General features: G+C 41.6%; 2 protein-coding genes and 1 non-coding gene across 8 annotated transcripts; 1 reads left to right on the top strand and 2 right to left on the bottom strand.

Moving 5' to 3' along the window:
• Positions 1–12,192: 12,192 nt before the first annotated feature.
• On the bottom strand, positions 12,193–12,328 carry LOC139019124 (small nucleolar RNA SNORA42/SNORA80 family). The gene has a single exon (XR_011473021.1). It is a non-coding gene; the product is annotated as a small nucleolar RNA SNORA42/SNORA80 family (small nucleolar RNA).
• Positions 12,329–64,291: 51,963 nt separating this feature from the next.
• On the top strand, positions 64,292–83,439 carry CCDC90B (coiled-coil domain containing 90B). 4 transcript variants are annotated; one of them, XM_070425731.1, is made up of 9 exons: positions 64,292–64,756; positions 66,715–66,831; positions 68,433–68,536; positions 73,236–73,337; positions 73,985–74,026; positions 74,122–74,193; positions 74,289–74,342; positions 77,695–77,809; positions 83,153–83,439. In XM_070425731.1, exons 1-9 carry the CDS (start codon positions 64,657–64,659, stop codon positions 83,206–83,208), a joined length of 762 nt encoding a protein of 253 aa, XP_070281832.1. In that variant the 5' UTR covers positions 64,292–64,656; the 3' UTR covers positions 83,209–83,439. The 4 variants fall into 4 exon arrangements, with proteins under 4 accessions (XP_070281832.1, XP_070281833.1, XP_070281834.1 ...); XM_070425732.1 differs by having other exon boundaries at positions 64,707–64,756; positions 66,715–66,751; XM_070425733.1 differs by lacking the exons at positions 64,292–64,756; positions 66,715–66,831 and adding an exon at positions 66,838–66,940.
• Positions 83,440–89,241: 5,802 nt separating this feature from the next.
• Positions 89,242–142,016, bottom strand: ANKRD42 (ankyrin repeat domain 42). 3 transcript variants are annotated; one of them, XM_070425728.1, is made up of 12 exons: positions 141,032–142,016; positions 138,057–138,223; positions 132,469–132,576; positions 128,936–129,055; positions 126,394–126,529; positions 115,318–115,518; positions 111,447–111,572; positions 106,163–106,268; positions 99,526–99,698; positions 98,236–98,362; positions 91,581–91,725; positions 89,242–89,354 (listed from the first exon to the last, which is right to left on the bottom strand). In XM_070425728.1, the coding sequence occupies exons 1-12, from the start codon at positions 141,087–141,089 to the stop codon at positions 89,265–89,267; spliced, it is 1,557 nt and encodes a 518-aa protein (XP_070281829.1). In that variant the 5' UTR covers positions 141,090–142,016; the 3' UTR covers positions 89,242–89,264. The 3 variants fall into 3 exon arrangements, with proteins under 3 accessions (XP_070281829.1, XP_070281830.1, XP_070281831.1); XM_070425729.1 differs by having other exon boundaries at positions 138,057–138,220; XM_070425730.1 differs by lacking the exon at positions 132,469–132,576.
• Between the last annotated feature and the right edge of the window lie 2,163 nt (positions 142,017–144,179).

Here is a 144,179-nt window from a genome sequence, read left to right as displayed (position 1 = left end):
GTCCTGTTTCCCAGGTACAGAAGAATGTGCTTCGATAACCAGTAAGATCACAATCAATGGGATAGTCATTCAATCAATAAGTCATTCAATCGAATGGGATGACTTATATAATTTAGAAAATCAAAGTAACCTGTCCATTGTTAAACAAAGCAAATAGGTACCATACTTCAATTGTGAAATCAGGATAATATGTACAAAGGGTCTCGTGTTCAGTAGTTAACTTAATAAATGATAATCTATTATTGTACCATACAAATGTGTTTCTTTTAATTTGCCAGTGTCGGCTCTCCAAGTGTATTTAAATATGACTTCATATTTCAATCCATAAAAATTCAATTTACACATTACATCCTAGGGACACATTTATTCTTTAAAGGGAAGCTTGCCAGCATCCTTTTTGTAGTTCTCTAATCTGAAGGTCAGATTCTTAAAATGTTGGGTGCAAAAATGAAGGAGAGGGAAGAAAGGCAGGAAACCATTAGATCATTAAATTATATGTTTCAGCTAAATCATCTGAATCATATGGTGACACTTAATCTTTCTCAGTTTTCCTTTGATTTTTCTCTTTTTATATCAAGTCACCTCAGACAAACCAATTAAACTTCATAAACCCTTGAAGGATTATGCATTCCACGCTCAGCCTTACTTAGAATTTCAAATGAGATGCCATCTTCTCAGAGAATACTCAATTGTTCCTTTATCCACTCTATGATTTCCTAATGTCAGTCATTCAGCCAGCCTTTATTAGGTGATTGCTATTCCAGGTGGGTAGTACAAAGAAGAGAAAAAGACAAATCATTTAGATGCAGAACAAGCAGCCTGGGCTCTTTGCGAAGCCTCTGTCAAAGGGACTCTGTATACTCTGCAGTTGAAAATCACCTTACAGTTTATAAGTCGCTTTGCCGTTTTTTAAGTTGCTCTCAGAGACACTATCGTTTTATATCCTCTCTCATGTATTATAATCAGCGCATTGCAAATGAGAAACTGTGGCTCAGAAAGTTTATGACCTACTCCGAAGATACAGAACTAGGGAGAGGCGGAATGGGTGCTGCCAGCCAGGTCCCTCCTACTCCGGGTCCAGGTCTGCTAAAACACAGGGCGGGAAAACCTGAGCCTGAGAATCCTGACTGAAAAGGCAAGTTACCCTAAGGCAGTGGTTCCCAACCTTCCTCTTGCCGAGACCCTTTAATACAGTTCCTCATGTTGTGGTGACCCCCAACCATAAAATTATTTTTGTTGCTACTTCATAACTGTAATTTTGCTACTGTTATGAATCGTAATGTAAATATCTGATATGCAGGATGTATTTTCATTGTTCGTGACCCACAGGTTGAGAATCGCTGCCCTAAGGTTATTTCAAGATGTTTTGCAGCTGATGCAGATGTATGAGCTACATCTTCTCTGGAGGAAATGAAAGTAGACTTCTTGAGTTACCATAAAATATAGCAGTTCAGAAATGTGTCTGACCACTTAACAACTGCAACATGTTTTAAAGGCTTAAAATATGTATTCATTTAATACATGTTTATAGAGCACCCAGTAAGGACCTTCATTTAAAAAATAGTAGTAATAATAGAATTGGGCAAAATGGAAGGGGTTAACAAGAAAAAATCAATGAAAGAAAGGAAGATAGCTAACAATTTTTTGGACATCTATTATTTGTCAAATACTTCACATACATTATCTCAATGAATCTTTATAATATCCCAATGAGATAACTTTTATTGTCCCTGTATTAGTTTGCTAGGGTTGCCATAAGCATGTACCGCAGACTGGGTGGCTTAACCCACAGAAATGTATGTCTCACGGTTCTAGCATCTAGAAGCCTGAGATCAAGTGTCAGCAGAGCTGGTTTCTTCTAAGGCCTCTCTCCTTAGTGTGCAGATGGTTGCCTTCTCTCTGTATCTTTACAAAGACTTCTCTCTGTACTTGTCTATGTCCAAATTTTCTCTTCACACCAGTTGTATTGAATTAGGGTCCACCCTAATGACCTTATTTTAATTTCATTTCATCTTTAAAGACCCTATCTCCAAATACAGACCCATGCTGAGGTGCTTCCACATGGGACAGCATAGAGACTTGGGCCCAGTTACAAAAGGTTACTCAGGACTGAGATTGGAATCCAAGATGTCCTATCATTTTCCCACAAAATCAATCTTACTCTTCTAGAGGCAGTCACAAAGTATTCAGAGTCTGAAGTTTAAAATTAGTTATGAAAATCCAAGTGATCCAAACACAGATATTACCTTTTCATGACCGTACTGGTCAAAACTCTTAGTTGCAAATAACAAAAAAAGCCATTTGATTAACATAAGCAGAAAAGAAAATTAGTAGAAGGATATTGGATAGCTCACAGGCGTGTTGGGGAAGTCAGGCAAGAAGGATCAGAAAATAGGACAGAACCAAAGAAAACTAAGCAGCCAGAACTATACCCAAAAAATGCCCAGCCAAGGTGGTCCCCTGGGCACTGCCAACACCCCTGGTGCTAGATCCTACTGCTAATGCGGGCACTGAAGCTGCCAAGCACTACAGACTTCAGATGCCCCTGACTCTGCATCTAGGATGAAGTCAGAACTCCCCTGCTTCTTTCTGTTACTTCAGATTTACAGTCCCAAGTTTGTCTCTGTGCTCTGGCTGCCAGGGAACTAGGACCAGAGAATCTGCCACTTCAGCTTCTGGCCTGGGGGTTCAAGGTAGGAATTTTGCATATGAGACAGCAAAAATGTCATAAATATGCATGATAGGGGTGACTTACCTACACATTTTTAGCAGCGATCGATGTACCATAGACCAAACATTGCCCCACAGGCACTCCACAAAGGAAGAGCACCACATTTGATCTTGATTGATGACACCAAGCACATTGCCAAAAATCAAAGCATGAACATATGGGCTACAACCCCAAGGGGAGAGTGTTATGTAGAGGCCAGTGTGCCTGTATATTGAATTTATATCCTCAAGTCTTATCTAGCACTCCAGAAATGTATCATTTGGAAGGCATGTATAGCACCATGAAAAGTGCAATCTGTCTTAAGGAAGCAGAAATGCATTCATCAATTGACAAGCATTTATTCGATATGCAAGCTAGGCACTAAGACTAAAAATATCAGCATGCCACAGCCTTTGTTGGGGAACTGGCCACAGTCTAATGAGGGAGGGGACTACGATATGAGGTTGAGAGCGCAAATGTTACAAATGAGGTCCAGGTGAAAGGCTTGGGAGGTCACCATGGGGCGGGGGTCACTGCAGGGAAGACTTGGGGGGGAGGGGTTACAGAAGGGTGATTCAGGAAGGCATTATTGAACTGGTTCTTTCACTCTGGTATACACTTCAACGCAAGTCGGTGCACCTCTCTTCCTTCATGAAAATGTTTAGACTATTTCCCTGTGTGCTTTTATAATGTTTTGGACCGGCGGTTCTCAACCTGTGGGTCGCGACCCCTGAAAATACATCCTGCATATCAGATATTTACATTATGATTCATAACAGTAGCAAAATTACAGTTATGAAGTAGCAACGAAAATAATTTTATGGTTGGGGGTCACCACAACATGAGGAACTGTATTAAAGGGTCGCGGCATTAGGAAGGTTGAGAACCACTGTTAAACTGGACAATGAAGAGCGGGCTGTCAATTCCTTGAAGGCTGGAAACATATCTAACCCAAACATCTCGTAAGAATAACAGGAGGGCGAAACATACTCGGAGCTCAGAAAACATTTCTCCAACCAAACTGAACTGCATATACAGGTTAAATCTCTTCCTACCTTTGGAGCTCCGTTTTCTTCACTGAAAAATAAAACATATAGGCCAGACCAGGTGATTTCTGAGGTCCCTGCTAGTGCCAACGGGGACTCCACCTCTCATATTTTTTTAGGGTATTCCTTTTCTTAGCTCAATTCAAGACATTCCAATACTTGCAAATTAACCTATTATAAACCTGTGGATCCTCGCTGTTCAGAGGTCGGTGGATGCCGACTTCCTTCTATCTGGAGCGGCTCAGGTTGTATCTATGAAATGTCACAACAACCACTGAGCTGTCAAACAGCTCATCAGTAAAGGGAGGGCAGCCAACTTCCCAGGCTGCAGGGAACAGTCAGTTAGTTTAAATGCTTGCTCTTAAGACCTCAGGCAGATACAGATCTCACTCACTGGCTCTTTAGTATCCTCCAAGGCACAGGCACAACCTCCCTGCAATCACAGGAAAAGGAAATTATGATAGATACATGAGACTTTAGATCATTTTTGTGAAAGCCCTTTGCAACTATTACAGGCGATCAGGATGTCACTTGCTAATAGCGATGATGCTATAGAAAAAAAGATCTGGAAAAATATACAGCAAACTGCTAGCAGTATTTACCTCTGAGTGGTGAGATTAAAAGATACTTTCTTAGGTCCTGGCCAGTGTTGCTAAATGGTTAGAGCATAGGCACGTGCACTGAAAAGTCACAGATTTGATTCCCTATCAAGGGCACATACCTGGGTTTCGGGGTGCTCCCCAGCCCTAGTCAGGGCTCGTGCAGGAGGCAACCAATCAATTCAATATGTCTCTCTCACATAGATGTTTCTCTCTCTCTCCCTCCCTCCCACTCTATCTAAAAGCAATGAAAAAAAATATCCTCAGGTGATGACTAAAAGATACTTTCTTAGATTTGTATGTCTAAGGAATTTGAATTTAAAACAATAACTCGTATTAGTTTTATACCAGAAAAACCAAACAAGAGTAAAATAATTAAGTAATGTGACTGATAGGGGGAAGGGCATGTAATAAGAATAGAGTCACAGTTGTTTAATAATTATTCACCTGACTAAAAGCTTTTCTTAGAGACCCTAGGAAACTGGAGGATGAAACGAGGCTGTAGAAAGATGAGATACCTCGATGGGTCCATTTTGAGAACAGACCAAGGACAGGACAGGACACGCTTTGATTTGGTGGCTATGCCCAGACCCTGACCCCCTCTGGGAGTTTGCCTCAGGAACACTGACCATTCTGAGGGGTCAGGAACAGGCTGAACTGTGGTAACATCACAGGAGATTAGCCACTGTTATCAGACTTCGAGCTCCTGGAGGCCGGACTGCAGACCCTCCCTGCCTTTCCCTGTGACCCTTGCAGCTCCCAGCTGCACGCAGTTGTCTTCTCTCTTGCCCGTATGCGATCAGCCAACCGGTGAGGGGAGTCAGAGCAGGATTTCCAGGGTGACCCACTGCTCTCCCCATACTGCCAGCATTGTTGGAATAGATGCTCATATACGATTAACTTGTCTCAAGCAGTGATAGGAGGCCTCAGACCCGTTGTGTCCGGTATCATGACTTCCTCTGTGTGTAGTATTGTTTTGTAATAATTTTAACTCCTTGTCCCTAGGCATTGAGTTACTGCTAGCTGGGTGGTGATAGCCCAACCACCTAATATCTCTAAGTTTATTCCTTTATACATAAAATGGGGACAAAACTGAGCCAGTGAGAGGACTTAGACGTAAACCCTAACGTAACAGCATAAATAAAATCAAGGAGGTATTTTTATCTTACTGGATCTTTCCAGCAACCATGTTGCTTTTGGCTGGATTCCTTATCTCCCAATTTAGGAAGGATACACCAAAGGCCCAGACAGGTTAAGAAAATGCTTTCAGACAATAAGGCTAGTTAGCCCCGAGATTCATTTCCAATTTGCATATTTTTATGCATATATTTTTATGCATCTGCTAGTTTGCCTAGGGCTAGGGTATCACTTGCATATCATTTTCTTATTCAATCCAGAAAAGAATACAAGTATAAAATATGAAAATCTCAGTTAACAAATCTACTATAAACAAAAAATAAGCAGTGAAGAACCACAAATTCAAACCCTATTGAAGGCTGCCAACTGTAATTTCCCCCAGCTTTATTTATCTTTATCAAGCAATTAAGCAGAAGGCAGAAAAGATGGGAGAGAAAAAAGTAGCTCATTGCAACCTACATTCTTTGCGTTGTCTCTTCCCCTCCCCCAAACCCCACTTCAGTTGCAGCCTCTAGAAATGCCTGTGAATTCTTAACATCTTTAGGCTCTGTCTCATATTTCACAGCTCCTGAAATGACAGATAGTGTACAAGTTGTCACTGTGAATGGCAGATCCCAAGATTGGGGGCTCAGCTGCCTCCATCATTCAGGAGGAAATCGCTGAGAGTTTTCTTTACCATCCCAGGCAGGCATGGTTGGCCCTACCACTGGCCAGCTGTTTGACCTTGGACAAAACATTTAACATTTTCGAGCATCTATTTTCCATCCATAGGATAAGCATATAGACATCTGCTTCACAGGCTTGTTGCAAGAATTACAACAAACCTGAGATAATACATATAGGAGTAAACGGAATAGTAAAGTACCTAGCACGGGGTTTAGTATATAGATAGGTACTCAAAATTGCTTGCTACCTGTAAAGAAGCATCTTTTATATATATAAAAACCTAAGCGACTGTATGACCAGTCAATGGTCAGACTGGTAGCTATGATGTGCAATGACCACCAGGGGGCAGATGCCCAAGGCAGGAGCTGCCGAGCTGCAGTGACTTGGCAGCTGCGGTTCTCAGGTGACGCACCCAGAATCAGAGAGGAGGGAGCCCAATTCCAGGGTGTGTCACCTGAGAACTGCCCTCTTGCAATCCGGGACCCCTCGAGGGATGTTGGAGAGCCAGTTTCGGCCCAATCCCCACAGGCCAAGCAGAGGGACCCCACTGGTGCACGAATCCGTGCACCGGGCCTCTAGCCATGGTAAAAGGGCGAAGTGCCTAGGCTCTGACCCAGGCAGGCTGGGTTTGAATCCTGACTCTGCTGTTTACTAGTATGTACTTGGCAAGGGCATTTATCCTCTCTGTTCCTCCTCTATAGAGTTGGGTAATGACAGTGCCTATATTCTAGGGATTATAAAATGCTTAGAACAGTAAGTTTTTGTTAAATACATTGCAAAGAGCTCACACATGACCTAAACTGCCATGTGGGAAGTAAGGAAGCAGAAGGAATCATCCCAGCCACAGGCATTCCCGGCACCATAGCTGCTCTAATGACCCCACAGCACCCCCCTCACTTCTCTCGGAATCTGTTTCCATTCCTCCTGGCAAATTCTCACTCTCCACTCTCTCCTCTGCCGGCCTCATGGCTTCTGTCACTGACTTCTCTGTGCCTGTGCCTGTCCCTGACTGACACCTATTGTAGCCTGCATTCAAATTCTTCAACAGAAAGGGTGTGGTTGGCATAGTTTCTCACCCATGGCTCCTCTTCCCTAACACACAGAAGCCACCGACTCCCTCACATCTAAGCTTTAGCTATGATCAAGGTTGCAAAGTCGCATGATTCAAAGCCCAGCAACTTGTGCCCTAGGAAGGTGGCTGTAGGAGTGGTGAGCATTTTGAATTATGGTTTTGTAAAATAATCATAGCAATTATTAAATGCAATCTTCTCATTGTATAGATAGGGAACTGAGCTCTAAGCCGAGGAAGTGAGTTGCCCACCATCCTGCACTATATGAAAAAGTGGAGCCATGGCAAGTCTTCTGAGACCTACTAGTCCAGGGCTCACTCCACTCCTCCAAAATCCCACATCCTCCTCGAACATTGTTGAGCCCTCATTGAAGACTAAGCACTGAGCTAGACATGCGCGTGTTGGACAGAACTAAAGCACAGTAACGGCCTTCCTTGTGCTTGCATTGTGCTTAGGGCGACAGACACGCCCATGAAACTATCAAGTAGGCAACATCCTAGAAGAGGCTGTAAAGTGCTGGGAAGGCCCAAAGGCAAGAGAGGTGAGCCCTTGTGGGCAGAGTCAGGGGAACACCGAGAGTGAGGCAGGATGAGCAGAAGATTGTCAGAATGACAAGATGAGGAAGGCACTCTAAGCAGAAGGAAAAGGTAAGGCAAGAGGAAAGGAAAAGGCATGAGAGCTTGCCTATTCAAGAGGAGGATGTGTTGGTAGGGGGAAGAAGCAAAATGTACCTGGGGGGCGGGGGGGGGGGGGGGGCGGGGGACAGGGAGAGCACGAGGGGACAGTGGGCACTAACTTCCAAGTGAGTGTCCAGAGCAGCATGGTCACACCTATGATCTCAGTGCCTCCTCATACCTACTGACCTTCTCAAAATTCACCTCCCAGAAGTTTTCTCTAACCCTCGTCCTCTCCTGTGTGCTCCATCAGGACTCTATATATGTGACAGGACCCCTGTCACACCACCTATGCAGGATCCTGACTAGGCTGTGAACCAGAGGAGGCAGGGCCTGTCTTCCTTGCCTGTCACCATTTCCTCAGAGCCTGGTGCCTTGCACAGCAATAAGCATCTGTGGACTAAATAAATGAATGCATAAAAAACCACTGAATGAACAAAGGTTCAATAGCACTTAGGCAGAAGAGAGTCCCAGGAAGGTAAGTTACACAGTAAGAGTCTTCTTATTGAGGCTATCTGCTCCAAGAATCTATCAGTTAATTTTTTTTAAATGGTTGAATCAAAGAATCTTAGGGAAAAAAATGCTTTTACATACTATGGCAGAAATTGACCACTGTCCCCAATACCCCTTCCCCCAATCTCGAGGTAAGAAAACCCAAATTTTAGCTGGGCATGTGGCCTCCTAGAATAAAGACTACATTTCCCAGCTTGCATGGTGGTAGGTATGGCCATGTGACCAAGTTCTGGCCAGTGGGATGTGAGCAAAAGTGATGTACAATATCTATCACACCATGTCCAGTTCTTTCTCTTACACCTTTGACAGCAATTTGTATAAACTATTCACTTTTATTGAAGCTTTCAAAAATATAACTCAGCTTTCATGGAAATGAATTTCATCAATTTATATAATATCTTATTAAATCACATAATAACAATAACAGCTACAATGGGAATAAGCAATTTAGAGACAAATAGAACTGACTCAGTAAACAGTAACTAAAAACTAGTAACTCAATTGGTGGGAAGGGAAAATCTACATGCAAACCAGAAAGTGGCCTCTTGGCTGCCAGGAGCCCACCTCCCACAGGTACCAATCAGAACATTTACAGAGGAAATAGTGAATTCAAGTTTTCTTGGCAAGGCAGTAACATGAAGGTCAGTTAAGAGAGCTTCTACTATAAAACCAATGGCACAGCGGGAAAGATGAATAGAGTAGATACAGGAGCACACAGAAGTGACCAGGGCTGGATAAATAAGTGCTTCTCAGGGACCTCCTCTCTTCTGGGCACTCCTGGGACTAGTCTCACCACCTGTTACCACCAATCTGGTCTTTCCTGTAAGCTCAAAGGTTCTTAAAGAAGCAGTTCCTCTAACCCAGCAGTTCTCAACCTGTGGGTCGTGACCCCTTTGGCGGTCGAGTGAACCTTTCACAGGGGTCGCCTAAGACCAACCTGCATATCAGATATTTACATCACAATTCATAAATATAGCAACATTACAGTTATGAAGTAGCAACAAAAATAATTTTATGGTTGGGTCACAACATGAGGAACTGTATTTAAAGGGCCAGAAGGTTGAGAACCACTGCTCTAACCCAGTGGTTCTCAACCTTCCTAATGCCGCGACCGTTTAATACAGTTCCTCATGTTGTGGTGACCCCCAACCATAAAATTATTTTTGTTGCTACTTCATAACTGTAATTTTGCTACTGTTATGAATCATAATGTAAATATCTGATATGCAGGGTAAATATCTGATATATTTCATTGTTACAAACTGAACATAATTAAAGCATAGTGATTAATCACAAAAACAACATGTAATTATATATATGTGTTTTTCGATGGTCTTAGGCGACCCCTGTGAAAGGGTCGTTCGACCCACCCACAGGTTGAGAACCGCTGCTCTAACCTCCTGCAGGTTTGCTTCCTGCCATCTGGTAGGAGGTGGTGTTGGCCACTGGGCTGGGCTAGCGCACAGCTCTTCATATATACCTGGCAGATAGAAACGGGTTTTGCATTGCAAGGGGAGAGATGGAGAATTGGGATCTCTGGGCTCCTTTCTCTTGGCATGTCATGACCTCAGAAACACTAGATAACGCAAGGCTCCATGTTAGGCTTGGCAGACACCTGGTCCCTGAGGCTGTGTGCACACAGGAACAGCCTGTACTTCCTGGGAGACTGGCCCCATTCCCTTTATGGGATGTTTGCCCAAGAAAGGACAGTAGAACGGGTCTGTCCCTGTGGCCTGGAAAGGAGGTTATGCCAAAAACAGACACGTCAAGCAACAGGGGACAGAGAGAACAAACAGTGACGTGAGAGCCAAGGAGGCACACGCCTCAACCAGTAGAGATATGCACATGTACTGATCGGGGATTCTGTAAAGGCTTGGGGACCGGATAAATGTGCCACTCTCCTGCTGGGTATGTGTGGGCACCACCAAGTCTTTTGTGTTCTCATAGCATGGTAACCTATAATTACTATGTTAGGGTGAGTCACAGTAATTCATAGGATGAGTCATAGTAACTCAATTATGTTCTTAGTTGTCAATATCCACATCAAACTGAAAGTCCCACATGGGTAGGAACTATATCTCATTCTTAAATTCTCAGGAATCAACACAGACATAAACGCTCATAATCACTTGATAATGGATGAATGACATGCTCTACCATTTATACAAGGTGTTTACAATCATTATCTCAGCTGACTGTCTCCCCCAAGACCCTGTGAATTAGGCAGAGCAGGCTTTATTATCCCCATTTTATAGATGAGAAAACCACCTACAGGTTATCTCATCTATAAAGAGGCCAGAGTAGCAGCTAGAGTGAGTGACAAAGCCTTTTCTCAGAGTAGAACTTCAACTTCAGATCTTCCCAGGGAAAAATAAAACGAGGCAGCATCGCCTCCTGCTGTGGAAGAGGAGACAGATCTCTGGTCTAACTGGCTTCATGGTGCTTCCTATGATCACCTCCCAGACACACTACCTGCACCCACGCCCTGGTCTTGGGTTGGCTTTTGGAGAAACCTAAAGTTAGACACTCCCCTCAGAGCTCCAGAATTTTCTTTCTCTGTTATTCAGACGGTTCATCTCAATTCTCTGGTAGCAACAGATACTCAGCTCCCCTGGGGAGCTCATTTTCCCACAGCAGGTGCTCTCTCCCTGAGGGAATTCTGTACCTACTTTTAGAAAAATATTTCTCTCTCTCCTCTTCCTGTCTCTCTTGTCTGTTTCTGACCTGCTCACTCTTTGTCCTGTATGCATGGCTGCTTTGTGTGTTTGCTCTGTGAGGATCATATGCTTCAGGTAACTGGTTTATTTCGTCCGCACCCAGCTGCTGGGACTGGGAGCTATAAGACCTGGCCTCTGGTCCATCTGTACCTTCACTTGTTGGCCTTGGACAAATCATGTACCTTTCTGCTTTCTTCTCTCTTAAAAGGAGTCGGACTAGGAGAGCTGAGAGGAATGTAGGTAGCAGAACTAGAACCGGAGGTGACATTCCTCACCAGAGAGCGAGTCACGTCTCCTCCAGTTCCTCGGTTAGCCTTCGCTTCTTTCCTTGTACTGTAAAATGAAGAGAATTCATCCAAACGGCTCTCACCTCCCTCAGTTCTATAAGCCGCAGGATCTTGTCCCTCCCACTGGCAACATTAAAAGATAATTACCAAACTGCAGGAAAAAAAGAAAAAAGCGAGTGATTGGGTCAAGTTGCTGTTGTTTTCAAGATAGAGCAGCCTACCCTAAGGTTAGTGGGTCATGAGAAGAAAAATCCCGCGCCTGCTCTGAGATTCCCACCGCCCACCTGGCGCACGGGTGGAAAGGCGTCCGTGAGCGCCTCCTGGCGGGGAATGCTGGCGTGGTTCTTGATGCCTCTGGAAGCTTTGCTGCCCAGTTCCCCACAGCACATAACTCACAGGCAGGAAACTGTAAATGAAGAAAATGAAAGAGCACAGTGTCCCGCAGGCCACCTCCGAAATACAGGCCACACTCACAGCTGAGAGCTAACTACAGAACATACAGAGAAGAAAAGGCCACGTTCTGTACTTTGATACTGTTTTAGTGGTTATAAAAGAATACATGTTCACTGTGGGGGAACTGTTAGACACAGCACAAAGGAGACACTGTACCCTGGGTCCTGTGGAGGGCGCCAGGACAGGCTCGGGGACACTAGCCTGCTGGGGAAATGCCTTCATCGCTCATGGTGGCCATCACAGGTCCCTCGAAGAACTGCTAAGAGGATCAAAAGGAATAATGTGTTTGCAAGTATTTCTTTTCCTATTTTATTTTCTCCCACTGTGCAATCTGCTTCAGTGCCTGTAGCCTGCAGGTAGAGGCCGGGCAATGGTTCAAGGCCACAGTTTGCTCTGGCATGGGCACTATGAGATACACAGGGAAATGGGGCTGCTGCCATCAATCCAAACCCAAGCATGCAAGTATTTCACACACGGTGGCAGCCGTCTTAGACTGGAGAAGGGCAATAAGCCTCGTGGTTAAGCACCCAGGAGCTGCAGCCTGGAAGCCCCGGGTCAGGTACCAGTTGTCACTGACCTTAACGCCTCCAGCAAGATCTCTACCTCTGTTTCTTTTTTTTTTTTTTTTTTTTTACGTTTTTTTGTTTTGTTTTGTTTTTTGTTGTTTTTTGTTTTTTGTTTTTTGTTTTTTTTTCGCTTAAAGTATTACAAAGGGTATTACATAAGTGTCCTTTTTCCCCCCCCCCCCCCGCCCTTGACAAACCCCTACCCTCCCTTACCCCCCAGACCTCTGTTTCTTTACCAGCCAAATGAGCACGATAATAATAATAGCTGCCTCATAGAGGGTTTGGGGGGATTCAATGTGATCATTTATATGAGGCTTGCAGGTCAGTATCTAACCAAGATAAGCCCTCAAAAAAATGTAAACCAGCCCTGGTCAGGTGGCTCAGTTGGGTGAGTGTTGTCCTATACATCAAAAGGTTGCAGGTTTGATTCCTGGTCAGGGCACATGCCTAGGTTGTGGGTTTGATTCCCCATCGGGGTGCATACAGGAGGCAACTAATCAATGTTTCTCTGTCACATTGATGTCTCTCTCTCTCTCTCTCTCTCTCTCTCTCCCCTCCCTTCTCTCTAAAAATCAATGAATATATCCTCAGGTAAGGACAAAAAAAAGAAAAATGTAAGCCATTATATTTATAATTTAGCATATTCTCCAGGAGGACCAGAATGTCACTCTATTTTCAGACCCTTGTACAGTGCCTGACACACAGTGAATATTAAATCAATATTCCCCGCCCCTTTCCTCCCTCAGCCACCCCTGTGTTCTCTTCTCCAGGCAAAACCTCCCCGGTCTCTTAGCTGCTTCTCAGCTGACATGGACTCTGGGATGTGTCCCCACTCTGTTCATTTCTGTTTCTCTGTGCCTCTCTTCAAACATGGTGCCCAGCCTCGGGGAAAGTCTGTGGGTTAAGTGACGGGCCCCCAAATTATGGTCCTGAAGCTGGGACCATTTTAGACACCATATGTGTGGGTGCAGGTGGAGTGGTATATCCTATCCAAACGGTGTGACTTTGCAGAGAGGCAGTGACATCTGACCCATTACCGCTGCCTGAGTTATGAGGCACCAGCCCCAAGTTCTGTCTACAAGCCAGAGCGGGCTTGTAGGAAAATGTCAGGCAGACCTGCCTGCACCTACAAAGGCAGGAGGAAAAGGAAAACTGCCATTGGCGCTACTTGGCATCACGCAAACAAGTGAACAAAAGAATCATTGGATGGATTCAACAGGAACTATGCTTTCCTACTGAATGCATGAGGCTGCCTTGTGTAATATAAGAGCACTGGACACGGCCTGGGAACACATACGTTCTGATACATGACTTTTCTGAGCCTCAGTTTCCTTACCTGGAAGATGGGCATAATATATGGGTACTATTTCCTCTCTTTCTCATTGTAAAGATCAGAATATGGTAATGAACCTGAAAAGCCTGGAAACTGTAAAGGGCTGCAGAACCTTAAGGAAGATCAAAATGTATTTTTTTTCATTTCTTTTTTAGCCATGACGAACAATAACAATGCCTTCAAGTGTGTAGGACTATTAGTCTCAGGAGTGCTCCCACTGTATTCCACCTCCTAGTATGGAGTCTAGCAATTGTAGGGGCTTTATAAATATCTGATAAATAAAAGAACTAATGGCTACCACCAGCATTCCCACTTTTCTAATCTTTAGGACTCAAGGAAACATCATTTTCTTAAGTGAAAAAAGTGTAACTTAGTGACTCAGACAGACATGGGTTCAAATCTGGGCTGTGCCAGCACAGCCAAGGGTGAACCTGAGGAGGGGCGGTGAAGGATTGAAGAAATAAACAGACAAGAGAATACAGCTGGGGCTTGGTGTATCTCCTGTGCCTGGATGAGGACACAAAAGACCCAGCCTGCAAGCCGATGCTTTATTTTATAGTCTGATTAAAACAGGGTCGATTAACATGTATACAAATGTTCTTGTTTTAGCAACACTTGCTGCTCCTCCCACAGCCCATTAGCTTCTTAGGAAGGAATTCGTGAGGGCTACAACGTCAGGCTTAATTATGCTAGGAGAGCTCTGCCCTCCAGGCTGGGACTTGTTTGTGGCCCTGCCACAGGTCAGCCTGAGGCTTGATCCTAGAGCCGTTCCCTACACAAATCCTAACTTGACCACTTACTAGCTGTCTAAGGCTAATTAGTCCACGGCTCTGAGGCTTCATGTCCTGTTCAGGCAACTGTAGAAAATGGGTCATTATCGTACCCCCCCAAAAAGTCTTTGCTTTTGTTTTTGCATTTTCACTGTGAAGTATCTAGCTATAGCATTTATTATTATTATTGTTATTACTATTATCAATGTTGCTTGGTATTTAATGGGCTTCTTAAATCTGAATGATGTCTTCCATAAGTTCCAGGAAATTCTCAGTCATTATTTATTGAATGTTACCTATTCTGTTTTTGGATCTCCTCTTAAATCTAATAAATTTATTCTATTCTCCATTTATTCATATTTCCACCATATTTCCCATATCTTTTTCTTTCAGTGCTCATTTTCTCTGTGCTCATAGACTGGACTTGATTGATGGTGTTGGAAAATTTGGTCAGATACATGCAAAAAAATGAAACTAGACCAACAATTTATACTATACACAAAAATAAACTCAAAATGGATAAAGGACTTAAATGTAAGACCAGCAATCATAAAAATCTTAGAGAATCCATAGGCAGCAAAATACCAGACATATGTCATAGCAATATCTTTACCAATACAGCTCCTAGGGCAATGGAAACTAAGGAGAAAATAAACAAATGGGACTTCATCAAAATAAAAAGCTTCTGCACAGCCAAAAAAAAAAAAAAACAAAAATCAACAACAACAAAAAAAAAGCGTACTGCATGGGAGAACATATCTACCAATGTTCTCTCTGATAAGGGTTTAATCTCCAAAATTTATAGTGAACTCATACAACTTAACAAAAGGAAGATAAACAATCCAATCAAAAAATGGGCAAAGGACCTAAATAGGCACTTTTCGAAAGAGGACATACAGAAGGCCAAGAGACATATGAAAACATTCTCAAAGTCACTAATCATCCGAGAGATGCAAATCAAACGACAATGAGGTACCATCTCACACCTGTCAGAATGGCCATCATCAACAAATCAACAAACGACAAGTGCTGGAGAAGATGTGGAGAAAAAGGAACCCTCGTGCACTGCTGGTGGGAATGCAGACTACTGCAGCCATTGTGGAAAACAGTGCAGAGTTTCCTCAAAACATTAACAGTGGAACTCCCATTTGACCCAGTAATTCCACTTCTAGGAATATATCCCAAGAAAACAGAAACACTGATCAGAAAGGATATATACACCCCTATGTTCATAGCAGCACAATTCACCATAGCTAAGATTTGGAAACAACCTAGGTGCCCATCAGCAGATGAATGGATTAAAAAACAGTGGTACATCTGCACAATGGAATACTATGCTGATGTAAAAAAAGAAGGAATTCTTACCATTTACAACAGCATGGATGGAACTGGAGAGCATTATGCTAAGTGAAGTAAGCCAGCCAGAGAAAGATAAATATCACATAATCTCACTCATTTGTGGAATATAATGAACAACATAAACTGATGAACAAAAATAAAACCAGAGACATAGAAGCATCGAACCTCTTAGGAAAGACGGGGAGGGGAGCGGGGGGTAAGAGATCAACCAAAGGACTTGTATGCATGCATATGAGCATAACCAATGGGCACAGACAGTATGGGGGTGAGGGCATGTGCTGAGGGGTGGGAGCGGCCAGGGAGAGGTCAATGGGGGGAAAAGGAGACTCATGTAATACTTTAAACAATAAATAATTTAATTTTTTTAAAAAGTAATTTAAAGAACCTGTTTTACCCATCTATTGAGGTATTTTTTAATTATTCTATCTTTAGAGGTCTAAATCATGATTTGTTTTTGTTTTTTATAAGCCCTACTTAGAACTTTCTAAACCACCTCCTCTTTTTACTCAGTGTTTTTTTTCTTAGTTTCAATTTATTTTTGTTTTTGTTTATTTAACTATCTTTTAAAATATCTTTAGTCTCTAAGATTGTTCTATGTTATGTAATAACATACTTATTAGAGCTCTAATTCTTTGTTTTTGTGTCTGTTGATTCTTGTTCATTGCTCTCTTATGGGTGTTTTAATTTGTGATCTTAAGCTCATCTCCGCCAGGCTTTGCTATCAGAATCCTATATAGTTTTGGGTCAGAGAGTGTTCCTCTGGGATGGGGTTGTGACAAAAGGACTCAGGAGACAATTTGAAGAGGCCCCCATTGGACAAAGATAGGACAATTCAAACTTCAATGAGAATGATAACCTGCAATTGATTAGAATACATCATACTAGTACATGTTTAAAGTCATGAGAAATGACACATTAAAATAATCATATTAGTTACCTTTGGAAGGTGCTCTTTCCTATAAACACTGTATGTAAAGGTAACTGAAGAGTTGATAAGAAGTGTCTTTATAAAAGAAATTCTCAGCTAATAGATGAAGAAGTGATGCAATAAGAAATCACTATTTTGCAACTTCAAGTGATATAACAGATATAGTCATCATCAATGGATGCTAATGTCACAAACAGAGATTCTAAGCAAGACAAACGTACTTTGGGAGAATCGAAGATGGCGGCATAGGTAAACACCGGAGACTGCCGCCGTAAACAACCACTTTAAAAATACAACTAAAAGTCGGAACGGACATCAACCAGAACCACAGGAAGGCTGGCTGAGGAGAGACTCTTCAACTAGAAGCAAAAACAACAGCATTCCGACGCACAGAGGAGGCGCAGTGTGGAAAATTTAAAGGTACGGTGGTGCAGCGGTGCGCGCGCAAAGCGGGCTGGTGGCTGAGGGCGCGGTTGTCATTTTCACTCAGGAGTGAGTCTCAGACTCTGGGCTACAGATCCGGGCGAGTCTCTAGGGACCCAGACTCAAACGGGAGAAGCGGGACTGTCTGGCTACGGCCCCTCCGAGGTTTGCAGCGGTTTCTGGGACAGAGAGGCAGAGCCCCTGGGGACGAACTGAGAGCGGCCATAGCTGCTCCCTCCCCCCGCCCTGTTGAGCCCGCCCCGCCCAAACCCTGCGCACAGCCATTTGCCGATCGCCTCAGGCAAGGGCTGGACTAGCGCCTCCCCAGAAGACAGACGCTTTCCAAACAGCTGATTCCTATAGCCAGTCGGCCTGGTGGTCAAATCCCTCTAGTGTTAACTACAACAATTAAGGCTTGGCTAGAACAAGACTGCGCACAGAGACCACAAGGGGGTGCACCAAGAAAGCATAAAAGATGCGGAGACAAAAAAACATGACAGAAATGGAGGATATGGAGCTAAGAATCGCAATTTTGAGGGCTTGCCATAAATTTGTGCAGAGCCTCACGAAAACTAATGAGACCCTCGATGCTACGATAAAGAAATTAGAAAGTAAGCATACACGGACTGAAATAAAGAATATTATACCCAATAGCAGACCAGAGGAGCACAAGAATCAAACCAAAGATTCGACAAAAAACACCCAATTGGAAAAGCAAAATGAAAAGAGAATCCGAAAGTGTGAAGATAGTGTAAGGAGCCTCTGGGACAGCTTTAAGCGGTCTAATATCAGAATTATTGGAGTGCCAGAAGATGAGAGACAGCAAGATATTGAAAACCTATTTCAAGAAATAATGGCAGAAAACTTCCCCCATCTGGAGAAAGAAATGGACTTACAGGTCCAAGAAGCGCAGAGAACCCCAAACAAAAGGAATCCAAAGAGGACCACACCAAGACACATCATCATTAAAATGCCAAGAGCAAAAGACAAAGAGAAAATCTTAAAAGCAGCAAGAGAAAGAGGCTCAATTACCTACAAGGGAATACCCATACGACTGTCAGCTGATTTCTCAACAGAAACTTTGCAGGCCAGAAGGGAATGGCAAGAAATATTCAAAGTGCTGAATACCAAGAACCTACAACCAAGATTACTTTATCCAGCAAAGCTATCATTCAGAATTGAAGGTCAGATAAAGAGCTTCACAGATAAGGAAAAGCTAAAGGAGTTCATCACCGCCAAACCAGTATTATATGAAATGCTGAAAGGTATCCTTTAAGAAGAGGAAGAAGAAGAAAAAGGTAAAGATACAAATTATGAACAACAAACATGCATCTATCAACAAATGAATCTAAGAATCAAGTGAATAAATAACCTGATGTACAGAATGAACTGGTGATTATAATAGAATCAGGGACATAGAAAGGGAATAGACTGACTATTCTTGGGGGGGAAAGGGGTGTGGGAGATGCGGGAAGTGACTGGACAAAAATCATGCACCTATGGATGAACACAGTGGGTGGGGAGTGAGGGTGGAGGGTGGGGTGGGAGCTGGAAGAAGGGGAGTTATGGGGGGAAAAAAGAGGAACAAATGTAATAATCTGAACAATAAAGATTTAAAAAAAAAAAAAAAAAGACAAACGTGCTTTTAAACAGGACACAAGCCCATTGTAACAACCATTGAAACCCTTTAACACATACTTAAGTGCAACTAAGTTTCAAGTGTTGAATGGTTTTAAGCATTTTAACATGTGGGTAGACTATTTCTTTTTTTTTCTTTTTTTCCTTTTTTTTTGTTAATCCTCACCCCAGGATATTTTTCCATTGATTTTTATTTTATTTTTTTCTTTATTGATTAAGGTATTACATATGTGTCCTTATCGTTCTTATCTCCCCATTGCCCCCACCCAATTATGCCCTCCATTAATTTTTTAGAGAGAGTAGAAAGGAGGGGAAGAGACAGAGAGTGAAACATCGATTGAGGGAGACACATTGATTGGTTGCCTCCCGCATGCACCCCCACTGGGGCCAGGGATCAAGCCTGCAACCAAGGTATATGCCCTTGACCAGAATCAAACCTGGGACCCTTCAGTCCACGGGCTAACACTCTATCCACTGACCCAAAATGGTTAGGGCTAATATTACTTTCTACTCAGTTATCAATATAAAAACAAAAAAGGCAGTCTTTGAGATTGAATCCTGTAACATATGACTATATAATTCAAAAATACAGGGCCAGGCAAAAGTAGGCTTACAGTTGTTGTTCACATGGAAAATAAAACAATAATCAATAAATAATAATAATACAAGAATAAACTCTGTTTCGTGTACTCACAACTGTAAACCTACTTTTGCCCCACAGTGTATACATCCTATATTCTGAAGGTCCAGTTATTTGGGTGCAGCAGAAATCTCAGTGTGCTTCCTTTGTGTGCTTCCCAGGTATCAACCCATGCCAACCACTGGGTGACAACCTGGGGTCTATAGCCATTTGGAAAGCATCTTCCTATATACATTACCCTGACCCTAGATATATAGCTCAGCTTGACATAATCTCATATAGAAAAATAGGTTCAGAAAGGAGCTTTAAAACACCCATAAACATCAGCAGGGCTTAGCTGAAGTAGAAGTAGAATTACGGCCTCCAAATTTCCTGTGATCCCTAGTATGTTCTAACAGTAATAGTTTATCACTCATAGTCATGAGGGACACTCAGAGCCACAGATGGAAAAAAAAGTACATTGCAAATGCCCCTTTCTCATTATTGAGAATTTTATTAGCTCCTTTCTATGAATGATGTGGGGAACTAAGCATTTAATCAGAAGTCCTCATTTTGAATCCTCTTTGCCATTTGTTTGTGGTACACTGAGTTCTTGAGTCCTTTTGTGAAAAGGCTGGGGATGAAAGTCAAAATGTCACCAACTGAATGGAAATCAACCATGAGAACTTATGACAGACCCAGGTGGACTGCAAATAGAATGAACAGTCACTATAGTACAAACAGGAAACCACTAACTAGATTTTGAGCTCAGCATAAATGCCTCCTAAATTGCATGTTAATACAGGAACTCACTGTATATTGATTCAATTTTCTTTAATCAAAGGATGCACTGGCTAGATGTGTCCCCAAAGGCTTAATTGTGCTGAGCACCCTCCATCCAGCAATGGTTGTATTGATATGCAAATAACATCCTGAGCCGTCATTCGAGTCTCTAGTGTTTGGAAACAGGTTGTTCTAAATTATTATTTTTATCTCTTTTCTTGTCTTGGCCTTAGGAAAATGTCAAAAATGGCCAGAACTCATTCAGAGCTCAGGCAAACAAACACATCAATATGAATTAAACACAAACCAGGCCCATAAGTTTAAGTCCCTGTACCAATCTGACATCACACAGTCCTCAGTAAGGATGTGGAGTTGATAAGCCTTACGGTTGGCTACAGGTGTGACTGAAAGCATGGCCAGCTTTTGACTATTGCACTATATCAGGGGAGAAGTAGGAAGGATCAGAAGAGAGTACAAGGGCATAAAGAAAGAAGGATGGACAGGGGAAAGTAAATGTCTAGTGGGGAACTATTTGCTTAGTAGTGTGGAAAAGGAACAAATTTTCCTTTACTCTCAAGGTTCTTGTGGCTTGTCTAGTAATTAAATAGACATGATACAGATTAGCAAGAGAAAATAACTAAATTTAATACATACATATGTATGGGAACCCTGCATACATGAGAGAATCAGAGACCCCACATGCAGGAAAGGTTCAGAGGTAGAAAGGGGGATTAGGTATATAAGACATCCTGAGCTAGGGATGAGGTAATACACTGGGGGCTTCAAAGGTTCATTGCAGGATGATAAGAACAGGAGATTGTCCTGCCCTACAGATGAGTTGAAAGAGGTTATCTCTGAAGATAATCTTTTATTAGGAACTAGGCCCAAATTCATGTTCTCCTCGGTAGTTAGAGGGAGGGACAGAAGATTCTCTTGCCTTTAGCTCAACACAACCTGCATACCACAAAGGTACTTCTTGGGGTGACCCATTATGGACCCTCACAGTTGAAATATAACCAAAGAAGCATTTAACACTTGAACACATTAGCCTAACATGTTCATCCTGACATAGCTGAACTCAGTCCATCATCACAATAAACTGAGAACCAATCAGACACACTTAGAGCTCAAAAGATAGGACAAGGGAGACCAAGATGGCGGCGTAGGTAAACACCGGAGACCGCTGCCGCAAACAACCATTTCAAAAATACAACTAAAAGACTGAACGGACATCACCCAGAACCACAGGAAGGCTGGCTGAAGAGAGACTCTACAACTAGAAGGAAAGAGAACAGCAAATCGAGGCTCAGAGGCGGCGCAGTGTGGAAAATACAAAGGTACCGAGGTGTGCGCGCAAAGCGGGCTGGTGGCTGAGGGCGCGGTTGTCGTTTTCTGTCGGGAGTGAGTCTCAGACTCTGGGCTCCAGATCCGGGCGAGTCTCTAGGGACCCAGACTCAAACGGGAGAAGCGGGATTATCCGGCATCAGTTGGAACCTGAGGGCAGCTTTCTCTCCGAAGTTTGCAGCGGCTGCCGGGGTTCTGAGAAGCAGAGCCTCTGGGAACGGGACTGAGCGTGGCCATAACTGCTCCCTCCGCCCGCCCTGTTGAGCCCGCCCCGCCCAAAGCCTGCGCACAGCCATTTGCCGATCGCCTCAGGCAAAGGCTGGATTAGCGCCTCCCCAGAAGGCAGACGTTTTCCATACAGCTGATTCCTATAGCCAGTCGGCCTGGGGGTCAAATCCCTCTAGTGTTAACTACAACAATTAAGGCTTGGCTAGAACAAGACTGCGCACAGAGACCACAAGGGGGTGCACCAAGAAAGCATAAAAGATGCGGAGACAAAAAAACATGACAGAAATGGAGGATATGGAGCTAAGAATCGCAATTTTGAGGGCTTGCCATAAATTTGTGCAGAGCCTCACGAAAACTAATGAGACCCTCGATGCTACGATAAAGAAATTAGAAAGTAAGCATACACGGACTGAAATAAAGAATATTATACCCAATAGCAGACCAGAGGAGTACAATAATCAAACCAAAGATTCGACAAAAAACACCCAATTGGAAAAGCAAAATGAAAAAAGAATCCGAAAGTGTGAAGATAGTGTAAGGAGCCTCTGGGACAGCTTTAAGCGGTCTAATATCAGAGTCATTGGAGTGCCAGAAGATGAGAGACAGCAAGATATTGAAAACCTATTTCAAGAAATAATGGCAGAAAACTTCCCCCACCTGGTGAAAGAAATGGACTTACAGGTCCAAGAAGCGCAGAGAACCCCAAACAAAAGGAATCCAAAGAGGACCACACCAAGACACATCATCATTAAAATGCCAAGAGCAAAAGACAAAGAGAAAATCTTAAAAGCAGCAAGAGAAAGAGGCTCAATTACCTACAAGGGAATACCCATACGACTGTCAGCTGATTTCTCAACAGAAACTTTGCAGGCCAGAAGGGAATGGCAAGAAATATTCAAAGTGCTGAATACCAAGAACCTACAACCAAGATTACTTTATCCAGCAAAGCTATCATTCAGAATTAAAGGTCAGATAAAGAGCTTCACAGATAAGGAAAAGCTAAAGGAGTTCATCACCGCCAAACCAGTATTATATGAAATGCTGAAAGGTATCCTTTAAGAAGAGGAAGAAGAAGAAAAAGGTAAAGATACAAATTATGAACAACAAACATGCATCTATCAACAAATGAATCTAAGAATCAAGTGAATAAATAACCTGATGTACAGAATGAACTGGTGATTATAATAGAATCAGGGACATAGAAAGGGAATGGACTGACTATTCTTGGGGGAAAAAGGGGTGTGGGAGATGCGGGAAGTGACTGGACAAAAATCATGCACCTATGGATGAACACAGTGGGTGGGGAGTGAGGGTGGAGGGTGGGGTGGGAGCTGGAAGGAGGGGAGTTATGGGGGGAAAAAAGAGGAACAAATGTAATAATCTGAACAATAAAGATTTAATTTAAAAAAAAAAAAAAAAAAAGATAGGACAAATATTTATATACTAGTGGCCCGGTGCACAAATTCATGCATATTAAAATGAAATTAATTAGAAGAAATATTTTAATATCACTATTTGCCCTTTCTCTATAAAAGTGTCAACCAAATTCACGATCGACAATCACAGATTGAAACATGCATGCGACTAGCACCGGCTAGAGCTTTATATGTATCATGCATGTACGAGTCAACTTAGCCTTTTATAGATATAGAATAAACTTGCTTAATTAGACCTCTTTCTGATTTAGCTAAGCTTTTTCCAGCCCAGTGAAGCACCCCAACTTCTCTTTCAGGTAATTGTCAGCAACACAGCAGTAAATATCAACACAAAGCAGATTATTATTGTAGATCATGCAGGGAGAACAAAAGGGTAAAATATTTAACTGCAGCAGTGTTTGACTATATTCTGCGCAATGAGAAAACCTGAAGTCATTTTCAAAATCCACCATTTCTAACTTCTTTTCAATCAGGTCAAGTTTCTAAGCTTTCTAAATCTCCATTTTCTGGCTGATGAAAAGAAAATAGGATTCTACTGAGTCTCCTATCTACCTACTCCCAGACTTCTGTGAGGATCAAATGAGATGAGGAATGGGAAAACGCTTCACAGACATTTGGTTAAAGTGTAAAATGTTTCCACCTGGCTATAAAGCAAGTTGTGTTCCTGGGCTGAAGAAACTCCAAGGAGGCTAGTTACTAGGGAGAGGAAGCCGGGCATTGCTATGTAACATCATTACCCAGATGGACACTTGGCATATTAGCCTCTTATATATATAGATAGTTCTGTAACCAAAGCCTGGGTTCAGCTGCCTGGCTCTTGAAAGCCAAACTCATGACGCAGGTGCTAGTGGACAAAGGAACGAGGTTTATTCAAGTGCTGGCATCTCAAGAAGATGGCAGACTCTTTTACAAAGCCCATCTCTCCATTTCAGTGAAGGCAGAGGTTTTTATAAGGAGGGAGAGGAAAACAAGGAAATCAAGTGGGGGGAGGGGGGTGAAAAGTTCTCTATGTGCAGCTGGCACAGTCCATTCCAATAAGGATCTTGAAACTGGTCCAGAAATGGTCTGGTTTGTATCACCCTGGTCTTCACCATCCTGGTTCTATATCATCCTAGTCCCACATTTGAGGTCAGTAAATCTCCCGGAACTGGGATGACTGAAGGTCAAAGTCTGCATCTTCTGAAGTTAGTTCTTAAGATTCTTATATAAACATGCTGTTTCTCTATAAGCTACATATTAGTCAGAGTCAGCATTTACAGAAACAATGTGAAAAGAATGGTGGGATGGGTTACAATTCCCCACTGTTACAGTTCTCCTCTGGTTAGCTCTCTGTCAGAACAGTCTGCCTCCCAGCATATTTTGTGTTTTGAACAAAATGGCAGCTGCCTGATTTTGAATTTCCCCCACCCCACAGCCCCTCAAAAGAAAATGAAATCAACACTGAGACCAATGAGGAGAGCGGGAAATGAGTAAGAGGCAGAGAGTAGAGAGAAGAGGAAGGAAATCTACCAAAAATGAACGAAAGTCAATCAAGCTTCTCCTATATCAGTGGTTCTCAAAGTGTGGTCCCTGGAATATCAGCATCAGCATCACCTGGGAACTTGTTAGAAATGCAAATCCTCAGGCCTCACCGCAGGCCTACAGTCAGAACCAGGATGGAGGCCCTGCAATGTGTTTTCCTGAGTCCTCCAGGTGATTCTGATGCAAGCTGAGACTGAGACCCCCTGTCTTCCATTATCTCCCTAAGACTGTGCCCTTTTCCCAGCCCCGCTGCAAAAACACCCAGCAGCTCTTAAGTCGGCTGCTTCTATTTTTAACAGAATACTGTGAAAATGACGCGTAACTCTGTCACTGACCCCCACACCTGAAGCTTTAGGAAAGACATTCAGATAGAACTTCCCCAGTGAACCCTTACCCTGGGACATCCACCCCTTTCCTCGGAGTGTTTGTGGCCCCATTCTTCCTCTAAGCTCAAGGCTTCTAATTTCATTTTTCTCCTAATTTTATTGTCTTGCCTTATAATCAGGTTCTGCAAAGGATCTTTCTAGGGAATAACTAAGTTAACTCCATGCAGGTTTCTATGTCGAATTAGGCAGCATACTGATGTGGCCTCCAGAAAATTAAATTACTAGGGTGTTATTGCATATTTATACCATCGACACCACTCTCATAATTTATAAACTGAATTTTATTTAATCTCCTAAAAGGAGCTCCTAATAGGAGCTCCTAATAATTTTTTTTTCAGAGGATTCCTGGTATCATTATACTATTTTATACTTAAATAATTTTTCTGGGGATTTCTGGCTATTATAAAGACCCTTCATTTCCTTCACCTTTAAAACCAAACAGTAATACTAAACTTTCAAGGTCATTTTGAAGACTAGATACAATATAATGTTTGTCACCAGCATGTGCTTAATAAACAGTACCTAATATTACTGATATTTCAGCTTACTCTATTATATCTAAACTTCCTAAATAACCCAAAATGCAAATTTTCACTCTAATAAACCTATGATTAACCTGGGAGAAAAATGGGAACTTAAAATTTTAATTTAAAGAACCTTTAAATACTTGAGAGAACAAGTACAGTAAAAGAAGCTTTATAGTTCTCTTTTTCTAAACCATAATACACCAAGTAGAATGGTTTTTAAGGGCCTATAGGTTTTCACTAGCTAAGTGGACTCGGAAGATATAAAAACTGCTAACAGAATGGCCCTAGTGGAGGAGAAAGCGCTCACAGAGTGAGGGACTTGAGGACTAATAGGAAGTGAGTGGTTCCATCCTGCCTCTGCTCTGCAGAGAGGGGTGTGTGGCCTGTGAGCTCACTGCCTGCGCTGGAATCTGGCTCTGTCACTTCCCAGCTGTGTGTTCTTGCCTGAGTCACTTAATAGTGCATCACCTAGGTTTCCTCATCTCTGATGGAGACAGAAATAGCACTTAAATTGCCTGGCATATAAGACTAAAGTGTTTGCAAGTGCTCTGTATGAGCCAAGTATCATTCTAAGTTCTTCATATGTACATATACTAATGTATTTAATTCTTATAACAGTTCTAAGAGCTAACACATTTTGCAGCTAAAGAAACCAAGGTACAGAGAGATTGAGTGATTCCCCTCAGGGTCCCATAGCTAGTCAATTGCAGGCCCAGGGATAACACTCAGACGATCTATATCTCGAATATTCTCTTCACCTAATACTCTATGTGGCTTCCTTGCAATAAACAGAAGCAATTATTATTACCACCACCACTGCTTCTGCAGATGAAGATGTAATTTACCTGTTCAAATTCCACAGAACTGAGTACATGAATAAGCACCCACTGTGTTCCGAACACTACGTCAGGCATGGCTCTAAAACTCTGTTCCTCTCCTCAATTACTTCTAATCTATTTGGGGAGATAAGACATACGTAAGTAGTGAGGCCAGACTTGCTCACTACTTATCAGTGCAAAGGAAAAAGAGGAGGAGGACAGAGAGAGAGAAAACTGTGGGCCTCATTTCCTATAACTTAGCTCACCTTGCTCTCAAGCACTTATCCTCAAACACATGAGAGGGAGAGAGTTAGAAAATTTAAAATCTAGATGAAGTTATGATTCTTCTACTTGTTTCCTTCAGTTCCCGCTGTCTCTGCTATTGATGGGTCTATGACTGGCTTGGTCCCACCCTGGGTCTCACTGGAACCACTGGTCCTCCAAGGCACCTGCAACTGCTTTGCGGTACCCACCATGGTGGCCTGCCCTGCCTTCTGCTGCAGCATCTCATCACCTATAACTATTGTGGACATACCCCTTGGACTTCTGGGCTCATCAGCCAGCATCTCCCAAGTACCCTGGTGCCTGAGGGCCACATATAACTTCTGGATGCCCTAGAGAACAGACCATAGAGAGCTAAGGCCCATGTCTTAAGGCACTTCTCTTTGTAAGTCCTACCTATCATCTGAACACCTTGCAGGCAGGGGTGCCATGACAAATACAAATTCTGGGCTTCTCTATGGGGTTAACAATGTCTTGGGGCCATGTGTGAAGCAAGTAGGACACTAGATCATTTGCTTTCTGTCTTTATGCTTCCATCATCCTGCCCACTGGTCCATCACCCTCCTCAATATCTGATCTCAGAGAGAGAGAGGGAAGGTCATTTGCACTTGAACTTTGCCTCCCTTCTGCCTCACCTCTTCCACCAGAAGGTCCTCCAACTTCCTTTTCCCTCTAGAAAGGGACATTGCCTCCTCCTTTCCTCATGTCAGCCTTCTGGCCTAGTTCTAGTAGAGAAAACATTATGGGAAAATAAACAGAATTAACAAGAAGTGAAAAATGCAAAAAGTTATTTTGAAAATATTATCTCTGTTACATGCACTAAATATTAAGCTGTCCAAGGGGATTGTGTTAACCACTTGATAGGTACAACAGGAGTTCAGAGGAGTTCAAGAGAAAAGCAGTCATCAAAGCTAAGATAATCTAGGAAGGCTTCATAAAGCTGATGGGATTCAAGCTGAATTCTGAAAACTCCATTTTCTTTGGACAAGCAGGAAAAAAATGAAGTTGGCATTGCAGGAAGGGAAAACCAGGTGAGCATTGGCACGGCACCTGTAAGGTTTCCTGGACACACCAGTTTGGAGAGAGCAAAGGTTTGTTGCAGGAGTGGGGAACCTCTTTCCTGCCAAGGGCCATTTGGATATTTATAACATCATTCAAGGGCCATACAAAATTATCAACTTAAAAAGTAGCCTGTTGCCTTGCCAGTGTGGTTCAATAGTTGAGCATCAAACTATGAACCAGGAGGTTACAGTTCGATTCCTGGTCAGGGTACATGCTCAGGTGGCAGGCTTAATCCCCAGTAAGGGGCGGAGAGGAGGCAGCCGACCAATGATTCTCTCATCATTGATGTTTCTCTATCTCCTTCTCCCTTTCTCTCTGAAATCAATAAAAATATTTTTTTAAATTAGCCTGCTGTATTTAGTCAAACATTTCATTAACTCACCCCTAATGCATTGGCAGGGTCAGACCAAATGATTTCATAGTCCCATGAGCTGGACGTTCCCCACCCCGATTTAGGGGAACAGCACAAGACAAGGTGAGAGAGGACCCTAATGGCCAGACTATGATGGACTTCGAATGCCAGACTGGTACTGTCACACGTGTTACCTTTTTTATTCTGACAAAATGATTAGTTAGGCAATCCCTGTATCCTCTTTTTACAGATGAGGACACAGAAACTCCAAGAATTTAAGACCAAAGAGCCAGTTACAAAATCTGTCATCAAGTCTTAATCTTCATACAGATAAAATAGTTATATTTGATAGCCAACGCGTTCATCTTCCTCCACGATGCCTCAGGGAGGAGAGGTTGGTATTCATATACCGGAGTCATTTCCAATCTCTCACCAACACACACACACACACACACACACACACACACACGTGCACACACAGTTTCTCTAAGGTCAGCATAGATTCTTTGTGCGGCTTGAACTTTCGTATGTGTGCTCTAGGTACAATAGAGACCATTGGCACTGACAGTTGAATTTGCTACTCGATCTCTCCATGAAATGTAGTTTCCAAGTAAAGCCCATTCCTATATCCCACAGGCTCCGAAAATACAAGCATGCAAGGCACAGCATGTAAAATACAAGCTCTATTCCATTTACTTTGAAATGTCATCAAAAATTGCTTCTGTCAGAGTGCAGGCCTTGGAAATGAGAAAGGTCTATCGGGGCGTGGCCGTGTTGCTGGAGCTGATGGGCAATCATTGCTGTAGACTATGGGTGGAAACCAGCAAAGCAGAGAGCCCAGCACAGAGAGCCTTTAGACGGGATAAACATAAGAATGTGCGGGAGCTAGCTGGCAGAGGGGCGGATAAGTGATCAGAAAGGACCGAGCTAAGACAAAACACTCCTCCCAACCTCCACTCCAGGCTCCAACTCTTCTTATGATGAATAAGATGCTCCCCCTGTGCTCGGCATCTCCACTAGGAAAACTGATCAGCTGGAGGTAACCTTGAAATGTTTACACTCTAAGTTTCTTCAATCCAATTACAGTGACTTCACCGCAATTAGGTTAAGTGTACAATCTACTTTGGATACTAATCAATCTCTAGCCTAGAGGTCTGGATTTTTTTATTCACATTTCTATCATATCCTTTTTAGTATCTATTTTTAGCTTTTTCTCCACAAGTTCCCTCAGAAAATGGGGCAGCATTCTCAACTGACTCTGTGTCTTAGTGGCTACCATTTCTCTCTCTCTCTCTCTCTCTCTCTCTCTCAGCCCATTTGCTTCTATTATGTAATCATGGCTATAAAAATAAGCCCTTGCTTCTCTAAATCATGCACCAATCATTTGAGACGATGAACAAAGTGTATTATTACATGTCAGAGCTTTTTAACCAACATTCACCGCAGAGAAGGCCATGACATGTGCTCGGAGCTCCCCCAGCTGTCATATTCTATCCGTCTTGTCTGGGCTTGACAGGAATGCTGCCTCCGCATTTGTTTGCCTTGTTTTTGACACTGGACTCTGGTGCAAAATAAGCTCCTTTCTAGTCCTTGGCCCCAAGGAGAGTGTCTGTCTGTCTACAGGTGTGCACAGGCATGTGATTGCTTTATGTTAACTTTGGAGCATTCTGTTTCATTTCTACACTTTGAATTTCAATTTTGCACCACTTCCTCCTGCATAGATGGTCCTCAGAAGACATTTTGCTTTCCCATACCTTTGGACCTTTACATGTCACTCTCTCTGCCAAAGACACTGCTGTCCTAGAAAAATATTTCCTGGAAAGCCTTCCCTAAGTATCCCCAGTGGAGTACAAACGCTTCTTTGCCTGTGTGCTCATGGCACTTTATATGTGTGACTAACCATTAGGGTAATCTGCACACTGGATTAGAGTCTCTTGTTGACATGTCAGTTTCAAGAGACACTGGGTGCTTCAGAAAAAGGGGCTATATTAGTCAGGGTCTCCAGGGTACACAACCAATAGGATATATATATAATTTATCCTATTATCCTCCAGAGAAATGGAACCAATAGGATAAATATAATAGGGTGTGTGTGTGTGTGTGTGTGTGTGTGTGTGGTGTGAGTGTGTGGTGTGTGTGTGTGTGTGTGTGTGTGTGTGTGTGTGTGTGTGTTTAAAAATTGGCTCATGTGATTGTGGAGGCTTGGTGAACCCAAAATCTGACAGGGGAGGCTGACAGCTGGGGATTCAGGGAAGAGTTGCAGTTCAAGTCCAAAGGCCATCCTACAAGCCTATGTTGAGATAAAGTCTGAGGGCAATTCACTAGTAAGTTCCCCTTGCTCGGGGGAAGAGGTCAGTTTTTGTTCTATTCAGGCCCTCAACTGATTGGATGAGGCCCACCCACATTATGGAGGGCAATCTGCTTTACTCAAAGTCCATCAATTTAAATGTAAATCTCATCCAAAAACACTCTCGCAGAAAAACCCAGAATAATGTTTGACCAAATATAGAGGCACATAATGAGTTGACACATAAGTTTAACCGTGACATGGACTCTGTCACTTTTGTCTTTGACATCCTCAGCACCCAGCAAAGGGTTAATACGCAGGGTGTTTTTTGAATGAATGATGTCCAGTGAATAGAGAAGCAACTTCTTCAAAGACTTGAAACATCCAGTTCAGTATGACCCAAGCATTTTCTCTTTGACTTATTAGTATAATTATAAAAACCTCTTAGAACAGTGGTGGTGTTTTATTTAGAGATTGATAAATAATTTTGACCTGTAGGCAAAAATGTTAGGAACAAATACTATGAAGAATACAATAAGCCTGTGTCCCAGGATGAGAAAGGATATGTCATGCTCATCCCTAAAGCTGAGACCATGTGACTTTTCCTCTTATGGCTCTACTCCATCAATGGGGCCCTGAGTGGGAGCAGAAATACATGCAGCAAAAACCTGTAAACTAGTCGCTGGGCACAGACTGCACCTACTCTGCCCCTCCTGTTGCCCTCAAAACACATGAACCACAGGTAGAGACTGTAATTGATGGAGTTCAGGGCTTCGTCCCTACATTCAGAGAAGTCACCTCTCCCTTTTTCCATCCTTTGGACTATATTGGACTCTTCAAACTCTGCATGTGGCCCCTGAAGCCAGGGTAAGAAAAGAGGGGGTGGAGGTGCCACTATAAACTTTACTAAGATTATTCTTAAAAGTAATAGAATGTCCTTGAAAGACCTGTAATGGTTTAGCAGAGAGAAACATGAGGGCATTCTATCTAACCAGTAATCGAGAAAAATGCTCCTGGAGTTGCTTGGGGTTTTTTATTTATTTGATTTATTGCACACTTTTTAAATGGAATCGGTGAACTGAGCTCCTACCTTGGGACTCATTTTTGTGATTTTGATATGGCTCCATAATTTTCAAGTAGAGCAAAGTGACTGAACACTTATTTATTCATTCAAAACACATTTTCTGAGGCCCTGTGCTAAGCCATGAAGATGAATATGACCCAACTTTTGCCTTCAAAAATCTCAGTGAGTGGAGGCAGCCATATTCGGATGGTTTTAGTAGCATTATTTGTGATAACAAAAAGCTGGAAACCAACCAACTGTGTCTATCCATCAAATAGAGAATAGAAAAATAACTATGGAGTAGGCCCATAGTCCCTAAATTTTGGAAACTGAAAGTGACTTCATAATTATTTGGCAAAAGAGCCTGACATGAATTAATAGTCTAGTTAGTGTCTTTATTTCACTTAGAATGAATATTTCCTACATTTCAATCAGAAACATTCTCCCTGGCTGGCTTTGTTCAGTGGATAGAATGTTGGCCTGCGAACTGAAGGGTCCCAAGTTCGATTCCACTCAAGGGCACATGCCTGGGTTTGGGGCTCGATCCCCAGTAGGGGGCATGCAGGAGGCAGCTGATCAATGATTCTCTCTCATCATTGATGTTTCCATCTCTCTCCCTCCCCTTTCCTCTCTGAAATCAATAAAAAAAATTTTTTTAGAAAAAGAAATATTCATGTGTCTGATTACAAATGCTTCTATATGACTCTAATGGGGGGATACTATGTGATTGATGGAATTGCATAATATCCATATATATCCTATTACCTTTATAAAAACAAGCAAAAAAGACCATGGGCCCCAGGGAATTTTACTAAAGCTTTAAGGACCTGTACACTCATTCCACCAGAAACAAAAATGAATGAGTTACAGTTATACATATCAACATGGATGAATCCCAAAAACATGTTGAATGAAAGAAATGAAGTCACAAGAGAAAATATTCAGCATAATACATGCTTCCTAAGGTTCAAGTTCTAAAAAACTTTACATGGTATTGCACAGAAATGCACACATTTTACCAGCAACTAAAACTGTAACTAAAAGCAAAGGAACCTTAAACACAGATTCTGAGGGGTGGCTCTCTTTGTGGGGGAGGGGCCCACAGCCTCACAGTGATAGAGCAGGGGGTGCCTTGGCAGCGCTCTGGCACAGATGCTTGCCGAAGCCTCTGCAGGCCAGGGTGGGGGGCATGAGAAGAGAGCCAGTCGGGGTGGGAGATGAGATTATGGGCCGGGCCCTACTAATTGGGAGGCTACTGTCATCCTTATACAATGACTTCTTTGCAAAATTGCAATGTGGAATCTGTGTCTAACAAGACTGTTGACACAGTTTTCTAAGTTTTTCTTTCCCTTTGCCCTAGATTTAACCTCACATTTCCTGACCACACGAAATTAGTTGGTTCAGGTAGGAGCTGTCACTGTCAATAGGGGATGGGCTAAAAATAAAGGCTGCAATTGTATGGGTGCTCTGATGAAAAAGGATGGAATTAATTATCTCCACTCAACAGGAAGTTAAGGTATAAGTGATTCATCTCTAAGTTTACATCCTGATTTTATGAGCATTTCCAACAGTTTATGGAAATTGCAAATGAGCATGCAAACCAACTTGATATTCAGAACAGTTGGCTTCATTAAACACTAATTACAATATCTACTCATGGTCCCATACCTCATTCTAATTTTGCACTCAGAAGCTGCCCTATTGAATCTGACTGTGATGGGTAGACCCTGAGGATGGAATCGCAAACTTCTTAAATGTCGTAAGTTTTACATCATGGCAATGCCCTCAGTAGTACTTGGGGGAGATACAGGCATGATTGGAAATAGCAGATGATGAAAAGTAATATTTATCACATGGTCCTGATTGTAATCCACTGACGATTTTTATCCATCTACCCATTCATCCATCCACCCACTCATTCTTTCCTTAGACAATGTGCCAGGCACTGTGCCAGACACTGGAGTTAGAAAGTTGAATATGGTCCTGGTCTCCTGTTATAAAAGGATACAAACAATTATAAGCAATATAGTAAGTGCTGTGATGGAGTGAGCACAAGGGCACCCACTGGACAACTCTATAGAATAAATAGACTATTTATTTATAGAATAAAATTTCACTGCTGCTCCCTGGAGATGTGCATTAGAAGAACCTCAGATGCTGCTGAAATACAAGGAAGGGTTGGGCAAGAACAGAGAAAGCTCCATTAGAAGGGGTATCAACCTGAGTTTTGAAGAACTGGCCATGTGAAACAGGGAAAAGGAGACATGCATGAAGGTATAGTTTTGTTTTTCATGAAATAAGGTTTATTCTTCAGCTTGAATCTTTTTTTAAAAAAAATATATATTCCATTGATTTTTTACAGAGAGGAAGGGAGAGGGACAGAGAGCCAGAAACATCGATGAGAGAGAGACATCGATCAGCTGCCTCCTCGCACACACCCCACTGGGTATGTGCCCGCAACCAAGGTACATGACCTTGACCAGAATCGAACCTGGGACCCTTGCATCCGCAGGCCGACGCTCCATCCACTAAGCCAAACCGGCTAGGGCAGCTTGAATCTTTTAACCAAAAAGATGTCATGTCTACTTCCTGTCAGTTCCCTTCATTCTTGAGAAAATTTCAAGTGTTGACAATCTGCATATTCCAGTTGTTCTTTTTGTGTGTTTTCTTCCATCATCATTGATCCCCTCTATGCCCTCTCCCACCTCCACCTGCACCCTACAATCACCACACTGCTGTCCATCCAAAGAGTTCTCTCCCTTTTTTTCTTTTTTGCTCAATCCCTCCACCAAATATGTTTTTTACTGATTTTAGAGAGAGGAAGAAGGTGGTAGAGGGCAAGAGAGAAAAAGAGAGAAACATCCATCGGTTGCCTCCAGTATGCACCCTGACCGGTGTCCCCACTGGGAATTGAACCCGTAACCTGGACATGTGCCCTGAGCAGATTACCAAGCCCTCAGTGCAAGGGATGATGCTCAACCAACTGAACCACACCAGCCAGGGCAAGCGATACACATTTTTGAGAATCATTTCCAACACTTCCCCACAGGTACAAATCCTCTGTATCACTTCCAAAAAAAAAACACCACCAGACAATAATTCTGGCTTCAGTAAAATAATTAGAAGTTATTGTGTGTAGTGGACTTTATTACTGGTGAGAATTACACAAGTATATCCCACTTTCTCTAATAACAACTGAAACCTACAAGGGACAATGCTCAACAACTCAAAGGAATAAATAAACAACATTGATATTGAACCACAATGCCCTCTGGCATAAACAACAAAAATAAACCTTCACTTTCCTTTTTAAAAACCCGGAGCCATTGTTTCAGCAAAGCATTTCTGAGTCATAGACTTGAATGAAAAGACATCCTTCAGTATTAGTAAAAGTTCTCCAGAGAAACAGAACCAGTAGAATGTAGAGAGAGAGAAAGATTTGTTTTAAGGAATTGGCTACACAACTGTAGAGCCAGCAAATTCGAAATCTGCAGGACAAGCTGGAAGGCTGGAGACTCAGGGAAGAGTTGATATTGCTATCCTGTGTCCAAAGGCCATCTGGGACATGTCTTTTCTCTTAAGGCCTTCAATTGATTGAATGAGGCCCATCACATTATGGAGGATAATCTTCTGTATTCGGTCTACTGATTTAAATATTAACCATATAATTCACCTGACGGCTGGCATAGCTCAGTGGTTGAGCATCGAACTATGAACCAGGAGGTCACAGTTCACTTCCTGGTCAGGGCACATGCCCAGCTTGTGGCCTCAATCCCCAGTGTGGGGAGTGCAGGAGGCAGCTGATCAGTGATTCTCTCTCATCATTAATGTTTTTATCTCTCTCTCCCTAATCCTTCCTCTCTGAAAGTAATAAAAATATATTTTTAAAAAATAAATAAATAATAAATGTTAGTTATATCTAAAAATATATCTTCACAGCAACATCTAGATTGGTGTTTGACAAAATAACTAAATACCACGGCCTAAACAAGCTGGCACAAACAATTAACCATCACATCCCATATCCCAAATCTCGGTAAATGGCAGCACCGTGCACCCAACTGTCCAAGTAAGAAGCAAACACCTAACCACCCTAGTCAGTTGGGCTCAGTGGATAGAGCATCAAACCATGGACCGAAAGGCCCTAGTTTGGTTCTGGTGAAGAGCACATACCTCAGTTGCAGGCTCAATCCCCAGGGGCATGTGTAGGAGGCAACCAATCAATGTGTCTCTCTCACATCGATGTTTCTCTGTCTGTCTCTCCCCCTCCCTTCCACTCTCTCTAAAAATAAATAGAAAAATATCCTTGAGTGAGGATTAACAACAAAAAAATGATCCCTTAACCCAGTGGTCGGCAAACTGCGGCTCGTGAGCCACATGCAGCTCTTTGGCCCCTTGAGTGTGGCTCTTCCACAAAATACCACGTGGGGGCGCACACATACAGTGCGATTGAAACTTCGTGGCCCATGCGCAGAAGTCGGTATTTTGTGGAAGAGCCACACTCAAGGGGCCAAAGAGCTGCATGTGGCTCGCGAGCCGCAGTTTGCCGACCACTGCCCTAACCTGTCCCCTTATCTCAAATGTCATCTTCATTTTAAATTTTGAAACCATTAAGTTAATTTCCCATCTTTTTTTTTTTTTTTTTAATATATTTTATTGATTTTTTACAGAGAGGAAGGGAGAGAGATAGAGAGTTAGAAACATCGATGAGAGAGAAGCATCGATCAGCTGCCTCCTGCACATCTCCCACTGGGGATGTGGCCGCAACCCAGGTACATGCCCTTGACCGGAATCGAACCCGGGACCCTTCAGTCTGCAGGCCGACGCTCTATCCACCGAGCCAAACCGGTTTCGGCTAATTTCCCATCTTAAAATACTTCAGTGATTCATGTTTTTAAATAAAATCTAAGCTTCCTACCTAAAGCATGGCCTATAGGCCCGTTATGATCTGACCCAGGCCTGCCTGACCAGCTTCATTTTCCACCACTTACCCTTACTCATCCCAAACCTAGACAGCTACTTGCAGATGCCAAATACCCACGACTTCTTTACATTTTAGTGACAGTGCACATGCTGCCCCCTCTGCTAGCAATGTCTCATCCACCTGGCAAATGCCTACTTCTGGGGTCTCTTTTGTGAGGGCACTAATCAATCCCATTCATGAAGGCTCCACCTTCATGACTTAAGCACCTCCCAAAGGCCCCACCTCCAAATACCATCACATTGGACGTTAGATTTCAAAATATGAAGTTTTTGTTTTGTGGGGGGACAACACATTCAAACCATAGCAAGGTAGTTTTGTGTATTAAATGAGATAAACAAGAGTAGTTATTATCGCCATCACTCACCCTCTTTTTCTATCTGCATTTGTTGCTCCTCCGATCTACAGGTAAATGTCAACAGATACAGCTAATTATTTTATCCTTTTCCTCTGGGCACAGCAGTTAGTTCTCAAATGGGCATGTGCCCCAGGCATAGCAAATGAGGTCAGTGACTATGAGGTTTGAAAATGGAAGATGGGAGGTTAGGTCTTACTTTTCTTTGGAATCATAAGTTCTCAGAATAACATCAGACTCGAAGAACAAACTGTTTAGCCATCTTTACCATCACATAGGAAGACCCTGCCAGAGAATTAAGCCAATAGAGGAAATGGAAACCAACATATGCGGAGACTGTCTTAATATGTCCAAACTTCAGCGGTACCTAACGCTAGCTCTGCTCTTAGGTTCTCCAGTACATAAACAATATATCGTCTCTTTTGGGCTTATTCTAATTTGAATTGGATTTCGTTACATGCAACAGAATATAGAACCACATAGAAGGAGTGCATTCCCTGAGATTCAGGGGCCAGATTCCCAAGGTGAGCTGTAAGAAAAGGGTGTCCAAGTCCCTACTTCTTATTGTTGTTCTCAGATCCGGTACCATCTGGCCTTTCTGAGAAACCATATATTCTAAAATGTACTAAATCATGTGTTATATCAGAAATGGGAGGACAATACAAAGTTTTATCCAGAAGGATCACATAACAGTGCACAGCTAACTGAAAAGAAAGTCAGATTATGTCCACAGAGTTATTTTTATATCAGTCTGTGTACCTGTTGGGGTCTGGTCAGGAAAACAGAAACCACTCTAAGCATTTCAATAGGGGGAATTACTATAGGCAATTGGCTATAGTAATTGCCTATAGTAATTCCCCCTATTGAAATGCTTAGACAGATGCTGGAGAGTTGAAAGAGTGAAATGGGAACTTTTGAGGTACCCAGAGATAGTAACCACGTTAGATGCTACCACTGCTAAGGTTGAGGGAACAAAGAGAAAGTCTAAGGAGGTGCCTCATGGTACTTTATTTTGCCTCTAGAGCAGCGGTTCTCAACCTGTGGGTCGAGACCCCTTTGGGGGTCGAACGACCCTTTCATAGGGGTTGTCTAAGACCATCGGAAAACACATATGTAATTACATATTGTTTTTGTGATTAATCACTATGCTTTAATTATGTTCAACTTGTAACAATGAAATTGGGGGTCACCACAACAGGAGGAACTGTATTAAAGGGTCTCGGCATCAGGAAGGTTGAGAACCACTGCTCTAGAGGAAGCAAAACCTGACGGCTGCTGATAACCACGCAGGGGCGGAATGAGGCCAGCGATGGGAGTTCCAAAAGAAGCTGGAGGCTAGAACCAACCACTATCACTGGGGCAAAGGGCTCCAGCTGGGCTGACAGTGACCAGAGCTCAAAGCAAACAGGGAGACGAAGATCACTTCTGCCCTCCTCTTGCCTTCCAATCTCCCTCTCGTACCTCCCTCTGGCAGAGCCTAGTAAGATGCCACCTGGCAAAGGATGAAACCGTTATGCAGAGACCCAGCACCAGCATCACAAAGCAGAGTATAGGAGTTGGATTTGGAGCTGAGTGACAATAATGTAATAACCAACACAGCTTGCTTTTGAATCATATTTCCAACTTGATTTGTCTCCCCTCTCAACAGGTTCCCAGACAATTCTCTTGTCAAAGAAATCTTCCCAGCTCCATTTGATTGTCCAAGGTAGCACTCAATCCCTAAAAGTTTCTGTTTGTTTTCTTTTTTAAGAGTGAAGTACATCTTTGCAAGATATTTCTCAAATAGAATTCCAAATAGAGAGACTGGGCTTGCTTAGCCTCACACAATCTTAGAATATTCATGAGTGTTCTGGGATCTCTTCTCCAGGGACTACCCAAGCAATCATAGTAAGGCAGAAAGCAAAAGAATACAAATCAATCTAAGGAAAACTGGTATGGCTACTTGCTCTATGCAAGAGAAGGATGTAGCTTGTTTTGCTAACCACTCCTAAAAACTTTACATGACTTTAGAAACCCTTTAAAGTCCACCTTTCAATGATGTATGCAGTACTAATGCAATGATGTATGGCACTAATTGCAGCCCATAGGTCCTTTCAAGCTAGTGAATATGCATATTTTAATATTTTAATTTCTCTCCATTTAGCCCACAATACACATTAATGTGACCTGAAGCCAAGGTCCTAAACTACTCTGCTTAACTTGGTTATTTGCCAGAGTACAGGGAATTCAGAGTACAGCTGAGTACAATAGAATTGAAAGTAAATGGGTTCCAATTGATCTCCCACAATTGGAGTTCTAAAATTTCATGATAAAATGCCTTGAAATAGGTTTCTTTTTTATTCATTGTGCTGAGCACTCAGTGAATTCTTTATATCTGCAAGCTTATATCCTTCAGTTTGAGAATTTTTCTTTTCTCTCTTGAATAATTTTCTCTCTCTCCTTCTTGGTTCTGAATATATTTGCAAATAATATTCAGGATACTGATATTCAATTAAACAGCTACCGACCTCTTGACATATCCTCTAATTACATCTCTTTTTCCCTCTATATTCCATCTTTGTCTGACAGTCTGGTTTCTAGTAGCTTAGTGGGAGTAAGATAGTTTGTGCCTCACTGTCCAATATGTAAACTTTCACTTAGTTCTACTGTTTTGAATAAGATGTGTGTCTCCCACTGTCCATGGTGTCTTGAGTGCAGAGCCTGTCTGATTCCATTTCTCCAAATAATAAACTCTTTCCCCTTGTCTACTGATATGTGAGAAGTGGTTGCCTGATTGCATAGGGTTCCAAAAGGAATCTAGTATTTTCCTTCTCCTCTGCCTGTGAGGCATCTGGTACTTCCAATTCCTCAGCCTTTCTGGAGTTCTGGGATTGAACTGGTTTCTTCTTGTCATTTCCTTCTGCAGGATTCCATGAATTATCTAAATAATATAGTAAAGCAATTAAGAGCTCAGGACCTATGTCCAGATAGCCATGGTTTGAATCTTGGCCCCTCTACCTACTGGACATTTCACTACGGACAAGTTACTTAACATCTGTGTTTCAATATTTTATAAGTGGAGGTCATAATAGTGCCTATCTCTTAAGGTTGTTATACGTAAAGGAGGAAATAATACCTTTAACACATTTAGAGAGGTGAAAGAGTTGTACACTAAAAATAAGAAAATATTGCTAAAATAAATCCAAGAAGACATCATGTGTTCATGAATTGGAAGACTCAATATTGTTAAAATGTGAATACTACCTAAAGCAATCTACAGATAAGTGTAATCCTTACCAAAATCCCCATAGCATTTTTTAAATAAGTGGAAAATTCCATCCTAAAATTCATATGGAATCTCAAGGGACCCTGGAGAGCCAAAGCGATCTTGAAAAACAACAAAGTTGGATGTCTCATACTTTCTGATTTCAAAAGATATTACAGAGGTACAGTAATCAAAACATTGTGTTACTGACATTAAGACAGACATATAGACCAATGGAATAGAATAAAGAGTCCAGAAATTTGGACAAGGGTGCCAAGATCATTCAAAGGTGAAAAGGACACTCTTTTTCAATAAATGGTATTGGAATAACTGATATTTACATGCAAAAGAATGAAGTTAACTCCAACTGAATCAAAGACCTAAATGTAAGACCCTAAAACTGTAAACCCTTAGAAGAAAACATAGGGGAGGAAACTTCATGATATTTATTTGCCAACTAGTGGCCCAGTGCACAGATTCATGCATATTGAAAGGAAATTAAGCCCTAACCAGTTTGGCTCAGTGGATAGAGCGTCAGCCTGCAGACTGAAAGGTCCCAGGTTCAATTCTGGTCAAGGGCATGTACCTTCGTTGCGGGCACATCCCCAGTAGGATGTGTGCAGGAGGCAGCTGATTGATGTTTCTCTCTCATCGATGTTTCTAACTCTCTATCTCTCTGCCTTCCTCTCTGTAAAAAATCAATAAAATATTTTTTAAAGGAAATTAATTAGAAGAAATATTTTAATATTGCTATTTGCCCTTTCTCTACAATAGAAGTGTCAACCAAATTCACAATCAACAATGACAGATCAAAACACACGCATGTGATTGGCTCCACTGAGAGCTTTTATGTATTGTACATGCATAAATCAATGTTTATTTTTAAATTACCAGTGCGCATCATATGTACTGGCCGGTTGGTAGGTCGGATGGTCAGATGGACATACGGTCAGTCACTTAGCTTTTTATATATACTAGCGGCCCGATGCATGAAATTAGTGCAAGGGGCTCCCGGCTACGTCTGGAAGATTGTCCAGAAGGATGTCTTGAAGGTCGTTTGGCTGTCCAGTCTAATTAGTATATTACACTTTTATTATTATAGATATAGATGATTTTTTATACAACACCAAAAGTATAAGCAACAAAAGTAAAATAAATACATAAATTGAACATATTAAATTAAAAACCTCTGTGCATCAAAGGACAAATATTGCGGCGTAGGTAAACACCTGTATTCACCACCTCCTACAACCACATCAAATGTACAACTAGAATACAGAAGAACCATCATCCAGAACTGCCTGAAAGCTGGCTGAATGGAAGTCGTACAACTAGAGAAGTAAAGAAGGAAGCACATTGAGACTATTAGAAGGGGCGGAGGTGCAGAATGGGCTGGTCCAGCATCACGTGAGCTGCTTTTTTAATCAGGAGGGAGATCGTGTCTGTGGAGGCTGCCCATGAGGAGCAAGAGGTCCGAACCCCACACCAGATCCCCAGCCCAGACTCCCAGAGCTGGGAAGAGAAGTCCCCATAATGAGAGGCTATAAAAAAATCAGTAGGGATTGGGGCTCAGTGACACAGAGGCTTCTGGAAACTCAGGTGTTCCTTTTAAAGGGCCTGCACATGAACTGAACTTACAAGTTCCTGCTTCCTCTGAGCTCCAGCCAGGACAAGGCAGACACATATGAGAGGAACTGGATTGTCTGGCATCAGGGAAGGAACTCGGGGCAGCTTTCTCCCAGACAGGGCTACTTGCAGGGGTCATTGTTCCTGTGCTGGGACCTCCCTGGTTGCAGGGCTGACTGGCAGCCATAATGGAATTTCCACTCAGTGTGGCCCAAACTGTTTGCTCCTCCCTGGTGATTCCCTGAGACCCCACCCCATCCAATTTTCAGCCCCACCCAACCTGTTTGCAGTGGCTTTTCCATATGAATGGCCTGTCCTAGCTTAGGCTTCAGACTTTGCTGAAATCTCTCAAACAAGCTGCAGCTGGGTTAGCATGCCCCAAATCTATCAATAAAAGGCCCAAGACCCTGCTCTAGAACCAGCCTGCCTTGCTTCATAGCTGGACCTCACCTGGGCACCTCAAGCCCAATACAAATAGCTCCTGCAGGATGGTCCCAGGCAGTGGCTGACTTTGTACCTCCCTGGAGACTCTAGAGCCAGTGTACTGGTAGACAACTTCAGACCATAGCAGATTACAACACCACATATCCACAAGGGACACACTTAAGAGGCAAACTCAGTGAGCACAAAAGCCCCACTGAAGCAAGTCCTGCTCCATAGGGATGTTTCCTGCACAGCAGCTCTCCTGCAGCTGGTCCTCACAGCCAATTGGCCAGTAGTTCAATTCTTCCCAGTGACACCAACAGCAATCGAGGCTCAACTACAAGACTGTGCACTCAGCCCACACAGGGGTGCACCTAGAGTGCCCAGCTCAAGTGACTGGGGAGGCTGAGCCACTAGGGCCTATAGGATACCTACTATACAAGGCCACTCTACCAAGTCCAGGAGACATAGCAGCTCTACTCAATACACAGATACAAACACAAGGAAGCAGCCAAAATGCAGAGACAAAGAGACATGTCACAAATGAAAGAAATAGAAGCAAGCAAACTTTTGGATACAGAGTTCAAAATCATGGTTATAAGGTTACTCAAGGATCTTCATGAGACTTTCAAGGATCTTAGTGAGAATGTCAAAGACATGAAAAAGGACCAGTCAGAAATTAAGCATACACTAGCTGTAATAAATAATAATTTACAGAGATTCAATAGTAGAGTAGAGGAGTCCAAGAATCAAATCAACGATTTGGAATATTGAGGAAGCAAAAAACACCCAATCAGAAGAGCAAGAAGAAAAAGAATCCCAAAATATGAAGCCTCTGGGACAACTTCAAGCATACCAACATTTGCATTATGGGGGTGCCAGAAGGAGATGAGAGAAAGCAAGATATTGAAAACCTATTTAAGAAATAATGACAGAAAACTTCCTCTACCTGGTGATAGAAATAGACTTACAAGTCCAGGAAGCACAGAGAACCCCAAACAAAAGGAATCCAAAGAGGACCACACCAAGAACATCATCATTAAAATGCCAAGGGCAAAAGACAAAGAGAATCTTAAAAGCAGCAAGAGAAAAGCAGTTAGTTGCCTACAAGGGAGCACCCATATGACTGTCAGCTGATTTCTCAACAGAAACTTGGTAGGCCAGAAGGGAGTGGCAAGAATTATTCAAAGTGATGAATAGCAAGTGATGAATCTTACAATCAAGATTACTCTACCCAGCAAAGCTCTCATTTAGACTTGAAGGTCAGATAAAGAGCTTCACAAACAAGAAAAAAACTAAAGGAGTTCATCACCATCAAACCAGTGTTACATAAAATGTTAAAGGATATTCTTTAAGGAGAGGAAGAAGAATGAGAAGGAGAAAGAGGAGGAAGAGAAGAAGAAGAAGAAGAAATAAAATACGAACAATAAAATAGCAACAAATACATATCTATCAACAATTGAATCTAAAAAATCAAAATAAACAAGAAATCTAATGAATAAAATAAACTGGTGAATAAAACAGAATCAGAGGCATGGAAGTATGGAACAGACTGATGAATCTCTGAGGGAAGGTAGGGTGGGGTAACCAAGAATCTTACATACGGACACAGACAGTAGAGTAGTGAAGCCCTGGGGTGGGGTGGAAACTGAATGAGGAGGGCAAAGAGGGGGTAAAGGGGGACATCTGTAATATTCTCAACAATAAAGGTTGTTGTTTTTTTAATTATAATAGGCAAAACTAAAAAAAAAAAAAAGCAGCCCATGGAATGGGAGAAAATATTTGCAAATCATATATATGGTAAGTGGTCAATATCCAGAATATATAATGAATTCCTACAACTCACAATAACATGATTAAGAAATGGGGGAAAGGCCCAGCAGGCGGCTGGCATGGCTCAGAGGTTGAGCATCAACCTATGAACCAGGAGGTCATAGTTTAATTCCTGGTCAGGGCACATGCCGGGGTTGCAGGCTCCATCCCTGGTAGGGAGCATGCAGGAGGCAGCAGATCAATGATTCCTTCTAATCACTGATGTTTCTATCTCTTTCTCCCTCTCCTTTCCTCTCTGAAATCAATAAAAATATATTTTAAAAATAAAAATAAAGAATGGGGGAAAGGCCTAAATAGACATTTCTCCAAAGAAACTATACAAATGTGCTTTCCCCATCTGGCTTCAGTCCCAGAGAGACAACTCTACCTCCCCCGTTATCGCTAGTGAGAAAGAAATCAAACAGAAACTTTCTCTTTGGGTCATTATCGGTGCCTTAAAAGACTGTCCTGCTCTCCATAAAAACACTTGAGCACTTTCTATAAACCTCAGTTAACCATCTCATCTACCTTAGGGCTCTTGAATATAAGATGAGGCACCCTGGGTGAGAAAAAAAACCTTTACTTTCCCAGACAGGGTTGAAAGTCCAGGACAGCCTGCAGGCCTCCCAGGCTGACAGACATCCAATGGCTTCTCCCTTCCTACTGTTTAAATCACAGCCCGGAGAGTCTGACCTTCCAGCTCCCCAGGTTTTTGGTGCTAAATCACAGTCCCTTAGAAAATCAACCCTCTGAGAGGCATTAATCATTTCTCTACTCGTGGATAAAACGTTTTCTCTACTCATCATGGGCAGGAAGCTCTCTCAAAAATGATCTATATTCTAAGGTGACTCCTTCCAATCTTCCCCTCTCATGGAAACATCTTTCCATGCACGGTTCCAGCCTGCAACCTGGGCACTTCTCCTCATGATTTATTCTGGTATTCAGACATCTTAGAAGTCATGTAATTCACCTCCAACTTTGCATGTAGAAAGAAAACTGAGGTAAGGCATGACCAAGAGGCAGAGCTGTCAGGGCCTGGTTCAAGTCTGGATTCCTGTCCAGCTGCCTGGACAACCATGTATTTCCAAGACCACAGAGAGTCTTAAGAAACTAAGCTTTAAGGATCTCATTCTTTTGTGCTATGTGATCCTGACCCGGTTACTGACCTTGCTCTTCAAGATGTGGTCCCTAGACCAGCAGCCTTGGCAATACCAGGGAAATGCAGAATCTCAAGCCCCATGTCAGGCCTACTGACTTAGAATCTGATTTTAACGAGATCCCCAGATGATATGTATGTTAAAGTTTGAGGAACACTGACTTAAATTATCCCAGTCTCAATATCTTCATCTGTTAAGCGGGATGATAGTAACCTCATGAGGTTGCTCCAAAAAGTAACAGCAAGGTATCTTGCAAGCAGCTATAAGAGGCCTTGATTTGAAAGCTCCAAGATTCTCTTCAAGGAGCTTTCGAGCTCAGCCATCTGGCAGAACTAAAATAAATGAAATCTCCATCCACGGCTTCAACTGAATCCATATATCTTATAACTTATGGTAATGGTTACAGCAGGAGCTAGAGAATAATTCAAACGAAGGAATAACATATTTAGTTGTTGGCTCTTGGGTGAGACCTCCTGGGTTTGCTCATTTCCTAGAGAGGCAAACTTGAGAGAGGCGTTTATCTTCATTAACCCCAGTTTTTGCATCTGTAAAGTGAGGATAATAGTGCATCATGTGATGATGAGAATTCACTGAGATAATCCATGTGAAGCACTTACACAGAGCCTGGTGTATAGAACATTTGCAGGAAACTCAGCCCCCATCACCATCCTCATCATCTTTCTTATCTTCATTCACGACACATCCTCCGTTATGTCACTCAATCGCCCTGACTTGGGAAGATCTCAGCACAAATGCTCCTAATTGAGAGACAGGACAGGAGCCTCTCCTTCAACGACGTGAATAATAACTGAAACCTCCGTTTCCCTTTCAAGAAGGTAATCTTATCTGTGGCAAGTAAACAGCTTCCTCACCTTGCCCTTCACACAGAATCTTATTGGGGAAAATTTGTTCAACCCCGTCAGCCTCAAAGTCCACCATCTTTGAATGGGGAGAGGTGAATCAAAGGGTAGTATGTTCACTCCCTTGAGAGTTGGGATAAAGAAGGGGGCAGCTTATGAACTGCAAGCACCCTGCAATCACAATCTAGGTCTCTGTCTCCAAGCAACAGAAAACACAGGCAGCAATTACAGACTGTTGCTTTTTTTGTGCTTGACACTTTCCTAAGCACATCAGCAACCATGCCATGAGGAGGGCAGAGCAGGAACTATGATGCCTCATACGAGGCTCAGAAAAACTAAATGATTTTTCCAAAGTCACAAAGCTAGTAACCAGGAGGAATCAAGACGGGGTATTTCTCCCAGGCTTTCTCTCACATACATTGGGAAAGAAATCTCAGAATGGGTCATACCCTGAGCTATTTTTAGAAATTCTCTGATTGTTAATTGATTTTTTAATGGGAATCAGCTGAGAACAAGAATGGTACACAAACCCACCATCATAAGAAAGGAAGCGTGGGGTGGGGTTGGATGGAAAAAAGGGGAGGAGAGGTGGTTTCCTAGACAAACATCTCAAACTCCATAGTTTTCCTGAAGATGAGATCTGACCATGCCAAACCCACCCATTTGCAAGCTCTTTTGGATCTGGTCCTGGACTAGGTCCCTAGGGAACTTACATCTCCAATGGCCAGCACAGAGGAAATTCTCATACAGTTTTGATGAATGAATGAATGAATGAATGAATGGTTTTGTCTTTCACGTGGTCATTGCCCTCACCTTCAGTTTTCTCCCTACTTCCTCTCTGATCTCTCTAGCTGGGCTCAGTGTCGGGGCTCCTAGTCAAGAAGGGAATTAGCCCAGTGAAGGCCTCACCTTGGCCCAGCATAGAGTGCAAGCAGCTCTGGCCCTAGGACAGCAGTTTTCAGTTGAACCAAGCTAAGCAGGTTTATTGCTCATTCCTCTCAGACACATCAGATTTGACATTTCTCCCAGCAGAGGGATTTCTTGTTGCAAACGAAATGGAATCAATACAGTTTTATTAACCATTCAGTGTAATAAATTTGCTCCAGATGACAACCTCTAAGCCTGATTCTTGCCAATCCAGCCTGAGTCTGAGATACAAAAGGAATGTGTCCAAGTGTTATTCACTCCTCTGGCCCCACTACCACCCTCCAGCCCCCATCCTGAGTACCACCTCCCCAAACCCATCCTTTATCACCTCTGCCTGAACTTCTGCACAGTCTCTTAATCATTCTCCGGGGCTCCAGGCTGTCTCCCCTCCAGCCTTTCTTCACCTGATCTGAACACTTCCCCCTTCCTATGGCATTCACGGTCCTTCACAATGTGGCCCCCCATCTCCTGACTGATTGCTCACCACTCCTCCCAATATCCTACAGGTCAAAGGAATCGTTCTCCAGACAGCCCACGAACTTCCTCAGCTCTGGACGCTTGCTCATGCTAGTTCCTTTGCCTAGCATGCCCTTCCCTACTCCTTTATCAGAACTCCGACTCATTTTTCAAGGCCCACTTCCTCTGGAAGGCTTTTCCTAAAGGCCCCAGAAAGAAGCAATTACTCCCTCCTCCATGCTTTCTCAATATTATTTTATTTATTGCCTGATACTTGGAACATTCTATTTATTTTACTTATCTCTTCTCCCACTTGTAAACATCTCTAAGATGGGTATGGAGTGTTGTTCAACCTTTAGACATCCTTGAATACCCCATGCCTACCACAGTATCTGAACCAGGCACACAAAAGTATGTTGACCTGCACCCAAAAAAAGCTAATAGGATTGTCCAAATCTCTGGAGAACTCAGGAGCTCTTGGTTTAGGCAATTCACATGTTGCAGCTGGTCAGAGCCATTGAAAGGTAAGGAACACCCTCATAAAAATATCTAAATTAGTGAAACTTTTTAGAGTGCAATATAGCAATATATTTCAACGTTTTAAATGAGCAGACTCTTGGACCTGGACATTATACTTCTAGGAATTCTTCCTATAAACATTTTCACATTCATGTACTGAGAAATATCAACAGGACTGTTCCAGTGCAGCTTTGTTTATAATAGCAAAAAAAGTTGGATACAACCTAAATACTCATTAATGGGAACACTAGTTAAAAGGAAAATGTTTTACCTATCCCATGTAATAATACTAAGCTACTAACAAAAATGAAAAGACCTAGATGAACTAACCTGGAAAGCTGTCTAAGGTACAACAATAAGTGAGAAAAGCACATTGCAGCACAATGGAAAGGCAATGAGCCAAACTATTGACAGTGATCATCTTTAGGACATGGTATTAAAGAATCATTTCATTCTCGCCCTAGCCAGTTTGACTCAGTTGGCCTGAGACTGAAGGGCCTAGGTTTGATTCTGGTCAAGGGCACATGCCCAGGTTGTGGGCTCAATCCCCAGTAAGGAGTGTGCAGGAGGCAGCCGATCAATGATTCTCATCATTGATGCTTCTATCTCCCTCTCCCTTCCTCTCTGAAATCAATAAAAACATATTTTTTTTAAAAGAATAATTTCATTCTCAACCTACAGATTCCCATACTTTTATTTCCAGGCAAGCAATCCTATATAATAAAAGCCTAATATGCAAATTGTCCCCTCAACTGGGAGTTCGACCACTCGCTATGACATGCGCAGACCACCAGGGGGTGGCACAGAACATGGCAGGTGTCGGCAACGCAGAACTGGCAGTGGGAGGCAGTGGAGGCACTGCCAGCCCCAGTGGGCCCTGACAAGAGCGGAACCATGGTGGAATGGTGGAGCAGGTGAGTGGGCAGTGCCAGGCCAAGGCGGGTGCGAGTGGGGCCCGATCACCCCACCAATTTCCCCACAGATGGTGACCAGTGGTGGTGGTGGGGGGCAGGGCCGCTACCTGACTCCCAGGCACTGAGGGAGCTGGGTGGGGGCCCAATAACTCAGGCAGAGGTGGGCACGTGGGGGCCTGGGAGCCCAGGTGCTGCCCAGGCCCAGAGGTCAGCTGGGACCTGCCCTTCCATGCCAGACGCTCGTGCTTCAATCACTGGCCAGGCCTAGGGACCGCACCTGTGCACAAATTTCATGCACTGGGCCTCTAGCTCATTTGTAATTCAATACATGCTTTTTTTTTTAAGCAGAAGCCCCACCCTTCAGCTTCCCAACTGGATGCTTTGTAAGATGAGCCCAGAGCTGTTCACAGGCTAGAAAGGCCAGAACCTGCTTCTCTGCAGTTGCTCCATGAAGGAGGCACAGCTCTTCCTGCTGCTCCCTCCCAACTGCCAATCACACCCCCTTCTGCTGATGCTGGAGCCTGGGTGGGGGGGTGGGGGGGGTTGGGGGGGTGTTGCAATGAACAGCAAGGGAGGGAGGCAGGTAGGTGGAAGAACTGTGACATCTAAAGCTGCCTCTGCCTCTCTCTCTTTACCCCTTAAGGCTGTCTTATGGAGACCAGAATGAGTAAGGAAATGAACTACAGGTACATCAATTCACTGCAGAAACAGCCCTCTACCTGCACTTCCAGTGGCATCCCTGGTCCTGGGCAGGGTCTCCCACAGCAGGGAATTCTGCAGACACCAAGGCTGGCCCACCAGGCACTGGCTGCAGAGGAAGATGGGGGCACAGCTCCTTGGGAAGAAAAGGACAGAAACAGTTGAATGAATTCCATGAATTGGTAAATTGCTAACCTAATCTCTCTCTTTGGATGAATGTCCTTTGTCTCTGCGTTCAGGGGTGGAAAAGGGCACAGGGTGAGGCTGCTGCCAGCTCTCTTCTCATTCAACGACAGGCCCCAGGTCTTACATCAGCAATATTCCAGAAGCCTAAGAAAGGACAATGCGGCAAATGAGCCTCTTCCTTCCTCCCGCTGTGTCCGCTTTAGGATATGAGCTGGGCTGGGAGGGCCTGAAATAAGCATACATGGTAAATAGAAAAAATTCTAGTAATGCCATGTTATTAGTTCTAATCATGCTATTATTAGCTATATAATGGGTCAATAAATATTACACTTTTACTCTAAGCAATGTGCAAATGCTTGATATGCATAATCTCACTTTAAAATAATCCTATGGTAAATTATTATCCCCATTTTACAAATTATTTAATCCTGAATTAAATAATTTTCATGTCATCATCCAGTAAGTAGCCACACTGGGACTGGTTTCACCCCATTCTTAACCATTACACTACAGTGGTTGGTACAGTATAATCTTGGCATTCATGAGAGATATACCATGATGAGGCCAAAATACTCAACCAAGCACAAATATTTACCTTTCTGTTAAAATCCTAAAAAAAATTCAGGAAATATATTTTGAAAAAAAATAGTAAACCAGTTAACATGAGAGGCAGAATAGTACCGTGGTTAAGCACACAGCCACTGGAGCCAGGCTACCGCAGTTCAAATCTCACCTCTGCTATCTACCAGCTGTGTGACCTTGGACAAGTTACTTAACCTCTCTGTGCCTCAGTTTCCTCATTTCTAAAATGGGTTGTTTGGGGGGTTAAAAGAGTTAATATAGTTAAGTGTACAAGTTTCCTATTGCTGTGACAAACTACCACCAACTTAGTGACTTAAAGCAACACACATTATCTTACAGTCCTGGAGGTCGGAAGTCCAAAATGGGTCCGAAAAGAACTCAAAATGGGCTAAAGTCAAGGGCGATGTTCCTCCTGGAGTGTCTAGGGGAGCATTCATTCTCCTGCCCTTTCCAGTTTCCAAGGCCACCACATTTCTTGGCTCCTAGTCCACGTCATCTTCAAAGCGAGAATTGCATCATTTCAATCTCTGCTTTCATTGTCAGTCACATCCCTTTGTTTGATGCTAACTCTCCCTCTTCCCTCTTTCCCTTAAGAGAAAAGGGCCCACTTGGATAATCCAGGTCTCCTCATCTCAAGATCCTCCATTTAATCACATCTGCAAAGCCCCTTTTGCCATGTAAAGTAACATATTTTCAGGTTCTGGGGATTAGGATATGAATATTTGGGGGGGGGGCATTATTCTACCTATTACAGTAAGGCTATATAGGTAGGTAAGTAGATAGATAGATGATAGATAGATAGATAGATAGATGATAGATAGATGATTGATAGATAGATAGATAGATGATAGACAGATAGATAGATAGATGATAGATAGATAAATGATAGATAGATAGATGATAGATAGATAGATAGATAGATAGATGATAGATAGATAGATGATAGATAGATAGATAGATAGATAGATAGATAGATAGATAGATGATAGATAGATAGATAGATAGATAGATGATAGATAGATGATAGATAGATAGATAGATAGATAGATGATTGATAGATAGATAGATAGATAGATAGATGATAGATAGATGATAGATAGATAGATAGATAGATAGATAGATAGATAGATAGATAGATAGATGAGGCAGACAGCAGGCTTTGTCCAGTGAGAGTGAGCACTGTGGTGTGAGAGGCCGGGAGACAAGCTACCAGCCTCTCTCCTGACACAGTCACAGGAGCTGAAAGCATCATCTTTATTCAGAGGCCCTCAAACACAAACTGTCATATGGAAAACTGAGCACTAATCAAGAATCACCGACATCTGAGGAAAGCAATACCCGTGAAGATTAGAACTAAATTCCACTAATGAGAACTAATACCTAATGAACTAGAAGATAACTTACATTCAGTTCAATTACTCCTCCCAGGGAAATTTGAGAAGATATTACTTCCTAGAAAAAATAAACAACACAAGACCGTGAAATAAATAAAATTAGACATTAATAATAACAGGATGAAAAATGCTATGTTGAGTTAAAAATTTTAAAGCACCCTTTAAATTATCCTTAGGTTAAAGAGGGAAAAATTAAAATTACAAATTATTTTAAAAGTAAACAACAATGAAAGTATTAGGTATCAAAACTGTGGAAAACTATCAACACAGTATCAGAAAAAAAGAATCTATTACCTCAAATGTATTTATTAGAAAACAAAATAAAAGCTATATGAAGGGAGATTACAAACCCCAAAAAAGTAGAAGACAGAAATTAATAAAGGAAAAAGAAAAGAAAAAAAACACTTGGAAAAAAGTAAGCTGATTAATACAAGCAAAAGCTGATCCCTTAAAAGGACTAATATAATAACAAATATCTAACAAGTGTAGTCAAGCCAGTGGGGGTCGGGGTGGGGAGAGACACCAAAAAGTAGCATTAAGTCAGATGAAAGGAAATATTAGAGATGCAGAGAAGTCTCCTAAATTATAAGAGAATAATATTTCTTCTAGTCAATTTGAAAATCTAGATGGCTCTACCGGTAGGTGGCTCAGTGGTTGCGTGTCGACCTATGAACCAGGAGTTCAATTCCCAGTCAAAGCACATGCCCTGGTTGTGGCCTCAGTCCCCAGTAGGGGGCGTGCAGGAGGCAGCCAATTAAGGATTCTCTCTCATCATTGATGTTTCTGTTTCTCTCCCTCTTCCTTCCTCTCTGAAATCAATAAAAATAATTTTTTTAAGAAAAAAAGGCCGTAAATAAACACACCAAAATGTAAATAATTGTTTCATTAGGATAACAGGGTGATTTTTGCTGTGTTTTCTCTGCAGAGCTGGCAGCTCTGGTGACTGCACTGTGGTATATTGTGAGTCCCAATGTGCTCTAGGAGGCTGCAGCTGCAGAAACGGCTACCTCTGCAAGAAAACTCAGCTCAGTGAGTCTTTGCTTTAACGAAGAAATTTCATCAAAAAGATTTTTTAAATAATAACAATGCATTTATTTATTTATTCAATGCTATTTTCATTTGGGAACAGATCTTGCTGTTGAAATGATAAACCTATGCTGTTTTCACCAGAAGAAGATAAAAATACTAAGGGGACAGCCAGTGCAATATCTTGTCAGGAATAGCTTCCCAAACAACTCCTTGAGAGCATTTTGCTTTATTTCATTTGCTGGCTGTGGTGGAGAGGGTCTCCCCTCTAGTCCCAATTCTGACAGTAATTACCTATTAGACTTTGAGCAAGTTATTTAACTTATCTAAGCCTCAGTTCTCACATCTATAAAATGGGAGTGAGTTCTGGATGTGGACTCAGATTATAAGGAAGAAATGAGAACAAGTGTGTATTTTCAAGGATTTGTCAAAGCACTGGACACAGAAGGGATTAGAAGGTGGGTGATTAGACTTCATGCCCCACTCCCCCACCAACCCACAGGTTCCTGAGGGAAATGTAAGTGTGGGGCAAGGTCTGGCAGAAGAATACCCTTCATTACTACAAGGCTGAGAACTCTAATGCACACTGCGCATGTGCACAACTCATTTGTCCAGACCAGGGGTCCTCAAACTTTTTAAACAGGGGGCCAGTTCACTGTCCCTCAGACCGTTGGAGGGCCGGACTATAGTTTAAAAAAAACTATGAACAAATTCCTATGCACACTGCACATATCTTATTTTGAAGTAAAAAAACAAAACGGGAACAAATACAATATTTGTATTTGCATGTGGCCCGCGGGCCGTAGTTTGAGGGCCCCTGGTCCAGACAGCCTGACTTCTGGGTTCAAAGCCCGGTAAGTGGCCTCCATCGCCCTTCTCTGTCAGCCCATGTGAGAATCCCAGATCCTACAGCTCAGGTAGGAAGGACAGATCAATGCAGAAAGCGCACAGGCAAATCAGAGTCTGTAAGCACAGCAGCCACAGTGAAAGGGCCACTGGGGGCCTGCCCCCGGGAGAGCTGGGCTGGGCTTCACAGGCTGGGCGGTAAAAGCAACCCTGGCCAGTCTCACCTTTACACAGCACAGAGCAAGATGCTGAAGGAGCACAAGAGAGCAAGAGAGAGATGATGACTTCAGTGTTCCCTGAGCAAGGGAACTCAGCCCTTTCGGGAGAAAGATCCCAAGAAAGTAGGTCCATATGTAAGCTCTGAACTCTGGTTCAAACACTGGATCTCCCCTTCCTGGTGCAACAGAATGTGTTCAGACACGAGTGATGGGTAGCAAGGCTCTTCCTACAGGAGGTGCAGAGAATGAGGCGGCAGTGAGGACTGTGGAGGATCCCCCAGTTGCTTCAAAATGCCCAGTTGAGCTCTGGCCCCTGTGGCTCAGTTGGTTGAGCATCATCCCATGCCCTGAAAGGTTGCTGGTTCAATTCCCATCAGGGAACATGCCAGGATTTCAGATTTGATCCCCAGTAGAGGGCATGCAGCTGATTGATCTCTCTCTCTCTCTCTCTCTCTCTCTCTCTAATCAATACAAATATATTTTTTTAAAAAAACAAAACTCCCAGCCGAAACCGGTTTGGCTCAGTGGATAGAGCGTCAGCCTGCGGACTGAAAGGTCCCAGGTTCGATTCCGGTCAAAGGCATGTACCTGGGTTGCGGGCACATCCCCCGTGGGAGATGTGCAGGAGGCAGCTGATCGATGTTTCTCTCTCATCGATGTTTCTAACTCTCTCTCTCCCTTCCTCTCTGTAAAAAATCAATAAAATATATTTAAAAAACAAAAACAACAAAAAAAACTCCCAGCTGAGGCATGTCAGCTATTTCCTGCTGGGACCTGGACTGGTCTAAAGATTTACAAAGAAAAATAAAGAAAAGTCATCTCTTGGGTACAGCAATGGAGTGAGGAGCTACATAATCTTGCTCCTGAGGCCCCGGATTCTGACCGTACTTCCTGTTCAGGCTCCATGATGCCAACTCTACTAAGAATCCCCTATTCCCCTGAGGTGAGGCCTTGTCTTTCAACTTTCCAGGGCTGGACTCATGTGTCTATTTCCCTTATAACCACACGTCTCTTGTATAAATGCCCTGTCTTCATTCATATATATATATATATATATGATTTTTTACAGAGAGGAAGGGAGAGGGATAGAGAGTTAGAAACTCTGGGGATGTGCCCACAACCAAGGCACATGCCCTTGACCGGAATTGAACCTGGGACCTTTCAGTCCGCAGGCTGATGCTCTATCCACTGAGCCAAACCAGTTAGGGCATAAATGCCCTGTCTTCTTGTTCTCAAAACGGCCCACCTGGCTGCAGCCACTGATAACTGAGTGCTTGGCTCCATCAAAGGAGGAGAGAACCACTCGGAGCCTGATGTGGACTCAGACTGGGGCCCACAGACTCTGCACCATTATCTACTCCGCAAGACGCATGAAGCAGGAGCAGTGCAGGCCCTGCTCTTACAAAGGATGGTCATCTGCACACGTTCTCTTCTGACTGAAGCTCTGTCCTCACCAGCTCTTCCTTAGTGATGATTCTCCTCCCTCCATGTCCTGCAGAAACAGCCTGTGTGTTCACAGCCTCACACATCTAGCACCTTAACCAAGCGGCAGTGGGAACCAAGCTCTCAGGATTCCTTTGTGTCCTGATTTCATTAATATTTTTAAACTCGCTGTTACTTAATTTTCCTGCTCTTGCACCTGTTCACATATTTTATCTGGCAGGCAACCTGCCACATGTTGACCTATAAAATGAAAACCTGAAAACTAAAAAATAAACCAAGAGTCTGAATAAAACCAAAAATAATTTCAGTCCCTCTTCAGAGGTGGAGAGGAGGGAGTCTGTGCAACCACCAGTTGAATGGCTAACCTCCAAGGCCCTTCCCGCTCTGAGAATCTGTGAGAGTGGCTTCTGCCTGGCAGGTAAGTCTCATGCATGGAGGCCTAGCCTCACTCATTGCCAGGATCTGTACCCCTTCTCCTCCGGGGGGTGGGCCTGGGTGCTACCTGACTCCTACCTGCAGCACCATCCTCTCCCAGTCTCTGGAGCTAGACCTGTCTGGAGGCAGCCTGAGAATTTCGTCCGGACCATGTCGGTATTGTCCCTTCAGACTGTCAGGGCCCCGAGGGCAGGGACGGTGCCTCTGCACTTCCCCTGGCTCAGGCCCCAAACACAGCAGGTTCTCAGTGAATATCTGCTCTATAAACGAGGGGCTGTGGCTCCCCGTGCCTGAGCCCTGTCCAGGCAGCCTTCCCAGCAGCCCCACTGGGGCAGACACCGGGACCTGGCCTGTTCAGGCCCCTTTATGGTGTTCCCAACAGAGGCCGCCAAACTAGAAACACAGTTTCCAAAGCTCTTTTTATCTAGGTTCTAACTGTGATTTAGTTTCTCTAATCAGATGCACTGGTCTGAGGCTTCATTCAGAATGGAGTCGCATGGGGAGAGGGACAATGCCTGAGGCATCACGTGTTTGTGTGCACGGAGCTGAACCACAGCTGTGGCGGCAGCCTCTCCTTCCGCGGCCTCCTGATTCTGGCAAAGCCAGCAACCCCGTGGTGTGACTGTAGGGAGTCATTCCTGGAAGGGAAACTCCATTTACTTTCTGTTCCTTCAGCCCCCCCACCCCCACCCCAAGAATTCTGAGCCATCACGTTTTCCATAAACCCCTTTCTGCTTCACCAGGTAGAACAGATTCTGTTTCCTCCAACTACAACCCTCGCACCCTGTCAGACGGCTCCTGGCCTTCCACCTTCCGAAGTTAATCCCCAAACTCAAACCCCCACGCCCTTCGTCACGGCTCAGTTTACCTTCACCCCCCTCTGTTAGAGAGGAAGCACTTGCTCTGCTCAGGGGCCCTGGCTACATGCTGGAATTAGTGACATGAAAGGGACCTAGTCCCTAATAGCGTAATCAAAGAATTTATCAATCAGAATAGGAAACGCAAGAAGGTTTTTAAATGTTCCAGGCAGGTCATCTCCGTTCCACGCGTGTTCACTGAGAGCTACTTTGAGCATCTTCTGGAAAGTGAAACAAGGGCCAGCAAACATTTCACGAGATGAGGATTTTTAAATCTACCCTGAGCACACAGCATCGGTCACCACAGCCAGGCGGACTTCCTTAAGGACTAGCGCAGGCCTGCCCCACCGACGCTACCCTGTTCCTTCATCACAAAGGCTCCGCTCATTGCTGACAACAGTGCAATGGACACTCAGAATCTTACCCGCACGCGACTGCTGGGGAAAAGAATGCTGCTAATCTTGGAGATTCCAAGGACTTTGTGCCATTTCAACCTATTAATCTCTTCATTCATCCTACGGCTTGGGCACATCTAAGTTCCACCATCGCCAAAACATGACCTGCCCTGTCTCCTGCTAGCCCACCAGACTGCTCACTTGACTTGTCAAATCCACGGCTCGGCTGAATGCCACCTGCACCACAAAGCCTTCCATCGTTCCCTGGATACAGGGTCACTTGTTCCACATCTGTACCATGGACCCTTGACATTTACAGATGTTAACATTCTCCACTTTGAACATTGTCAAACCACCCTAAAGGTCCAAGACACAGACTAATTTGGAAATTTGTTGAGGAGGGAAGTTAAGTCACACAGCTGCGATGAGGCTGGTGTATAGGAAAGTGTCACTGAGCCCCGAGGGTGGTGACAAAGTTGGGTATAAACGAGGCCCTGGAGGTTAAAGAGGACAGAGAATGGTGGTGCTTCCTATTTCCACCCTCACCTTCACCCCACTCTGTTAGAGAGGACAGGCTGGTAAGGGCTGGGAACCTAGTCACTGAATCCCAACAAAAGGTCTGGGGGCATCAGGAGATGCAGGCCAGGCGTTCTAACAAGGGAAAAGGGGAAGGCTGTGTCAGGAAGGGGAGTCGGGGAGGGACCCAGGGGCCCAGGACAGAAGCCCTGCCAATCAGAAAGCAGGGCTCAGACACCAGCATCAGGTAGGAGCTTGAGGTCTCAGGGCCCGAGAGCACACCAGGCACCCAGAAGCCAAGCATGGTATTTCCATCTTCCTTTTTGATACCTGTTGCTCAGGCCTAGTGGGGTCACAATATTTCTGTCATATTATGTTTCCAAGTCCCGTGGAAGAATATAGAGTATCCATCAAATGCAGAGATCCCAGAGACCTTGGTGTGTAGTTTCTGAAATGTGAACTTCTACTGGACTTGAGGAGAGCCTCCATCCCAGCACCCGTCACCTGGGGGAGGTGGGGACCCCGCTTTTCCTCCACCAGACTGGCCAGGGCTTCGTCCAGGTGGTCCTTGCAGTTACCGAGGGGACCACAGACCAAAGTGGAGCAACCATGGCATTTGTCCACTTGACCATGCTAACTGGTCCGGGAGTGAAATTGAATTCAAGCTGGCCTGCGAATCCTTTCCCTCTGCATGTTTGAACTGGGAACAGAGGACACCCGGTCAGTTTCTCTCTGATGCTGACGTTAGATGTAAAACTTCTGAGATGTCAGAGGCTGTGCCTTATCCTATGGGAAAAGTCAGTCTGCAGTCAAATAGAAATTACAGTACTAACAGCTAACACTATTTAAGCACCTTTTATGTGCTTAAACCAGGGACTATGCCAAGCCCTTTATGTGCAGTAACTCGGTGAGTCCTCATAACAACCCCAGGAGGTAAATATGATGATCCTTGTTTACAAATGAGAAACTGAGGCAAAGCCAGGTTAAGTAACTAGCTCACTATCACTCAACTAGTAAGTAACAAAGCTACGGTCTCTGGCTCCAGAGCCCATCATCTTAGTCATTAACCTGCCCTGTGGAGCTGCAGGAAGGGAATAGCAATGAGATGGCAAGAGCCTGGTCACGTTCCAGCCCTTGTGCCAGCTCTTCCAGGCTGCTGGACCTGTTCTGCCCCGTGTGTGTAGGGGAGGACGTCTGTGCCCCCAACACAGGGCTGGTTCTCAAGGTGACTAGCAACCAAAGAACTCCTGACAAGCATAATGTCTCCCCCGCATGCAGCACGGTGCCCACCAACAACCCTCTTACCCTGCATCTCACTCATCCCATCTCAACGGGACACCAAAGTGAGAGTCCAACTCCACGTGAAATCATCTTCCTAAACCCTCCAATATCCTTCTAGTGCCATAGGGAAAAGTCGAGACCTCTCTGTGTAACCTACAAAGTGCTTCAGGGTGTTACTCCTGCTTCTTTCTCATCATCCCCGTCCCTGCCCCCTTCCCATAGCGATCTACATCTAAATTCCTGGGGCCCCACGTGCTCTTCTCCCCCAACTCTACCACCATTTTCTCTAAATTCTCCTCAACTGATCACCAGTAGTGTCTGCTTTGGGTCCTGCTACCCTCCCTTCCTCAGACTGAAGGCCAAAGACATACGCTCAAGACCTTAGCCCTCCCAGGTAAGGACTGCTCACCTGGCTGACTCCCAAACACTGTATCCCCGTCATTTCTTTCCACTGTGCTTTAACATTGGGATTCTGCTACCTCACTGAAATGACATCTGAGAAAGTCCCCTACACAGAGCCTAGAACATAGCAGTTGCTCCTTCCTCTCTTCTCCTCCTGGGAACCCTATTATTGAAGTGCTGTTATCCTCCATCTATCCCCATGACAGCATCTCAGCAACTCCTCATTTCATATGCCCTAGGGCAGTGGTCGGCAAACTGCGGCTCACGAGCCACATGCGGCTCTTTGGCCCCTTGAGTGTGGCTCTTCCACAAAATACCGACTACTGCACATGGGTCACGAAGTTTCAGTTGCACTGTACGTGCGCGCCAGCATGTGGTACTTTGGCATATCTGAGAACTGTCTGACCTCCTATCCAAGTCCTGGGATCGGACAAGAATGATTCAAGTTCTAATGCCTTAGGTCAAGGTGGGTGCTACTTTGGGATCCGGGTCTCCAAGGGCCCAGCGGTAAAGAGGGAAGAGCTTCAGAGGCTGGCACCCAGCAGACCCGACAGGGCTCCCCCACACAGCACCTTTCCCTGACCTGAGCATCGCTATAAAAAGAACAAGCTCAGAGCAAGCTGTTCTGGAAACACCGTTCCATCTTCACAGCAATTCTATTTGTGTCAGCAGCAGAAAGGGGGTTGGAGCATCCCATTCTGGTATAATTGGAACAATTACCCCTTAAATGGGATAATTACAGTTTGATCATTTTGTAGGCAAAGGGAAGATTGGTTCCAAGATTTTCTCCTCCTTGTTGGAACTTTCTGTGAGGAAACGGCTTATGTTCCAGAGCTACGGGCTTCAGATGTCAGATCCAGATGTGAATGCCTTCCAGTGCCTACCTTACCAAGAGAACATACATTCTGAAATTTCTCCTTTGTACTGTGCTGCTAAATTTAGGATGAGACAAGGCACATTTTTGGATAATTTAAGCCAGAAGAACTAGACTCGTTACACGTGGGCATCAACTTAAGCGTTGATATCTGGCCTACCCATGTTCTGGTAAATGTGTAGAGGACACCCTTTGTCACCTCTAGGTCTTCCTGGAGATGTGTGCTGCCCCTGCCCTCACCTGCATCCACAGCAGACAGTGCCAATCGACAGTGATATTCTTTCCTGCTGCGCCAGGACGTGGCCTCACACAATTCGATGCTTTGTTCTGAGCAGTCAATCGAAGGGAGTTGTCCTAAAGATGAAACCCATTTGCCACCTCTGTACTAGATGTTTAGTTTTCTTAACACATGAAAAAAACACAGCCTCTTGAGGGATGAGAGGTCATATGTCTGAGAAGTTGCAATTTCACAATTCGTGCCCTGCACCCTAGGAAAATAAGTGGTGGAAGGGAGAGTGGTAGAGGTGACTTCTCTGTACAGTGCGCAGTATGTTCAATTCTGAACTCCACCACTTACTTGCTCTGTGACCTGGGACAGGTAACTTTGGCCTTCTGAACCTCAGTTTCCCCATCTGTCAAATAGGAGCAATAGTACCCAACTCATGGAATTGCTAAGGAGTTCACAAGAACTAATGCATATGAATGAGCTCATATAAGGAGGTAAAGCAACACCCAAGTATGAGTTCTTCGGGGAAGAACTGTGGTTGGGGAGGGGAGGACACCGGTCATGGTACAGCTCTGGGGAGATTTCCCAGCTCTTCTAGCTCCCACTGCAGAAATTGGGCACAAAAGGTGAGGAGACCCTGAAATCCTATTTTCCAGCAGGTCCCTGTGAGATCCAGGTAGCCGAACCCCACAGTGAGGAAGGCTTCTCTGATCCCGCACCTCGATGCAAGCTGTGGACAGTGTGGACTCCTTGTGGACTCTGCCAGGCGAGGGATCATCCCTGACCAGGAAAGAGGGGCTCTCAAAAGTCTCCCAGCTTAGCATCTAGGACAGGGGACCCAGGTGAAATACCAGGCTGTGACTCCTGAAAGTCCACACTGAAGAAGTGAGCAAAGAGCAGGCAAAGACCCTTTCATTTCAATGCCACTCCCCAGCCTAACGCCCTTCGATGACTCCACTTTACCCACTGATGAAGTCAAAGCAACCTTGCGGTCCAGCCCTACCTTTACCACCTTTAGCATCTGACTCCCTCTACCCACGACCCATTGCTCCAACCGCTCTCTCAATTCCTGGACAAGACAGGCTCTCTCACACATACTTCCTGGCTTTTGAAAGTATTGTTGCCTTTTGCACACAACATACCCACACCACTGACCACCAAATCCACTTAACTAAAATACTTTTCTAGTCATCCTTCCAAAAGAAAGCCTTCCCAGGGCTCCCTGCTTTGGGTAATATCATCCTCTCATGAATTCTCCCCATGGTCTATCCTTCCCTTCATCATAGTATTGATTACAGTTACACTGACAGTAACCTGAAGGCAGGACTGTGTCTTCTGTCGTTAGCTTCATGGCTTAGCACGTTGCCTGGAACCATGAAGAGTCTTCAGGAAGAATTAGTTGAGGAATAAATAAGTCATCAACAAGAGTCACTGTCAGATATGATGTAACAATGCAAAGCATATAATGCTTTAACAGTCCTTCTTTCTTTTAATCATTCTTCCCTTTAATTCATTATAAACAGCAAACGTGTAATTGGTTGTCATTGCCAGGCCCCTAGTACAATTCAGGAAAAGCCTTTTCCCCAGATTTGTGGGGATAGGTGTTGGTGGTCACTTTCAAGCCATGATAAATATCCTATCTAATAAAAGAGTAATATGCAAATTAACTGCAACTCCGAGACAAAGATGGTGGCGCCCATAGCCACGGGGCAGGATGCTGGCAGCATTACACTGGCAACGTGAGCCCAGCAGGCATTGCCTCAGCAACCTGCAAGCAGGTCGGGCTGCCCTCGAGCAGGCAAGCACGGCCGCAGGCAGCCCCCAGCAGGGCCTGCTCACGGGTTGCCGTGGGGATCCAGGAGCAGGAAAGCGTGGCGCACAGGCAGCCCCCAGCAGGCAGCACCCAGCAGGGCCTGCTCCTGGATTGCCATGGCGATCCGCGAGCAGGAAAGTGCTGCCCGCAGGCAAACCTCAGCAGGGCCTGCTTGCAGGTTGCCACGGCGGTCCGGGAGCAGGAAAGCAGGGCCCTCAGGCAGCCCCCAGCAGGGCCTGCTCCCAGGTCACCGTGGCGATCTGCAAGCAGGAAAGCACAGCCTGCAGGCAGCCCCCAGCAGGTCCTGCTCCCAGGTCACTGCAGTGATCAGTGAGCAGGAAAGCACGGCCCGCAGGCAGCACCCCCACTCTGGCCACAGCTCAAGGGAGAGAACAACATGCAGGTGAGGCCAGGAGCCTGAGAGATCAACACAGAGGGGAACCTGCTCCAAGCCTCCAAGGTGTGGCTGGGGGCAGGCCCCTAGCAGACACGCACACTCACACACACACACACACACACACACACACACACGGCGCCTGCTCCAAGCCTCCTACACAGCTGGGATCAGGCCCCCAGCGGGACACACACACACACACACACACACACGGGGCACCTGCTCCGAGCCTCTGCTGCCAGACTGTGGCTGTCAGTAGGACATCAACTGAGGGCTCCAGGACTGTGAGAGCGGCAGGCTGGGCTGAGGGACCCCCACCCCCCAGTGCACGAATTTCATGCACCGGGCCTCTAGTCTATATATATAAGAGGCTAATATGCAAATTGTCCACTTGGGAATTCAATCACTCACTATTATGTGTGCTGACCACCAGGGGGCAGCACAGAACATGGTGGGCAACCAGTGGTGGCAGCGGGGCACTGAGGGAACCAGGGAAGGAGGAAGCAGGGAGGTGGGGAGGCCAGGTCTAGGGACCTAACCTACACGAATTTCATGCACCAGGCCTCTAGTATTAACATAAAGTAACACAAAGCTTTTGTAACAATGGGCTCCTCTGACTCATAAACTGTAAAATGAGTTGCAGGAATAAGAGCAAAGGATTGTCCTCTGTTCTGTCTTCATACTCCCTCTAGTGTCAAGAACTCAAAGTAAGCTAAGAAAGGAAATGGAGACCACTGGGTCCTGTGCTGTCTCTCTGTCTCATTCACCTGCTTCCAAAAGTACACTGGGATTCCTTCCCACCTACTCCAGGAGAAAGGGCCTGACTCGTGTGAGTGGTACAGGCTGCATCTTCTCTCCTTGAAGTCACCAAAGCTACGGTCACTGTGCTGGAAGGCCATATGCCATCTCATGCAATTGTGTCCAACCTGAGTCCCCAAACCTCTGGGCCCCAGAGGAACGAGCACTGGGGTCCTGGAGAGGGTTCTGGAATTTCGGAATGTCTAAATAAATTGTACCATCACTGGAGATAAAACTGGAAACCACCAAACAAATTGGCAAGTGCCTTTGCCTTCAGCTGAAACGTATCAGCTTGGTGTTGGATCGGCATTGCTTACAGTACTCACTAACAGTCTTGAATTAATTGAATATAGTAAAATAAATAATGGTTTCCTACATGTGGTTGATAATGAGTGTTTAAATTTGAGGAACATGGGGTAAAAATTAATAACAAAAGTGGTCCTTCACAGTGAAAAATCCAGGACCCACTTCTCTGGTCCCCTACTGGCCTCTGAGGTTCGGATAAACTAGGCTGCTTTTTAACGTGCCTCAGTGGGTAGAATGGTACTTTTTACGTAGCTGATGTTCCCAAAACAGCAAGGAAAATCTAGTGGCAACTGTTTGGATACTTATGAGAATAATTAAGCCATTAAAAACTAATGATTGTTGTCATTTTGTAGATCTAAAAAAAAAAAAAAATGTGTATTAGCTCCTCAACTACTGGGCGTTGTTACTTTCAGCATTTTACCAAGTGGAGCAAAGTCTGAAGTAACTGAGGTCTGAGAGGGGTAAGTGGTGCATAGCATCAGGTCTACCCTAGAAGCAGAGGAATTCAGTTTCCCTCAAGAGGGACTCGACCAGCTCAAGTTCCTCCTCCTGTGCACCAGAGGGCGAAGCCGCAGGATGTAAGGCGGCAAGAATGAGGAATTCTCTGGACTACATTTCCCAGAAGGGTTTTACGTGACCCCCCCTCCCTCCCCAGAAGGCTTAGTGGCTAAGGACTTCAGGTCCCAGGTTGCTGTGCGGCTAAATGTAACTCCATCTCCCAGCGACCCAAAGGCGCAATGGCCGCTAGTTCTCCAGGGTTATTCTGCTGTTGAACTGTACCTCGTTGACAGGAAGCGGGCGCCAGGAGGTTCAAAGACAAGATGCCGCTTCCTTAGGGCGGTAACGGCGCGTAGGGGCTGGGAAGGGTGGTGGGCGAGGCGGAGCCGTTCTGACCTATGCCAGTGAATTGTGGGTCCGTCTGGGAGGAGGCTCGGCTTTGCGTAGCCGCTGTGCGAGCTGGCGCTGGGCGGTGCCGTCGCGACAGGTCGAAAACTACATTTCCCAGCATCCTCGCGGCGCCAGAACTACCGTCCCCGATAGTCTGAGCGTGATCCACCCAGCCTTTCGCTTCCGCTGACCGGGAAACTCGAGATATGTGGGGTCGCAGTGTCTGGCGGCTCCTGCGCTCTGAAAGCCTCGTGGGCCGCCGGGTTTCAACCCCCCGCGGGCGTTTCTCGCCGGCCCTGCGGAGAGGTGAGGAAGGCCCCGTGTCCCGACGTCGGTGTGCGTCCCAGAGAAAGGATGCTCCAGCGAGCCCGGGTCGAGGGTGCGGGTGCCACGCCCTCCTGCCCGGCGCTCCCCTGGGGCTGGAGACCCTGCTGCCCGGCCGCGCCCTGGGTGGGCCAGGCCTGCGGGGAGGACTGCCTGCCCCTCCTGAGAGTGAGCCTCGGAAGGCCTGGGGTTCCCCCCGCCCCTCGGCGGCACCGCGAGAGCCCCGCCGGGCTTCTTCCTTTGCCTTTTCACTGTCAAAGGAGCCGGAGGTCCCCGCCTGTCTGTCGGGTGCCCGCGTCAGGGAGTCGGTGTCGGGAGAGACCTGTCTTCTCGTGGCCTGTTCACGTTTAGACTGTTATGTAGGAGCTGGCCCCGAGCCCAGGTGACGGGGAGGCTGCAGCGTCTGCCGGGCCCACTTTATTCTCGCCGTGATGTCCGGTTCTCTGCGCTCATCGGCAGTGGCCGTTCAAAAACCAGTCAGTGTGGGTACTGGGACTTCCAGGTTCAGCGTTGGCAGCCCTGTGAGCAGTGTGTCCTGAAGGGCATCTGACTTTATTCTGAGAGAGGTTTTCAGAACCTCCCCCGCCCCCCACCACCAAGTTTTAAACCCGTAAGGCTGCCCACGGTGGGTGCTCGGCACTAATGTTAGCATTCTCTGCTCACCTGGCGTCTCCAGGGCCGGGTGAGATGCCAACCAGCACCCGCGGTGTTTTGTGCTGTTGGGAGCATTGCTCCGTTTTACTCCCAGTCAGACGCAGTTGCTGACTCCCCGTAAGAGGCTGTCAGCTGCCAGGGTCCTTCACAAGCTGGTTGGTTCTGTATTTAGGTGTGTAACTTGCATGCACATGAGATGGCTTTTACAAAAAGGAGGTGGCATTTTTTGAACCCTGGGAAGTCACTCCAATCTCAGTCCTATCTGTGTGAACTTTTAGAGGTGAACTTTGTTTACATATTCAAATGAAAACAATATTAAACCGTTTTAGAGAACTTTGAAGTGCATATAATACTGGTAACACATCACCATAAGTAAACGATAATGCTTCAACATGTTTGCTGAGTTATGGCTCTTGAATCTGTTGGAGAAACCTTAAGTGGCTCCTTACTCTTTTCATCATTTGAATTGAGTTTATATTTAGATTTTTAAAAAATTTATTTCCTGCCTACTAACCTATAAAGTCAATGAAAACATGTTATGTCTGATTTTGCTCATCATCTATCTCTATGCCTTAAAAATTGGGAATTTATTGAAACAGGACATATATTTTTAAAATGTGAAACTTCCTAGGGCTTTGGTGTTAACAGTAAATACTCCAGCTTTTAAAGTCAAATTCATTGATTCAACAATAAAATATTTTAGCCCAACTATTTCCAACCACTGTTCTAGGTATTAATAAAAAAAAAAAAACAGTAATGAAAAACAGTCAGGGCCTCATGGAGCTTATATTGTGATTCAGAAAAACAAACCATACATAATTTCAAATTAGAACTGAGAACTATGTGGGAAATGAACAGAATATGTAAGAGTGTGGGAGTACAGAAAGCTACTTTGGATGGGGATAAAGGTATTAAAAATTCTCATAGCTCTATAAAAAACTTTTGAGCACTGAGGCCAGTTGGGCAATTTATGTTCTCTAGTAGAGATGTGGCAGTGATAATCAAAGCTTTTGATGTATATTATTTTAGAATGACTCTTAAACATTTCTAAAGACTAAAAGAAGGAAGCATTTATTGAATGTTTGTTATGCCAAATAATGATAGACACTTTTGAATAAAAGAGTCAGTGACTCAGAGGAGTCAGTTATATTGCCTGAAATTACAGAATTCCTAAGTAGAAGAGCTGAAACTGTATTATAAATAAATGGGGAAAATGCTTTAGAAGCTGAAGTATGGTGCTTCTGTTAGTTACGACAAGAAATAAAAATATTGTCTTCTCTTTTCAGATTTCTTAACCACCACAACCAAAGGACATGATATAAGGCGAGTGGACATAACTCCTTTAGAACAAAGGAAATTAACTTTTGATACCCATGCATTGGTTCAGAACTTGGAAACTCATGGTGAGAAACATGGGTATCTCTCGACAGAAGTAAATTAACACCTCTCATGATATATTACCTAGTCAAGACAATATCACTATTAGGAACAATTAAGAGTCACTATTTAAATGTAAGTGCCATCCAGACAATGGAATATTTTATAGTCATAAAAAATGGTATGGCTTGGTTATGTTCAAGTATGTAAGTGAAAAAAGCATTATGTAAAATTACATGTATAGAGTGATTCCAATTATGTAAAAAAAAAAATAAACGAGTTTCTAGGCTGATACTGAAGAGAATGTGGAAGTACAAGGACAATGTTTAAGAACAGCAAAAAAGAAAATAAACAAGCACAAAAACTGACCAGATATCAAAACATTCATTTAAATATGTAATATCACACAGAAAAGTAGATTATAGAATGGGAATCAGACACACACACATATATGGGCTTAGCAAACAATAAAATATCACAGCTAGGGAAAGGAAGGACTATTTAATAAATGAGTTATGGTAACTGACTAGCCATTTGGAAAAATATATATGATCTCCTTACTGAAAAATAAATTTTAGATTGACTAAAAGTTAAATATAAAAAATGAAAGAAAAACTATAATAGAGTACTAGAATATAGAGTATGTTTAGATTTTTAGAGCAAAACAAAATTCTAAAGCAATTAAAGTAAATACATGTGATACAGAAATATTTTTTTTGCAGAAACATGACAATGAGCCTATGTTTTAATAAAGAGTTCATATGAATTGATAAGAAAAAGTTCAGCAATTTTACAGAAAAATGGGCAAAAGCTATAAACAAATAGCTCACAGAAAAATAAATATCAGTAGTCAATAAGTATATGTAAAGATGTTTGACCAAGGAAATGCAAATTTTAAGTACAGATTAAAATAACCAATGCAGCCCTAACCGGTTTGGCTCAGTGGATAGAGCATCGGCCTCCCGACTCAAGGGTCCCAGGTTCAATTCTCATCAAGGGCATGTACCTTGGTTGTGGGCACATCCCCAGTAGGGTGTGTGCAGGAGGCAGCTGATCGATGTTTCTCTTTCATCGATGTTTCTAACTCTCTATCCCTCTCCCTTCCTCTCTGTAAAAAATCAATAAAATATATTTAAAATAACCAATGCAATACCATTTTTTATGCCACTTATACACTCAAAAGTAAAAAAACTAAAAAGACTCCTGAAGGAGAACTGACTTGCTTGTTACTGTATTATGCCACTATTTTGGGGTGGTTTGCTATGTAGTAAAATATAACTGGAACAGAGACCTCTCACCATACATTTTCAACTTTACACCATGTAAATGTATTTTTTATTTAAAAAGTAAATAAAACTAAAAGTATCTCAAAATAAAATGTACAATTAAAAATTAATAAATAATAAATAAGACTAGTAATATCAGTGTTGCTATAGATTGAGATAATGGACAGTGGGCATTAAAATTGTAGATTGCTTTTAGAGAGTAATTTAGCATAATCTGCCAAATTTTTATTGTAACCATTTTATAGAAGCATAAAAATTTATAGGGAAAGTTATTCCAGCTGTCTATTCTGATAAGAATGTGCACTTTTAAAAATATATAAATACCTATTTACTGCCTACAGGATTTGACAAAGCACAAGCAGAAACAATTGTATCAGCATTAACCACTTTATCAAATGTCAGCTTGGATTCAATCTATAAGGAGATGGTCACTCAAGCTCAACAGGTAACATTTTCTTTTTTATCACTTCTAAGTTTCATTAGACAATCTGTTTTATAACTGCATCTCTGTCTGCCCAATGACCTCCCCCACACACCTGCATCTTCCTTATTGTTCCCTCTAAAGGGATCAAAAACAAAACAAACAAAAAACTTTTACTAAAGTCAGTACCTAGAAAGATTAAGGAGTGAGAACAGTCATAACAATTATGGTAACACAGAGAATGAAATTTTGTCAAATTTTTCATTGTAAGATAATTATATTATTAGAATCATGAGATGGTGGTAGATCATTAGTGAAACAACTTTTTCCCTGTTGAAAGCCCACCACAGTAGAAAAGGTAATCCTTCTATATAATAAAAATATTTTACTGCAGTCATGTGTAAATTCTGCTTAATTTTCACAAACTTAGAAGGCCAGAAGGCTGGGAAGGACTTCATAAATCACCTGGCTAAGATGCTTTAATTTGACTGGATACACAAGTCCTTTAAGTCAAAATAATGCCATTTACTAAGAACTTAAGATGTTAGAGGCACAAATGTTGGGGACTTCTCACTTATTTAACCACTCTAACAACCTTGCAATGTAGGTAGAATTTTTCTCTCTTGCCACTGAAAAGATGATCAGAGAGGTTGAGTAATTTGCAAGAGTTGTCATTGTGGTGCTATGGACAAAAGCGACAAGTTTATATAAAGAATAGAATAAGCTCAGTGAACCTAACTGTGAAATAATTCATAGTTTGTCATCATGAATCAATTCACTATGTTTAAGAATCTTCTTATGGTTATATTTTTTTAATTTTAATTTTTCAAATTTCAACTTCCTTAGATAAATATTTCACAGCAGAGGGTTTCTTTCTTGTGTAAAATTAGCAGCTCTTACATAAAATATCATTACATTAAAAGTCATGAAGGACCAAAAACTTTTTAAAGATATTTACAGTAATTTCCAATTAGACATTTAGAATTAAGAGTATTCAACTCCTGAATTTAACTTACCTGAAAATTTGTATGTGCATTATTTTAGCTTAACTTATTCAGAATCATAATAGACTACTAAATCTACTGAGAAAAAGCCAACCGTTTCATTCTCCCAACTCTCCGAGCTATCCTGAAAGAGCTAATGGAGCTACTGACATCTATAATAATAAAAGTGTAATATGCAAATCAATCAAACAGCAGACCACCATCCGAATGACCACACTATGACACGCACTGGCGCCAGGCCAGCCAAGGCGGGTGCGATGTGATTGGTTGGGGGACCCCATAATTGCCCCGCAGAGGGAGGTCCAGGCCACTGGCCAGAGATGCTGTGGCGTGTGTGCAGGGCTGGCCAGAGATCACCCTGCAGAGGGAGGCCCAGGCCAGCCAAGTGGTCGCACCCACGCCTGTCGCCTGCAGAGGGAGGCTACCGGTGGCAGGGGAATGGGGCGTCACCACCACACAGATGGCAAGCAGTGGTGGGGGCGGGGCCCCCGCAGCAGGTGAGGGGGGAAGGAAAGCCTCGATAGGCCCTGATCGCCTGCCAGGCCGAGGGACCCTAACCAAGGGGCCCCAGATTGCGAGCCGGATTGCGAGAGGGCACATGCTGGGCTGAGGAACACCTCCCTCCCCCTCCTCATCCCATGCATGAACTTCGTGCACCGGAACTCTAGTTTTTAATAAATTAATATACTCTTAAATCAGACTTTTAAGTTTACCCAATATGTAATAGTGAGTTAAAACTGGTTTGAGAAATGTTTATGTTGCCAGGACTTTTTTTTTTTTTTCAGGCTCCTTAGGGGCAGCAACCCGGAAAAAAAAAAAACAACCTGGGGAGGGGGAAGAGGAGAGTGAGGTGGAGGAAAAGCTGGTTGGAGGTAGGGTCCGGCCCGGTAGGGATGCCTCTGCCAGGACCATTTAATCATATATTCAAAATGTAGGATCAGATGTAGGAATATTACTGCTAAACTTTTGGGTTTTTTTTTATTAGTGGTGTGTGACATTGAAATCCCATTCCATCCTTGAGCCCAATCCCCTTGCTGACCCCACCTCTAGGATAGAATAACGCACAAAGATGTCATGAAAGATGGGAGTGAGGCTCAGGACCAATGGACAAACAAGCTTTGTACTTGATCACTTCAGGAAGGGCCATACTAAGTCGAGTGTGCTCAGTCTGAGAATAGTTATATTCTGAATTCACTTATAATCTGAATTATATTCATATTCTCTGGTGGCTCCTTAATAATTACAATGATTACACTTAATAGATTCGACTACTTGATACTGGATTATACTTTTCCATTTCAAGTTTTTGAAGATGGATACCTGTACTGTTTTATAGGCCTGTTGAATCACAAACTGTATTTAAAGGAGGAAATGGAGATAAATAGAGGCTATTAGGGTCATAGTACAATTCCTTATCCAGGTTCAGACTCCAAAGAAATCTATGATTACATTTTCAGCTATTCTCTACATAGTCTCAGTAATAACATTTTATTAAAGATTCAAAATAAAGAATAACATTATGCTTAATGTTTTAGAACTCCTTCATAATGACATTTTGAGTAGGACTAACACAGCCCATAGAGCCACTTCTATATGACTTCTGAACATTTTAAATCTCATGACTATATCAAATAGAACTGCAAAAAGGAAATGAACCTCCTACCCCCAATAATAAGGATGAAGGTTAGGGAAGGCATAAGACTCGGGATGTTTATTGTGCACAGCAAAAAATAATAATTTTTATGATAGGATTATTATTTAAGGCAAAACATCCCCACATCAAAACATTGGTGTTACACTGGCCTGCGTCAGCAATCACATCCCTGTCTCTGGTAATATTAATAATAGCCAAGATTCTTTGAGTGCTCACCGTGTGCCAAGTATTACATTAAGCATTTGATGTGCACTGTCTCATTTAATTCTCCAAATAGTGTAGGTACTGTTGTTATTTACATTTTACTAGTGAGGTCAAATAAATTAAATAACTTTCCCAAAGTCTCACAGTAAATGGCAGCATTTGGATTCAAAGCCAGGCAGCTTGACTCCAGAACTCACATTTTTAACATCTACTCCATTATGACTGTGCCATCTGGGAGTTGTCATTGGAGAACGTTGTGCATTCCAGACCCTTTGAAGATTGAGTCATTTCTTGGTCATGCATCTGGAACTGTGATAGCCTGTTTTCTAAAAGTCAGGTCAGTTTTGAAATAGTCTTTCTTGCCCATATTGGTCAGTGGAGGACTGTAAATTCAACAATGCACTCCTGGCTACAAACTGTAACCAGAAAAATGGGAGTTCCACTAGTGATCCTGGTCTTTCTTAGGCTTTTTTGGTTTTGTTTATATACCCTGTATTGAGGGTCCTTTTCCTGGCTACATCTCATCTGCTTTTTCTTTTGGTCAAGAAGGAGAAATGAGTCAACAAGCTACCAAGTGTAAGAAATTTAGTGTTAAACCCTAGCCAATTTGGTTCAGCGGTTAGAGCGTTGTTGGCCAAGGACTGAAGGGTCAAGGGTATGTTACCTGGGTTGCAGGCTCATTTGGGCCCCAGTTGGGGCCACATGTAGGAGGCAACCAATCGGTGAGAGAGACATCGATGTTTCTCTCTCTCTGTCTCTTCCCCTTCCTTCCATTCTCTCTAAAAATCAATGGAAAAAAATATCCTCAGGTGAGGATTAACAACAACAAAAAAGTTTAGTGTTGAAATGGCCTCCTTAGCAAAGCAAAAGCTTATAAATCTATCAGATAGGAATCACCTTTTTTTTCACATATTCTTGTAGTGCTGAATATGGGAAAGTTACCCAGGAATTTATTTTATTTATTTTGTGTGTGTGTTTATATTAATTTACTCATGATTTTGCCACCAGGAATGGGCAAACTTATTTTGATAAAATACAAATTGGCTTAAAGGTTTAACAAAAATCAACTAATTAATAGCTAAAAATGTTTTTTTTCCTATTCATTTCAATGTATCTCTTGCTTTATCTGTTTTCAGCTGAGAGATACAGAATTGAAATGCCATTTAAAAATCACTAATTATGCTGACAAGGGGTAGTTATTTAAATCATACTTCTACCTATTTTGTTTTACTACTTAACTTCTGAGTCTTATCCAGTACCCTGAAATTTTCTGATGGCAGAAAATCCCTCAAAGCAGTAAAATGATTAACAAAACCCTTTCCATGTAGCCATTTTTTGTTGAGGAACTAATAGATTTTAAATAAATACTTTATTGGGATTCTTTCATAAATGTTTCCAGACATTTATTTCACTTCAGGAAATACTTTTTAAAATTTTTTTGTTAGTTCCCACCCGAGGATATTTTTTCCATTGATTTTTAAAGAGAGTGGAAGGGCAGGAGAGAGACAGAAAGAGAGAAACATCAATATGAGAAAGACTCGATTGGTTGCCTCCCACACGTGCCCCGACCAGGTTAGGGATTGAGCCTGCAGCTGAAGTACGTGCCCTCAGCCCTTCAGTCCAAAGGCCGAAGTTCTAACCACTGAACAACTGACTAGGCCTGGGAAATACTTTTTCTTCCTTGAATCTCCTGTTGCTTTTCATTTTGATAATTCAGGTATGTAGGTTTTATATGTTGTTTTGTTTTATTTAACCAAGCGACATTGTATCTTTAGCATATGAAACTGACGTTTCATGAAAATGATTCCATGTAAGGGGATGACTTTCCATAGATCATTAGTTATTTTATTTTATTTTCTAGGAAATAACAGTTCAACAGCTAATGGCTCATTTGGACTCTATCAGGAAAGACATGGTCATCCTAGAGAAAAGTGAATTTGCAAATCTGAGAGCAGAGAACGAGGTGACACAAGTTTCAGTTTATTACTAATAAAATAACTGACTTCACAAGTGGTCTACTTGGTAAATAATAGGACCAAATAATTTTATGTGGTTACTAAATAATTATTTACAAATTTTTAGATAAAAATAGACTATATGTTCAACCATACCTAATCTTTTGATGTATAAAGCATAGTTTCTTGCATAGTAAAGAATAAGAGTTGTATTTTATATGTATAAAAGTCACTTCGATATTTGAACTCTTTATATTATATACAATTTTAGAATAGCGCATAATATAATGTTCTCAAAACTGAAAGTAATGTGGTATTTTCCATTTTATTTGATGCTGCACTAATTAGTCATTTAAGAGAAAAATGTGTTTTTTGTAATTCAGGGGAAATTTGTTATCCAGTAGATTAACTGTTTTTAAATGCAGAATATCAGTTGTTTTAAAAAGTAGAAAACTAAAACATAAATATATTTTCTAATGTTTTCCTAAGAATTATTTTCTAAATATGATGAATTACTCTTTTTTATCTTTATTTTTAATCAAATCCTTAGATCACCCAGTTTTTGCTAATCTAGGGTTTCAAATTTTATGAGGAAAAAATCATAAAATAGGCTTCTGGTTTAATGCTAATTATATGTGATCTTTCTTACATCTAGAAAATGAAGAGTGAATTAGAACAAGTTAAGCAACAATTAATAGTAAGTGAAATGTTTCTTCCCATTTAAAAATATTTTATTATTTTCAAAATACTCATTACAAGATCACTCTTTAAATATTTTTACTTTCTTTAAAGAATGAAACCAGTCGAATCAGAGCAGATAATAAACTGGATATCAACCTAGAAAGGAGCAGAGTAACAGATATGGTAATGAGCTTTTAAATGCATTTTCTTGGTTGCGTGCTGCTTTTTAATCCCTGTTAGTCTTTTTTCTTAACCTCCTGATGCATCATATCCTTTAGTTTACAGATCAAGAAAAGAAACTTATGGAAGCAACCACAGAATTTACCAAAAAGGTAAGTTAGTATGTAAAAATTTCTCTTTTGTACATCTCTCAGGCCTGTGTACCTGCTTTTATGTGTATCATTTTATAAGTTTGGACTTTAAACAGCTAGCCCTAAAGAATCATGATTTCCTCATAGCTTTTATGGTTGACCAGCACTGGGGATAATGCCACCAGGTGGGTGATAGTACCTGAGCTGTGACCGCTGAGTCAGAACCAAGCTTTTCTGGTAGCATACTTTTTTCAAACTAAATTACTTTCATATAAAAAATAAAGGATTCATAATTAGTATTTAAGTGTCTAGATTAAATTACCTTTAAATTTTAAAAAATAATAGTAAATATTTAATGAGTGCTTATTATATGTTAGATATTGTTCTACTTGCTTTACTTTTGTCTGTTACATCAGCCTCTGTGAGGCAGGCAGGCTTATTCCCTTTTTACCAATTTAAAAAATGAGGCAAAGGGACATTAAGGTCACACAGCTAATAAGTGGTAGAGCTGGGATATGAACCTGGATTTTAAACCCCATACTCATTGTTAATGGTTACCTTTTCAGTAATCCTAAATTGTAATCATTAATCTCTGTGGCTTGAGTAAAACCCAGCTTTCTGGCTTTGCCTAGTCCTTTTTTTAAAAGTTAAAAGCCATTTGGTCTACATTCTAACAGAAGAGAGCACTTTCTTGCTTCTAATTTAATAGAAGGGAAGGTTCCATTTGCCCTTCTCAGCATCCTATTCTGTCCTCTTACTTTTTGGCCAGATAAAGGAGATAAAGAAATGTAATAATTCTCTCACAGCTAATTTCTGAGCTCTCAGTACCATTTTCTCTCTTCCCATCTCTTAGCTCCTATACACATAGCATTCAGTGTTACCCAACAAGCATTTCTGCCATTTCCTTTAATGTTGGTGCCAGCTTACATTATAAACCTGGTCAGGTTTTTTCTTCTGCAAAATATATTTAAATTTTTAACTACCTTAGCCTTTCTATACATAAAGTGATAGTTCAATGACTACCGTATTTTTCTGTGTATAAGACGCTATTTTTTTTCTAAAATCGTTAGACTGAAAATTGAGGGACATCTTATACACAGAAATCAGCCTAGGAGGCAGCCATGCGAGGTGCATAGCTGCCCATACCTTGTCAAACAGGCTTCCTCCAATCACAAGCCTTATTGTTACTGACATCAGCTGATGCTGTAATTGGAGGTGGAAAGTGCACAGATGCAACAGGGACCGGAGCATTCTGAGCCCATAAAGATGTCAAAAAATGAAAAGATAAATACCGGTAAGCATTTGTCTTACTCTGCAAAATTCAAACTGAATGTAATCATCTATGCAAAAGAACATGGAAATAGAGCTGCAGAGAGACAATTTGGACCTCCTCCCACGGAGTGTAGAAAACAGGAAAAACAACTCCTTAAGATACCAAAAAAAAAAAAAAGGCCTTAAGAGGAAAAACAGCAAAATGTTTAAAATATTGATTTCTTGCCCACTGCATGGGAGAACATATTTGCCAATGTTATCACCGATAAGGGTTTAATCTCCAACATTTATAGGGAACTCATTCAACTTAACAAAATGAAGATAAACAATCCAATCAAAAAATGGGCAAAAGAGCCCTAAATAGACACTTTTCAAAAGAGGACATTCAGAAAGCCAAGAGACATATGAAAATATGCTCAAAGTCACTAATCATCCGAGTGATGCAAATCAAAACAACAGTGAGGTACCATCTCACACCGGTCAGAATGGCTATCATCAACAAACAGCAAGTGCTGGAGAGGATGCAGAGAAAAAGGAACCCTCGTGCACTGCTGGTGGGAATGCAAACTGGTGCAGCCACTATGGAAGACAGTATGGAGTGTCTTCAAAAAGTTAAAAATTGAACTCCCATTTGACCCGGTGATCCCACTTCTAGGAATATACCCCAAGAAAACAGAAACACCAATCAGAAAGGATAAATGCACCTCTATGTTCATAGCAGCACAATTCACCATAGCTAAGATCTGGAAACAGCCTAAGTGCCCATCAGCAGATGAATGGGTTAGAAAACTGTGGTACATCTACAGGATGGAATACTATGCTGCTGTAAGAAAGAAGGAATTCTTACCACTGGCAACAACATGGATGGAACTGGAGAGCATTATGCTAAGTGAAATAAGCCAGTCAATGAAAGAAAAATACCACATGATCTCACTCATTTATGGATAATAAAGACCATTATAAACTGATGAACAAAAATAGATACAGAGGCAGAGCAACATTGAACAGACTGTCAAACTACAGCGGGAAGGCCAGGGAGGGTTGGCGGGGTGGGTAAGAGATCAACTGAAGGACTTGTATGCATGCAAGTAAGCATAACCAATGGACACAAGACACTGGGGGGTAGGGGAGGCCAGGGGAGGGTCAAGGAGAGAAAAAAAAAAAGGAGACATATGTAATACTCTTTGTAATACTTTAAGCAATAAAACAATTTTTTTTAAAAAAAGGTTATCCAAATATATATAGGGGGAAAAAAACATTTGTTTCTTAATTTGGGGTTGGAAAAGTGGGGGCATCATATACACAGAAAAATATGGTAAATTTTTTCCTTCTTAGTTTATCCTCTTATATATTTAAGTCTCAAATAACTTACTATGAGGCTTTTAGTAGGATTATCACCAGAATTTGATAATCCTAATAATTGGTCTCCAAATATCAGGGTAGAAGGGATATTTTTTGTTAGTCTGTAATATTCACATAATGTTTTTTCTTAATATCACACTGCTTTTAACTGTTGCCCCACTTAAGATTTTTGTTGAGCGTCGGCCCATGATTCAGGAGGTCATGGTTTGATTCCCGGTCAGGGCACATGCCCATATTGTGGGCTCAGTCCTCAGTGAGGGCTATGCAGGAGGCAACCGATGAATGATTCTCTCTCATCATTGATGTTTTTATCCCTCTCTCCCTCTCCTTTCCTCTCCCTGAAATCAATAAAAACATTATTAAAAAAAAAAAAGCCCTGGCCAGTTTTTCTCAGTGGGTAGAGCATTGGCCGTGGACAGAAAGGTCTCGGGTTCAATTCTCAGTCAAGGGCACATACCTCAGTTGCAGGTTTGATTCCTGGCCCCAGTCGGTATATGCAGGAGGCAGCTAATCTGTGTCTCTCTCACATCAGTGTTTCTCTCTCTCTTGTTCTCTTGCTCTCCCTCCACCCTCTCTTGTACTCTCTCTAAAAAATCAATAGAAAAAATATTCTTGGGTGAGGATTAAAAAGACTATTATAATACACAAAATCACACATAAATAATATTTATAATGTAAATATTTTCCCAATAATATATTGAGGACAAAACTTAATTGTATTTATTCTCATTTATTACAGGATACCATAACCAAAAGTATTATTTCAGAGACCAGTAATAAAATTGACACTGAAATTGCTTCTTTAAAAACACTAATGGAATCTAACAAGCTTGAGACAATTCGTTATCTTGCAGGTAAGGCTGTGTTATTTGATTATCAGACCTGTCAGCTCCTACCTCCCAAGGTAACCATGGCCAGCAAAGAAGAAAAAATGGAGGTTTCCTTTATTGCTTGGTCCCTGCAGTGTGTGAAGACTCTAAGTTTGGAAGGCAATAAGATGAGGATATAAGTTTAACAGGCAACTTTGCAACTTACTAATAGGAAAAAACTTATCGATATCCAAGAAATATATAAACACAAGTACAAAATGCTGCAAAGATGAACTAGGTATTCTACAATAAAAAAAATGTTATTTTTATTGCTGTGCTCTTCCATCAGAGTGGACTTACAGGAAATTATAGCTAAAATATATGTAGGCCATTAAAAATTATAGCAAGCAAAGGGGGGAAATATCTCCTACCTTGAATCCAACTGACTGAGCACAGATACTACCCCAAAATTAGATTATTTGTCCCATACTAGACTCCTCAAGTACCATGGTACCTGAACCAATTACAGGACCCCAAGGATTTAGGAAAAATGCCCTAGTCAAATAGTACTTTTTTTTTCTTTTTATAAAAAGTAATATATTTTCATTATAAGTTATTCTTGTAATTCAGAAACTATATAGTAAAAGTTAAAGCCTTTTACTCCCTCATAGGTATTTACTATTAGTAGTATATATCTTTCAGGATTTCTCTTCTTTATATAAACATTATAATTTTTAAAAATAATAATTAGATCATATTGTACAGACAACTTTTCTGCTACCAGTTTTTCATTATTAAAAACAATGCACTGAACAGCCGTATATATGTTTGTGTTTGGGTAAACACACACACCCTTTTGTGCCCTCATGCTAGTATTTCTATATAAATTGCTTTGCACATTTATACTTTTTGTGTTTAAAAGATGTGCACATTTAAAAGTTTTCATATTATTGAACTGCTGTCCAAAACAAAATTGCTGATTTATACTATCAGTGGTTTTTCTGGGCAGCCGCTAATGATGATGAGGTGGCAGTAGGAGTGAAGATGGAGCCCCTGGCCTTCAGCGATGCACCCCCTTTATTTCTTCAACTTGAATGCCTCAGCTTCTATCTTTTTAAAATATTGGGCTTCTGCCAAAGATTCATTTGAAGAAAGGGCTCTAAGTGGAAAACAAGTTTTGAAAACCCCCATTCTAGCAAAGTCTCTGGAACTAGAGATCCATTCAGTGGTAATGCTCAGGGAAAATTTCTAAACAGCCAGTTTGTTTCCACTTTCTAAATGGATTTTACAGCAACCCAGTTTAGGAAGAGTTTCAAATCCACTCAGCTTCCTCTAGAGCAGCGGTTCTCAACCTGTGGGTCGCGACCCCTTTGGCGGTCGAACGACCCTTTCACAGGGGTCGCCTAAGACCATCCTGCATATCGGATATTTACATTACGACTCATAACAGTAGCAACGTTACAGTTATGAAGTAGCAACGAAAATAATTTTATGGTTGGGTCACAACATGAGGAACTGTATTTAAAGGGCCAGAAGGACCACTGCTCTAGAGTATTTACTAAAAGAATCAATATCTTAGATAAAAATAAAATCCTTTTCATATTTATATTCAGTTTGAAGAAGGTGATGGTCTCCATAAGGCTTTCATTTAGTAGTGGATTTATACAAGGCTGATTCTAATAAACTTAATGGCAAAAGCAAAAGAAATTAGCAAGTCCTTGTTTGGAAAAGTACCTTTCCTAAGTTATCTTCCTTTCCTTTTTTTAATAAGGATTTGCAACCAACAGTTCTAAAGGCATTGTCTGTCTCCTTTCTCTTTCTTCTCCAAATATTTGTTTATTGCTGCTGTTACTGGTAAGCCTTTTAGGAAATCTGAATCCCACACTCTCAGCAGGTGGGTAGTTAATATCATGAGTGGATCCACTGGGTCCTAGAATAGCTGAGATGTTGCCAGTAAGGCAGTAAGTATTACTCCATATATCTGAGATTCACAAACACAGGAAAAAATACTAATAAAACCCCAGTAGTAAAGATCTTGTGTTTCCCTTAGAGAAGAAATCCTTCTAAAATGTAAGCCTTAATAATTTTGTTTTCCCAGCATGCATCAGCCAAGGTGCTGTTCATTTCAAGTATTATACTTTGAACTTGAACTAGCTTAGGCATAAGGGTAATTTACATATTGAATTATGGAAGAAAGGCAGAGGTATAGCTTCAGCCTAGGGATAATTGGAATCACAACTTTCTCTGTACGGTATCTTGTCTGAATATCTGTCTCATTTTCTTAAACCAGCTTCCTCCATGGGATTATAAACATGGCCACCAGACTCATATCATTCCAGTTTCACCAACCATGAAAAATTATCCTTTTCCTTAGTTCCGATTCAGAAAATCCCAGGGAAGGGATCTGAATGGCCCATCTTGAGTCATATACCACCCTTTGACCCAGATCACTATTGCCAAGGAAACGAGAGCTGTAAGATAATGGCAGTTTCCATTTAATCTTTAGTTAATGTGGCAAATTCTGTTCTGGGCAGATAAGTAGTAAAATCTAACACAGAGAACTTAGAATGTACCAGGCACAGGCTCACCTATGCATTTTATATACCCAAAGGAAGTGTCTTAGATAGGCCATAAAAGATAAACAACAAATTTGAAAGCAATTTGGGGTTGGCACAATGACAGCAATGAGAAGTAACAGTCAACAATAGAAATGAGAAACTTAAATACAGTAACCATTGTGTCAGAGACAGCAAGAGCACTGCTCAGCACTGCTGCTCTGAGTTGTCCTGAGTCCATTTATTCTTCTAAGTTCTTCCTGACTACACCAGGGGTGGCTCCTTCTTGAACCCTGCCCACTGTACTAACGGTTGGGGACTTAGTCCAAGTTCCTCCTTTAGCCTCTGCTCACGAGTATAATAGGTGTTGGGTTCGAGCCCCTTGGCCTAGGGCTGGACCTCCTATGACTCTGGGTCTTAGATAGAGAAGCCATGAGAAGTTGTGAGTGTATAAGAATGAGTCTTTATTGCAGAAGTCAGTGGCACAACAGTCCTGTACAGGCACAACAGTCCTTCACAGCAAAGTCTACACAGGCAGGCAGCCGAACACCGGCTGGTGAACAGATACATCTTTCCCACAAAGCAGCATCAGTCTCGTGCCCACAGCTATTATCTGAGCAGCCGCACGCTGCCCCCTAGACTCACTGCCTTACATCTTAGCGGTACCTAAGCTCCCTGCCTCAGCAGCTTCTTCGGTCTCTCCTTCCCAGCACACTCTAGCAGCTGAGTCTAGCTGGTTAACATGGCAGCTGTATCTGAGCTCTTTTGCCCCTGCTCTGCCCAGCACCCTGGCTTAGTAATATACTTTTATATTATTCCTTAGACAAAGAAGGCTTCGTGCTAGTCATATTTTGGCTATAGAAGGGCACAGTATACCGTGTGTCCTTGCACCCACTCATGGTATCTTGGCCTTGGGCACCCCAATTAGGCTTATGCTCAGAGAGGCCTTGGCCATTCTGGTGTGTTGACGACAAGGACTGTGTTCCCATTGACCTGGACTATCTGGGGACCCTGGCGTGGTTCCCACATATTGTGTTGTGTTTTCTAATAAAGGAATGAAATACCTCCTTCCTCACAATAAAGTACTCCCTTGTAGTCTAAGACAACTTAGCTATTTCTGTTAGCAAGAATATACCACCTAGATAGCACTATGTAGCCCCCAAAATAACAAATTAGATTGAGTCCTTCAGGTGACAAGGGATAAACAGGATAATAGAATGGTTTCCTTTAAAAACAACAACTTTAGAATCAGGAACACTTAGTGTTGAGTCCTGGTTCCACCACTGGTAGCAATATAGCTTCGGACTTGACTCATCTATACAATGGGAATGATATCACCTACCTCAGGATTTTAATTATGGTTAAATAAGGTAATGTATATAATCATTCCTTAGCACACTGCTTGGAACAGGGGTCCTCAAACTACGGCCCGCAGGCCACATGCAAATACAAATATTGTATTTGTTCCCATTTTGTTTTTTTACTTCAAAATAACATATGTGCAGTGTGCATAGGAATTTGTTCATAGTTTTTTTTTAAAACTATAGTCTGGCCCTCCAACGGTCTGAGGGACAGTGAACTGGCCCCCTGTTTAAAAAGTTTGAGGACCCCTGGTTGGAAGATGGTAAATAATAGCATAATCAAATGGGAGAATATATAATTGACCAAGACAAGAAACTCTTAGTATTATACTTTCTCCTCAAATGTCCTCATAGAGACCTAATCCCATTTCTTAAAATTAAGGAAATGATCTTGTCATTAACCAAGTTTCAGTAAGTAATGGGATCAAATGGGATAATGTATAATTTTATACATTAAAATTAGGATAGCTTTACTATGAAAGGCATTTATTTTGTCTTTAGTTGAAGTTTGCCCTTCATTTCAGTTTCTCTATTTTAAAAGTCATGGCTGTTTAAAAATTTTAAAGAAGAAAATTAAAATCACCCATAATCCCACCAATTAAAAGTAATCATTAAGGACATGTTATTGTATTTTATTTAGTCTTTTATTCTATGAGTACATGTTATTTTTAATGGTATCACAGACTACTTCTATTATAGATTATTTCCAATTTTTTCTATATAAATAATGAGGTAAAAAATATCTTTGTGCATGGACATAAAAAGGTCATGGCTGTTTAAACAAACTAGAAACTAGGGAGTTCCTAAAAGCTTCACCCAGATTAAGCTGCTTAAGAACAGGAAGGGGTTTTTTTTGTCCAGAATGATGTAACAAAGAGCAGGTGGTATATTAACTGTTAAAGTCTGGTGCTTGTTCTGCCTTTGCTTCTACCTCACTGAAATTTTTTTAAAGGGTTTCATTACAATTTTTATTTATGTTTTTAATATGAATTTTAATATTTGTGAGAAAATTCATTTTTAAATGTATTGAAAAGGCAAATAAATTTTCTCATAGATGATCTGATGTCAGTTTTACTAACTTAACTACAAAATTTTAAAATATAAGTGAAATAGTTTTTCACGTCTAAGATCTGAAATTAAAGTTCATAGTTGTTGTCACTGTTAATCCACTATTAATAATGGATTTAAACAATTTATGCATTCTTAAATTATAAGACCTACATTTTTAAATTACTGTCATCCTTAATTGGGTTTAAAATACAGAAAGCTTTTAAGAATTGGTATCCTGCCCTAAAGGATATCCTTTATCTTTAGCTTCATTTTCTGGGAAATGAAAAACCTAAGATACAAAACTGATTGGATTCCCTTTGTTTTTTGTTCATTTAAGTTGAAGATGACATTATTCTGTTTCTCTCTGCAAAAAATAATCACAAATGCATGACCTACTGTAACATGTTTTCTTCTGTTCACAGCCTCAGTGTTCACTTGCCTGGCAATAGCATTGGGATTTTACAGATTCTGGAAATAGCAGTGAAACAACTGTATTATGCTTCTACTACTGCTTCCATTGACTTCTTAAAACACTGAACTAGGATAGGTTTACTTTGAACACTAAAAGTTGTAGCAAAACTTAATACAACAAGATTATTCAAAGTACATATGGACTTAAAAATGTTTTAGAATAAGAAAATGTAGTTTGTGTTTTTTTATGTCTGTTTTATTATGTTGAAAAGCTGCCATTAAAACCTGGTTAATTTGAGATAGAAGGGTCTTTTGTCTTTATCCTTTTGATAGTTTATAGAAACTGAACTGGAGTTTGGTGTTTGCTTGAATAACTGTGTAAATCATATAGGATTTCTTTGGTATCTGCTGGCTACATACTTTGTTATGCAACTTTCCTGATAACTATTACACAATTACCTTTTCATATTTAATAAAATATTATAAGAAAGTTGTTTGGATTGTTAAAGTGACTTATATAGCTAGAGATTTTTTTAATGTACAATTAAAAACAATTTAAAAATTTTTAAATTTGTTTTCTATTGTTAATAGTATGACAGATGTTTCCTATTCTCCTTCTACTTGCCCCCTCCACCAGTCCCTGTTCCACCCTAGGCCTTTACCACACTATTATCTGTGTCCAAAGGCTATGCATATAAGTTTTTTGGTTAATCTCTTCCCACCCCTCTCATCCCCCTCCCTTCTAAAATCTGTCAGTCTGTTTTGCATGCATCCATGCATCTGGACCTATTTTGTTTGTCATTATTTTGTTCATTAGATTCCACATATAAGTGAGATCATGTGATACTTGTCTTTCTCTGACTGGCTTATATCACTCAGCACAATACTCCCCAGGTCCATCCATGCTGTTGCAAAGGGTAAGAGATCCTTCTACTTTACAGCTCAGTATTCCACTGTATAAATGTACCACAGCTTTTTTCCCCACTTATTACTGATGGGAACTTAACTGTTTACAGATATTAGTTATTGTAAATAACACTGCTATGAACATAGGGTGCATACATTCTTGAACAATTAAAAACAAATTTAAAATTTTTAGATGTGTGCCCTAGTACAAGTGTATGACACTTAATATGAAATCTGTTGAGTTGCTAATCTTGAGCCCTGATTATTACATATATTTTTAAATTTCTTGATTCACAAAAACCTGTTTGTCCATGCTTCAAATTTATTGCTTAAATTAAAGCTTTTTCTTATGACAGTTAAGTTCAATAAATGTCTATTGATATATAATCCCTACTCTCAAGAAACTCATACTTTGGTTTTATTGCTATTGGATCTACTATATATTTTCCCTTATATAATAGTATCTATTAATAGAATACATGTAGTTCCAAGGAAAGTACAAAATATGTTCAACTCAGACCTTTAGTTTTAACCATCAAAAAGCCAAGGCCAGGAAGTACTAAAGATTTCATAATGCCTTGGCAATAACTTTAAAAGTTTGATAAACCATTATTTATTCAATACTAATGGCCCTGGAGAAACCAAGATGGCGGCATAGGTAAACACCTGAAATTGCTGCCTCGCACAACCACTTCAAAAATACAACTAAAAGATAAAACAGACATCATCCAGGACCACAGGAAGGCTGGCTGAGTGGAAATTCTACAACTAGAAGGAAAGAGAAAAGCATACTGAGACTCAGAGGAGGTGCGGTGTGGAAGTAAAGTGCAGAGATACGGAGGCGCACGCGGGAAGGGCTGGTGGCTGAGGACACGGTTGTATTTTTCAATCGGGAGGGAGTCTCAAGCTCCTGACTGCTCTGAACTCCAGTGAGTCTCTGGGGTGAGTCTCTGGGGACCCAGACTCATACGGGGAGAGGCTAGACCAGCTGTGGGCAAACTACGGCCCGTAGGCTGGATCCGGCCCGTTTGAAATGAATAAAACTAAAAAAAAAAAAAAAAGACCGTACCTTTTTATGTAATGATGTTTACTTTGAATTTATATTAGTTCACACAAACACTCCATCCATGCTTTTGTTCCAGCCCTCCGGTCCAGTTTAAGAACCCATTGTGGCCCTCGAGTCAACAAGTTTGCCCACCCCTGGGACTGTCTGGCATTGGTCGGACCTCGAGGGCAGCTTTCTCTCAGAGGTGCTTGCAGCGATTACCGGGACATTGAGAAGTGGGGCCTCTTAGGGCAGAACTGAGGAGCAGCCATAGCTGCTTGCTCCGCCCTGTTGATCCCCTGCGACCCTGCCCCGCCCAAGCTGTGCGCTGGCTTTTGCATATGAAAGGCCTGGCCCTTTGCAATCTGAAAATTACCTAACCAGCTGCAGCTGGCCCAAGGCCCCACAGCAGCTTGCATTACTTCACAGCTGGGCTCCTGCTGGGTAGCCTCAGGAAGAGGCTAAATTAGCACCTCCTTAGAGAACCAAGAGCCAGTGTACCCAGTGGTCAGAGTGGGACCATCCAGATTACAACTCCTCAGATCCATAAGGGACACACTCAGGGGGCAGACTCAGTGAGCACCAAAGCCCCACTGAAGCAAGTCTTGTCCCAGAAGGGTGTCTCCAGCACAGAAGTTCTCCCACTGCAGACACAGCTGATTCTCACAGCCAATTGGCTTGGAGGTCAATTCCTCCCAGTGATACCTACAACAATCAAGGCTTAACTAAAACAAGACTGTGCACAAAGCCCACAAAGGGGTGCACCAAGAGTGTCCACCTCAGGTAATTCTGGAGGCTGAGCCACTGGGCCCTATAGGACACCTAGCACAGAAAGCCACTCTATCAACACAGGGAAGCAAGCATAAAGAATGCGGAGACAAAGAAACAGTCACAAATGACAGAAATGGAGGAAAGCAAACTACTGGATATAGAGTTCAAAACCACACTTTTAAGGTTTTTCAAGAATTTTCTAGAAACCGCTGATAAATTTAGTGAGACCCTCCATAAATCTAGAGAGACCCTCGAGGATATGAAAAAGGACCAACTAGAAATTAAGCATATACTGACTGAAATAAAGAATATCATACAGACTCTGGGAACCAAAATGGCAGCGTAAGGTACAGACCTGTGCGTGCTGCCTCCCACAACAACATCAAGACTACCAACTATAAGACAAACACCTAACATTCAGAACCATGGGAAAGCTGGCCCAGTGGAAGCTCTACAACTGGAAGCAAAGAAAGAAGAGCATTGAGACTGAGTAGGTTGTGCAGAGACTCCAAGAACGGAGGTACAGAGTCGCGCGCCAGGTGGGCTGGAACTGGATGCATGTTTTTTTCAATCAGAAGGGGCTACAGACTCTCAAGTCCACTGAGCTTGTTTGGGGCGGGATTCTGAGGTCCCAGACCCCTATGGGGAGAGGCGGGACATCCTTGCAACGGGTCGGAGAGCGAGGGTGGCTTGCTCGCAGAGCTGCCCGCCAGTGCTCGGGGACACGGGACATGGAGTCGTGGAGAGGTGTGGAGTCGCAGAGACGCCATTGCCCTTTGCCCCGCCCTGGTGATTCGCCAAGAACGGAGGTACAGAGTCACGCGCCAGGCGGGCTGCAACTGGATACTCGATTTTTTTCAATCAGAAGGGGATGCAGACTCTCGAATCCTCTGAGCTTGTTTGGGGTGGGATCCTGAGGTCCCAGACCCCTACGGGGAGAGGCGGGACGGCCTTGCAACAGGCCAGAGAGTGAGAGTGGCTTTCTCGCAGAGCTGCTCGCTGGCACTCGGGGACGCAAGACGCAGAGTTAAGGAGAAGTGAGGAGTCTCGGAGACGCCATTGCCCCTTGCTCCACCCTGGTGATTCCCAAGTACCCCGCCCTACTCAATTTACATCCCCACCCAAGCTGTGCCAGTGTCACAAAGGGAACCACCGGTGCTTTTGCAGCCCAGCCCAGTACACTGCAGATTTCAACTCCTCACATACATAAGGGACACACTCAAGAAGCAGAATCAGGTTCAGAGGAAGCCAGAGCCAGACCTGGCTGGGCCAGCGATGTGGATCCGCTATACCAGCAAACGCACAGGCAGGTCCACCAGATCCAGTCTCACATGGGACGCTGGGAGTCGGCAGACAAGCAGTCTGTGCACTTGGTAGAAAACAAAATCCAAGCAAGCATACCAGATATTCAGCCACCAGGAACGCCTGGAGATTTTGTCCAGCAAAGAGCCGCCCAACAAAGGACAGATGCCAAACTTCGTGTTGCTGAGACGGCCCCCGTGAGGCCGAGACGACCCCCGTGAGGCTGAGGCGGCCCCCGTAGGGCTGAGGCGGCCCCCATGAGGCCGGGACGGCCCCCGTGAGGCTGAGGCGGCCCCCGTGAGGCTGAGACGGCCCCGATGAGGCTGAGACAGCCCCTGTGAGGCTGGGACGGCCCCTGTGAGGCTGAGATGGCCCCTGTGAGACTGAGACGGCCCCTGGGAAGCTGAGAAAAATACCACATAAACTCACTCATTTATGGATAATAAGGACCATTATAGACTGATGAACAAAAATGGATACAGAGGCACAGCAGCATTGAGCACTACAGTGGGAAGCCTGGGGAGGGTTGGGGGGAGTATGAGATCAACCGAAGAACTTGTATGCATGCATATAAGCATAACCAATGGTCACAAGACACTGGGGGGTAGGAGAGGCTGGGGAAAGATCAAGGGTGGAAAAAAGGAGACATATGTAATACCCTTTGTAATACTTTAAGCAACAAAACAAAATATTAAAAAAAAAGAAGAAGAAGAAGCTGCTGCCAATGAAGCCCAAAGCTAGCCATCAGATCTTCAGGGGGAAGCAGGATCCAGACAATTGCTGCAGGAGAGTGACAAAACTTTTCTAGGTCAAGGAGTGGGGTCAGATAGGAAAACGGAGGGAATTGAAGTCAGAACTTCCATAGTTGTTTTTCTTAGTCAGCTAAGTTGGGGGAAAAATACTAATAAAACCATGTATTTTTTATTCTTCCCAATTTGCCTTGTCTCTACATTCCTTTCTTATAGAGCTTGCAAGACAGAACAATGGTTGAATTTTAAAGCAAGTTATATACATGGGTATTCTTAGTAAGCACACATTATGTATTTTTTAAAATCCTTTTACAACTACTGGTCTTCATTTCTGTAAAACTTTCCTGAATGAGATATTTGGTTGTTATTGCAAAATTGGTCTTTTCTAAAACTTAGTGTTCTTATATTGTATTTTCTCCCAAGTCCAGATGCTTTCTAAAAGTCAAGTCACTTGAAAAGTTAAAAAACAAAACAAAAAACACATGTACCTTAGTAGTAAGGTACTCTCTAGAAAATAAGAGAAACATAATTTTATTATGAAGCTATAATAGAATTTTTTTACATATATTTTACTGATTTTTTACAGAGAGGAAGGGAGAGGGATAGAGAGTTAGAAACATCAATCAGCTGCCTCCTACACACCCCCCACTGGGGATGTGCCCGCAACCAAGGTACATGCCTTTGACCGGAATCGAACCTGGGACCCTTCAGTCCGCAGGCCAATGCTCTGTCCATTGAGCCAAACTGGTCAGGGCTATAATAGAATTTTTAATAATTTTTAATATCTATCATAATTGTAACATCTGGAATTGTATTCCTTTGGAAACTTTAATATTATATTATATTTTATTTTTAAAAATATATTTTATTGATTTTTTACAGAGAGGAAGGGAGAGGGATAGAGAGTTAGAAACATCGATGAGAGAGAAACATCGATCAGCTGCCTCCTGCACACTCCCTACTGGGGATGTGCCCGCAACCAAGGTACATGCCCTTGACCGGAATCAAACCTGGAACCCTTCAGTCCGCAGGCTGACGCTCTATCCACTGAGCCAAACCAGTTAGGGCAATATTATGTTTTAAAGTTTATGTGAATATTTGCTAAATTAATTACTCATAAATCTAAATCTTGACTTGCCTACATAACTATAAAGAGGATATATTGGGAGGGAAATACAACTGAGTACATGTAATTTTAACAATTCCTTTGAGGTTATTAACATATTTCTGCCTTAAGAATTGGAGTAAATTGTATATCAGAGTAACCTGAGAAGAGTTTAACATATTAACATATCAATTTTTAAATAAAAGGGAGAAATCAAGCAAGTTTATTTAAATTCGTTTCATTGATTAGTACCTTCTCACAAAAACGCCCCCAGAAGACACTTTCTTCTTCACTCGCTTCTTCTCTTTGCTCGACTCAAAAGAAGAGTCATCTTCCTATAAATGACAAAAAAAGAGAACCAAGTAAGATTTCTACCCTAGACACATTTTATCTTTCTATTTGTTCCAAAAGAAAAAAATTAATGATGCTAATATTTCCAACTCTAGATTAAAGTAAAATAAAACAGTGTCAAGAAGTTTGCCTTACAGATAAGGTTTGAGGTGATACAGGTCTGGAACAGAACTAACTCACCCTTGGTGACTGAAGAAAAAATTTCCCATGAAAGGAAAATATGTAACGTACCCAAATCCCTACACTATGTCACATGAGCTGTCCACAAGGACCACATCATGACTGTCTTCACTCACAGAAGGGAGCAATGGTAAAGTTTCCCCAATATACTTTCTGCCTCTTCTCCTGAGACCAGATGGCCTGAAATACAAGTACCGCTGGGTTTCCTGCTGACGCTGTCACTCAATTATAAAAATACTCCACCTGCTTTCCTGTATTTGTTCTTTGTATCTGTTTCAATATTCGTTTCTTTTTAGCTTCCTTCTAGAGATTTGTCCTTTTCATCTATAACTATAAGCATTTTCCTATATTCCAAATTCCAAATTCATAGTTCCAGCTGGGAATTATGAAGAGATAAGGCTATGGAATCAAAAGTTAGAGATTGAATACTGATCCCACCATAACTAGTTGTATGAATTTAGACAACTCCACTCTCTGAGCCTCAGTTTCCTCAGATGTTAAAATGAGGGCAGATCAAATGACATGTGATAATATGTGTAAGAACTGTGTAAGTGTTACAAATGTAATCTGAACAAAGGGATACTATGACAACTTCCATGCTGGCTTTCTATTCTTAAAATTGCTCTTTTGAGAAACTGATGCTTTCTTACATGGATTCCACTCAAAGCACTTTATTTTGGCTATTTAGAATGTTAATTTATATTTACATATACTCTCTAATTGCCTTAGAATTCTTGATTACTCTGCAAATATTTTTTCCTTATATAGTACAATAATAAGAACACTGCACATTTATGAACCAGGCTTCTGTTCTAACCAATATATATGTAGATATATATGTAGATATGTGTGTACTAGAGGCCTGATGCACAAAATTCATGCAAGAGTAGGCCTTCCTTCCCCCGGCTGCCGGCACCGGTTTCCCTCTGGCACCCAGGACCCGGGCTTCCCTCTGGCACCTGGGACTCAGACTTCCCTCGCAGTCCTGGCTTCATCTGAAAGGTCATTTGGAAGGTCATCTGGAAGGTCATTATAGACTAGGGGCCCGGTGCACGAAATTCATGCATGGGGATGGGTCCCTCAGCCCGACCTGCACCCTCTCCAATCTGGGAGCCCTCAGGGGAGTCCTCTCCAATCCGGGAGTTTCTGTCTGTCTTTACAATCATATGAGCGAATTATCTGAGACCCCAACCCAATTTGGTTTGGTGCTCACAGAATAATAGAGGTCTTTTTTTTTCTTTGCTCCATTGGTGGAGATTTTCAGGAAGTTCAGGATATCTTCCTTTTAATTTTTCCTCAACACTCTGACTTTACTTATGTCTCTCACCTTTGCTTTCCCTCCATCCCCCACCCACAACAGTAACTTGCTCCAGGCTCACTTTGCTCTAGTGTCTAGAGATCCTGCAATGCTTCTACCACCAGAACTATGATTCCCAGCAGTCCTGGTGCTCCCTGCGCTGTGGGCTTCTGCTTTGGGTCCAGGGGCTGCCACCAGAACTATGATTCCCAGAATTCCTGGTGCTCCCTGCACTCTTGGTTCTGGGAACTTCAGCTGCCCCCAGGCCAGGCTGACAGGACCAGACACTCCAGTGGCATCCCCGGGACCCTGGCCACTCGGCATCGGCATGCGCATGCACTGGCCACAGGCTCGGAGTGGCTGGGGTCCCGGGGACGCCCACCGCATCCCACCCTGCCCCCAGGCCCGCCATCTTTGTCAGGTTAATTTGCATACTCCTGATTGGCTGTGGGTGTTGTGGAGGGATGGTCAATTTACATATTTGTCTATTATTAGTATAGATATATGAAGGAATATACATAGACATATATTCATTTAAACCTTACAACACTCTAGAAAATATAAATTATTACCTCCAGTTTACAACTAAGGCAAAGTTAAATGATTTGTTCAAACCAAAAAAGGGTTGTTGCCAGGATTCAAATCCAGATATCCCCAGTCCAAAACTTAAACTCTTCACTACTCTTGTATACTACTTCTTGAGAAAGATCAATGTGTTAAGAAGGACACTAACCGCCGGCATGAAACTGGGGACCTGAATATCTTCCAGGGTCTCCCTGAGCTGATCCACCTCTGCTCGACACTCATCCAGCTGACTTTCTAGTTTTTCTCTCCGCAGTCGTTCATACTGCAGCTGGCCCTGCAGCTCTTGGATAGTCCTGTCAAAAACAGATTTTGTTTTCAGTCAGTCTCCAATATGAACTAAATATGATTTTGGTAAGAGTGAAAAGCATCCGTGCACTGTATTTAAGGCAAATAAAAAAACAACTGTACAACGGGGCCTTGACTTACGAATTTAATTCATTTCGTGATGGAGCTCGTAACTCAAATTACTCATATGTCAAATCAAAAGTGAACGAATGAGACACGTGATGCTGGGCTGAAGTTGTGGCGTTCACTGTGATGTTCACTGCGCCAACTAGTGGTGGGGTATCTGAAGCTGGCTCGTAACCCGAATTTTAGCTCGCAACTCAAAGCAAAAAATCGGCCGAGAGACGGCTCGTATCTCGAAAAACTCGTTAGTCGGGACACTCATAAGTCAAGGCCCCACTGTATTCTACAAATATGTATTGAGAAGCTACATGAACCAAAACTGATCTAGATACTGGGGATCAGCCGTAAACCAAATGGGCCAAATATGCCCTCAAGGTCTTGCCTTAGCAGTGGAGGAAGACAGACAGGAAAGAAAATAAGAAATTATGGTATGTTGGAAGTTGATAAATGCTAAGGGAGAAAAAATAAAGCAAGAAAGGGTCATGTAAAATGTTGTTGAAGAGAGCATTAACACTTCATACACAGTGGCAGGGAAGGCCTTACTAAGAAGGTGCTTCTGAGCAAAGTTCTAAAGAAATGAGGGAGATAATCAAGCAGACCTCCAGGGGAAGGGCATTACACACGGAAGAGCGGGTGTAAAGGCCCTACATCAGAAGTATGCCTGGTGACCTGCAAGAAAACCAGAGGCCATGTGGTTGGAATAGTTTAAAGTATAAAAGGGATAGTAGGTCAGAGAGGTAAAACGAATCCAGTAGAGCTTTTACTCTCAGTGAAATGGGAAGCCACTGGAGGATCTGAGCAGAGAAATGGCATGAATTGATTTAAACTTCTTTTGTTTTCTTTTGCTTTGCTTTGTGTGTGTTTTTTCTATTTACAGATACTTTACCATCCTTGCATCCCTGGAATAAACCCTACCTGGTCATGGTGTATGATCTTTCTAATGGAATGCTGGATCTGATTTGCTAGAATTTTGTTGAGGATTTTAGCATCTATGTTCATCAGAGATATTGGCTTGTAATTCTCTTTCTTTGTAGTGCCTTTATCTGGTTTGGGGATTAGGGTAATCCTGGCTTCATAGAAAGAACTTGGAAGTGGTTCCTTCCTCTTGAATTTTTTTGGAATAGTCTAAGGAGGATAGGTTTTAATTCTTTTTTGAATGTTTGGTAAAACTCCCCTGTGAAGCCATCTGACCAGAGCTTTTGTTTGCTGGAATTTTTTTTTTTTAATTAAATCTTTATTGTTCAGATTATTACATTGGTTCCTCTTTTTTCCCACCATAACTCCCCTCCACCCAGTTCCCACCCCACCCTCCGCCCTCACTCCCCACCCACTGTCTTCATCCATAGGTGCACAATACTTTACCATTTATCGGCGGACTCACCAGTCTTTTCGAGGGCCTTACTAAATTTATTGGCGGTCTCACCAGTCTTTTTGAGGGCCTTATTAAATTTATCGGTGGCTTCTAGACAATTCTTTAAAGACCTTAAAAGTGTGGTTTTGAACTCTATATCCAGCAGTTTGCTTTCCTCCATTTCTGTCATTTGTGTCCTGTTTCTTTGTCTCGGCATTTTTTATGCTTCGCTGTGTCGATAGAGTGCCTTTCTGTGCTAAGTGTCCCAATTACCTGAGGTAGACACTCTTGGTGCACCCCCTTGTGGGCTTTGTGCACAGTCTTGTTGTAATTAAGCCTTGATTGTTGTAGTTATCACTGGGAAGAATTGACCTCCAGGCCAATTGGCTGTGAGAATCAGCTGTGTCTGCAGTGGGAGAACTTCTGTGCTGGATACACCCCTCTGGGGCAAGACTTGCTTCCATGGGGCTTTGGTGCTCACTGAGTCTGCCCCCTGAGTGTGTCTTTTATGGTTCCATGGAGCTGCAAACTGGATGGTCCCACTCTGACCTCTGGGCTTCCTGGCTCCTGGATCTCTAGGGAGGTGCTAATCTAGCCTTTGCATGAGGCTATCCAGCAAAAGCCTCCCAGCAGGGCTTGGGCGGGGTGGGTCCCATGGGATCAACAGGGCGGGGCTAGAAGTTATGGCTGCTCTCAGTCTTGCCCTCAGAGGCTCTGCTTCTCAGTGTCCTGGTAATCGCTGCAAGCCTCTGGGCGAGAAAGCTGCCCTTGGGTTCTGACCGATACCAGATAGTCCCGCTTCTCCTGTATGAGTCTGGGTCCCTAGAGACTCGCCTGGAACTGGAGCTCAGAGCCTGAGACTCCCTCCCGATTGAAAACAACAACCGCGCCCTCAGCCACCAGCCCGCTCCACATGCACTCCGCACCTTAGTATTTTCCTTCCACACTGCGCCTCCTCTGAGTCTCAGTATGCTTTTCTCTTTCCTTCTAGTTGTAGAATTTCCACTCAGCCAGCCTTCCTGTGGTCTGGATGATGTCCTTTCCATCTTTTAGTTGTATTTTTGAGGTGGTTGTTCGAGGCAGCAAACTCCGGTGTTTACCTATGCCGCCATCTTGGTTCTCCCTGCTGGAAGTTTTTTGATTACTGCTTCAATTTCCTCCATAGTTATCAACCTATTCAGATTTTTTTATTCTTCCTGATTGAGTTTTGGAAAGTTGTATTTTTCTAGGAATATGTCCATTTCTTCTAGGTTGACCAGTTTGTGGAATAGAGTTGTTCATAGTATTTTTTTACAATCCTTTGTATTCTTGTAGGGTCTGTTGTTATTTCACCTTTTTCATTTCTGATTTTGTTTATTTGGGTCCTCTCTCTCTGCTTCTTGGTAAATCTGGCTAAAGGTTCATCAACCTTGTTTATCCTTTCAAAGAACCAGCTCTTGGTTTTATTTATCATTTGAATTGTGTTTTTGGTCTCGATGTCATTTCCACTCTGATTTTCATTATTTCCTCCCTTCTGCTCACTCTGGGCATTTGTTGTTGGTCTGTTTCTAATTCTTTAAGTTGTACAGTTAGGTAATTTATTACCAGTTTTTCTTGTTTTTTTTTTAGATAGGCCTGTAATGCTACGAACTTCCCTCTCAGGACTGCTTTCACTGTGTCCCATAAATTTTGGGTTGTTGTGTTTTCATTGTCATTTGTTTCCAGGAAGTTTTTTACTTCTCCTTTGATCTCTTTGATAACCCAATCATTGTTTAATAACATTCTATTTTGCCTCCAAGTGTTTGAATTTTTTTGATTATTTATATTGTAGTTATTTCTAATATTAAGCCATTGTGGTCTAAGAAGAAGCTTGATATGATTTCAATCTTCTTGAATTTGAAGAGACTTTGCCTGTGTCCCAATATGTGATCTATCTTTGAAAATGTCCCATGTGCACTTGAGAAGAATGTATATTCTGTAGTTTTGGAGTGAAATGTTCTGAAGATGTCGATTAAGTCCATCTGATCTTGCAAGTCACTTAGGATTGTTGTTTCTTTGCTGATTTTTTGTCTAGAGAATTTATCCAGTGATACCAATGAGGTATTGAAGTCCCCTACTATGACTGTATTGTTATCAATCTCTCCCTTGATGTCTTCCAGAAGTTTTTTTTATGTATTTGGGTGCTCCTACATTGGGTGCATATATGTTTACCAGAGTTATATCCTCTTGTTGTATCGATCCCTTTAGTATTATGAAGTGGCCTTCCTTATCTCTTGTATGGCCTTCACTTTGAGGTCTATTTTGTCAGATGTAAGTATTGCTACCCCAGCTCTTTTTTCATTTCCATTTGCCTGAATGATATTTTTCCATCCCTTCACTCTCTGTGTGAGTCCCTTGTTCTGAGGTGGGTCTCAGCATATATATGGGTCATATTTTCTTATCCATTTCGCCACTCGATGTCTTTTGATTGGAGCATTTAATCCATTTATGTTTAAGGTTATTATTGATAGGTACTTGTTTATGCCATTTTTATTTGGACTTAAACGTAATATGGGAAACCATAAAAATCTTAGCAGAATCCATAGACAGCAAAAAAGCAGGCAAATGTCATAGCAATATCTTTACTGATACAACTCCTAGGACAATGGAAACTAAGGAGAAAATAAGCAAATGGGACTACATCAAAATAAAAAGCTTCTGCACAGCAAAAGAAACCATTAACAAGACAACAAGAAAGCCCACTGCATGAGAGAACATATTTGCCAATGTTATATCCTATAAGGGCCTACTCTCCAAAATTTATAGGGAACTCATACAACTTAACAAAAGGAATATAAACAATCCAATCAAAAAATGGGCAAAGGACCTAAATAGACACTTTTCAAAAGAGGACATACAGAAAGCCAAGAGACATGAAAATATGCTCAACGTTACTAATCATTTGAGAGATGGAAATCAAAATGACAATGAGATACCATGTCACACCTGTTAAAATGGCTATCATCAACAAACAACAAGTACTAGCTATGTGGAGAAAAAGGAACCCTCTTGCACTGCTGGTGGGAATGCAGACTGGTGCTGCCACTGTGGAAAAACAATATGGCGTTTCCTCAAAAAATTAAAAATGGAGCTCCCATTTGACCCAGTAATCCCACTTCTAGGAATATATCCCAAGAAATCAAAACACTAATCAGAAAGGATATATGCACCCCTATGTTCATAGCAGCCCAATTTACAATAGTTAAGATTTGGAAACAGCCTAAGTGCCCATCAGCAGATGAGTGGATTAAAAACAGTGGTACATCTACACAATGGAATACTATGCTGCTGTAAAAAAGAAGGAATTCTTACCATTTGCAGCAGCATGGATGGACATGGAGAGCATTACGCTAAGCAAAATAAATCAGTCAGAGAAAGATAAATATCACCTGATCTCACTCATTTGTAGAATATAATGAACAACATACACTGATGAACAAATATAGAGACAGAGAAACATCGAACAGACCATCAAATTTCAGAGGGAAGGCAGGGGAGCGTGGAGGGAGTAAGAGATCAACCAAAGGACTTGTATGCATCCATGTAAGCATAACCAATGGACACAGACAGTAGGGGGATGAGGGCATGTGCTGGGGGGTGGGAGTGGCCAGGGAGAGGTCAATGAGGGGAAAAGAAGACATATGTAATACTATATGTAAGACTTTAAATAATAAAGAATTTTTTTCTTTATTAATTAAGGTATTACATATGTGTCCTTATCGCCCCATTAAGCCCCCCTCCCCCCCCCCCCCACACACACACACTCATGCCCTCACCTCCCTGGTGTCTGTGAGTCATCAAGAAAGCCCCTGGTTTTTTAAAAAATTTTAAATTTTGCCCCAGTTTCCTAGTCTCTAAAATCGCACTGAAAGAGAAGAGTATTTTGGCTTAAAGCTTTGTCTTCTACTCAAATTCCCAAATACCCATGGAAGGATAACATATTAACCCTTATCAAAGATTTAGATATTACTCTGAATGCATTCACCAGACCTCTTACTGAGTCTATATTCAGAAGAAAACAGAGAAAAGGGAAGCGGGAGGTCCTAAGAGTCTGAGGGAAAGAAACCCAACCAAAGGAGGGGGCGGAGAAAGGAGAATCCTCTGTACAAGACCCAAGTTTTGATTAAAAGTCTTCTCCCCTGTCTTCCTTTGTTCCCTGTCCATTCTGAAAAGCAGACCAACAGCAGAGAGGCAGTGGGAAGAAATAAGCACTAGGCATCCTCTATTCCAGCAGCCATTAATTAAGTAGAGAGGCACCAAATGTGCAGAGAGCCAACTTAGGGAGCAGGGAGTAAAGGATGCAACTGCTCACTGCCTCTGGACACAGAGCATCCTCTGATGAGGTACCACAGCCCTGGGCCTCAGATTCATAAATAAGCAGTCCAATTTGATAGGGATGGTTATAGATATGTTGATTGAAAAGCTCAAAGTAGCTGTGATCTAAAAAAAAAAAACAACAACACTACAGAATTTCAATTTTACAAGATGAAAAGAGTTTTGGAGATAGGTTGTGCAAAAATGTGAATCTATTTAACACTACTGAATTGTACTTAAAAATGGTTAAGATGCTATACTTTATGTTATGTGTATTTTTTTTTTTTTCAGTCTTGGGTTTTCTTTTTTTTTTTTTTCTTTTTTTTTAATATATTTTATTGATTTTTCACAGAGAGGAAGGGAGAGAGATAGAGAGAGTTAGAAACATCGATCAGCCGCCTCTTGCACACCCCCCACTGGGGATGTGCCTGCAACCCAGGTACATGCCCTTGACCGGAATCGAACCCAGGACCTCTCAGTCCGCAGGCTGATGCTCTATCCACTGAGCCAAACCGGTTTCGGCGTTATGTGTATTTTAACACACACACACAAAAATCTTAATACCTTCTCCATCTGGGGACTTAGGAGGAAAACAGGATAGACTCTTATGCCCTTTGGTGGGGATAACAAAACAAGTTGTTGGTCAACAAACCCTCACATGGCATTTAGAGAGAGAACTAAAAAGAAACCATTAAAGTTTGGAGGACATTACTTTTCAGACTCCAGCCGTTCTTTCTTCTGCTTTAGGTCTTCTTCTGTTATGCCTCCCAAGTGTTTATAGTTGCTCTCAGCAATTTCCAGGAGGTGTCTCAATTCTACAATTTTCTTATAGGCTCTCACTGCAAGACAGAGTTGCATAGAAACCTAATTTAGACAGGTGCTGGCAGGATGCTCATCCTGTAGCCTATTCTTCCTCTAAAGCCAGTGTCTGTGTGGTTTGGGGAGGAGGTGGAGGGAGGTGGCATACACACAGAAGGATAAATATCAGTAAATAATATTTGGATGAACAAGCAATGATAAACCTAAATGAAGGGTTCTCCTCCTGCTCTTGGAGGATGTATCAGATTGTTATGACTTTTAATACTATGAACAAGGAAGTTTAAAGACTAGCAGTGGTTTAGAGTAGTGGTATATTACAGGACCATGCATAATCTATGATATGACAAAAAATAGAAAAATTGAAATATGCTTCATTTATTTAAAAACAATAACTAGCCCAGCTCCCAAATTTTATGATTAGTTACTTGTAATATCTATGCAAGAGGATACTGAGAGAGGGAAGTGTGTTGAGAGCAGCTTTTAGCTATTCTCCAACTATCGAACCTTCTATCCTGTATGGTAGTGCTTCTCAACCTGGGGTGATTTTCTCCCCTAAGGACATTTGACATCACCTGGACACATTGTTGCTTGTGAACTTGATGGGTGGAGCGGAATAGGTTACTGGCATCTACAGGCTCAGGTCTCTTCTCAAATGTCACTCCCTTAGAGAGGGCTCCTCTAATGGTTATCTTATCTATAGCACCAACCTACTTTATTTTCTTTATGTATCTATTTTCTTATTATCTGTCACCACCACATCTCCAGAATGTAAATTCTGGGTGATGTTGGGGATTTTATATTGTTCACTGTTTCTCCAATAACTACAACAGTATCTGGCACATTGTAGACAATAAACATTTGCTGCTATTATTATCTGTAAAAATCACTTGCCAACTAACCATGGAAATCCTTGGGATGTCTCTTCCTGTTTCCTATGATCCACTTAAATAATGTTTCCTCTTATATAACATTTTCCTCCTTGAGGGAAAGAGATCATGTCTTACATTTTTTATATGTTCAACAACCCCTAGTACCAAAATTATACTAGTTCTGGTTCCCCCCAAAATGAAAGTATTTTACTTTGTAGATAATAGCTATCTTTAGGATAATTTTCAAATTTGGAGGAAAGACAATGGCTATGGCATTTCTTAAAGAACAATCACAACAGAGTTGGCACACTTACTTCTGGCATCTGTTTTATCCGACTCATTAAGATATAAATCATTCTTAGCATCAGTGCTTCCCTCAACACCATGTCTTATAAAACACTTCATATCATCTTCATCAATTTCATTATCATCTATATCATATTTCTGTAGCCCTTCTAATAGCTTTACTGCTGCTAAATGGGCAAACCTGTAGAAAAGAATCACCAATGAACAAGAACCACAATTTTCAAATTGAAACTGCAGTTTGAACTTAATTTAAGTAATTACACTTTGTACATTATGCCACGAACCCACCCATTCAGTAAAGGAACAAAACTATACCTGAAGATCAGTGCCAATTTGATGTACTATATCCAGCTAGTAGTACATGGGAAACTCAGTTATTCGACACTAAGGACAAGTGATCATTAAAGACAGATTCCATCATTTTATTGGCAAAAACCCAACTGAAAGAGGAGACCAAAAGAGAACTGCTAAATTGAACAGAAAGTTCAAAACCACCCTATTTGATCGCCTGCATTTACTACCTTTTTCTGATGGCCTAATTTAGATTGTAGAATTAGTTATGGTTCCATTTTTAGAGTTAACTATAGTTCTAGCACCCTTAATTTGATTCTTCTTCAACCCAAAGCACTTGACATGGCTTTGAAATTTAATGGAAAAATAATGACTTTCCATCCATATTTTCTATTTTCTTTGCTATTTCCTACATCTCTGAAGCTTCCAATAGTATACCTTTGATTTTGGAGTTGTTGTAATTGCATGTAATCTGCATATTTTTCCACAGTTTTCCTAATTAAGATGTTCAATGCTTTCTCTTAGGACAAGGATAATTACTCGCTAACCACAAAAACCTCAAATTCTATGTTTTCCATAACCATATAACCACCCACACGTACATACATATATTCTTACCTTTCACCAGGTACTGCAAATCATTAAAGATATAGAAATAAAAATATGTAGGAAATTATAAGGTTAACAGAAATCATTAGTTCTATTACTAGGTTGTAATTTAACAGCTTTCATTTACTGAGTACTTGCTATATACAGATTCAACATTACACTTTACACCTAGCCTTTTGGTGCATGAATGAAAAAAAAAATGTGGGCCAGAAATTATTATTAACTCCAGATATATTCATAGTATTAAATCACCCATGTAATACTGTTATAAAGATAAACAAATAGACAGATCAACAGACAAAATATGAAGCCTAGAAATAATCCCACACAAATATGGACACTAACTTGGACAAAGACACAAAGGTAATGAAGTGGAGAAAGGACAGCTTTTTCAACAAATAGTGCTACAACGATTGGATATCTATATTAAAAAAAAAATAAAGAACACTTTAGATGCATACCTCAAAATGCATCATAGACCTCAATGTAAGACCTAAAACTATACAACATCTAAAAGAAACCAAAGGAGAAAATCTTTGTGACTTTGTTTTAATTGACAATTTCTTAGCTATGATACCAAAAGCATAATCCATAAAAGAACAAATTGATTAAAAAAAAAAAACTTCTGCTCTTCAAAGACATTGTTAACAGAATTGAAAAAACAAGCCTAAACTGGGAGAACATTTTTACAAAACAAAAATGTAAGGAAAAAACTAGTATCCAGAATATGTAAATAGCTTGTAAAGCAACAATAAGAAAACAACTCACTTTTAAAAACTGGACAAAAGATCTAAACAGTCACTTCACCAAAAGAAAATATACAAATGGAAAATATGTATATGAAAAAAATGCTCAAAATCAAAATCATTTTTATTAGGAAAATGCAAATTAAAACCACAATGAGTTGCCACTGCACACCTACTAAAATCACTAAAATCAGAGAACCTGACAACAGAGACTTTTGGAATGCCAATGCCTATGGTCACTTTGGAAGCACTTTGGCAGCTTCTTATGAAGTTAAACATGCCCTTTGCATATGTCCCACCAATACTACCCCTAAGTATTTACCCAAGTAAACTTAAAGCTTATATTCACACAAAATCCTGTATGTAAATATTTATAGCAGTTTTATTCATAATCACCAAAAAATGGATACAATCAAGATCTCCTTCAACAGGTTAGTGGATAATCAAACTATGGAATACTATAGAATTCTACATCTGATGGAAAAATATTCAGCAATAAGAAATGAACTACTAATACATACAAATTCTCAAAATAATTATGCTGGCTTAAAGAAGCCAGCTATATAATAGTACTTACTATATGATTCCATTCATAATAAAACTCTAAAAATGCAAACTAATCTACAGTGACAAAAAGCAGACCGGTGTTTGCTTAGGAAAGCCAGCAGTGGGAGGGAGGGAGATTAAAAAGGAGAACAAGAAGACTTTTGGGGGTCATGAATACTAGTATGTTCACTATCTTGATTGTGAAGGTTTCATGGGTGTCTACATATATCAGAATTCACTAAGTTGTACTGTATAAGTATGTGTACTTTTTTGTATGGCAATTATACCTTGATAAAGCTGTTTATGAAAATAAAAATAAAGTGGGCCTCAGTTGATCACAATCCTAGGTACATAGTACAACAAAAACCACACTCCAATGCTTCAAAGAAATACCACAGACAAAATTTTAAGAAACATGAACTCACAAACAAAAATTTCATGGCAATTTAATGAATGATTAGGTCTTTACATTCTTTCAAGCTTCATATGCATCTAAAAGATGCACACACTCCTACTTTATTTATTTTAGTTTATTGATTTGAGAGAGAGAAACATCGATTTGTTGTTCTACTTATTTATGCATTCATTGGTTGAGTCTTGTATGTGCCCTAACTGGGCATCGAACCAGAAACCTTAGCGTATAGGGAGGACACTCTGACCAACTGAGCTACCCAGTCAGAGCACACACTCCTACTTTAGATTCAAGTAGTACTGAGCCACATGCAGTTCCTCAAACACACAAGTGTCTTCTTATAGCTCCTCCTCCTCCAAGTGTCAGCATAAATGTTGCCTTCTCCAAAAAAATAGTTTTCCTTGAACTCTACATAAATTCTGTCCTCCTAGAGTTTCCTTCATAACTCTTACCACCATCTGAATTAATACCTCTTCCCCACAACTTCCAAACAGGAATACTTGGGCACTTTTTCTCCTATGTTCTTACTGTACTTTATATATCTATCTACACTAATAAAAGAGAAACATGGTAATTAGCATACGACCGCTACCCTTTTCATTGGCTAATCAGTGAGTATATGCAAATTAACTGTCAGCCAAGATGGCGGCCGGCAGCCATGCACTGAAGCGAACAGGGAGGCCTGCTTGCTCCAGTGACTGCGGACTCCAACGTTCCCCGCCTGCCACTGCCTGCCTCTCAGCTGCAACTCTAAGCAACTATGTACTATGTTGCAAATAAGAAGCTAAACAAAACCCCAGAAACCGGCTTTCATTCAGCCGGGATTCATCCAGCCAGACCGCAACATTGTATCGATGTTTTCAGCAGCGAGGCCTCAGAGCTAAAGCTGGCCCAGAATAAAAAAAAAAAAAGAAAGAAAACAAGGAGTGGTTGGGAGCTTCAGTCACTCACTTCAGGAAAAAAGCCCTCAGCCCCTCACCCAGACTGGCCAGGCACCCCAGTGGGGACCCCCACCCTGATCCAGGACACCCTTCAGGGCAAACCAGCCAGCCCCCACCCATGCACCAGGCCTCTATTCTATATAGTAAAAGGGTAATATGCCTCCCGGCACCGGGATCAGCGGAGCAGCGAGGCTCCCGGCACCGGGATCAGCGGAGCAGCGAGGCTCCCGGCACCGGGATCAGCGTGACAGGGGGCAGCACCCAAATCCCCTGATCGCCCTGCAGCTCTGTGAGTGACAGGGGGCGGGGCCACAACCTCCCTATCTGCCCTGCTCTGTTCATGACAGGGGAAGGTGCCCCAACCCCCTGATCAGCCCTGCTCTGTGCCTGATAGGGGGGAGCTCCCCAATCCCCTGATTGCCCTGTGGCTCTGTGTTTGACAGGGTGCAGTGCACCAACCCCCTGATTGGCCCTGCTCTGAGTGTGACAGGTGCGGCGCCCCAACCCCCTCTCCCCCCACAGGCCCTGCTCTGTGTGTGACAGGGTAGAGCCATAACCTCTCCATCAGCCCTGCCCCGAGTGTGACAGTGGCGGCGCCCCAACCCCCTGATCAGCCCTGCTCTGTGGGTGATAGAGGGTGGCACCCCAACCCCCCTCCACGGGCCTTGCTCTGTGTGTGACAGGGTAGAGCCATAACCTCCCCATTGGCCCTGCCCTGAGTGTGACAGGGTGCAGCACCCCAACCCCCTGATCCGCCCTGCTCTGTGTGTGACAGGGGGCGGTGCCCCAACTCCCCTATCGGCCCTACTCTGTGAGTGACAGGGAGGAGCTCCTCAACCCCCTGATAGGCCCTGCTCTGTGCGTGACAGGGGGGAGCTCCCCAACCCCCTGATCGACCCTGCTCTGTGTGTGACAGGGTACGTAGCCCCAACCCCCCTGATGGGCCCTGCTCTGTGAGTGACAGGGGGCAGCAGCGCCCCAACCCCGATTGGCCCTGCTCTGTGTGTAACAGGGGGCAGCGCCCCAACCCCCTGATCGGCCCTGCTCTGTGCGTGACAGGGGGTGGCACCGCAACCTCCCCATCGACCCTGCCTTGAGTGTGACAGGGGGCGGTGCCCCAACCCCCCAATTGGCCTGACCCTGAGCGTGTCTGAGGGTGGCATCGCAACCTCCCAATCCGCCCTGCTCTGTGCATGACGGGGCGGCGCCCCAACTCCCCAATTGGCCCTGCTCTGAGCCTGACCAGGGGCTGCACTTAGAGATTGGGCCTGCCCTCTGCCACCCGGGAGCAGGCCTAAGCCAGCAGGTCGTTATCTCCCAAAGGGTCCCAGACTGTGAGAGGGCACAGGCCGGGCTGGGGGACCCCCTACCCCCCCCCCCCCCCAGTGCACAAATTTTTGTGCACCGGGCCTCTAGTATAATATATAAAAGCCTAAGTGACTGGCCAACTGGCCAATAGCTATGACGCACAATGAGCACTAGGGGCAGATGTTCAATGCAGGAGCTGCCGAGCAATAGCAGCTTTGCAGAGTGCCCTCCTGCACTCCGGGACCCCTTGGGGATGTTGGACTGCGGGTTTCGAACCAATCCCTGCAGGCCAGGCCAAGGGACCCCACCTGCCAGAGGGACACCTCCTCACTCTGCAGATGCCCTTTGAGACCCAGCACTGCCCCAGGTGCGGCCAGCCTGGGAGGGACCGCAGGACATTGGCTCCAGAGCGTGTCCAGCCTGTCTTGCCCAGTCCTGCCCTGCCGGTCACCTTCTAATTAATTTCCTTTCAATGTGCACAAATCCATGCACTGGGCCTCTAGTAATGTAATATAATTATTATAATTAACAATAATTATGTTTACACATAATAATTATTATAATTAATAATGATTATTACAATAATTATAATTTTTCTCTCCACAAGATTCTAAGCTCCTTTGAGGGCAAGAACTGTGTTTTCTCATCTTTGTAACACCAGCACTAACTGTAGCATTTGAAACGTAAGTATAATAAAGTTGAATTTTAAAAAAACAGCCCTAGCTGGTTTTCTCAGTGGTTAGAGCACTGGCCCACGGACTGAAGGGTTGTGGGTTCAATTCTGGTCAAGGGCACGTACCTTGTACTTGGGCACGTACCTTGTACTTCAGTTGCAGGCTCAATCTCTGGTCCTGGTTGGGGCACATCTGGGAGACAACCAATCGACACGTCTCTCTCACATCAATGTTTCTCTCTCTATGTCTCTCCCCCTCCCTTCCTCTCTCTAAAAAATCAATGGAAAAAATATCCTTTGGTAAGGATTAACAACAACAAATACAAACAAACAAGCAAAAAAAAAAAAAAATCCACAACCAAATAAAAAAATGGACTAAATATTCCTTGAGGACCTGAGACCAAAATTTGTTTCAAAGCCCATGTGACTCCTTTTGATTAGCTCTATCATACAATATTTCTCAAGAGGCACCAGCATTTGAGTGGGATGATTCTATGCTATTCACCACTATTCTGAGTCCTGTAGAACATTTTGCATTTAAGCATTCCTGGACCTGACCTCACTAAATATTAGTGACTAGAGGCCCAGTGCACGAAGTCATGCACAGGTGGGGTCCAGCCGGCCTGCCCCAATGAGAGCTGATCAGGCCGGCCAGTGGAGGGAAGGGGACGCGGGAGGTTGGCCGGCTGGCCCTGCCTCTGATCGGGAAGGAAGGGCACCGAACAGGGGTAGGGCTGGCCGGGGGGGAGGGGCTGCGGGCGATTGAGGGGTGTCAATCAGGGCCCTGATCGGGCCAATTCGCCTCCCCAGTGCATGTTCTGGTCTCTTGGCTTTTATATATATATAGAGAGAGATGGTTGCTAGTCATTGCGACAAACCCAAATTTCCAAATGCCCCTCCTCCAGGAAAGGGGACAATACTTCCTCCCAGTTGAGAATCACTGCTTTAGAGAAAAGAGTTAATATACCGTCAAATGTCTATTCAGCTTGAATATTGTCATTCTATCAGCATTTGACAATGTCATCCCATTGAATCTTCAGAGATTTCCAAGTATAACAGAGTACACGCAAAATTTTAAAAACAAAACCAAAAAGAAAAAAGTAAAGCATATAGGGATACCTCTTCGCCACATCGCTGGGCTTCTCCCCTGCTTTGTTGGTAATATTACTGTCTGCTCCCATTTTAATTATCCACTGCAAACATTCTATGTGGCCTTGTCCAGCAGCTGTAAAAACAAACAGAAAATACACAAAAAGTTGTTACTAGTAGTAACTTTCCAAACTTTGAACACCATTAGAGAGTAGTTTCATAAATACTGATACTTGCAATAACCAATAAATTGGGCAGATGTAATTTTCTCCATTTCATTTATTCATTCATCGGACAAACATGTAATCAAATATATACTGTACTCATCACCTATACAGAGAACTTTACATACAGATATAAAAGTTGAGGTTCAAAGAAATTATTTCTTTAACATCACACAGCTAGTAAGTAATGGATTTGAAACTATAATCTAGTTTTTTCTAATCTTATTGAGTGTCTGTCTGCTGCTATTGATAGCTCCTGACCAATCTTATATCACAGAACTTATTCCTCTGACCCTCACAACTCAAAATTTATAGATCCCCAATTACCTAAACTATTTACACCTTTTTCTAAATCTTGTCCTTAAGACACATGCACTCGATATTATTTTTCACCTCCACAACACTGCTTATGTGTCTTCTCACCTAGTGCCCATCACTCAACTCTATGCTTATCTGACTTCTACCCATCCTTCTAAGTCCATCTCAAGACTCAGGGAAACTGGGGCGGGGGACTTAATAAACTTAAAAGAGCTGAATTTAGGTCTACTAAACAATGAGATTGAAGGACAGAACAGAATTTAGCAAGTGGCTGGCACATACAGACCTGCAACTAATGTCTATAGATTTGATGAGTGAATGAAGAAAAATAAATAAATGAAATCTAAGCTCTGCTCTTACCAACTGTGTAACCTCAGTCAAAAAACCTGGTTCCTCTGGGCCTCAATTTCTCATCTTTTACACAGATAATTTCATATTTATAAAGCAGCAGTGATTTACACTGCTGGCTTATAAAATTACAATAAGGATTGAACATGACAGTTTTGCACCCTGTTAAATGTTATATAAACATAAGGTGTTATTTATGAATTCCCATGAATATTTCCTCAATAATTTAACCCTCAGCAACTTCTGTTCAATTTCTACTCCTGAATTCCACTGCATGTATTTTAACCACCAAAAACTTTTTGCCATATATTACATCCTGACTTATACAAATCTCTAGTTGTTCATGGTATAAGTATATAGCTCCTTAACAGTAAAGTCTGGATCTCACGCGATTTCCATGGTGTGGGCACATGACTGGTACTGAATATATATGTACCTCTGTAAAATAAATCAGAGCATGAACTTTTGGTATGGCTTGGTGTCTTAAAAAGTCAATCTACCTCCAATACTTGAAACAGAGAGGAAAGGACACCAAGCCAGGTCCAATGACAAAGCAAACCCCATCACTATAGCCCTATGGCCCAGCTTACAAAAGGTCTACTAGTATAAGCACTCTTGTCCTACCTTTCCCGAAATGACTCAGGTCCATCTTCCAAACTCAGAATTGGCCCCTGAGGAGCCTGGGGCTTCTCTTTTCGCTTCTCTTTTCTCCTATAGCAAATCCGAAATAGCTAACAAAGAATACTACAGGATTTCCCATACCTATAGACATAACCCTACTTTAAACAAAAACAGCAACATCTTTTCTCTGTAAGAGTTACAAACCATATTTATGAATCCTGAACAACGGTGAGCTTTATAAAACAGAGTTTAACCCAACATTTCCATTTTATTACACAGTTAATATTACGGAGGGGGTAGGGGAGGGAGAGGCGCTAAGTAATTTGTCTACAATGAAATACAATAAAAGAATTTTTATCTAAGATCCTTATTATATATTGATTAGAAAATATTTATTAATTGGACCAATGTTTTATATGAGAACAAGAAAAATTATGCAGTGGCTAGAAATTTTTAAAAAATGCTGTGAAGCCCTGACTGGTTTGGCTCAGTGGATGGAGCGTCGGCCTGCGGACTGAGGGGTCCCGGGTTCGATTCCGACCAAGGGCAAGTACCTTGGTTGCGGGCACATCCCGAGTGGGAGGTGTGCAAGAGGCAGCTGATCGATGTTTCTTTCTCCTTGATGTTTCTGGCTCTCTATCCCTCTCTCTTCCTCTCTGTGAAAAATCAATAAAATATATTTTTTTAAAAATGATTTGAAATAATTAAGGCTTAAAAGTAAACGAAAGAGAAGTCATAATAGATTTAAAAATCATTAAATGACTGATACTGCAGCTTATTAACTGAATCAAAATTAAAATGAAAGAAAAAGAAGCAGATAGACTGACAACATGTTAATTAAATTATAAGGAAACTTTTATTTACCCAAGTTGGGTATGATTTAGCATACAGATACTCCACAGAAAATAAGATAATGTACACAAAAATGTCCCTTCCCCCTGCTGCAGCCACTTACCACCCCTCCACCACACCATCTGATCCACCCCTGGCCCCAGGAGTTCTTACGGACAAACTAACCAAAGAAGGGGTGAAGGGCAAACCCTTTTGGTTCCTCTTCACTTTCACCCTCTCACCTTCTCACAATAGCTGTAACCCAAACACTCTATTGTTGTACATCAATTTCTTTAGAACCTTCTTCCAGTTCCCTCATTTCCATCTCAGTTCAACTGGTAAAGAACTGAGTGACAGGCTGAAAACCATCTGGCAAGTAAAACTTACTTTAATGTATCATCCCTCCAAAGATGCTTTATAAATACTGTGAGTGAGCCTCTCTTTTGCTTCTCATAAATAACACCCCACATACACACTAGGAATATAAACTGGTTATACCTAGGTTATAAAATGGGGGCTTTACTCCAGGGCAGCACATTTTTTAAAAACCACAATCTTTTATGCACATTTTAAGTATCCACTCCATTCATAAATCCCATAGTGAAAAGCTTTAATGCCTAGACAGCTAGTAGAGATGGATGGAGTGAGATTCTCCAAACTACAGAATAGCATTTACCAAAGTGGGACCCCTCTATGTATAAGAGAAACCCCTATCACTTCCCCTTCTTTCTGCCCCAAATACCCTTTCTCTTATAAAACTACTAGAAGCCAAGTGCATGAATTCGTGCACCAGTGGAGTCCCTCAGCCTGGCCTGCGGGATCGGGCCAAAACAGGCTCTCCAACGTCCCTTGAGGAGTCCTGGATTGTGAGAGGGTACAAGCCAGGTTGAGGGACTCCACCGGTGCACAATTGGGGCCAGGGAGGGACGCAGGAGGTTGGCCAGCAAGGGAGGGACCACAAAAGGGCTCCAGAGCATGTTCAACCAATCTCGCTCAGTCCCAATTGGCCAGACCCCAGCAGTAAGCTAACCTACCGGTTGGAGTGTCTGCCCCCTGGTGGTCAGTGCATGTCATAGCAAGCAGTTGAGCAGCCTTTACATATCATTAGCATATTATACTTTGATGGGTTGAATGGCCAACCGGGTAGACCAGACACTTAGCATATTAGGCTTTTATTATATAGGATTGGTACACATGGTGCTTAAGATTGTTAAGATACATTATAAATTAAATAAAGTTTAATGATTAAGCTAAGAACCTAAACAACAGTAACATTATTTCATCATTTATGAAATAAATAACAACCAGAAATTATTTATGAAATAAAATCCTATTCAAACACAGGACTATATTAACAAGACTACTGTCTTTTTATTGTTGTTGTTAATCCTCAACTGAAGATATTTTCCCATTGCTTTTTAGAGAGAATGGAAGGGAGGGGGAAAGGGAGAGAGAGTGAGAAACATGGATATGAGAGAGACACATGGATTGGCTGCTTCCCTCATGGTCCCTGACCCGAGCCAGGTTCAAGCCTGCAACCAAGGTACATGCACTTGACTGGAATCGAATCTGGGACCCTTCAGTCTGCAGGCTGATGCTCTATCCACTGAGCCAAATCAGCTAGAGCAACATTACTCTTTTTACTCTAAGACTTTTACAAGAATACCAGCCATCACATTATAAAAAAAAGTATAATATCACTAATGAAGCAAAATAAAAATTTCAGGTGCTAGAGGTTAAAGATTTGGCTTTTTATTTTATAAATAAAAGGGATATTGGCAATAATAAATCCTAGAGATATACTCCTTGCACTGAGTTGACAATCTGACAAGGTCTGATTAAAAAAACAACAAAAAAACATGGATCAATCTTTTAGAATTCCACATAGAAGGAAGGCGAGTGCAGAGAAAAATTGCACATATCTAAAAAACGTGTTCATATCATGTTAATTGATATTTCTATAGAAGAAAAAACATTTTTTGCAGAGTATTAGAATAAAGAAAATTCTCCTAGAGGTTGCTCATTTGATTCCCCATCACATACCCGGTTTCAGGCTCAATCCCCAGTGGGGGCCGTGCAGGAGGTTGATCAATGTTTCTCTCTCTCATCAATGTTTCTATCTCTCTTCCTTTCTCTATAAAATCAATAAAAACATTTTTAAAAGATAGATATGGTTTTAGCATGAATAGGCCATTTTCAGTCCAAAGAAAATGTTACTCCTAAGAAACTTCTCTAACCGTGAATTTCACATCTTAACTACATGACAAAATCAAAAGAGAACTTCTATTGGAATTACCCTCAAATGTGAAAATGTGTAAATATCTGACATCATAAAAGGAGTATCACACTTGAATTAAAAATTAAGCACTCTGATCCTGGCCGGGTAGCTCAGTCGGTTAGAGCATTATCCTGATACACCAAGGTTGTATCCCTGGTAAGGGCACATATAAGAATCAACTGGCCCTAACCAGTTTGGCTTGGTGGATAGAGCATCGGACTGCGGATTGAAGAATCAACTGATGAATGCATAAACAAGTGAAACAACAAACTGATGTTTCCTTTCTCTCTTTCTCAAATCAATTAAACCATTTTTAATTAAAATAAAATAAAATAAAAATTAAGCACTCTGCCATGCATTTTCATGTGTTTCTGATGGGTAAGTATTTTAAAAGGTAAATAATTCAATAGCAATTGTGTCAGAATTGAAAATTAAACAAGAATCATAACTCACCCTAACCTGTTTGGCTCAGTGGATAGAGCATCAGCCTGTGGACTCAAGGGTCCCAGGTTTGATTCCGGTCAAGGGCATGTACCTTGGTTGCGGGCACATCCCCAGTAGGGAGTGTGCAGGAGGCAGCTGATCGATGTTTCTCTCTCACCGATGTTTCTAACTCTCTATCCCTCTCCCTTCCTCTCTGTAAAAAATCAATAAAATGTATTTTTTAAAAAAACAACAAAGAATCATAACTCACCTTTATGCATAGGAGTTGATCCATTATTATCACGTTCATTAATATTGATTACTCCATCTTCTATTAATTTTTTAAGCATTTCCAAATCACCCTTAAAGGCAGCCACATGACCTGGAAATGCTAAACCTATGAATAAAAAATTCAGCATTTCAGTAAACACATGAGCTAATTCTTTTTTCCTGCCTTAAGCGGGTGCACATTTTAGATTTCAATATTAACTAAAGTATGAGAATGTTATATTGGAATTAGTTCTGTTAACAATAAAGTAATAAAAAGAGAACCACAAAATAAGATTATTATTAACTGTGTAGCCTTTCCACCCCTCAGGACCTCAAACATGCTAGTAGTAGTATTATACCAGAACTATTCTTAGTCATAGTCCCTTTTACCCATGGCTCTGCTCACAAAAAACACAAAGAGATGGTCATTTTTGACCCTTTGCATAAAGACATACTTGGCTCAAGTCCTACATTAGCATAAACCACTCTTTCCCTCTGTTTGCAAGGAAGTGAAGAAAGTAAACTGTAAGTAAATGAAGTACAGGCATGTATATACACATATACAAATATATATATATATATATGTATATATGTACACACACATAGATGTGTGAATGTACCTGGTCTACTAGTGCCTAGAATACCTATATATATAAAAGCCTAAGTGATGGTTATTACTGAACGACCAGAACAACTGGAACAGCCAATAGCTATGATGCGCACTAACCCAGACCTTGCTGCTGGGGCCCTGACAGTCCCAAATCTGGTTCGCCCACACCCAGGGCCCAGACAGGAGGGAGAAGGGAGCCCAATTCCTCACGGAATCGGCCAATGGTTAGCTTGCTGCTGGCGCCCTGACAGACCCGCACCCTGTACCCAGACAGGAGGGAGGAGGGAGCCCAATTCCTTGAGGAATCAGCCATTGGTTAGCTTGCTGCTGGGGCCAACCTCTTGCGGTCCCTCCCCCCAGCAGGCCAGCTCCCTCCCTTCCGATCAGCCCCGATCACAGGTTAGGCCAAAGGACCCCACCCGTGCATGAATTCATGCACTGGGCCTCTAGTAGTAAATACTTGATTTTTTAAAAAAAATAACAACTACATATATTGAGTCCTTACTGAATGCCGGGAACAGCTGTAAGCATTTTCAAGGACTGCCTCATTTAAGCCTCTTAGCAACTCTGAGATATAGCTATTCTCATTTTTACATATGGAAAAGAAACAACTTAGAATAGCCAAAGAGTATGTTAAAAAGAACAAAGTTTGAAACTTACAGTCTCATTATAAAGCAACAGTAATCAAGACAGGGAGTACTGGCAAATAAACAGATATATTAGTACGATAGATAGAATGCAGAGGCCAGAAATACACCTATACATATACACATGGCTGATTTTTTATAAAGCTGCTTTCCAAAAAATATGGAGCTAGGACAAGTGGCTATATTTTTTAAATTAAAATCAACACTTTATTTCATTCAATACATCAAATTTAACTTGATGTAGAGATCAAAGATAGAAATTAAAAAGCTAAAACTGTAAAATTGCTAGAAAACATAGGAGAATATCTTGCTGACCTTGGGGAAGGCAAATATTTCATAGATAGGACACAAAAAACACATAAACTGTAAAATATTGATAAGTTGTACTTTATCAAAATTTAAAACTTTTGCTCTTTGAAAGACACTATTAAAAACATACAAGCTTCAGAGTGGGAGACAATATTTGCAATACATATATCTGACAAAACATAATGAACTGTCAAATTTTCAATAATTAGTATACAATCAATCCAAGAAAAATGGGCAAAAGAATTAAATGCCCACTTCATAAAAGAACATATATGAATGCCCATATAAAAAGATGCTCAATATCATTAATTATCAGGAAAATGTAGATTAAAATCACAATAATATAACACTTCACATCCATTAGAAAGGCTAAAATGAAACATGACCATATCAAATGTTGGGAATTCCATGGAGCAGATAGAATTTTCATGCGTATCTGGTGGGGATGTAAAGTGATATAACTACTTTGGAAAACAATTAGACAACTTTTTAATGTTAAATATACACCTACCATATACTCCACTCCTATGTATTTAACAAGAAAAATGCAAACATATGTCTATGTAAATGTTCAGAGCAGATCTCTATTATTAATGACTAGAGGCCCGGTGCACAAACTTCGTGCACGCGGGAGGGGGAGGTCCCTCAGCCCAGCCTACACCCTCTCCAATCTGGGACCCCTCGAGGGATGTCCGACTGCCCACTTAGGCCCGATTCCAGTGGGATCGGGCCTAAACGGGCAGTCAGACATCCCTCTCACAATCCAGGACTGCTGGTTCCCAACCACTCGCCTGCCTGCCTGCTTGATTGCCCCTAACTGCTTCTGCCTGCCAGCGTGATCACGCCCTAACCACTCCCCTGCCAGCCTGATCGACGCCCAACTGCTCCCCTGCCAGCCCGATCACCCCTAACTGCCCCCCTGCCAGCTTGATCGCCCCCAACTGCCCTCCCTTTAAGGCCTGGTCCCTCCCAACTGCCCTCCCCTGCTGGCCTGATCGCCCACAACTGCCCTCCCCTGCAGGCCATCTTGTGGCGGCCATCTTTGACCACATGGGGTGGCCATCTTGTGTTTTGGAGTGATGGTCAATTTGCATATTACTCTTTTATTAGATAGGATAGCCCAAACTGAAAACAATCCAAATACTCATCAGCAGGTGAATTGATAAAATATATACATTCATACAATACTATTTTATCTCTGAATACTATTCAGAGATAAAAAGGAATGAACTACTAATATATATAAACACAGATGAAATTCAAAATTATTCATTAAAAAATCAAACTAATCTATATCAGCAATTTTCAACTGATGTGCTGCAAGAATTTTTAGAACATGCAATACCTGACTATTTAGTCAGGGACATTGACCTCTTTGCCCTTAGACTGTCAAATTAAAAAAAAAATGACAACAACCAACACAATAATAGCTGTCCAGTGTGAATGAATCAAAATTATACCTATATTCTTTGTCAGATGTTTCTCTCTCACATCAATATTTTTTTCTCTTCTTCCCTCCCTCCATCTCTCTCTCTCTCTCCCCCCTTCTCCTTTCCTATCTCTAAAATCAATAAGCAGCCAGCCAGAGTGGCTCAGTTGGTTGAGCATGGTGCTGTGCACTGAAGGGCTGCTGGTTCAATTCCCAGTCAGGACATGTTCAGAAAGCAACCCATCCACTTCTTGCATCAATGTTTCTCTCTCTCAGCATGTCCTCCAGTGAGGATTTAAAAAACAAAACTAGGATACATCTATCAACCTAATCTAAAAAATATGTCATAGAAGTTAAGTCATAAAAGGATACATACCCTTGTATGCCATTTTAATAAAGTTTTAAAAGAAGTTTCAAAGATTGCTAGTTGTCTACTAAAATCCATTCCCTTCATTAGTAAGCGAGCTGCAACTGAGATGAGGCTTCTCATCTAGGTGGCGAAATCTCCAGGCTCCTAGTTAATACTAGTATATGGCCATGTAACAAAACTCTTGCCAATGGAAAGTTAGCAAAAGTGATGAGTTCAATTAGACTTTGAAAAATCTCTATTTCTAGGCATATATTCTTTTTCCCTCCCCATCTCCAGCTGGATTAGCAACGACTATTTTATTCTTAAATCCAATGGTATGAAGATTGCTCATTATATTAATCTCTGTACATTTCTGCCTAAAATATTTCTCAATAAAGAAAAGAAATTGTATAAATATATGGACAATGGTACATAACATATTTTAATGTTTAACTTACAACTTCTTTCTTTTCCTTTTCAATTTATTCTACATATTAAATGCTAAAACATTTCAGGTTTATTACTTACTTTCCTGATCTTTTGGATCATTTCTTTCATACTCAGCCCCCTGGATAAACTGTAAAATGTTCTGCTTATAGAACCTCTGGGCCAGGTCCAGCACATTTTCTCCATTGTCATTGAAGGCTTTTAAAGCTTGTGTTGCACTGTTCATTCTATTGAGTAGAAATTTAAAACAGTGAAGGTGGCCTTCCATGGCTGCTAAGTGAACTATAAGTGAGAGAGAAAAAAGAATTTCATTTTTAAATTGACAATAAAAATAATCATAAAAAAAATAAATGATACGTTGTCTCTAATCCTCACAGGGACATACTCTGAGCAAAGAGAATAGATCTTTTTCCAGCCTACAGGTCCTTACTCGACCTTCTAGTCAAGCCAAAGCAATACTTACTATGTGTATGGAGAGGCCAGAGGAGGCTCACCAAAGAGCAGGCCCCAGAATGTTTTCTTGGAAAGTGAAATCCCAGTTATGCAGCTTATCATTACATGAGAAAATGCTTGCTATGTAAGATAGATAAATAATAGACAAAATTCTTAAGTATTTTGCAAAAAAAGGGGAAGAAATAAGCCAAAATAGTCACTATGCAAATATGAATGATGTTATTTTTATCACTATGTATTTTGTCAATTTTCCATAAACATTATATATCTATATTAATAAAAGGGTAATATGACCGGAGGTCTTCCAGATGTCATTCCGGACATCCTTCCTGATGAAGCCAGGGCTGGAGGGAAGCAGGTCCAGGTCCCGGTGCCTGCAGGTGGCCCGAGGGAAGCCAGCCTGGGTCCCGGGTGTCAGCAGGTGGCAGGAGGAAGGAAGCAGCCCGGGTCCTGGGTGCCAGAGGGAAGCCAGTGCTGGCAGCCAGGGGAAGGAAGGCCTACTTTTGCACGAATTTTCATGCATCAGGCCTCTAGTATACACTAATAAAAGACAAAGATGCTAATTGACCATACCTTCGCTACGCCCACCAGCCAATCAGAGTGACTATATGCAAATTAACCCAACCAAGATGGCAGTTAATTTGCATATACTGGCTGGGAGCGAAGACTGAAGACAACATAGAACAGGGGTCCTCAAACTACGGCCCGCAGGCCACATGCAAATACAAATATTGTATTTGTTCCCGTTTTGTTTTTTTATTTGAAAATAAGATATGTGCAGTGTGCATAGGAATTTGTTCAGAGTTTTTTTTTAAACTATAGTCTGGCCCTCCAACGGTCTGAGGGACAGTGAACTGACCCCTTGTTTAAAAAGTTTGAGGACCCCTGACGTAGAAGGAAGCCAAGCGCTGCAGAAGGGAGCAAAGTAGAGGCGGCGGAGACAGGAATGGAGCCAAGGCGGCAGAAGCGGGAGGTGGGAGCAGAGCTGGGGCACAGCGGGCGGCAGGGACATGGAGGGAAGCGGCGGGCAGTGGTGGGAGGCAGGAGGTGGCATCAGGAGGTGGTGGGAGGCGGCGGCGGCGGCAGGAGGCAGGAGGTGGCGGGAGGCTTCAGGAGGTGACTGGCAGCAGCGAGGATGCGGGAGGCGGGAGGGAGCCGAGGCAGCAGAGGCGGGAGTGAAGCCCTATTCTTGCAGGAATCTTCCTGCAATGGGCCTCTAGTATATATATAAAAGGATAATATGCTAAGTGTCCGACCATCTGATCAGTCGCTATGACAAGTAATGACCACCAGGGGACAGATGCTCAATGCAGGAGCTGCTGTGATGCACACTGGCCATTTACAGAGAAAGAGCATTGTGGACCTGGCGCCTACAAAGTAACACTCGTCTTCCCCCAAGTGGGACACTGGCCCTGCCACCACCCCAGAGCAACAGCCCAACAAAATGCAGGCGATGCTGCCAAGATCCCATGGCGCAAAATGCGGCCCACAGCCGAGCCGAGCCCAGCCCAGCCAGGAAACGGTCGCTGTGTGCGCTGAGTAATGACGCCACGTAGCAACGCCCAGCTTCCTCTCCCTAGCAACTAGCCTCCTTACAGTTTCTTCAGCCCAGGAACACGACTTGCTTTATAACCAGGTGCAAACATTTCACACTTTAGCCAAGTGTCTGTGAAGTGTTTTCTCATGCCTCATCTCATTTGATCCTCACAGAAGTCCTGGAGTAGATAGGAAACTCAGTGGAAACCTATTTTCTTTTCATTAGCCGGAAAATGGAGATTTAGAAAGCTTAGAAACTTGACCCAACTGAAATCAAGAAATGGTGGACCTTGAAAATGACTTCAGGTTTTCTCACTGCGCAGAATATAGTCAAACACTGCTGCAGTTAAATATTTTACCCTTAGTTCTCCCTGCATGATCTACAATAATAATCTGCTTCAGTTTGATATTTACTGCTGTGTTGCTGACAATTACCTGAAAGAGAAGTTGGGGTGCTTCACTGGGCTGGAAAAAGTTTAGCTAAATCAGAAAGCAGGTTTAATTAAGCAACTTTATATATATATGTGTGCGTGTGTGTATATATATATATATATATATATATCATGCTGGCACCAATTGTACGCGTGTTTTGATCTGTATTGTCAATCATGAATTTGGTTGACACTTCTATTATAGAGAAAGGGCAAATAACGATATTAAAATATTTAGTCTCATTAATTTCCTTTCAATGTGCACAAATTCATGCACTGGGCCACTAGTTTTTATTATAAACAAGGTTGGGCCCTGACCGGTTTGGCTCAGTGGATAGAGCATCAGCCTTCGGACTGAAGGGTCCCAGGTTCGATTCCAGTCGAGGGCATGTACCTTAGTTGCGGGCACATCCCCAGTAGGGGTTGTGTAGGAGGCAGCTGATCAATGTTTCTCTCACTGATATTTCTAACTCTCTATCCCTCTCCCTTCCTCTCTGTAAAAAATCAATAAAATATTTTTTTAAAAAAGAAGGTTGGATCAAAATTACAAACTAAGGACACACACTACATCATAATTTCTACTCTAATTCCTTGAAAAATAATAGACAAAATATGTTTTAAAGCCATAAACGACTAGAAAAACAAACAAGAACACCATGAACAGACAAGAAATGTTAAGGAAAGGGAAGGTGGGGTTGGATGAGTGGGTGGGAAGATATTAACCAAAGAACTTACATGCATAGATGTATAACTTATGGACACAGAAGATAGGGAAAGACTTTTTAAACAAAATTCAGAAAGTGGTAACCATAAAGCAAGAAGTTATTAAAATTAAAACTTCTATGAATCAAAAGACATCTTAAAAGACTGAAAAGGTAAGCCACAGAATGGAAAAGATATTTAAAAACCCATGTAAGTGACAAAGAGATTCTATTAGAATAGTGATTTTCAACCTTTTTCATCTCATGGCACACATAAACTAATTATTAAGTTCTGAAGCACACCAAAAAATAGGTATAATTTTGATTCATTCACATCAAACGGCTATTGTTGTGCTGGCTGTTGTTATTTTTTTTATTTGACAAACTAAGGGGAAAAGAGGTCAGTGCCCCTGACTAACGAGTCAGCTATTGCATGTTTTAAAAATTCTTGAGGCACACCAGTGTGCCACAGCACACCAATTGAAAATCACTGATCTAGAATATATAATGAATGCCTACAATTCGATTTTTAAAAAGACAACTAACCTAATTTTTAAAAAAGGCAAAAGATTTGACGTGGTACTTCACAAAAGAAAATAACCAAATGACCAGTGAGTATTTGAAACGATGTTCTACAACTGCAGTTATCAAAGAAAATGCAAATTAAAACCACAAGATATTACTATACATCCAAAAGAATGACTAAAAGTAAAAACAAACAAATCAAGTGTCAATGAGAAAGTGGAGCAACTTCAAGTCTTAAACAGTGCTCGTGGGTATATAAATTAATACAACCACTTTGGAAAATCAAAAGAAGCCATCTGTATGTCTTCTTTGGAATGCCAATATATTAATTTATTCCATAGAGTTCAGAAAAAGAAAGTTACTAATTTTATGTTAGAGATCAAGGTAGTGATTAATTTTGGAGTGATTAACCAAAAAAAAGGATATGGAGACTATTCTATATTTTTTTTAATCTGGCTAGTGGTTACAGAGAAGTGTTCTTTTGTAAAAATTCAATGAGCTGTGCATTTAAATTGGGCACTTCTCTGTATTCATGTTATACTTCATTAAAAATGTTTTTACTTGTATTTTTATTAAAGTATAGTTTCAGGTGATCAATTTAGTGATTCAGCATTTATATACCTTATGATGTGATCACCATGATAAGTCTAGTAACCATATTTCATTTGTACAAAATTATTACAATATTATTGACTAAATTCTCTATGCTGTGCATTACACCCTTGTGATTTATTTATTTTATAACTAGAAGTTTGTACCTCTTTTTCTTCATTTAAATTTTTTGTTGTTTAAAGTATTACATGCCTCCTTTTTCCCCTATTGACCTCTCCCCAGCCACTCCCACCCCCCAGCACATGCCCTCACCCTCCGTCTGTGTCCGTTGGTTATCCTTATATGCATGCATACAAGTCCTTTGGTTGATCTCTTACCACCACCACCACCCCTCTTCCACTCCCCTGCCTTCCCTCTGAGGTTTCACAGTATGTTCGATGCTTCTGTGGCTCTGGATCTATTTTTGTTCACTATATTCCACAAATGAGTGAGATCATGTGATATTTATCTTTCTCCGACTTATTTCACTTAGCATAATGCTCTCCATGTCCATCCATGCTGTTTCGAATGGTAGGAGTTCCTTCTTTTTTACAGCAGCGCAGTATTCCATTGTGCAGATGTACCAGTTTTCTTAATACACTCACTTGCTGATGGGCCCTAAGGCTGTTTCCAAAGCTTACCTATTATAAATTGTGCTGCTATGAACATAGGGGTACATATATCCTTTCTGATTAGTGTTTCTGATTTATTGGGATATATTCCTAGAAATGGGATTACTGGGTCAGATGGGAGTTCCATTTTTAATTTTTTCAGGAAACGCCATACTGTTTTCCACAGTGGCTGCACCAGTCTGCATTCCCACCAGAAGTGCAAGAGGGTTCCTTTTTCTCTGCATCCTCAACAGCACTTGTCATTTGTTGATTTGTTGATGAAAGCCATTCTGACAGGTGTGAGATGGTACCTACCTCATTGTTGTTTTAATTTCCATCTCTCAAATGATTAGTGACTTTGAGCATGTTTTCATATGTCTCTTGGCCTTCTGTATGTCCACTTTCAAAAAGTATCTAGTTAGGTCCTTTGCCCATTTTTTGATTGGATCATTTATCTTCCTTTTGTTAAGTTGTATGATTTCCCTGTAAATGTTGGAGATTAAAACCTTATCGTATATAACATTGGCAAATATGTTCTCCCATGTAGTAGACTCTCTTATTATTTTGTTGATGTTTTCTTTTGCTGTGCAGAAGCTTTTTATTTTGATGTAGTCCCATTTGTTTATTTTCTCCTTGGTATCCATTATCCTAGGAACTGTATTGGTAAAGATATTGCTAAGACATGTGTCTGATATTTTGCTGCCTATGGATTCTTCTAAGGTTTATATGGTTTCCCGTCATATGTTTAAGTCCTTTATCCATTTTGAGTTTATTTTTGTGTATGGTGTAACTTGGTCTAGTTTAATTTTTTTTGCATGTCTCTGTCCAATTTTCCCAACACTATTTATTGAAGAAAATACTGTATTGACTCCATTGTATGCTCGTGCTTCCTTTGTCGAATATTAATTGAGCACAGTGGCTTCAGTAGATTTCTGGGTTCTCTGTTCTGTTCCATTGGTCTTTATATCTGTTCTTGTGCCAATACCAGGCAGTTTTAAGAACTGTGGCTTTGTATTATAGCTTGTTATCTGTTATTGTGATCCCTCCAACTTTGTTTTTCTTTCTCAGGATTGCTGTGGCTATTTGGGGTCTTTTTTTATTCCATATGAATTTTTGGAGAGTTTGTTCTAGGTCTGTGAAATATGCCATTGGTATTTTAATGGGGAGTACATTGAATCTATAGATTGCTTTGGGTAGTATGGACATTTTAATGATGTTGATTCTACCAATCCATGAACATGGTATGTTCTTCCATTTGTTTATGTCTTCCTCTATCTCTTTTTTCAATGTCCTGTAGTTTTCCAAGTACAGGGCTTTTACCTCCTTAGTTAAGTTTATTCCTAGGTATCTTAATTTTTTGTTAATGGTAAATGGGATTGTCTTTTTAGTTTCTCTTTATGTAGGTTCATTATTGGTGTATAAAAAAGCCACAGATTTCAGGGTGTTAATTTTGTATCCTGCCACATTGCTAAATTCATTTATTAAGTTTAGTAGTTTTTTGATGGAGTCTTTAGAGAAGTTTGTACCTCTTATTCTCTCCTCCATCTTGTTCACCAATCTCCCCAGCCCCATCCCTCTGGCAAAATCAGTTTGGTCTTTGTATCTATTAGTCTATTTCTGTTTTGTTTTATTTGTCTGCTTGGTGTTTTGTTTTTAGACTCCACATGTAAGTAAAATCATATGGTATTTATCTTTCTCTGACTTATCTCAATTAGCATCATACCCTCTAGGTACATTCATATTGCTGCAAATAGCAATATTTCATTCTTTTTAATGGCTGAATAATATTCCATTGTATACATGTACCACCACTTTTTTATCCACTTGTCTATTGATGGGCACTTGTGTTGCTTCCATATCTTGGCTATTGTAAATAATACTGCAATGAGCATATGGATGCATGTATCTTCAAATAAATGTTTTTATTTTCTATGGTAAATACCAGAAGTGGAATTGCAGGGTCATAAGGCAGTTTCATTTTCAATTTTTTTATGAACCTCCCTCCTGTTTTACATAGTGGTGCACCAATTTACAGTTCCACCAACCATGCAGGAGGGTTTGCTTTTCTCCACAACAACACTTGTTGAGGAGACCAAGATGGCGGCGTAGGTAAACACCGGAGACCGCTGCCGCAAACAACCATTTCAAAAATACAACTAAAAGACTGAACGGACATCACCCAGAACCACAGGAAGGCTGGCTGAAGAGAGACTCTACAACTAGAAGGAAAGAGAACAGCAAATCGAGGCTCAGAGGCGGCGCAGTGTGGAAAATACAAAGGTACTGAGGTGCGCGCGCAAAGCGGGCTGGTGGCTGAGGGCGCGGTTGTCGTTTTCTGTCGGGAGTGAGTCTCAGACTCTGGGCTCCAGATCCGGGCGAGTCTCTAGGGACCCAGACTCAAACGGGAGAAGCGGGATTATCCGGCATCAGTTGGAACCTGAGGGCAGCTTTCTCTCCGAGGTTTGCAGCGGCTGCCGGGGTTCTGAGAAGCAGAGCCTCTGGGAACGGGACTGAGCGTGGCCATAACTGCTCCCTCCGCCCGCCCTGCTGATCCCGCCCCGCCCAAACCCTGCGCAGAGCCATTTGCCGATCGCCTCAGGCAAAGGCTGGATTAGCGCCTCCCCAGAAGGCAGACGTTTTCCATACAGCTGATTCCTATAGCCAGTCGGCCTGGTGGTCAAATCCCTCTAGTGTTAACTACAACAATTAAGGCTTGGCTAGAACAAGACTGCGCACAGAGACCACAAGGGGGTGCACCAAGAAAGCATAAAAGATGCGGAGACAAAAAAACATGACAGAAATGGAGGATATGGAGCTAAGAATCGCAATTTTGAGGGCTTGCCATAAATTTGTGCAGAGCCTCACGAAAACTAATGAGATCCTCGATGCTACGATAAAGAAATTAGAAAGTAAGCATACACGGACTGAAATAAAGAATATTATACCCAATAGCAGACCAGAGGAGTACAATAATCAAACCAAAGATTCGACAAAAAACACCCAATTGGAAAAGCAAAATGAAAAAAGAATCCGAAAGTGTGAAGATAGTGTAAGGAGCCTCTGGGACAGCTTTAAGCGGTCTAATATCAGAATTATTGGAGTGCCAGAAGATGAGAGACAGCAAGATATTGAAAACCTATTTCAAGAAATAATGGCAGAAAACTTCCCCCATCTGGAGAAAGAAATGGACTTACAGGTCCAAGAAGCGCAGAGAACCCCAAACAAAAGGAATCCAAAGAGGACCACACCAAGACACATCATCATTAAAATGCCAAGAGCAAAAGACAAAGAGAAAATCTTAAAAGCAGCAAGAGAAAGAGGCTCAATTACCTACAAGGGAATACCCATACGACTGTCAGCTGATTTCTCAACAGAAACTTTGCAGGCCAGAAGGGAATGGCAAGAAATATTCAAAGTGCTGAATACCAAGAACCTACAACCAAGATTACTTTATCCAGCAAAGCTATCATTCAGAATTGAAGGTCAGATAAAGAGCTTCACAGATAAGGAAAAGCTAAAGGAGTTCATCACCGCCAAACCAGTATTATATGAAATGCTGAAAGGTATCCTTTAAGAAGAGGAAGAAGAAGAAAAAGGTAAAGATACAAATTATGAACAACAAACATGCATCTATCAACAAATGAATCTAAGAATCAAGTGAATAAATAACCTGATGTACAGAATGAACTGGTGATTATAATAGAATCAGGGACATAGAAAGGGAATAGACTGACTATTCTTGGGGGGAAAAGGGGTGTGGGAGATGCGGGAAGTGACTGGACAAAAATCATGCACCTATGGATGAACACAGTGGGTGGGGAGTGAGGGTGGAGGGTGGGGTGGGAGCTGGAAGGAGGGGAGTTATGGGGGGAAAAAAGAGGAACAAATGTAATAATCTGAACAATAAAGATTTAAGAAAAAAAAAAAAGAGAAAAAGAAAAAAAAAAAAAAAAGAAAACAACACTTGTTATTGGTTGACTTTTCGATAATAGCCATTCTGACAGGTGTGATATATTTTATTTCCCTGATGATTAAGGATGTTGAGCATCTTTTCATAGGTCTGTTGGCCATCTGTAAGTCTTCTTTGCAGAAATGTCTATTGCAGTCCTCTGCCCATTTTTTAATTGGATTTTTTAGGCTTTTTTGATGTTGAGTTATATGAATTTGTTATGTATTTTGGTTATTAACACCTTATCAAATATATCATTTGTAAATATCTTTTCCCATTCAGTAGGCTGTCTTTTTATTTTGTTGATGGTTTCCTTTGCTATGCAAAGCTTTTTAGTTTCATGTATTCCCATTTGCTTATTTTTGCTTTTGGTGTCCTTGCTGAAGGAGACATATCCAAAAAAATATCTCTAAGATCAATGTCAAAGAGTTTACTGCCTATGTTTTCTACTAGGTATTAGGTCTTATATTTAAGACTTTAATCAACTAATAACAAACTATCAGAAAGAGAAATTAAGAAAACAATCCCATTTACAATTGCATCAAATAGAATAAAATACCTAGGAATAAATTTAATCAGGAAGGTAAAAGACCTATATTCTGAAAACTATAAGACTTTGATGAAGAAAACTGAAGACAACACAAATAAATACCATAGGATGGGGATTGGAAAGATTAATATCATTAAATTATCTATATTACCCAAAGTAATCTATAAATTCAATGCAATCCCTATCAAAATACCAATGACATTTTTCACAGATCTACAACAAATAATCCTAAAATTTATATGAAACCACAAAAGACCTCGAATAACCCAAGCAATGTGAGAAAGAAGAACAAAGTTGGAGGTATACGCTCCTTGATATCAAACTATACTACAAAGCCATAAAAATCAAATCAGTATAGTACTAGCACAAATATTGACCACTTATGTGGTCAATTAATCTATGACAAAGAAGCCAAGAATATACAAGGGGAAAAGGACAATCTCTTCAATAAATGTTGGGAAAACTGGACATATACCTGCAAAAAATGAAACTGGATGCTTTGTTACACCATATACACAAATTTATTTCTAAAACTTTATTCAAAAATTATTTTAAAAAAGAATGAGAGTAAAATAATAATTTACAGATACACAAAAACTGAAATTTTTATACAACAGACCTTCACTAAATGAACATTAAAGGGTGTACTTCAGCCCGATCAGTGTGGATCAGTAGTTGAGTGTCAACCTATGAACAAGGAGGTCATGGTTCAATGCCTGGTCTGCCCAGGTTGTGGGCTTGATCACTAGTAGGAGGTGTGCAGGAGGCAACCGAGCAATAAATCTATCTCATCATGGATGTTTCTACCTCTCTCTCCCTTTCCTTTCTCTCTCTGAAATCAATAAAAACTTTTTTTTTTAAAGAAAGAAGCAAAATGATTACAGATAGCAGAGTAAAGGAGTAGAGGTGAGGCCAGGGAGGTAGATAGGTAAGAGCCAAATAATAAAGACCCAGCATGCCCAGGTAAGGAATCAGAGCTCCACAGGGAATTAGGGTATTTTAAGAAGCAAAGAGATTGAATCAAATCTGTTCATATAATTCTGCATAGACTTCCAATTCATTTGTTTGCTAAAAATTCCTTTAAGACATAATTCAAGTATCATTTTAGTAACCCTCACTCCAATCTTACTGTAACCTACCCCTTTTATGAATTTCTATAGCAGCTCTTAGAAGACAGTGTTTAGAGTATAGATCTCAACTGGCCAGTTGATTGCAGGCTGGACAAGTGCAGTTAGCAAATTAACTCATATACACTAGCGTCCACTATTTATACTTTTTTAAAAGCAGTCTGTGGGGACCCTGGCCGGGTAGCTCAGTTGGTTAGAGCATCGTCCCAATATGCCAAGGTTGTGGGTTCAACCTCAGGTCAGGGTACATAAAGAAGCAACCAATGACTGCATAAATAAGTGGAACAACAAATCGATGTTTCTCTCTCTCCCTTCCTCTCTCTAAAAATCAATAAACACATTAAAAAAAATAAAGTAGTCTGTGGGAAAGAGATGTATAAAGCTAAAAAAATAATAACTCTAGACAGTAGACGAAGGAAACAACTAGCTAGAAGAGAAAATCCAAGTTTAATTTTGCAAATTTCTGTTTTGCTGATATCATTCCAGAAAAAGAAAATGGTCACATGATAGGCACACAATATAGGAGTAATATAAGATTTTAAAAAATGTTCATGTTAACATACTTACTACTTATATTTTGTGAGGGACTATTAGCATGATGACAGTTTAAATTTCTTAAAACATGATCAATATTTTAAAAGCTTACATTAATGAAAATCCAAAATATTTGCTTTTGTGGATACCTGGGAGGTTTCCATTGTAGTCCACATCTTCTATGCCACATCCCCATTTAACTAGAAGTTGCAAACAGCCAAGTCGTCCATGAAAAGATGCATAATGTACAGGTTTCCATTCTCTCGCATCAGCTATGCTGGGATCCTAGAGGTAACATTCACAAGGACTAAGTTTCTTTCCATTTTGTAGGGGGAACACTAGCGTAGCAGTTTAACTCAGCAATTAAGAACTGGATGTTGTTCTTAAAACTATACGGCAAACACTAAATATAAAAGAAAAATGTACTGAAACCACTGATTTGAACACACAAGCTAATAACATACTAATGAAATTTTATAAAATAGTCAGGCAACCAATCAATGTGTCTCTCTCATATTAATGTTTCTCTCTCTGTCTCTCCTCCACCCTTCCATTCTCTTTAAAAAGCAATAGGAAAAAAATATATCCTCGGATGAGGATTAACAAAAGCAAACAACAAACAAAAAAGAGTTAATGAAAAAATACTGATTTTTTACTTTTTCTCTATAGAAACACCAATTCTTACAATAATGACTACAATATAGGTAGTTATTTTCTTATCAGAAGTTATTTTTTACAACCATTGCATAATATTAAAAACAAATGTAATAAATGACATTTCTGGAGATATAAATCACTAGTGGCCCAGTGCACAAATTCGTGTACATTGAAAGGAAATTAATTAGAATATTTTAATATCCCTATTTGCCCTTTCTCTATAATAGAACTATTAACCAAATTCACAACTGACAATGACAGATCAAAACACACGCCGCGATTGGCACCAGAGAGAGCTTTATATGTAGTGCGCATGCGCAAGTCAACTTAGCCATATACACACACACACACACACACACACACACACACACACACAATAAAATTGCTTAATTAGACCTGCTTCTGATTTAGCTGAACTTTTTCCAGCCCAGTGAAGCACCCCAACTTCTCTTTCAGGTAATTGTCAGCAACACAGCAGTAAATATCAAACTGAAGCAGATTATTATTGTAGATCATGCAGGGAGAACAAAGGGTAAAATATTTAACTGCAGCAGTGTTTAACTATATTCTACGCAGTGAGAAAACCTGAAGTCCTTTTCAAAGTTCCACCATTTCTTACTTTTTTTCAGTCGGGTCAAGTTTCTAAGCTTTCTAAATCTCCATTTTCCGGCTAAGGAAAAGAAAATAGGGCATGAGTAGAAGGTGGGGAGTTAATGGGAGATAAGGACACGTATGTAATACCTTAATCAATAAAGAACAAAAAATAGGATTCCACCAAGTCTGCTATCTACCTACTCCAGGACTTCTGTGAGGATCAAATGAGATGAGGCACGGGAAAATGCTTCACAGACATTTGGTTGAAGTGTAAAATGTTTCCACCTGCTATAAAGCAAGTCATATTCCTGGGCTGAAGAAATTGAAGGAGGCCAGTCGCTAGGGAGAGGAAGCCGAGTGTCGCTATGTGACGTTGTTACCCAGACAGACACTTAGCACATTAGCCTTATATATAGATTATAATAATAAAAAGGCTAAGTGACTGACCGTCTGTTCGTCCAACCGGCCAACTGACCGGCTGGTACATATGATGCACACTGGCAATTTAAAAATAAATATTGACTCGCACATGTGCAATATTTGTCCCCGTCTGACACTGGCCTCCCATTTAAATTAATTTGAAGACAGTTTCCCATAATGCCAGCATTTGCGATGACCATTAATAAATCACAAGGACAAACTCTATACAGAGTAGGAATATTCCTACCTGAACCCGTTTTCAGACATGGTCAGTTATATGTTGCTTTCTCTCGAGTTCGAAGAGTATGTGACATTAGAGTTGTAAATACTTCATCACAAGGGAAATTAGTCAAGCACTCTGAAAGTGTTTTTATTCTTAATGTGGTATATAGGGAGATACTAGAATAAGTTTAATCAATTTATCAGTCATTGTTTGTATCAATATTGTTTTTATATCATGTTTTTGTTGTTTTATCATGTCTTTGTTGTTTTTATATCATGTTATTGTTATTAATCAATTTATTAATGTACTTATTAATGTATTTTCATATACATTTTACTAATTTTCTTTCATCTCTGACACTTCTATTATAGAGAAAGGGCAAATAGCGATATTAAAATATGTGTTCTAATTAACTTCCTTTCAATGTGCACAAATCCGTGCACCAGGCCACTAGTATGAAATAAGAGTTATACACAGAAATTCAGAAAGACTTACAATCATTGGTTAACATATGTTTAGAAGCTTCAGAATCTTCCCAGTTAAACTCTGAGCTGATATGAAGAACCCCATAGCCTCTGAAATAGTTTACACTACTAACTGGGTGTTTTGGGGTTTTTTGAAGATTTATCTAAATTATTACTCCTATGCTTAAAGATGGAAAAGCTAAAGAGAGAGATCAAATTACTTCCCTAAAGTCATAAAGGATATTTTAAAAGTCAGGAAGAAATAACTGGGCTACCAAATGCTATTTCACTTATATGGTTATACATTCTCACATACTAGCAGGAATCCCTCACCACTCCACTCCGGAGCATTATTTGTAAAGTGAAAGAATGTCCATGTGTCGCAGCAAGATGTAAAGGAGTGCAACCACGATCATCTTTAGTTGCCAAATTTGCTCCATTGATTATAAGAGCCTAAAAATAGAGAAATAAGAATGAGTTTAAGTTAAATCACAAATGTAGTTGCAGATTATTTAAAGGCAAGCAATTTATTAACCTAGTCAGTGGTTGGCAAACTCATTAGTCAACAGAGCCAAATATCAACAGTACTTCTTCAAAATAGACTCGCCCAGGCCGAAAACCGACTTCTGCACATGGGCCACAAAGTTTCAATCGCACCATACGTGTGCCCGCACATGGTATTTTGTGGAAGAGCCACACTCAAGGGGCCAAAGAGCCGCATGTGGCTCGGGAGCCGCAGTTTGCCGACCACGGACCTAGGTAATTGCTATGTTCTTACATATGTGCCACAGGCAAAGTGTGAGAAGTTCTTAGCTAATCCAAAGAAAATGTTTGGGATCCTTTTTAATACTGCCCAGGGGATATTTATAATACCTGATTTCACAATCTGATTTGAGCATGGACATACAATTTATAAAGCGCACTTTTCATGAGCACTGATTCATAACCACTAAGTTAAATACTTCAATGTTAAGCTAGTAAAACTGAAATTTAAGCTTCCACTTTTTCAAAACAGAATCTTTTATTAACTTGGTTTTGGATAGAATAAAAGGATTTCATTATTAAAGTAACTAGATCTAAGCTCCAAATCAAAGTTCTAACTACATCTGAGAAGATTCTATCTGAATTACAATTGGCCCAGTTTCTGTATATGGGTTACATCAGATACAAGTACATCTCCCTATATAATGTACAGAGTAATTGCTTTAAAAAATTATTAGTGTCCTAGCTGGTTTCGCTCAGTGGATAGAGCATCAGGGCTGAGGACTGACGGGTCCCGGGTTCAATTCCAGTCAAGGGCATATGCCTGGGTTTTGGACTCAATCCCCAGTAGGAGGCATGTAGGAAGCAGCCCATCAATTATTATCTCTCATCATTGATGTTTCTATCTCTTCCTCACCCTTCCTCTCTGAAATCAATAAAAATGTATTTTTTAAAAAAAGAGTTTTAGGTAGAAGAACCATCATGATCTTGTCTGATTCACATTAACAAACTAGTTAATAATCATCACAAACCATTTATTGAGTGCTTACTATGTTTTAAATGTCACTACAAAGAATATAAAGACTTATTAACATAGGGAATTAGGGCTGTGGAGAGACAAAGATAATCAAATATGCAAAGCTGTCCTTGATAAGCAAGCACTAAACAGTATAGTACAAAAAAGGCATCACACCTGCTCTGAGAAGGGAGAGGTCACCTTGAGGAAGAGAAGAACAGTCAAGGCAGAGGGAATGTCTATTGCTCAGAAGGAAAGTATCAAGTAAAGCTTAAATGGAACCTGATGACTCCTAAAGTTACCATTTTCACTTCCTACTTCTCAAATTAATATCTCAACTCCAAATCCACCTGCAAAATGAGTGTCACCTCCACCATTGCAGAGAAATACAGCCAGCCTCACTCTACAGTGAGCTCTTAAGTTCAGTGGCATTACTTAAGCTTTATTCCCCTTAGTTTTATCCTGTAACTGATACTCTGCCTAATTCTTAAACTTCTTCCCTCACTTGCATAGCCCTAATGGATCCTGGCTCTACCTCTCAGACTTCCTCCTCCAAATTCCTTACTCTTTTCTCTGCTTCTTCCCATGCCTACTAGTAACATTCTTCAACTCTTGAGAATACTCTATTTTTCTTCTCTATAGTTCATTACTCCTCAAATCTTTGTCTCCAGCCTCCTTCAAATTGCCTGAACCTTCTGCACCTGAATGTCCTACAGGCACCTTAAACTTGAAATGTGCCAAATTAAACTCAACCTCTTTCCTCTCAAATCTCTCAACCTTCCAGATATCCCTATCTATAGTTTCATAATTAGCTATAATTCTGACTCAAACTTTAACTTCTCACTATACTCTGTCAATGACTGCTTTGGAAGATGTCTTGAATCATTTTCTTTCCCACTGCCACCACCTAATTTCACCCTCGATAGTTAGTGAGTACACCAAACTCTCTCTTCATCCTAGATAATCCTGAATACATTTTACAAGAATAATTTCCTGCCCTGTCCGGTTTGGCTCAGTGGATAGAGCATTGGCCTGCGGACTGAAGGGTCCCAGGTTCGATTCCAGTCAAGGGCATGTACCTTGGTTGCGGGCACATCCTCAGTGGGGAGGTGTGCAGGAGGCAGCTGATCGATATTTCTCTCTCATCGATGTTTCTAACTCTCTATCCCTCTCCCTTCCTCTCTGTAAAAAATCAATAAAATATATATTTTTTTAAAGAATAATTTCCTGAAATAGTGCTTTCATTACATCATTCCATGTGCATTTGTACATATGTGTGTATATATATGTGAATGTATACATATATATGTAGTATGTGCATAAAACCTCTTTCCTATATAAATGAAAGTTAAATCTCTATTCTACTTTCCATTTTACAAACTAGCTTATCCAAACTTCGTAACAGTCCACAGAACAAACCATCTACACTCAGTCAAACTTATGTTATAGTATATCCCCTGAACACATCTCATTTTTCCAATTCAGGGACTTCACATAGAATTACAGCATAGAGATTAAGAGGACAAAGTATAGGTTCAAATCCTTGCTTTGTGGCTTATTTAGCAAGGCACTTTACTTTCTGAATCTGTTTCCTAATCTATAAAAAGTGGAACTCATAAGAGTATTGTATTAAATGAGACTGATTTGACACATTAAAAATGTTCAATAAATGATCATCATCATTTTTATTTGCTCCTGACATATTCCCTACCAATAATGCTTCTTTACTACTTACCTCTTTAAAATCAACCTATTCCTTTAGGCTTAGCTAAAATTGTATTTCCTCCAGTTATACTTTCTCTAACTCCAGCTAAGTTCTATAATTCTTCTCATCTGTACTTCTTATTAAAACCTTAATCATAAAATGTGCTTTGTATTGCTTTGTAACGTACTGAGCAGAGCTCCTGTCATTCCAAACAGAATCTCAGGTTTCTTATAGGCAAGGAGTGTTTGCTTATATGATTTTGTATTTCTCCAAATTCCCGTCTATTGTACACTGATTAAATCCAGCTACTCTAAATAAGTTAGAGTAGCTGTCACATATTAATGTGCTATTCTAGCTAGGAAACACATTAAATAAGGAATTTTAGGCATGGAAAGCTATAAAGGAGATAATCTGTGCATGAATGTGACATCCCTTAAAACAATCTAGACAGATAATCAACTACTTTGAAGATAAAAGGGCCTCTTCTCATATATCATTTCCTTCAGTGGATAGTTGATACCAAAATATCTAAGACATGGAATCCAATAAGTTCTTATTTAGAAGTAAATCTATAGGATCAAATTATTAGAATAAAAGCAACAGCTTAACAAACTATGCTAAAGTAAACTTATTGAATTTTTTAAAAGTAAACAAAATTATTACCTGCATACAAGCATCCTGACCCCTGATTGCAGCTATGTGAGCTGCTGTCCAGCCTCTCATAGTTGCTTGTGTAATATCAGCTCCATGCCAGAGGAGCCAATGAAGGCACTAAGTTAAGAAAATAACCATGTTAATAAGTGATAAGATAGATGTTTTAAACATTTTTATATCTTTTAAATTTAGTCTGTCATCCAGAAATACTGCAGCCTGAGAAACATCATTAAGTGAATGAGGGAGCCAGGTGTAAGCACAAGCACAATGACAGGACACCAACATCAGGCCTTAGTGTTGGGTAAACAATAGCAGTAGGGACTGTGACAAACTGGAAATGCCATTCCTTGTCAATAAGGTGCAGATGACACTCAATTCCAGCCAGTTGTTGCTGTGACTAAAGTGCTGATCCAAATCTTATGTTTGCCAATACTGTACAAGCCAAACAAAAACGTATGTGTGAGCCAAATTCACTTAAGGGCTACTAGTTTGCAACCTCTGCCATAGATTTTATTTTTTGTTTTGTTGTGTTTTTTCCATAGATTTTGAATGGGTCGAGAAACTTCTGTATCAAGGCAAACTTTGTTATTCTGATGATACTCTCTAAAAAGAGGTTTATAGAAAAAAGGGGGTGGTAGGAATCAAATGCACCTTCATTTAAGATGTATTACTGTCATTATATGTTCAAGTTTGTAGACTCTACCTTCAAGAAGTTTCTTTTTAAAAAAATTGACTATCATTGGAATCACAGCCCTATCATTTGTTGAAAGCTTACCAATAGGTATCATTTGCCTGTCACAGAGATTAGTGGCCAGTAATATATTTTTTTTAAAGTTCAACTTCACTAATAATCACTGTAAATAATTCATTTATTCAACAAATATTTGTGTGTACACTACTATGTACTAACACTGTTTAGATACTGGAATAAAACCATTATAAACATTTATGTATAGGTTTTTTTAATTGTTCTAGGTAAATACTAGTATGTGGAAGTGAGATTGCTAGAACCCAGATAAGTATATTCAACTTTATAAGAAACTGCCAAACTGTTTTCCAAAGTGGCTGTATCATTTTATACTTCTGCCAGCAATGTATAAGAGTTCCATTTATTACATATCCTTGCCAATACTTTATATTGTCATTTCTTGAATTATCTGTGGGGGGTTGGGTTTTTTTGTTTGTTTTTTTGACATTCTAATATGTGTGTAGTGGCATTTTTTGTGGTTTTAACTTGTATTTCCTTAATGTCTAATGATGATGAATATCTTTTTATGAATTCAACTGCCATCTATATTATCTTTGAGTAAATGTCTATTGAAGTTATTTGCCATTTTTTCATTGTTTTTTTTTTTCTTTTCTTACTAGAGTTGTGAGTCTCTTATTCTGGTTTCAAGTTCAGATACATGATTTGCAGAGATTTTTTCCTATGCTTTCTTCTAGAAGTTTTATAAGATTAAGTTTCAAATTTGTCTATAATCTGCTTTGAGTACATTTTTCTATACGGTGCCAGGTATGAGTCAATGTTTGTTCTTTTTACATATGAATGTTCAATTATGCCAGCACCATTTAATGAAATTAATATCTGCTCTCCATTAGATTACATGTTCACCCTTATCAAAAATCAATGGACAAATAAGCAGGAATTCAGAAATGGGTAAATAAGGAGCTTGGCAAATCCTCCCTGAGAAGCAATGATAAAACTAGACAAAGTTGTCAAAAACAACAATTTAAAGACTGGAAACTGACCAAAGGCATATAATAAAATGAGAAGCATATATATGAGAAAATCTACTGAATCTCAGTAAGAACAGGAGACTGAAACTACAGCTTCGCCTATCCCTGCTGCATGGTGCTGAGATCTACTAGGTGGACAGCTCCACTGCTCTGCTGGAGGGGTTGACTTTATTAGGAGCTGAACACATAAAATTCCATGCCCAGACACATTGTCAAAAACAATTCTGCTCCTCAGAACAATCCAAGAAAGCCAACATCAGAGCTAGCCTAAAGTCATGATACTGGTTGGGGCATGCACAAAACTAAAGACTACCCAGAAAATTAATAGGAAATTCCAAAAAATGAGATGGCCAAAGTGGTCCTTACTAAGATTCCATTTATCCCTTGTGATCTAAAAGGCTGTGTGCATGTACAAGGCTGTTCAGACCCAGAAAAGACTGAAGAGGGACTAAGTTGACAAGATATCCCTGGCTAAACATGAGGCCTTGCAAACATATTTTTTTTAAAAGATGTTAGGCTGGCTTGTAAGCTGCTTGAATTTTGAAAACATTCTCCACACAGACCCATCAGTAAAAGATTAAATCCTTACGGTATTTAAGCACATGCTCTCATAAGTCACTGGCTGACCACTAAAATATGCAGGCCCAGGGGTGAACCCTAGGGAGCCAGGCTTAAAAATAAAAACAAGAATTAAAAGAGGGAACAACTGAGCAGTGGCCATACACTGTTAGGAAAACAGACTCCACAAAATTAGTCTAGGCAAGTAAATAAACACATAGGAACAACCATGCCTGGGTAGGGGTGAAGGAGTAGGATCAGACTCCAGAGTTGCCACAATATATAATCTAAAATGTCTAGTTTCAAAATGTCCAAATATGTTGGGAGATGAGATTGGAGATATGTCTACTGTATTAATTAGTCTGAACTTTATCCTATAGATAGGAGTTAAGTAATATCAGATTTTAGTTTTAGAGTGGTAACTTTGTATACAGAATATGAACTAGAGATAGACAAGACAAAAATCAAGAAAATCTATTAGATCTAAGGCAGTAGCTATCAGGATGGAGAGTACAAATTCAAAAGACAAAGATGGAATAGAATCAAAGGACCTAGTGATCAGTTCCTAGTACATCAATGTGCACCATGTAGGGCACCTTCAACTACAGAAATGTCGATGTGTACTGCTTCTGTAAAAAAAATGACACAACTCAAGCAGACTTTTCAAAATAGGTCACATTTGGTGCTTCTCAGATTTCTGAGGAAATTAATTTCTTTGTATTGTATATTACAATGAACACCAACTGACAATATTGTTTTATAATAGTTCTGTGGGGTTTTTTCCTGAGGTTGTTATTAAACAAATACTTTAGGTGGTGAAAAATAAATTGATAAAAAAAATTAAGAAAGGGATAGAAAAGAATAACAGCTTAGTTTTATAGCAACTGAATTTGAAATGCTAGTCAGATATGCATGAGCTGTTGATCAGGCACGATATATAAACCAGGATTAAGGAGAGGAAGCAAAACCATGCATTTTATGTAGACACTGGAGGCCTGGTGCATGGATTTGTACACCAGTGGGGTCCCTCACCCTGGCCTGTGCCCTCTCGCAATCCGGTACCCCTCGGGGATGTAGTAGTGTGCTCAGTGGCAGGTGCCAGGGAGGAGCCTGAGCCCGGGCTGGGCGCCGCTGCTCCTGCTCATCCCGACCCCACTGTGCCTGCGGCTGCCGTCACTTGGTAGCGCTGCCACGAAAGCAGGAGAGGCTCACATTGCTGGGCGGTGCTCCTGCTGTGGGAGCACACTGACCACCAGGGGGACAGCTCTTGCATTGAGCGTCCGCCCCCTGGTGGTCAGTGCACATCATAGTGACCAGTCGACGGGTCGTTCAGTCGCTTAGGCTTTTATGTATATAGATGATAAAGCCAATGAAGTCTAAGAAACTGCCTAGAGAGAGAAGGCAAAATCATAGCAATACCTATCTTTATATTTTAGGCAGGGTAGGTTAACCAAAGAAGCCTAAGTGAGAGTAATCAGAGAAGCTGAAAGGATACCAGGAAATAGATTAAATTAAAGGTATATCGAGAAGCCCTATTCTATTGGAATATGGCAGAGTAAAATCAGTATTTCATCTCTTCAAAATCATCCAAAAAAAGAAAGAGAGAAAAACAGGGAGAAAACCCCATCTTTGATGAAAGTAGAAGACATCTGAAACTCAAACCACAAAAACAGATGGGAAAGCTGCCAAATTATAGATCAAAGAGGGATGTAGGAGGAAACAGCAGAGAAAATCCCCACCCAGGGCTGTATATGCAGAAAGAGCCATCAAGGCATATTTCTGCCAGCTGAGAGGAAGTCACTAAAAGGCCAAAGGGAAATCCTTATTTACAACAATTCAAGTGAGGCACACAAACTGGTGGAGAGAGATTCTCCAAACCAGATTTGGTTCCAAGAAGCAGAGAAGCCCAAACAAACAAGAAATCACACAGAGAAGCCATATTCATAGAAAGCAGTCTCTGCCTGTGTAGCAGGGGGGAAAGTCTGCATAGTGAATAGACCCACTGCAGCCCACAGGCTGGGGAAATGTAGTAGCTAAAATAAGCTTTCCAAACTGATTGTCAAACTGCAGTGGGAAGGCCAGAGAGAGTTGGGGGGCAGGAGGGAGGGGAGTAAGAGATCAACCGAAGGACTTGTATGCATGCATGTAAGCATAACTAATGGACATAAGACACTGGGGGGTAAGGGAGGGTAGGGGTTTGTCAAGGGCGGGGGGGAAAAAAGGACACTTATGTAATACCCTTTGTAATACTTTAAGCGAAAAATAAAAAAAAAAAAAAAGGAAAAAAAAAGGTTTTAAAAGCAGAAATTTAAAAAAAAAATAAATAAAATAAAATAAGCTCTCCATACACAACCTTGAATCATGAGAAAAATTTTAGTTAGCTTTGTATCTAGTCCAAGAATAAGAAGTTTTGCATTTAAAAATTCACTAAGAATGCTTGTACTAGCTAAAAATTGAAACCAACTAAATATCCATCAGTTGAAAAATGAATAAATTCTGATATTAGTCTAAGAATAGACTATTACAATATGGCTGAAAGAAATAAACTAGCATACATATATCTAATCACATGTATCAAATTGCAGAATGTTAGTTATATCATTTAGTTAAAATATGTCATTTAGAGCAATGATATAATCATATGCAATAACAGCATAAAATATAGATAGGAATAATAAACACCAAATTCAGGGTAATAGTTGTCTCTGGATTTGGAAGGAGAGAAATAGTGCCTGGAGGGGTGCTCAGGGATTTCAAATGTACCTATAATATTCCATTTGTTTTCTAAAAATCTGAAGCAACTATAGCAAAAAACATTAAGATTTAAGAGAACGAGGTATTCATTCTGTTATCCTCTTTAAGTTACCCTTTATGCTTTCCTTTGGAACCCAGCTACCACACTGTGAGGAAGTACAAACTAGCAAGGTGGAGAATCTTCACAAATAGGCCCACAAAGAAAAACTAAGGTGCCCAGAGCCAGCATATACCAGACAGCTGTGTGAACAAGCCTTCAGAAGGACCCAACCCCAGCTTTCCAATCTGTAGCTAAAGCCCCAGACATCATGGAGCAGAGACAAGCTGTGTCTGAGAACCAAACTCCTCGCTCAGTCCTGAGCATAAATAAATGGTTATTTTATGCCACCAAGTTTTGGGATAATTTGTTATAAAGCCATTGTAACTAAACAAAACATCTAATGATAGACTGAATTAAAAAAGAAATTATTTGCAATGCCTCAGTCCTGTTTGCTAAATTTATAAAAGTGCTAACAGTTGTAAACTTATCCCAGTTTTATTTAGCTTACCTCCAAACTTCCCGAATGTGCTGCCCAATGTAAAGGGGTAAATTTATGGAGAATATCAACTTCATTAATGCTGACTCCACGTTCTACTATTTCTGAAAGCTGCTTTACATCTCCAGCGCGTACTGCATCATGTATGCTACTAAAATGCACCTTCTTCCTGGCGCCTACTGAAAAATCAAATTGCTTAAAATATATTACAATGCCAAAAAATAGAAAAAGACTAAAGCAGTAAGACAAAAGAAAGCACAAAATCACTTTGACTTTCCAAATAATTTAATACAAAGATATTTATGATTAACATCCTCTTAATCAGACTTCCATTTCAGTTCTAATGTCTAAAAAGCATGGAAGTATCATTCCCTTATACACAGGAGAAAACAAACTGAAAACCAGTAACTTTTCTTAGACTGATCAGAGAACTGAGGTCTCGGCAAACTACCACCCTGAATCTGGAAAGATGGGCAAATACAGAGAAACACAGGTAAGCTCAGCTCACCTAGAGCAGAAGCCACTGGAGCCATGAAGAACTAGAAGCACTTAAAGGGGGAATCATTGAGGGATTTTAAACAGAAGACTAATAATGATCAGATTTGTAATGCTGGATTTATGGAACTGGCTGCAGGTGAGGGGAATTCATTGGGGAGCAAAAATGCAACACTAGAGATGCAGGGAGGCTAGGTAAGAAAATAGCTATGGTATCTACAGCAGAAAGATTGAGATCCTCAACCCAGAGAATGGCTTTGGAAACAGAATATTCAAAAAATACTATAAAAACAGGTTGAACTGAATTTGGATGTAACAGTGGGCAAAATAAGGAAAGAGTATTGGGATAACTTCAAGGAGTCTGGTTTAGTTCTCTGAGTGGTGTGGCACAATTGAGACAGTAAACACTGGAGAACAGAGAGGACATGTGGATACAAAATTATTTTATTTTTGAATTTTTAAAACATATTTTTATTGACTTCAGAGAGGGAGAGGGAGAAACATCAATGATAAGAATTACTGATCAGCTGCCTCCTGCATGCCCCCTACTGGGGATGGAGCCCACAACCTGGGCATGTGCCCTTGACCAAAATCAAACCAGGGACCCTTCAGTATGCAGGCAGAAACTCAATCCACTGAGCCAAATAGGCTAGGGCTATTTTTTTTTTTTTTAATCTTTACCCAAGGATATGTTTTTATTGATTTTAGAAAGAGATGAAGGGCAGTGAGAGAGAGAGAGAAAGAAACATCAATCAGTTGCCTCCCATACATGCCCAGACCAGGGATCAAAACCAAAACCTAGCTATGTGTCCTGATAAGGAATCAAACCAGCAACCTTTTGGTGTAGAGCAAGCATGTCAAACTCGCAGCCCCCGGGCCGCATGGGGCCCACAATGAATATTTTTGCAGCCCAGCCAATATATTGGTATGTAAGAAACGTTTTAATAAAAATTTCGTAACTTAATATTTACAATATCCTGTTATACATAACTAGAGGCCTGGTGCATGAAATTCATGCATGGGTAGGGTCCCTAGGCGGTAGGTGATCAGGGCCAATATGGGCCTTCCAGCTGCCAGCAGGGGCCTTCCTTCGCTCCGCAGCCTGGTGGTCAGCGCATGTCATAGCGAGCAATAGAACTCCCAGGCTCCCGGAACTCCTGCAGGGACACTTTGCATATTAGCCTTTTATACACATAGATTATTAATACTGAACTAATGACCGATTACTATAATTGTTGCATTCATTTCCCTTTCATGCCTTACGTGCAGGCCAACCATTCCTCTCCACGAATACCAGCAGTAAATATTTTTAGCAACCAATTGCCATGTCATTAGTCTTGGACTGACTTGTTTGGTGTGCGTAACAGGAAATATTTCCCTTTCGGAGAACAAGAAATAGGTTTATTTACGTTACACTTATTAATTTGTGCAGTTATTCAGTGTCTGATAAGTTAATGTTCAAGAAAAAATATTAATTTTTATTAAAATGTCCTATTACTTTATGTTAACGATGACTCATTTAGTTCAGCCCTTTGTATTCAGTATCAAAATAAACCTATGTTTCTATGAAAATTGAAGCTTTTGTTTTTTTGCGGCCCACATAAAGTTAAACCTTGGTAGCCGTTGAGTTTGACATGCTTGGTGTAGAGGATGACGCTCCAACTAATTAAATCACCCAGCCAGGGCTAAAATTACACTGCAGACATGTGGATTTTAAGGTGCTCCAGAAGAGTTCCAGAAGCGACTTCTAGATGAGTCTGCAGCTCAGAGGAGAGATCTGGAGTTCAGATCTCAGTAGTAGATGTGTCCAGCATTAGGGAGGTTTTTCTGATGCCCGTAAACTGGAACCAATGGCACTCTACTCTTCTTTATAATATTCATCACACTAGTCATTATTTGCTCAGTATTTATCTTTCCCAGTAGAAGGTAAGGGATATGCCTATCTTCTTAATATCCTTAAGACAGAGCACATATTCGGCACTCAATAAATATTTACTGGATGGCTGAATGAATAACATAGATTTGGAAGTCCTCAGTAGGGCTGAAATCATAGTACATAACATAAAGCGCCAGCGATGGCACTGGGGGGCGGGAGGGAGAGAGAAGCAACATTTAAGGAGAGGATGGAAGAAAAGTCAGCCATGGAAAGGGAGAGTCAACAGAATGGGAAGAAGAAAACCAGGTAAGTCTAATGTCATCTCCACAGGGTCAAATGCTTCAGAGAAGTCAAGTAAGAACTTAAAAGGGTTCATGAGATTTAACAAGCGTGGACATCACTGGGCGAGAAGTTTCGGGAATGTGCAGAGGGAAAGAAAGGGAGTAAAGCTAAAATGAGGAAGGTCTGGGACTTACTGAAAATAGGTCACTTAGGCGGAAAGAGGAGTGACAGCGGAGAAAGGGAACGGCCAGAAAAGACAAGGCTGATTTGCGCAGAAGTGCGGGAGGGCGCGTGGCAGCGACGAGGGTCGTCGAAGGCAATTAACCGGACTCACACGGGGTTGCCGACTCCGTGAAGGAAGCGGAGGGGTCCGAACGGGGCACCCCGGGCATGGTGCGATCCCACGGGCGCCGAGGGGGAGGCGAATCCTGGCCCCTGCTGCTGCGGCGGTCTTCACTCGCTGTCCCCCACGAGCCCCTGCAGCGGCCGTCTTCGTCCTCGCCGGGCCCGGGGCCGCGGTCCTCCCCGGCCGCGCTCTCTCTCTCCCAGGAGCCCCTGCCGCGGGGCCCTCCGTCCGCACTCTCTCTCTCCCAGAAGCCCCTGAGGCGGCGGCTGTAGCCTTGGCCGCCGCTCGCCCCGGAGGAGTCGCTGGCCGCGTAGCCGCGGTCGTCACTCACTCCTTCCGAGGAACTACTGAAGCTGGGGCCGTCATCCACGCTCCCTCCTTCCCAAGAGCCGCAGAGGCGGCGGTGGAGCTCGTCGCTGCCCCTCTCCCCGGAGTCGCTGGTTCCGGCGCCGCGGGCTTCTCCCACGCCTCCCCCGGAGTCACTGCTCTGGGCGCCGCCGACCTGAGGGAGACCGGCGTCGGTGCTAGGAAAGCCGCGGTCTCCCCTCACACTCTCCCACGAGCTGCTATGACCGTGGCCACCGTCTTCCCTGACTGTCTCCGGGGAACCACCGCCGCGGCGGCCCAGGTCTTCAAGGACCCTTCTCGGGTCCCTTCTGGAGGGGCCCCCGTCCTCTCTCACTGCTCCCGCAGACACGCTGCAGTGGCCGTCGTCCTCTTCGCCGATAGTTTCCGTGTCTTCGCTGAGACAAAACTCCTGGTCTTCACTCCCTCTTTCCTCAAGCTGGCCGCCGCGGTGACTGGGTCGGCCGTCTGTCCTCCACACGAGAGGGCCGGCGCGGCGGCCGCCGTCCTTGGCTGTGTCCCCCCGCGAGTCGCTGAGGCGGCGGCCGCCGTCGACGGGGACCCTCTCCTCGAAGGAGCGTTCCAGCGTCCGGACTCCGGCCGCCTGGTCGGAGCGGTGGAGGAGACGTCGTCTTGGAAACGAATAAACTTCCGGCTTCCGGCATGCGAGGGTCATTTCCGGTTCCTTGCGGCTTGGCGTCACTTCCGGCTTCCCTCCCTTCACCCTTTGCAAGGCTTGGCCTGCAGACGAATCGGATGGTGGCAGAGACCCGTTTTCGGTGAAGTTCCGCTCCGGCCCACGCCCAGCCTGATCTGGCCCCGGCTCTGTAGCGGCTGGGGTGGTCCGCGGCTTCCGCGGCCCCGAGCTCCGGTGGAGGCCCCAGGACTGCCGTCTGCGTAGGTGACCTGTATGGCGCGTGCCGGGCGGGGCCTTTCGTCCTTGGCAAACCAAGTATAATTTTTTTTCAGTGCAGGTTGGGAATGTTAAAGAAAAGCTCTTCTTAACCCTAACTTCTCACAAATATGGAAAAAGACCTAGCGGAGAAGTTAGCAGCTGCAGCCGGTGTCATTATTGAGTGCTTACTAGTGCCCGGCCCTTTGAAAATCGATCGCTTGGTACTTAATTCTCACACTAATCTGGTAAGGTAGGTGCTATCCCTATTTTACAGGTGAGGAGATTGAAGGTGTCAGTCTTTTGCTCAGGCCACACAGCAGGTAAGTGGAAGAGCCAGTGTAAAAATGCAGGTCATTAGTCAAAAGATTGCTTCAGGTTTTCTGACTTCAAATCCAAGATTCCTTTCACTGTAAAATATTTACTTTCAACAGTTTAGCCCAGATCTTTTTCTCCAATCCTATTGCTTAACGTGCATTCTTCCATTCACTATTTACTGTAAAAGTATGGCTCAAATGTATGAAAATGGACTAGCAGCTGAGAATACAGAAATTAAAATTACCTGCCCTCCAAGGGCATCACTCGGCTTGATTCCCCTCTTACCCTGGTTTTTTTCCCCATCTTTATTGTTTTGCTACAGGGTTTGTCGTTGTTATTGTTACCTTGTGTTTTCTTGCTACAAAACTTTTTAAATTTTATTTTTCAATTACATTCATTATTATTTTGTATTAGTTTCAGGTGTACAGCGGCGGTGGTAGACAGTCATATATTTTACAAAGTAATCCCCCTGATATTTCTAGTGTCCACCTGACCCATACATAGTTATTACAGTATTATTGACTATATTCCTTATGCTGTGCTTAACATTCCTGTAACTATTTTGTGACTACCAATCTGTACTAAATCCTTCACCTTTTTCACTCAGTCCCTCTACCCCCTGACCTGTGCCTCGCCACAGGTTTTGTGCTGTGAACACATTTGGGAAATTCCCCTGACCCCATTTTTACTCTCTTGAAATACAGTGCCTTTTTTTTTAAGTTCCATAGCCTCTTGTAATGTTACTAACTGCCATTTGTTGAGTTCATATGATGAGTATGGCACTGTACTCTTCTTCATATTTGTTACTTAATCCTTAATATAACCTACCAGCATAGTATTACTATTGCTTTTTACAAATAAAGTGCAGAGTTAATTGCCTGAGAATACACAGCCAGTAAGTAATACGTACCTGAATTAAGGTTTCTACCTAGATCTTTGATTTTGCTGCACATACTCCTCAAAGTCTCTGAATTCCCACAACCTTTATATCAAACACTTATCAATTATATTATAATTACCTATTTAACAGTTGATCCTTACCCCTACCCCTCAAGGACTCTAAGCTTCTGGAAGGTAGAGACTTTCATTATTCATCTTGGAGTTCTTGACATCTAGAATACTTGGTTCAAGGGCGGAAGGGCCTACTAGCTTGTGTGGATGAGTGGGTGGATTTTTGAGTTGATTTTCTGGTGGATGAAGTGATAGACTGAAAGTAAAGTTTCTTACAGTTGGAAGGGATTTGGGAATTAGTCATTTTACCAGACATCTGTTGAATTATTAATATGGGACAGTTACTATGCTAAGTGACTTGCAAATAGTTTCAAACTTAACCTGTATTATTCCTGTTTTTACAGATGAAGAAACTGCTCAGATTTGGCCAAGATCACATAACTAGGTGGGGAGTTGGAGCCCACTATGACTGACTCCAAATTAATATAGTGGTTGTAGCCACTTGTATAATAATGGTAAAGGCTTCATTTTTGCTTTGTTGTATGGGTAAACTCATGAGGGCAGGAGGCAGCACATCCTTAGACATGACAGGAAGGATTAGAAAAAGAAACAGAAGGAAAGTAGAAAAAG

The sequence above is a fragment of the Myotis yumanensis genome, unplaced genomic scaffold (genome assembly GCF_028538775.1).
Source record: "Myotis yumanensis isolate MYYU_CA2020_CCGP unplaced genomic scaffold, mMyoYum1.0.hap1 SCAF_10, whole genome shotgun sequence".
Classification (NCBI taxonomy): Eukaryota; Metazoa; Chordata; class Mammalia; order Chiroptera; family Vespertilionidae; genus Myotis; species Myotis yumanensis.
Note: the sequence above shows the minus strand (reverse complement) of the source record. Positions and strands in the feature narration are given on the sequence as shown.

Bases quoted from the DNA above. Each gene is read 5' to 3' on its own strand.
- CCDC90B (XM_070425731.1), top strand. From the start codon at position 64,657: ATGTGGGGTCGCAGTGTCTGGCGGCTCCTGCGCTCTGAAAGCCTCGTG. The intron at 64,757-66,714 runs GTGAGGAAGGCC...TTCTCTTTTCAG, and splicing joins CTCGCCGGCCCTGCGGAGAG to ATTTCTTAACCACCACAACC. The intron at 68,537-73,235 runs GTAACATTTTCT...TTTATTTTCTAG, and splicing joins TGGTCACTCAAGCTCAACAG to GAAATAACAGTTCAACAGCT.
- ANKRD42 (XM_070425728.1), bottom strand. From the start codon at position 141,089: ATGCCCGGGGTGCCCCGTTCGGACCCCTCCGCTTCCTTCACGGAGTCG. The intron at 98,363-99,525 runs GTAAGTGTGCCA...TCTGTCTTGCAG, and splicing joins GGATAAAACAGATGCCAGAA to TGAGAGCCTATAAGAAAATT. The intron at 91,726-98,235 runs GTAATGTCCTCC...TGTTTTTGACAG, and splicing joins GAACGGCTGGAGTCTGAAAA to GACTATCCAAGAGCTGCAGG.